Genomic DNA, 124126 nt, shown 5'->3' on the forward strand with positions numbered 1-124126 from the left:
GCATCAATGCCACCAAATACAACGCCAACAGCATCAATGCCACCTACTCCACAACGTTCTAGTGTGCGTATCGGGGGAGGAATACGGCCATCAAAGAAAGAAATAATTGCCCTCAGTTAATGCTGTTGTAAACATTTGTGCATTTTTTTGCAAGATACATTTCATTTCATTGTATAATAAAAGTGATAACTTACACATTGAGACATTTTATTCATACAGTTCTTGTTACATTTAATATTTATAAAGTCATCTTTATGGAAACAGGTTTTAGCAGCTGTACTTAACTGTCAGATGATTATTAGGGTAATTATGGCTTAAATATTATAAATATCTGTGTATTTTCTGTATAAGCAATTAGGTTTTATTTAGAAAACATACACATATCCTATAATTTGCAGAGGTTGAAGTCACATTGTATTGTGGTTAGTATGAAGATTCTACAAGAGTAGATCCAAAGCAGAGAACACAGTTTAATGACAAGTAATAAACTATTTTTGAAAATGGTAAACCATACTCACCCAAAAACATTATTCTGTATTAGTCTTCTCTGATGTAATGAGCTCCCCTGCTTCCTCACTGTCTACTGCTGGTGGTAGGGGTACATTTCGGTTAAATATCAAATTATGCAGCAGACACCACGACAACACAAGATCAGCCACCTTAGTTGGGGCATATAGAAGCACATCACCACCATCCTGAACATTATCATAGAGGGCTGACTGGCACAGGATATAGACATCATGGTTAGAGCCAGGATACCCTGCAACAACTCTCATGATATTCATGTTTGCATCACAGACCACCTGCACAGTTATATATGAATGGTGTCTCTTGGAATAGACTTCAGCCCTATGACGAGGTGGTCTCAGTCCAATGTGTGTGCAATATATAGCTCGCAAGACATTAATCCTGAGAGCCTATAGAAAGCTCGTGCCAGTCAACATCCTGGTGAGGGAAGCAGATATATGTTTGCATCAGTTTGGTAAGAGCACTCAACACTACAGACAAGTGCCTGGAGAATGCTGCCTGTGTGAGTCCTACAACCTGGGAGCACACAGACTGGAAGGAGCCTGTGAGCACACATTAGTTTTTGCATCCCAGTTAATGCATTGGAGCGAGATAATGGCTCCAAATCATTTCTCACCTTCTCATACAGCTGCAGGAGGTTTGCTCTGTTAAACCTAAACATTTCAACATCCTCCTACTGTGAGAGGGATCCCGGGGTCTAGCGTGCTAAAATCACATGGTCTACACAGCCTGGGCGGCTCCTGCTGCTGGTGATTGTGATCTCCCTCTCTCTCCTTCTACTCTGTTCAGTATCAAACATTTCATTTTCAGCCAACAAAATCTCAAAATAGTATCCTAATCTCTCCATCGTCATAGACCCTCAGAATAATAAGGTTTTGTAGCCCTGTCTATAGACATCACATAGACCAATAGCTGATGTTTTTGATAATCTCGCCTATCAAAAGCAACGTTTTCATTCTGGCATTTTTCACAGCGGCTATTTGCAAAATCATCTGACCACTTGTATTCTTAGAATGGCTAAACATCAGGACAGTGATTTGTAATGTGGCGATTTTGCTAACATCGGTTTACAGGCGATTTGCCTTCGGTTTGCACTTTCATACATCTGCGGTTGGCAAATCAAATAAAAAAATTGCAAAATAACAACGATTTCGCCAAATCGCAGCTTGAAACATTTTGCCCCTGGATCTCTACCATGCCCAGGTGTCCTTAGGAAAAGGTGGATTTTAAGTATACTGTGCTGTAATGCTTCCCTGGACCGTGTGGGGTTATCATCTTGCAATGCACCTGGAATATTCCTTCATAAGAGTGCTAAAGCCATTTGGTGAATTGGTTTAACAAACCTTGCTATGTTATTGAACACAGAGGGTCTATGTGATGCTCCGTACCCACTAGTAACAGTGCTGAGTAAGGGTTATGGTGGCCCTGAGGAGTCAATCAAATGCTGGAGTTGCTCTCAGATATCTCGGTGTTATGACTGGTGGGCTCCTGAAAAAGGGGCATCAGTAAACCTGGTAAGTTGACCGTGATCACAAGGCACTGTGGATGTGTAGCCCTAAACATGTCTCTGGGCAGGACTACAGTGTCTCATATAGACCAAACCTACTGTAAAATCACATTTAGATAGCTGGTAATACATAGCGTTATAAAACGAAATGATTTCCCATAACATCCTAGTACGGTTGGAAGAAACTTCAGGTCACACGGATGTTGCAGCTTTTCATTTCAAAATGATGGGAGCTCTAGTCATGCTCAGTAATAATTACCCCGTGTGATCATGTTATATTTATCGCGTATGATCTGTGTTAATTGGCCCATATGATCAGTATTAGCCTTTCATAGGTGCCATTACAGACAGTTTATTTTGTTAATCCCTGAGACTATTTGGAGCTGCAATGTCATTCCACTTACTCACCATTATCATGACCTCCTAATGCGAAATGTAATCTCGGTTATTATTCACATTTTATCTGTCCTCATTTTCACTGGAAGCTCAACACCGCCCCCTAGCAGACAGGTAAATTACAGGTTTGTAGCAAAAACTGGCATAGAGCTGTAAATCTAATGTATATTACAACTAAGGGGCTTATTTATTAAAGGACAAAAAGCCCTATTGCTGGAAAAAAAAAGTAGCTTTCAGCAATAACTCCTCTAGCGGTCAGTGTGGCTGGATTACGCCTTTCTGTGGGGAGCCTATTTATCAAGTATACTTTTAAAAATGAATGGGACTATTACCCACTTTCCAGAAAATAAGTATGGGAGTAAGAAAGGTAGATATAACATAACTTATTTATTTAAGTTACGTCAACGGGCGTTCTCAATTTAAAAATGACAAAATGTCTTTATTCTTACTATTATTTATTTTTCATCTACAAATGAACAGTTCCTGTTACTGTGATTTTATCTTTAATATTCCACCTGCTGGAAGATACATGGCCCCCTACCTTATACTATTAGAAGGGACGATAAATGAAAAAAAAAAAATCTATGCCTTATTTAATTACATATATTTTTTTAAAAGAAATTCTAAATTGTGGAATTGGAGACTAATACCGAGCTTTGGCATTCTCATTTCATTAGTGCACTGTATGGAATTGTTTTATCAGCCCCTTGGCTCCTCAGATATTATCGCCCTGGATATTTTTCGCATTGGCAGCTGCGTATCGTTTTACTGCAATACAGAAAGCTGCCCCTACATACAGAGATTTGGATGGTTAATTTGTTTTGGCCCATAACTGCAGCATGTAGTAATCACTATCAACATTTGATTGAGATCGATCCGATGTTAGTCAGGACTGTTTGACAATCCAGTGAGCAGATAGTTGCTACTACCAATGCACATGGCCGTGTCATGAAGCCATTCACCCTGAGCAATCTGCAGACAGATATGTCCAATTTGCTCACCCATGTGTGTGGAAAACTGAGACACAAATCTCATCTATCAACATTTAAGCTGAGCAGCCAGATGCACCTATGTCCAGCTCTAACAGTTTGTTCAAAACTGGGTCATGTTGTTATTTAGGTCACCAGGATCCTCTTTAAATGTTCTTTTCCACATGACATTTTAGCACATGTAGTGATGGATTGCAGTGCACAGATTCAGCAGCAATTTATTTTTGTTTTGTTTTTTTTTTCATTTGCCAGCTTGTTATATATGGTTCAGATTATCTACAGACCCTGTATCCAGAAAGTCCCGGAAACCAGAATGAAAAAATATTTATAACTGCTGCTGCTTTTTGATTACTTCCTCAAGCTGCTGCTTAGTGATTATGTCACAAACACAGACAAGTTCCTTCTACAGCCACTGTGAGGAGCACCGCTTCACACACTGAGGAGCAGGGGAAAGCTGGGGGCAGCTTGGGGTAAGGAAGAATCATTTTTGAATGTCTCAAAAGTCCCAAAGGTTGTTTATACAAGGACCCTTATATGGTCCTACTTTCCTAATCATTAGCTACATATAGTAACCTCCAACAGTGAACATTAATGTTATTAATCTAATACATTTATTATAAAGCACCAATATTGTATGCCATACTGCACAATTATCAAACAGTGAATTGTAAAAACAGATACATCTAAATTTACTAGCAGTGTTCTAAAATAAAGAAAAATAAGTCGGTTATTACAAATACTTACAAAAACAGCTCTGTTAAGAAGTACACTTTTTAACAAACAATTACATGTCAAGGTTAATTTTAGACAGTGCTTGGCTGCTCTCCAACTCTTCCTATCCCCATAATATATAGGGGCAATGTTGCGTGCACTACTGTTAGGTGCACGCAGCTTTCCCTTTTTGAGCAGAGCCGTGTGAAGCGGGACATACCTAGAGTCCTAGAGTGTGTGAGCACAGTTGGCAGACTGTCCTGCTCTCACCTACCTGTTCATGCTGCTTTCACTGCTTGTTGCTGCTGCTCGTGTCCTTAGCTCAGTTGCTGCTTGTCTGGATCCTGGAATGTTGGGTCCCTGTTTGCAAAAAGGACAGGTACACGATATAGAAATCCCAGCAATGAGTGAACACAGTAGGCCTCCCTCCCCCAAAGCAGCCCGATATTAAATCAAAAGCACCCACGTTTAATAATTAGACCTCGCAGCGACTAACCCGGACAGTAAATTAATGTCATTCACCTTTAATAAAAAGATCTATTTCCCCCAAACACCCCCAACATTAAATTAATAGTATTTACATTTAATAAATAAATGTATTTCCTCCCAAACATTAAATAATTGGCATTTACTTTTAAGAAATAACAATCCTTTTCCCCAAACTCAGCCACACATTCAATTAATAGCACCCAAACCACACCAGTATTAAATGAATAGTCCCATCAACCCTTAAATAATAGATCCACCATAATACCATTATTAAATTAAATATCCCCAACCTTCACCCCACCAATAAATTTAAAGCTCCCACTCTCAACCTACTATGAAATTAATATTTCACACCTCATCCACATCACATAAAATACCCCTCCCTACACTTACATTAAAATCCCGTTCCCCCTCCCCCACACTTATATTAAAAGTCCATCAAACCTATGTTTACAAAGGAACTATTGTACTTATTATTAAAGTAATTTTATCGTTTTCCAATAAGGATTGTCTATGCAATTTGTGTGGTTCCAAAGCACAAGCAATTTATTTAGCAAAAAGCAAAAAAGGTTAGCAGTTCAATAAACAAGTACAATACAGACGATACCTGAAACATACATACATACACATGCCGCACCCGCTGCGCTCGCTGAATTCAGCGACAGTCCTTCAGTCCAGAAGACTATGGTCAGAACGACTGCAGCTAATTCCAAGGAGCAGTATATATACACTTAGTGATACAGTGAAAACAATACAGATGATGTGGCTTGCTTCTATTGGTCCAGGCTTCAGGAGGGTCCAGTGTAAAGCAGTAAATAGGTCAGTTCAAACAACCCCCTCCAAGGGTGGGGGTCAACTCTCCAGATGATGCATTCTTAGTTTTCCCGCCAAGGACTGGTTCAAACTGGTCTATTAGCACTACACAGACAATATCATTCTAATAATTTATTCTCCATCATTGAAAATTAGCGCATGCAATGTGCGATCCTTTCGGCGAATGAACCGGACAACTGCAGATAAATAGGGGATTAGATACCAAACTTCCCGTGACCCGAAATTAAAATATCAAAGTGTACACATAATCTTATAATATTTAACTATAACCTAAATAGCAATTGCTCATAAACGACTGTGGAATGAAACCATGAGAAATATGAAATATATATATAAATGAATGTGAAAGTGCCAGTGTATGTGTGCGTGCCTTATCGTGCGATTGCACCATGACACGTAACACGCGGTGTACTGATCGCAATCGCACGGTAAAACAATATTAATCAATATACTTTCTTTCATCCAATTATATGACTTCGACATTATACATTAAATCCCCCCACTTACATTAAAAGCACATGAAAACACCCCCTTCACTCACACACTTATTCTCTTCATCTAGTGCTGTGTCTTGTGTCCTGCTGCACACACAAGACAGGCAGGCAGTGGGAGAGAGGGGCGGGGACTCACAGCAGGGGGAAGAGGGACAGGGACACAGCAGGGGGGAGAGGGGTGGGGACACACAGCAGAAGATAGAGGGGCGGGGACCTCAATTATACAGTGCCCCAGGCTTGGAGGGGGTTTCCAGGCACTAGTAAAACCCCCCCTCGGTTTGCCTATGTAGGCCTGTGACGATTATGTAGTATATCTAATGACTGATTGTTATTTTCTATTGAATTCATGTATGACAATGTATATTGTATGTAACCTTGTAATGTAATCTCAACATGTGCTTTGCTAACAGACGTGAGTTTAAACCTGTGCAAGTGTCAATAATCTATTGAAATTAGCCAGACCCGGGATAGATAAGGATCTGAGGAGTTTGAAGCCCCAAAGTTGTAAACCATCTAGCCACTCAAGAATGAGCAGAGGTCACAACTAAGGCCCTGTGAACATTCCGATCTCAGGACATCCCTAGCTCACTTTGAAAGCTGTCCTTGTTGACAGCTAAACTCCAAAGGTGGGGGGTGAGAGCTATGTGAAAAAAGGTTTGAAATCTTCTGCTTTAGACATTACTGTGTGCATTTTCATGAAGGGGTCTATCACAACTGAAATGTCCCATTATTTCAATTGTGTTCCCTCACACACCAAGTCACGTCCAGCTGTTCAGATTGCTGTATCTGGGACAGGCTCGGTGTTTGTGACAAGGCCATAAAAGGATAATGGACTGTGCATTATATTCTTAGCATGTAAAAAAAAATGGAAACCATTTGTAATGTGGAACTTTGCAAAATGTCACTTTTCCAGTGGTGTTGCAACAGTTTTGCCTTTAGTATACCTGGCAGTTTTAAAATCACCAATAACCAAGGTTTCAAGAAGTCAGACTGGCTATGTATGGCTAAAACAGCAATACCAGGAGGATGAGACAGGAATCAGGCTAAAACAGCATTGTGGAGGGTGACCCACAAAATTGAAAATGCTCAATCAATTTATAAGTAACAACAGGTACTAGAAAGGGAGGGGTGATCTAGAAAAGAGATTGACACAGAACCATCCCTTAGCACGCTGCTGTAAAACAGAGACCTTAGTTAAGCTGGGTACACACTACACTGATTATCGGGCCAATCAGACAATATACGACTGATTGGCCAGATATCTGTGAGTGTGTATACTTACCCGATGGTCCAAAGTCGTCCCAAAGTGCCGATCATCGCTTCATCTGGTTGGTCGTACTGGTTAGATTTTTGTCGTTTAGGAGCTAGTTCACTGTCAGCAGCTGCTGACAGTTCAATGTAATTCTGCACTATCTGCATCCCGAGTGAAGGAGAACAGAGACAGCGAGCAGAGCAGGCGTTACAGATGGTGAGAAATGCCAGCCGTTTCATTCATTCATTCTGCTGCAGCACAAGTCTTTGATGTACGCTTTACTAAGTTAGCTAAATAAACGAAGAGTGGTCTTTAAGGGCAGAGCGGACACTGCAGGACATTTGCATGCTTCAGTTCCTCCCCATAACATCTTCCAGGCTGACAGGCTGTAAATCTGAAGGTAAATCGTGTGTAGTGTGTACACATGAATCAGCATGCTGATGATGTCTTTTTTTTGTTGTCTTGTAAGGTCCCTAAATGGAGAGGTGCCTCACAGGGCGACTAACTCCTAGTGCCTCCGAATTTACCACGATCCGCGTGGATGACTGGATCCTACCTCGGTCCCGGATTGGGGGGTTTTCTCCGGACGCCACAGATAACACCTAAGAGGGAGAACGGAGTTAAACCGCGCCTACCAGGTAAGGGCTGTCCGAGAATACGGCAACGAACAAGGACACTCTCAGTCCAAGCCCACTTGCCGCCTCCTCGCTTTTGCTCTTGCCAAGACGCGGGGGACTACAGGCACTTAAGACCAAGACTAGTCCGAGGACTAATCCCGCCTCAAGTACCTCACACACCTGCCGGTGAGGGCCTAACCGAAAGGGGAATCAAGCGTAATATTCACCGGGACACTCCCACTTCCGATCCGGTTCTCCTGCACCTTCCCGACACCTGCGGATGACAAGGACACACAGCCTCCCTCTGCACTGTCAGCGAGACTAAGATGGCACCCACAGAACTGGACTGACTACAACAGCGACCCGACCCTAACAACACTCTAATGGTCGGCAACGCAACTAAGTCAAACCACTATGACTAACTAGGTGTGGTGCACTAACGGAACTGCTCACTTACACACTACAGGGAACACCAGCCGGTGTTCACGGACTAAACCGGAGGGCGGTTCCTAACCCCCTCACCCAGGTCGTACCAAGAAGCTGCCTTCTTGCTATGGGGTCACCCACAGACCCTAAGGACCGGTTCTTTAAGCCCGGCTGAGGCTCAGTGGAACAGCACACTAACCCGCGGGCCGACTGCCGCATGGAACAGCCGATCGAACTGAACCGCCCGACTGCCTGTACTCGGGTATCTCACACGTGTCCCTACGTCCGGAACCACAGGTCCACCTGCACGGAACCGGCCTTGAGGACCCTCAATCAGAACCACGGCCACCCCTGGAACTGCCTCAAGGTGTGCTGCACTGCCACCAACTCACTCAGCCACCCCCTCTATTAACCAGTGTGACCCCGGGGACCTAAGGGACAGGAAAACTACGTGTGTTCTCCCCTGACTATGTGTATGCTGGTAACTACACTTGTCCCCACAGCACGGGTTAGCACAGGAAAACACAGAAACAAGAGCCTACCTTTAATGGGGGCCTGACGTCTTGCCCCTGGACACAATTACGTGGCACACCCAAAATACTGTAATTCCACAATACCCGCCGCACAGACAGAATACAATATACAGTACTTTGTAAGCTACTTACCAGAGCACACCGCTGCTAGCCAACCAGCCGGTTGCTACAGCACCACAGGAGCCTTCGCTCTACTGTACCTCCTAACACGTGTGCTCACCTCACACAGGACCGCGCCTACACTCACGAGGCTCTCACGCCTCTACCTCACCACCTCCAGGGCCTTCTGCCCTTCACACCATGGGCCTCTGCCCAGCTACAGAGCCTTGTGCTCTGATTAATGGGCCTCAGCCCCCTCTCTACCTCAGGGCTCTGAGCCCACTAACTAGGGCCTTGTGCCCTGCTACCTAGGGGTCCTAGCCCCTGCCTACCAAGGCCTGTGGCCTCCCTAGCTATCTACTAGGGCCTTGTGCCCTTTATAGCTTCGGGCTACCAGCCCCTACACAGGCCCTGTGGCCTTCCTATGGCCACTAACTGCCTAAGGGCCTTGTGTCCTTGTACCTGGGGCTCTCACGCCCCCTGTCTCACTAACAGGGGCTGGTCCCCTTTATCAAAATGGCCTACTGGCCTACTAACTTTATCGGGGCCTTGTGCCCAAGTTCCTGGGCCTTGTGCCCCTAATTCTCCGTGCCAACGGGAGAGAGGTTGCCCGGCAAGGGCCTTACCTGGTGCTGTCTTCGGGGAGCTTCTCCTGGACTCCTTCCCCGCCTGCCGCTGCTTCCACGCTCGGCCGCCGACTTCTGGGCTTGATCACGCCGGTCTTCAGGCAGCAGAGGCGCTCTTAGCCCTAACAAGGGCTCTCTGCCGCCACTGCTGGTCTCCGCTGGCTCCTTCTCTTCTGGTCTTGATCCCGCAGCTCTCCGCGACACGTCTTGCTGGTTCTCTCTCCGCCGATGAACTGCCCATGCCGGCGCGCGCGCCGACTTAAATAGTCGGCGCCGCGCTAACGTCGTCACGTAGCGTCGACGCGACGCCACGTGATGACATGGCGGGTCCGGATTGGCCCGCCGCCATTTTTCATTTTCAAATGGCCGGGAGGTGAGCCCTGATTGGCTCACCGTCCCGGCTGAAGCGAGGGAACCGCCGCCGTCCGAGGAACGACGAGGGCCCCGGACAGGTAAGCCCTCCACAGTCTGTCGTTCAGAAATCGCTAATCGGTAGCATTTCATGTAGTGTGTACCCAGCTTTACACACATTTATAAATATATGACAATTATTGTGGATGGGGCAGATAGTGTTTAATCAAAAACAAGGAGATAAGCCAAAAGGTCAGGGCTTTAGATTAGGAGAAGCAAAAGAAGTACATGACAAGTTAGGTGAGGTTCAACATAGTCAAGTACAGGAAATCTGGGAGAAATTCAGGCTAGGATGATTGTTCAGTATGTGTTCATCCAGAGCTGTAGGCTTTGGAGGGTTCGACGCATTTATGACAGGGGGACCCCTATAGTCTACAATTAAGACCATTGGGCCATCATTCAGGAAGAGAGTTACTTACTAACCAAATTTTCAGTCACATGGTTCCGAATATACTACACTATTAGGCAATTTGATCATCTAAATGAATAATAGTGCCCTTTTAATGTTCTTTATTAATAATAGTTCCCCTTTGATCAACACAATTAATAATAGTGCCCCCTGAGAGTGTAATTAATAATAGTGCCCCCTTGAAGAGTGGAATTAATAATAGTGCCCCCATGGGGTGAACACCTGGGACGTTATAAAACTGGATAGGATCACAGCAAGGCTTTTTGGCCAGGTATGTATACAGACGTTGCTAGATTTTGTACAGCACATCCATATTGTCAAAGAACATCTAGGAAACATCTAGCCAATGCTCCACAAGTTCCTCATTGTTGATGTTCCTATTGAAAAAATAGGAATGAACCTAGTAGGACATATTGAGCCATCCTCTAAAGGTTTTAAGTTAATTCTGGTTGGTGTAGACTACACCACCTGGCATCTGAAGTGTTCCCTTTGCAGGTTGCCACGGCCAAACATGTTGATACAATTTTGGTAAGTCTTTACCAGCTCTTCACACCTGGACACTGCAATGTTCCCTCATTATTATTTGGATTATTGTACGAGTTCCATCAGGTTGGATTTGGGCAGTTTATGAACAGCAATATTCAAATCACTGCACAGATTCCCGATGGGATTGAGGATTGGGCTTTGACTGGGGCATTGCTCGACATTAGTTTGTTTTTATTAAAATACTTTAGTTGGTCTTTAGCTGTATGCTCCAGACCATTGTTGTGCTGGAACATAAATGTTCTCCCAAGCCCCGAGTCTTTTGCAGATGGCAACAGATTTTCCTCCAAGATTTGTCCATAACTTGCTCCCCCCATTTTTTTGACAACTAATCTAAATTGAAGCAGCAAAGCATACCCATATGCAAACCGAGGGGGTAGGGGGGGGGGGTTCCTAGTGCCTGGAAACCCCCCTCCTAGCCTGGGGCACTGTATGCTTGAGGTGGCCTGACCCCGCCCCTGGGACCAGCCACTTTGCAGCTTGTGTACAGATCGTTTCTGTCTGCACTGTTCACAGCCACCTCCCCCCCCCACTGTGTGTCCCTGCCCCTCTCTCACCTGCTGTGTGTCCCCGCCCCTTTCTCTCCCACTGCATGCGTATCTCATGTGTGCAGCAGGAGAACACAAGACACCGCACTAGATGAAGAGGGTAAGTGTGTGAATGTGTGACTGTGAGTGTGTGTGTGTGTGGGGGGGGGGGGGTTCTCATGTGCTTTTAATGTAAGTGGGAGATTTAATGTATAATTACAATAGTTCCTTTGTAAACATAGGCTTGGAGGGACTTCAAATATAAGTGTGGGGGAGGGGAAAATAGATTTTAATGTAAGTGTAGGGAGGGTATTTTATGTGATGTGGATGGGGGTGTGAAATATTATTTTAATAGTAGGTTGGGGATATTTAATTGAATAGTGGGCTTATGGCTTTACACCTTATAAAGGGTGGGATGATGGGACTATTAATTTAATGCTGTGGTGGTTTGGGTGCTATTAATTAAATTATCATCATCATCATTCATTTATATAGCACCAGCAAATTCCGTAGCGCTGAGTTTGAGGAGAAGGAGAGCTATTTCTTAAAAGTGAATGCTAATTATTTAATGTTTGGGAGGAAAAAGGTTTATTTATAAAATCTAAATTCTATTAATTTAATGTTGGGGTTGGTTGGGGGGGAATGGATCTTTTTATTAAAGGTGAAAGACATTAATTTACTGTCCGGGTTGGTTGCTGGGAGGCTTAATTATTAAACGTGGGTGCTTTTGAGTTAATATTGCGCTGCTTTGGAGGAGGGAGACCTACTGTGTTCACTCATTGCTGGGATTTCTATATCACGTACCTGTCCTTTTTCCAAAAAGGGACCCAACATTCCAGGATCCAGACAAGCAGCAACTAAGCTTATGACACGGACAGCAGCAAGAACAGGTAGGAGAGAGCAGGACAGTCTGCCAGCTGTTGTGACTTTGTCCTGACTGTAGGGACAGTTGGGAGGTATGTACCTCTTCACACGGCTCTGCTCGAAAAGGGAGAGTTGGTGTTGAGATCAAAATTTTGGTTTAGTTTTGGTCTCTTCTGAAAATCAAATCTTCCTCCACTTGGTATGAGTGTCTCCCACATGCTTTCTGGTAACCCCTATGTCATGTGAGTTCTCTTTAACAGCGGATTTCTTTTTGACAGCCTCCCACTTAATTTGTGAGGTGTACGAGCCTCTGGGTGGCTTCAATAGCAAGTGCCCTTCTTGAATGGATGTTCAGTTTTGGAGGACGGTTTGCACAATTTCACAAGTCTGCCCTATTCACTCCATTTCTTTTTGATTGACTTTGCAATGCTCCAATAATAATTCAAGTGTTTGAAAACCTCTGCTATCATTCCCTGATTGGACCTTTTCAATAACCTTTTCTCAGATTTTATATGTTCTTTGATCTTCATGATGAAGCTCATGTTTGGAAACGCATTAACCAACTGTGGGATGTCTCACATAAATGTGTATTTATTTTGAAATCAGTTAAATCAATGAATTCATCGTCTGACCTCTGAAGACAACAGAATGTTTCAGGGTTTATGTAGGTGCATCTTAGCAAAGGGGTAAATAGTTATATAATCTATTGCTGTACATTTATTTGTAACTAATTAATGAAAAGCTTCAAAGATTTTCGTTTAATTTGACATGAATTTTTGTGTTGATCAGCAGTACTAATTCTCAATAAAGCATGTAAAAAACATGTGAAAAATGTCAGAGGAGGTAAATACTATGTAATTACTATAAAAAACTCCATACAAAAAAAAAGTGTTTTGTTATCCAGAAGAACATTGGAAGAAAATTTTATTCTGTTTTATAACCAAGTAATCCAAGTTAGTGATTCATGGGATGCATGTAATATATAACATTTATACCTCTGCAGGTTTGAAAAAGTGGAGATGTTGCCTATAGCAACCAATCAGATTCTAGTTATTTATTTAGTACATTCTACAAAATGACAGCTAGAATCTGATTGGTTGCTATAGGCAACACCACCACTTTTTCAAACCCGCAGGTTAGTAAATATACCCCCAAGACTTGACCCTGCGTTTGGTAAACTATATACTGCAACATACATACATGTACTCACGAATAATACTCAGTGCATTAATTTGCACCTGCTAGCCGGTAACACTATACTGTATGACAATCACATAGATCCTCCTTTCACTCTAGATCCATCCTTCCACATGTCTCTCTCTTCTTCTTAAGGGTTAATTGTAATTGCCAAAACAGAGACAGAAGACCTGATTACTATCAGTGGGTTGACAATGCAACCACTAAAATATAATTCATATCTGTTACGAGAAGCAATGCCAGCCCTAGATTCCCATTGTGGTTGTTGTGTTGTACTATACAGAAATAAATAGCTCCTTATTACCATGTATAAATTACACATTGCCCGGCAGCTATAAGTCAGATAAGGGCACATGGTTGAGTCCTCTGCTAGCTTGTCAACAAACATCAGGTTATCTTTTTATCACTATTGTGGAGCAAAAAGGATAGTGGCATGTGAAAGTGGCAATGTGGGTTGACGCATTTCAGGTTTCTTGGTGTCAACCCAGGGCCGTCTTTACAACATTATAGCCCCCCCTCCCCGGGCAAAGCAGTGCAATGGGGCCCTGCACTGAGGCTTTTTGCTATGTGGAAATGGCCCAGGCCCAGCCTTAAAATGTGTCTTCTCCACCCCTTGATCTCATTTCAATAATCTTGTTCCAAAAATTGAAGTAGCATTTTTTGCCCTGCTATGCAAAGTCTTCCAGTGTGGCTATTCTCTACGCTCTCTGCCCAACTCCCCCAATCGGCCAGTGCCAACACCATCTTGTTCCGTAAAACTCTGCACTTTGGTGGAATTTTCAATATACTTGTAAATATCGACGTGTACAGTATTACCACGTATGAGTGCGCCTCAAGCACTTCGCTCTCCCTAAGGGGCACATTTATCAATGTTCTCAAAAAGTGAAAAATAGTTTTCAATCCTTATCGCATTGATAAGGATTAAACTATTTCTCAAATTTTTGAAGAACGCAACACAGAAACAGCAGTTCCGATAAACTGCTGTTTCTGTGATAAAAAAAATACCAATGCCTCTTCGTAATGCGCTGTCTCCGGATCTCCTCCTTGTCTTCTTCGTTCCTCTTCATACTGCAATTGCGCATGTGCAGTTCGAAGAGCTGGGCATGCGCACAAACATCTCTGCTCTCTCTCTGCAACTATATTGCAGAGAGCGAGCTGTGAGTGACAGGGAGGGATCATATGATCCCTCCACACATGCGCTGTCCAGCTCTGCTCTTCGGAAGCAGAGCTGACAGCACTGAAATTTTTCAACTATGTTAATGTACGACAGCTTCAGCTAGTGTACATTATCATAATAAGTTACCGAAAGTTACCGAAGGGAGCAGTCACCATACTATTGAATGGTGACTGCTCCCAAAAATTAAACAGAAAGCAAAGCAGCAGATATCCACGATATCTGCTGCGATCCACCAATTATAAATATGCGGGACACTAAGTGGCGTTTAAGTTACGGTAAGTGTGTGAAAATTTAATAGCTCTACTTGTTAAATATGCCCCCAAATGAGGTAAGATCTCTCAAAAGATAGTAGTAACAAGAGTTAGGTCTACATGCAGTATTCTCACCCATGAGTTTTGTATGTAGTCAGTTGAAAACATTTTGACACACAGGGGTGTATTTACTAATCTGCAGTTTTGAAAAAGTGGAGATTCTAGTTATCATTTATTTAGTGCATTCTACAAAATAACAACTAGAATCTGATTGGTTGCTATGGGCAACATCTCCACTTTTCACACCCACAGTTTAGTAAATATACCCTACAGTCCCTGTCACTGTTTGGGAATAATTGCACCTTGTATGATAAATTTTGGTGGAAGAAATATTCATAAATTAGTTTCTTTGATGTGGAAATGTCCAACCACACATCTGATTTATCCTATTATGGAGCAGTTCCTTCTTACCACCTACGTTAGTAAGACTAATTAAACGTAGTAGTTGTCACACATTCCTGTAATATCACAGGACATCCTGAGGGTCTTCCTGTGGCATTTATTACTTACATTCTCCCAGCAATACCAGACAAGGAGATTGTCCTTTCCTAAGTGGATCAAGATAAGGACAAAAAGCACTTTAAAGCTGGAGAGCGTTTATTGTGATTAATTATAAAACAAACAGGGTACAATGGTGATATTGCACGCAATCATTATTTACTAAATACACCTACTGGCAAATAATAATAATTACTGCTAATTGTACACTATAAAAGTAATTACATACATATATCTGACAAGCCATGTAAGTATATGTCAGCCTGGGAAGCACAGTCACTAATTAAATAAATAAGCAGGTGGAGTTCATTGCATTACACAGTATACAACAAGGGCTGAGCTGTGGGATGAAGCTGTGAACACAGGGAATATATATATATATATATATTGCACAAAATGTGGAACATAAATGGGAGACACTATCATTAACCTCTTTGATGCCAAGTGGCAGAAATGAGCAATTTTGACCCGCAGATAGGCCTAAACCTGCAAACACACAATTGTGGCCTTTGCATATATTTTGATGTGCTGCTCTAAATACAGAGTACATGTTTGCTCGCATCAAGACAGGTTTTGAGTTTATCTTTGCTGCGGCTTTTCTGCCATATCTATAGTGTTTGGAGAAAAGATTAACTAAAGAAAAAAAAGATGTGCTATAGCCTGGGCTGGTACTACAAGCGCCATCATGTCCTGACAGACAGGGCACGCTGGAACATGTAGTTCCACAATAGTACCTAAGTGGGGGGAAAGCAGACAAAGATTTCCAAAGTTCATTAATTCAAATAAAAATTCCCCCATATCCCTTTTTTACCTCGTTACTAGACACCGAAAATCCATAAGAATGTTCTTTAGCTTTTCCTGATGTAGTCCAAATGGATTAAAAATAATAAAAAAAACATAACAATAGTATTTGCTTTTTGTGAAGTCGCGTCGCAAATGAATGAACTTCACTGACCTTGAAGTGTCAGTATGTGAGCAGCCAATCAGAGCGGTTTTCCCATGCTCCATCCAATTAGATGCAAACTGCTCAATCAATTTAGGAGTCATATCAACAGGTGAGAGCTTTGTTTATTTATTTTCATTAAATGATTTTTGGTAAATGGGGGCTGGTGTGTTTTTCTTTTTACTATTGTGGAACTACATGTTCCAGCAAGCCTTGGTTGCCAAGACATGCTGGTCTTTGCAGTTCCACAAGCTCCAGCATGCTCTGGTAGCCACCCGCAGCTATGAATATGCTGGTGCTTGTAGGACTTCATGACCAAGCAGTCATTGGCTGTCAGACCTATGCTGGGACTTGTGGTTCAACAATTAAACTTACTTATTTTTGACTCTATAATATTATCTTTGCATCCACAACCCAAGGGGTGCCAGGAAGAGCTCAGGTATTGATTATGAAAATAGTTTGCCCTGGGGGGGACACACTTTATTTTCCTAGAAAAATTGCTGCAGGTCTGTCTGTTATTGTGTGAACAGCCCAGCCTGGTTGCGGGGTAAACCCCACATTGTTTACTTTACAGGTAACTGGCCGCAGCAGGAGATGGTTAATTATTTTGAAACATCATTTTATTTATTTATTTGACTGATCTATTTTAATCACTTAAGGTACTTGCTGATTTTGTCATCTGCACTTTACACCAAGGCTGAGGGAGCTGCAAGAAATATGCCTACTAAGAGGAATATTTGGAGATGCAGCCAAGTCCAGCTAGTCGCAGGGCATGGTACACTTCCACGTGCACGCTCCTTCTTTACACTATTTGTGCTCGTCCTCCTCCGACCCATCTGACCAGGTATAGGGGGTAGCAAGTACAAGGTACTCAAAACTTCAGCAGCATTTAAGTGCACATGCAGAGTGCGGCAAAGCGGATTGGATGTCCAACTCTAACCAGGTCCCTGATCTCAAAAATACTTGTTAACCATTCAACAATTCCAATTCATGCCCCCAAATTGCAATGGTCATGCCAACAATCCAATTGGTCACACTGATTTTGCTCTAAGGAACTTGTACATGTTCTATAACAAAATTGGACTATTGGTCAGTATAAGAGCAGAGCTCCAAATAGTCACGAATTTTGCAGGATTGTCCAGATTATCGGACTCCTAAAGATGGGAGACCTACAAGAAATGGGAGTGGTTTGTATGAACATGGGCAAAGTTGGGCGGTTTTGGGTGGGGCTTAAGCTGGTTGGTGGTGGAGCTTATTTTCTTCCCAGATTTTGCTTTGTAACACATTGAGAGGTATATAACAGTATAATTGTGTAAATAAAGATTTCTATCCATCTCATTTGTCTAGGCCAATCTATATATAGATTACATTTCCATTATCTAATCCAGATTGTGTAAATGGTTGAAATTTCACAGCAGGAGATATTTCATTATATAATAAAGCTTGCAAGCAGTACACGTACCAATAGACTGTTCAGTTTATCTCTATAGTATATTAGCAGCCACTGGGTGTTCGTATATACAGTGCATGTAATTTAGATGCCATTTGTTCTTAACAATTTGCAGGAGTTTCTTTGTTACAATGTGTTAACAATACCCCTGACCCCCACCCACCTTCAAAATACCATGAACTGATAAACACAGTGACATAGCTCTGGAATACATTTCACTAGCATTTTTATGGGGCACAAAATCAATACTCCCTCTTTATACAATTAGCTGCCTCAATTATTCATGCACATCCAGGAGCCCTCGTCTACCACCCAGTGGTCTTGCTTACTGGAGAACAATATGCTTCCGTAGAACAAACTTTTACTCATTATTGATAGCCTCACTCACTTCATCCATGTCACTCAAGTCAGCTGCGGACAAGTTCAGTGTAGGATGCAGCAAAGTCTTAGTAGGCACAATGTATTTGTGTGTGGAAGTGTGTGGAATCACTTGACAGAACTTTAGATATCTTCCTGTAGGAGGTGCTGTTTCCCAGTCATTTCGTCTAGATAATTACGCTAAACCTGCATTTAATTGGTTGCTGTGCCACAGAATAAATCTGTTACAAATTCATTTGTGTGTTAAAATTATCATTTTGCTCCAAAATAAATTCATTGGATCTACAAAACCATGTTTGTTACAGAATCTATTGTGAGTTACACAATTGATTTTTTTAATGAAACACTTTTGTGGCACAAAATTAAATTTGTGTCACAAAACACTGCTTTGCTAATACAAACATAATTTTATATCAGGAGAGATAAATTAAGCTCATTCGGGGAAATGAACTAGACTGGCAATTCTGTGCTATCCACAACTGAACATTATTAGATATGATTATATTATACCAACTATATATTTGAAGGGGTTTTCCACTTTAAATAGCAATTTTACAGAATCCCTTCCCAATGATAGTACTTTGCACAATTAATTGTACTTAGCAGGGTCTCCACACTTATATATTGCCACATCTCGGGGTAAATGTATCAAGCTGAGAGTTTTCCGGCGGGTTTGAAAAGCCAATCAGATTCTAGCTATCATTTATTTAGTACATTATACAAAATGATAGCTAGAATCTGATTGGTTGCTATAGGCAACATCTCCACTTTTCAAACCCGCCGGAAAACTCTCAGCTTGATACATTTACACCCTGATGTCAATCTCCTTCAGCACTGCTTGGCTTTCTCCGTAGCAGGAGAGATCCAATGCAGCATGTTTGCTGAGAGCCTTAGGGACACTCTGTCGTATCCCTCCTCCTATGGAGAGAGCTGAGCAGAGCCAAAGGCGGATGGCAGTGGTCCTGGCTCTATGTAAGTCCCAGGATGGTGCTACACACAGCAAATGGGGGTGGTCCCAGAGGAAAGACACTCATCAAAGAATTATTATTGGGGAGGGATTGGAGTGAGCAAAATACATATTTAAATTGGAAACCACTTTAATAAATAAAATACATTCTCGTTAAAATGTTGGGCATAAAGGGTCAGAATTGCAGGTCCTGTTATCTTATGTATACTGGCAGAATACACCTATTACATGAACTTGGCAGCTGGATGTAGGCGGGTGAAAGGAGGAACTGTGGTCATATTAAATTCATGGTCAAGTAAAGCTACTAATTGACATTAATATATTTCAATGGCTGCATATTACTGAGCTAAACAATATACATGTTAGGAGGGACATGCTTCTCTTACACATAAAACACAGTGACTGACAGCTTGGCAGACTTGCTTTGTATAAATTCTCTATATGGATTCAAACACAGGGGCAGAGGCAGTGATATTACAGTAACTCAAATTACTTTATTCTCAACATTTTGACCTGTACCAGATCCCATCAGGACACTGCCCTAAAAATGTGTGAGGTGCCTTAGCTGCCTATAATAGTGTGCGGAGGTGAAACTTATATACTTGGCAGCAAATCAGATTTCCAGGAGATGAAAGGAACGTATCTTCAGAAAAATGAACGGCATTGGCCAATTTGGGGGAATATCCTTAATGGAATGAGAGATTAACACTAAACAATAATTTTATTGTCATAGCTCATATCTAAAATTGTCAATGTTGGAGATTAGTGGTGCATTAAGTATAAACATTCCTGTTGTACAGACTGTATAATTACATGGTATCCCCTCTGGTGCGCAGTATGAGAATTACACCTATAAGGTCCGATAAATTGATGCATGTTAAGCACCTATTTAATATTACCTGAGCAACAAAGACTTGCCATGAGTTGAGGATAAGGACAGGTTTGTTCTGACCATTGTGCTGGTCACATTCTCTTCCGTTAGAATCAGAATTAATTACACACTCCGAAATGAATACAGTGTGGATACACTGTTCAAGATTATGAATTATAATGAATACACCTTGCTGGTCATTGCTTCTTGTCCCAAGAAAATAAATTAAAAAGTCCACTATTGTTCTGGTAGGACTGTGTATACCTATCTTAGATGAGGAGCCTTTAGCACCATATTTATCTTACGAGAGGAGCCTGTAAGAAAGGAGCCAGTAGCTTCATATCTATCTTATGAGAGAGTCTGTAGCTCCATATCTATCTTATGAGAGAGTCTGTAGCTCCATATCTATCTTACTAGAGGAGCCTGTAGTTTCACATCTATCTTACTAGAGGAGCCTGTAGCTTCATATCTATCTTATGAGAGAGTCTGTAGCTCCATATCTATCTTATGAGAGAGTCTGTAGCTCCATATCTATCTTACTAGAGGAGCCAGTAGCTTCATATCTATCTTATGAGAGAGTCTGTAGCTCCATATCTATCTTACTAGAGGAGCCAGTAGCTTCATATCTATCTTATGAGAGAGTCTGTAGCTCCATATCTATCTTACTAGAGGAGCCAGTAGCTTCATATCTATCTTATGAGAGAGTCTGTAGCTCCATATCTATCTTACTAGAGGAGCCTGTAGCTTCATATCTATCTTATGAGAGAGTCTGTAGCTCCATATCTATCTTACTAGAGGAGCCAGTAGCTTCATATCTATCTTATGAGAGAGTCTGTAGCTCCATATCTATCTTACTAGAGGAGCCAGTAGCTTCATATCTATCTTATGAGAGAGTCTGTAGCTCCATATCTATCTTACTAGAGGAGCCAGTAGCTTCATATCTATCTTATGAGAGAGTCTGTAGCTCCATATCTATCTTACTAGAGGAGCCTGTAGCTTCATATCTATCTTATGAGAGAGTCTGTAGCTCCATATCTATCTTACTAGAGGAGCCAGTAGCTTCATATCTATCTTATGAGAGAGTCTGTAGCTCCATATCTATCTTACTAGAGGAGCCAGTAGCTTCATATCTATCTTATGAGAGAGTCTGTAGCTCCATATCTATCTTACTAGAGGAGCCAGTAGCTTCATATCTATCTTATGAGAGAGTCTGTAGCTCCATATCTATCTTACTAGAGGAGCCTGTAGCTTCATATCTATCTTATGAGAGAGTCTGTAGCTCCATATCTATCTTACTAGAGGAGCCAGTAGCTTCATATCTACCTTATGAGAGAGTCTGTAGCTCCATATCTATCTTACTAGAGGAGCCAGTAGCTTCATATCTATCTTATGAGAGAGTCTGTAGCTCCATATCTATCTTACTAGAGGAGCCTGTAGCTTCATATCTATCTTATGAGAGAGTCTGTAGCTCCATATCTATCTTACTAGAGGAGCCAGTAGCTTCATATCTATCTTATGAGAGAGTCTGTAGCTCCATATCTATCTTACTAGAGGAGCCTGTAGCTTCATATCTATCTTATGAGAGAGTCTGTAGCTCCATATCTATCTTACTAGAGGAGCCAGTAGCTTCATATCTATCTTATGAGAGAGTCTGTAGCTCCATATCTATCTTACTAGAGGAGCCAGTAGCTTCATATCTATCTTATGAGAGAGTCTGTAGCTCCATATCTATCTTACTAGAGGAGCCAGTAGCTTCATATCTATCTTATGAGAGAGTCTGTAGCTCCATATCTATCTTACTAGAGGAGCCTGTAGCTTCATATCTATCTTATGAGAGAGTCTGTAGCTCCATATCTATCTTACTAGAGGAGCCTGTAGCTTCACATCTATCTTACTAGAGGAGCCTGTAGCTTCACATCTATCTTACGAGAGAAGTCTGTAGCTCCATATCTATCTTACTAGAGGAGCCTGTAGCTTCACATCTATCTTACTAGAGGAGCCTGTAGCTTCACATCTATCTTACTAGAGGAGCCTGTAGCTCCATATCTATCTTACTAGAGGAGCCTGTAGCTTCACATCTATCTTACTAGAGGAGTCTGTAGCTTCACATCTATCTTACTAGAGGAGCCTGTAGCTTCATATCTATCTTACTAGAGGAGCCTGTAGCTTCACATCTATCTTACTAGAGGAGCCTGTAGCTCCATATCTATCTTACTAGAGGAGCATGTAGCTTCACATCTATCTTACTAGAAGAGCATGTAGCTTCACATCTATCTTACTAGAGGAGCCTGTAGCTTCATATCTATCTTACTAGAGGAGCCTGTAGCTTCAAATCTATCTTACTAGAGGAGCCTGTAGCTTCATATCTATCTTACTAGAGGAGCCTGTAGCTTCAAATCTATCTTACTAGAGGAGCCTGTAGCTTCACATCTATCTTACTAGAGGAGCCTGTAGCTCCATATCTATCTTACTAGAGGAGCCTGTAGCTTCACATCTATCTTACTAGAGGAGCCTGTAGCTCCATATCTATCTTACTAGAGGAGCCTGTAGCTTCACATCTATCTTACTAGAGGAGCCTGTAGCTCCATATCTATCTTACTAGAGGAGCCTGTAGCTTCACATCTATCTTACTAGAGGAGCCTGTAGCTCCATATCTATCTTACTAGAGGAGCCTGTAGCTTCACATCTATCTTACTAGAGGAGCCTGTAGCTCCATATCTATCTTACTAGAGGAGCCTGTAGCTTCATATCTATCTTACTAGAGGAGCCTGTAGCTTCATATCTATCTTACTAGAGGAGCCTGTAGCTTCATATCTATCTTACTAGAGGAGCCTGTAGCTTCATATCTATCTTACTAGAGGAGCCTGTAGCTTCATATCTATCTTACTAGAGGAGCCTGTAGCTTCATATCTGTATTGTGAGAGGAGCCTGTAGCTTCATATCTATCTTACGAGAGGAGCCTGTAGCTTCATATCTGTATTGTGAGAGGAGCCTGTAGCTTCACATCTATCTTAGGAGAGGAGCCTGTAGCTTCATATCTATCTTACTAGAGGAGCCTGCAGCTTCAAATCTATCTTACTAGAGGAGCCTGTAGCTTCATATCTATCTTACTAGAGGAGCCTGTAGCTTCACATCTATCTTACTAGAGGAGCCTGTAGCTTCACATCTATCTTACTAGAGGAGTCTGTAGCTTCATATCTATCTTACTAGAGGAGTCTGTAGCTTCATATCTATCTTACTAGAGGAGCCTGTAGCTTCAAATCTATCTTAGGAGAGGAGCCTGTAGCTTCATATCTATCTTACTAGAGGAGCCTGTAGCTTCAAATCTATCTTACTAGAGGAGCCTGTAGCTTCATATCTATCTTACTAGAGGAGCCTGTAGCTTCATATCTATCTTACTAGAGGAGCCTGTAGCTTCATATCTATCTTATGAGAGAGTCTGTAGCTCCATATCTATCTTACTAGAGGAGCCAGTAGCTTCATATCTATCTTATGAGAGAGTCTGTAGCTCCATATCTATCTTACTAGAGGAGCCAGTAGCTTCATATCTATCTTATGAGAGAGTCTGTAGCTCCATATCTATCTTACTAGAAGAGCCTGTAGCTTCATATCTATCTTATGAGAGAGTCTGTAGCTCCATATCTATCTTACTAGAGGAGCCAGTAGCTTCATATCTATCTTATGAGAGAGTCTGTAGCTCCATATCTATCTTACTAGAGGAGCCAGTAGCTTCATATCTACCTTATGAGAGAGTCTGTAGCTCCATATCTATCTTACTAGAGGAGCCAGTAGCTTCATATCTATCTTATGAGAGAGTCTGTAGCTCCATATCTATCTTACTAGAGGAGCCTGTAGCTTCATATCTATCTTATGAGAGAGTCTGTAGCTCCATATCTATCTTACTAGAGGAGCCTGTAGCTTCACATCTATCTTACTAGAGGAGCCTGTAGCTTCAAATCTATCTTAGGAGAGGAGCCTGTAGCTTCATATCTATCTTACTAGAGGAGCCTGTAGCTTCAAATCTATCTTACTAGAGGAGCCTGTAGCTTCATATCTATCTTACTAGAGGAGCCTGTAGCTTCATATCTATCTTACTAGAGGAGCCTGTAGCTTCATATCTATCTTACTAGGGGAGCCTGTAGCTTCATATCTATCTTACTAGAGGAGCCTGTAGCTTCACATCTATCTTACTAGAGGAGCCTGTAGCTTCAAATCTATCTTAGGAGAGGAGCCTGTAGCTTCACATCTATCTTATGAGAGAGTCTGCAGCTCCATATCTGTATTGTGAGAGGAGCCTGTAGCTCCATATCTTTCATGATAGAGGAGCCTGTAGCTCTATATCTGTATTCTGAGAGGAGCCTGGAGCTTTATATCTGTATTGTGAGTGGAGCCTGGAGCTTTATATCTGTATTGTGAGAGGAGCCTGTAGCTCCATATCTGTATTGTGAGAGGAGCCTGTAGCTCCATATCTGTATTGTGAGAGGAGCCTGTAGCTCCATATCTTTCATGATAGAGGAGCCTGTAGCTCTATATCTGTATTCTGAGAGGAGCCTGGAGCTTTATATCTGTATTCTGAGAGGAGCCTGGAGCTTTATATCTGTATTGTGAGAGGAGCCTGGAGCTTTATATCTGTATTGTGAGATGAGCATGTATCTCCATATCTATCTTGTGAGTGGAGCCTGGAGCTTCATATCTGTATTGTGAGAGGAGCCTGTAGCTCCATATCTGTATTGTGAGAGGAGCCTGTAGCTCCATATCTGTATTGTGAGAGGAGCCTGTAGCTCCATATGTATCTTGTGAGACGAGCCTGGAGCTTTATATCTGGATTGTGAAAGGAATCTATAGCTTCATATCTATCGTGTGAGAGGATCTGTAGCTTCATATCTATTTTGTGAGAGGAGTCTGTAGCTCGATATCTATCATGTGAGAGGATCTGTAGCTCAATATCTATCATGTGAGAGTGGGCTGTAGCTCCATATCTGTATTGTGAGAGGAGCCTGTAGCTCAACATCTTGTGAGAGGAGTCTGTAGCTTCATATCTATCTTGTGGGAGGCGTCTGTAGCTTCATATCTATCTTGTGAGAGAGTCTGTAGTTCCATATGTATCTTGTGAGAGGAGCCTGGAGCTCCATACCTATCTTGTGAGAGGAGTCTGTAGCTCCATATCTGTATTGTGAGAGGAGCCTGTAGCTCCATATGTATCTTGTGAGAGAAGCCTGGAGCTCCATACCTATCTTGTGAGAGGAGTCTGTAGCTTCACATCTATCCTGTGAGATGATCTGTAGCTCCATATCTATCTACCGTGTGAGAAAAGTCCGTAGCTCCATATCTATTGTGTGAGAGGAGCCTGTAGCGCCATATCTATCTTGTGAGAGGAGCCTGTAGTATCATATCTGTATTGTGAGAGGAGCCTGTAGCTTCATATATATCTTGTGAGAGGAGTCTGTAGCTCCATATCTGTATTCTGAGAGGAGCCTGGAGCTTTATATCTGTATTGTGAGATGAGCATGTATCTCCATATCTATCTTGTGAGAGGAGTCTGTAGCTCCATTTCTGTCATGTGAGAGGAGCCTGTAGCTCCATATCTATCATGTGAGAGGAGCCTGTAGCTCCACATCTATCATGTGAGAGGAGTCTGTAGCTTCACATCTATACTGTGAGATGATCTGTAGCTCCATATCTATCGTGTAAGAAAAGTCCGTAGCTCCATATCTATTGTGTGAGAGGAGCCTGTAGCTCCATATCTGTATTGTGATAGGAGCCTGTAGCTCCATACCTATCTTGTGAGAGGAGTCTGTAGCTTCACATCTATCCTGTGAGATGATCTGTAGCTCCATATCTATCGTGTAAGAAAAGTCTGTAGCTCCATATCTATTGTGTGAGTGGAGTCTGTAGCTCCATATCTATCTTGTGAGAGGAGCCTGGAGCTTCATATCTATTTTGTGAGAGGAGCCTGTAGCTCCATATCTATCTTGTGAGATGATTCTAGAGCTTCATATCTATCTTGTGAGAGGAGCCTGGAGCTTTATATCTGTATTGTGAGAGGAATCTGTAGCTTCATATATATCTTGTGAGAGGAGTCTGTAGCTCCACATCTATCATGTGAGAGGATCTGTAGCTCCATATCTATCGTGTGAGAGTGGCCTGTAGCTCCATATCTGTATTGCGAGAGCAGCCTGTAGCTCCATATAGCTGTATTGTGAGGTGAGCCTGTAGCTCCATATCTGTATTGTGAGATGAGCATGTAGCTTCATATCTATCTTGTGAGAGGAGCCTGCAGCTTTATATCTGTATTGTGAGAGGAATCATCATCATCATCATCATCATTTATTTATATAGCGCCACTAATTCCGCAGCGCTGTACAGAGAACTCATTCACATCAGTCCCTGCCCCATTGGAGCTTACAGTCTAAATTCCCTACTATAGACACACAATCACACAGACAGACCGAGAGGGAGACAGACAGACAAAGAGGGAGAGCCTAGGGTCAATTTTTGATTGCAGCCAATTAACGTACCAGTATGTTTTTGGAGTGTGGGAGGAAACCGGAGCACCCGGAGGAAACCCACGCAAACACAGGGAGAACATACAAACTCCACACAGATAAGGCCATGGTCGGGAATCGAACTCATGACCCCAGTGCTGTGAGGCAGACGTGCTAACCACTAGGCCACTGTGAGGAATCTGTAGCTTCATATATATCTTGTGAGAGGAGTCTGTAGCTCCATATCTCTCTTGTGAGAAGATCTGTAGCTTCATATGAATCTTGAGAAATGAGACTGTAATTCCATAAGTGAATCCAGACCACACCCTTGCATATTGGTAAAGTATCACTTTCAATGTGGGAGTCACTTTATTTAATTTAGCAGGTCGCCATGAAAGTCTGCACTGTTAGAGGTCATCGATGACCCGAGTTGTGAATTCATGTTTATGAGTTTTTCAGTGTTACACAGCAACACTAGAAATATTTATATATAATCAGTGCAAGTATTACAAAATATAATTTACATACTAAACAGGTCAACACAAACCTATAATTAATGAGGTAACTCAATAAAGTAAGGCTGATAGAAATCTGCTTTCCTTTCTTCTACCTCCCATGGGTCTTTTCTCCCCATTCCTCCATGACGCCTACTATATTTGTAAAGCAGCATTACCATACAGCCAGTGTGGCTACACTGACTGTGCCATATCCCTCATCTGAGCCCCGGCATCTGCTCTGAGTAGTGTTTCCAAGGGCTCCTCCATTTCTCTAACACAGCCCCCGTGACAGCCAGCGGTGAGAGCGCTGCCAAGGTTCTGTGATCTTGCAGACCATAGTAGTCCACGTGGACAGACCCCCTTTTGGTGGCCATGTAAACTTGCCTCATCCTGCACTTTTACTGAGGCTGCTAATGGGGAACGGAGGAGGCCTTAAAAATCCAGTGATATTTTCAGGGACATGTCCCAACCAGGGACTGCATCCAGAAACCAGAGATGTTTTGTCACGTTAGTGTCACCCCAACGCCTGGTGGTGGTGGTGGTTTGGATAAGTGAAGGCCAGCCTTGCATCTAGTGCAGTTGGAACACTTCCTGCATTCAACTCTCATTTAAAGGAGAGAGTACAGGGACACACACATACACACACACACACACGTACACGTACACACACACACACACACACGTACGTACACACACACACAGTCTGTTTACTAAGGGTTACTTTGAGTGATACAAAAAGAAGTATTACTCCTAGGTTCACTTTGGGTCTCTTGGTTTTGTTTACATTAATCTGTCTGCTTCTCTTAATAACCCCATGGGTGACAACTATTTTCCCCCGTGGGACATCACAGACTCTTGTTAGGCAAGGACAGCATTTATTGTGCTAAACAAAGCAACGAGTTCTACACAGTGATCTATAAACATGACTCTAATTTCTACCATGTCTGCCTGTGGTCCACTACACATTTATCAGCTTATAATACACGAGTCATGCTAATATACGTATAAACTACAGGAAATCATTTCTGTATAAACAGTAAGTTCTGATGTCATCACTGTGGAGTTCAGTAGGAAAATGTGTAAATAATTAAGAATAATGCTCTCCCTACTGTTTATTATTATGAATAGTAGAAGCCACCTCAGATTTATGTGGCCTATATAATGCTCACAGAAATCATTTGTGATTTCTAATATACCTATAATTCACAGTAGGGAGTGTATTATCCCTTGTATATATAAACGCATTGTCTTTCTGTGTCCATCTGCATGCACATACTGACAGGCAAGCCTGACATTCCACACTCCATACATATATAGCAGGGTGACATCTATAAAATGTTTATTTATACATAGCTGCGTGTGACAGGCAGCTTTAATGGTCTTATTACATTCTGGACGTCCGTGTCAGTGGCTAGAGGGGGATTGAAACATTGTAATCAAATACCATGTAGAAAACACATGTAGATCACACACACACAACAGACACAATAACTATATTATCCAAAAGCAGGAAATGAGGTCAAGATTTGTAAATATATATTTACTGTTACAAAAGCATATTGTGAAACGCCCAAAAAAAACCACACACACACAAAAAACAAAACATAAAAAGGTAAACAATAATTTAAATATTATTGTCTCTAATGTGGATAACAATATTTAAAGTATAGCATAATACAGTAAAGTATTGTATTTCACAAGTACATATAGTAAAGACACACTATATCACAGTATATCTTAATCTTGCAATAGTAAAGTCTGTACATTGAATACACAGCACAGTATGAATGAAAGGGACAAATTGTTTTTTTTGCCAACCTTCTTCCTTCCCAAATACACCAATAACAATTGAATCTTAAAGCAGCAATTCCACATAGAATATTCTTTCTTTTTTAAATATTGAGTTAAGTAACTTTTTTTTTTTTCCAAAACATTTTTATTGAAGATGTCCAAACATCAATCATACAATATAGTTTGTTTCATAAAGAAAAAGAAGCATTCAATTGCAAATACAATCAACATACACGTACATAGATATTGTTACATTTTTTATAGGTTCTACTTGAGGAGGTTTGACAATGCCTCGCTACATATAATCCAGGATATGTATATCTAACATTAGTCTACTATAGGACTGAAGCATGAAGTAGGACATTACTATAATAGGATAACATTTGTGATGAGAACAAATATGTCACCCCCCCCTCAATGAGAGGAGCGTTCGCATCATTGCAGTTTCCCACTCCCAACCCTACATCAGGGTGCGGAGGGACCAGAGGGAGAGGACAGGCCCGCCCCATCATCTCATACGAGAATTGGAGGGTCTCGAAGAAGTACCCTTGTTTCATACCACAGTGTCTGGTGAAAGCATTCATAAAGTTGGTTTCGCAGTTGGGAGGGTAGGATATCAACATTACTTTCCCAAGTCTCAAAAAATTTGCGAGTTAGAGTACTCTTCTGGAGAGAAGCCTCCAGCCAGTCCATTCTCAGGAGAAAATACATCTTTTCTTTAAATAGATTAAGTGTTAGAGGGGCGTTCTGGATCCACATATGGAGGATCGATTTCCTAGCAGCCGCAGATATTGCCATAATTAACCTTCTTCCTCCTACAGAGGTTCGTGCATCGGAAGGCAAAATACCCAATACTGCCCATTTGGGAGTGAGTGGCAAATAATTAACTAAATCTGATGTTGCAAACCTCCATACCCGGGTCCAGAAGGCCCTGAGTATAGGACATGCCCATAAACAATGGTATAGGCCTGCTTGGGATTCACCACATTTAGGACACCTAGAATCAGCTGAAAGACCAATAATATTTAGACGATGTGGTGAGAGGTAACCCCTGTGGAATATGTTGAGGCACATCTCTGCATATATAGAAGCTGGGAAAAGCTTTATTGAGGTGGCCAATCCCTTCACCAACATCTGTTCTGTTAATTGGGGGAAATGGCGCAACCATCCACTCAGGCCAGAGTTAATTTTGGTGTGATCTATTATAGTTCTCAGAAAAGCATAGTTGGACGAGATTGCTCCCCTCTTGGAGGAAACAGCTAGTAATAAAGTATCAAGAGGGTTATCCCAATCCACTGCTGAGAAGAGCGATATCACCTCTCGGACATAATGCTGAGCCTGAATGAAAGAAAGACCACATGGACCCAAAAATGGAAACAACTCCAGTGCCTCCACGTGGCGGAGTGGCTTCCTCCCAGTCCTGCTCAACAACTGTCCTGCTGTCTGCAGCCCCTCCCTCTCCCACACAATGAAGGGGCGAGCCGCCATGCCGTTCTGAAACGCGGGGTTTTTGATAAACGGTAAATGTATAGATTTATAGGGATTAAGATGACGTTTATGTCTCAGTATATGCCAAAATTTCCTAACCGAAACAATAAGAGGGTTTTCAAGAGTATGAGGGGGCAACTCCTGATCATGTAGGTGAAGAAAGGCCTTTAAATGAATTTCCGAAATAAAATTGTTTTTCTACTGCTAAATTGGTAAAGATGCTCTGATCCATTAACCAATCCTTCAGGTATCGCAGATGTGCTGCATGACTATATTGTACTATGTCCGGGAAATTTATGCATCCATTAGACTTGGGTTGTTGAAGTTTAATAAGGCTAATCCTGGGGCACTTCTTTTTCCAAATAAATTTACGGAAAAGATAATTAATTTTTTGAGCGTCTTTTTGTGTTAGGAGTGGCAATGTTTGCAGTGGGTATAGTAATCGTGGAAACAATATCATCTTCAGGAGGTTTGCCCTGCCCAAGTAGGATACATTGAGTCGTTCCCAACCCTCTAACTCCCTTTGCATGTCCGTTATGACTTTGCTAATATTTAGATTGTAGAGAGTGGCCACGTTCTTCGGGAGTCGGACCCCTAAGTATGGTATTAACCCATTCGCCCATTGCAGCCCAAGTGACCGAGCCCACTGAGGCTCCACCGGACCTCTCCCCAAATATATTGCCATTGATTTTTCAAGATTTACTTCGAATCCTGAAACAGACCCTATTTCCATAATTTTCTCCATCAGTGGACCCAGGCAAGACTGTGGGTTTGAGATATGAAGCAGAATATCGTCAGCAAATGCTGTAATTTTTGTGCACTCTGTGCCAACTGAGATACCTTTCATCCGGGGCCATTGCTGGATCAGTCTCAGCATTGGATCTAGTGATAAATTAAATAGCAGCGGGGACATCGGGCACCCTTGTCTAGTGCCTCTCGTCATAACCAGTGGGTCTCCCAATAATGTATTAATGATTAGAGATGTTTATGGGGTATCATAGAAATAATTTATCATTGCTATGAAATCTTGACTAAATTCCCTCTCATTCAATACAGCTGATAGGAAAGACCAGGACACTTTATCAAATGCCTTATGAGCATCCAAGCTGAGAAGCATGTTGGGTGAGCGGGGGTCCTGAGAAGAGGCAATTATTGAAGCTATTGCAGTACGAATACCACACACCGAATGGCGTCCGTGTACAAAGCCTAGCTGGTGTGAGGTTAACAGGGAGGGCAGTATTGTTTGGAGGCGCTTGGCCATTATACGGGAAAGAATTTTAAAGTCCAGGTTTAGCAGAGTTATAGGGCGATATGAAGACATTGACATAGGGTCCTTGTTTGGCTTAGGGATTAAAGTAGTGTATGCCTGGTTAAAAGATGGGAAATGAGGGCGATGACGGTGGATAGTCTGATATAGCTCCAGTAGAGTCGGTACGATCTCCACTTTCAGTAGTTTATAATATCCCCCCGTAAATGCATCTGGGCCAGGAGATTTATGAAGCTTCAGATCTGGAGTTAAGTAACTTTTAAGCATACATCATCATCATACGTCATTTTTCTTAACTAGCCTCCTACAAATCATTTTATCCTTTTCAAAAGTTTTCCGGTTGGCAAACAAAAATGACTGCTAGGCACATAGTCAGTCTGCTACACAGACACAGGCATGTACCTCTTAGCATGTCATGTGATGCACAGGGGAGAAGGAGTTACAGTACAGACAGATGTCAGAGGGAAGTTCCCAAGCCTCTCTCTGCTCACTACATCAGGTTGCCACGATAGCCCACATTCATACATCAGTAAAAGCAGCATGAATTAAAACGACAAGGGAAAATGGTAAATACCAACGTTGTTCTTATAGCCTGCCACAGTGATTTATGTTAAGAAAATACACCTGATTTTTAATGATACTGCTACTTTACACAATGCAAAGTGTGTCTAAACCCACATGTGGGGCTAAATGGCTTACAGTGATCAGACCAACCAACAGGCCTGCAATGTGTGTGGCCAGTTTAAAGCTGGTGTGACAGGAGCAGCTCTGATTGGAGTATTTTTCTAGCCAATGAAATTGGCAACCTGAGCTTCAGAGGTCACATTACTGCAGTCAAGTAATAAATATCTGAGAGACATTTACACTGTGGGAATGTGCATGCACTAACACCTGTCTCTCACTGAATGCTATGGGGGAGATCTACTAAATGGTGATTTTTCAACCTTTGTAAAATCAATTAAAATCTCTCTCCCAAACCCCTAACTGAAATTTTTTGCCACAACTGTCTAATCCACGAAGCAGAGATAGTTCTGTTGATTGATAATGGTAATTTCACCAGTGATAAGAAAACTTGCCAGCTTTTCCAATTTATATCAAACTGCCCATTCATTTCAATGGTGTTTCCAGTCTGTGCACAACATATAGAAGCCCCGTTAGAAAGATTGGGAAGGCTTAGTCTATGGAGTGTTCCATTACTAGCCAAATGGGTCATTAATAGAATGGTCTGGAAACCCACTGGAGTTGTCAGTGCTTTGTCAGCTTCCATGTGCCTGGAGCCCTCAGCATTGATTGTTTTTTCCCCACATCAATAGAGATGAGAAAACATTTATTTTAAAATACAATTTATGGACCTGGGGTAGTTGGAAGTCTGTTTGGAATACACATGACAACTTCAGAGTGTTTCCAAACTTCAGACTGCTCTGTAACTGCTATGTGACTAGTAATGGAACACACAGACAGTGCACCTGGGCAGTCTCCATTGAAATAAATGGGCCAATTCATTTCAATGCTTGTACATACATGTTTTTAGTTGAACTCATTAGTTTCGACTTAATTCAAAGTTTGTTTAGAGAAACGTTTTAGTGATTTTCGTGTTGTTTTCCTAAATCAATCTTTCATAGAGTCATCTGTTAGCACTGAACAAAAAGGTGATTTGGTGATTTATGTTCATTGCTTTTTATAGATACCTAGGAAAACTGGTCATTTATAAGTTGATTCTGTGATAGGAAAATTACTTAAAAATCACAAAATGGTGATTTCAACAAGAATTCTGTAAATTGACCTTTAGTATATCTTTCCCTATGTGCGGTAAAAGAGCTTTCAATACTCTAACATAATCTAAGTGCAGTATTTCCCTGTCTGGAGAAAACCCAGCATTCAGAAACGCGTCACACCAGTCAGACAGCCAGTAAACTGTAAAACACATAAATTGAAGTTTCACATGTTGATATTAGTGTGTTGCATTTGCTACTGAACCTAAAGAATCAGAGGCAGAACACTGCATTTTACCCACAATGCCCAAAGACTGGGCTGTATTTACTGTTTAGACAAATTACACACATAGAAATGGGTCTCTGTTAATTTAAATTTTTTTCATTTCACAAACTTACAATCTATAGGAAAATAAGATGTACATAAGGTTAAGTGCCGCATACAGCATATTGGTCCAACCAGTATGAACAAGTGCTCAGTGGGGGTATATGGACCCTTCTTACTAGTTTACCCATAATCAGACTTTTACCCTAATAATCTATTTAGAATACAATGGTTAGAATAAGTTTCCTTGCACTATTACTGTTCCACTTCGTCAGTCCCTACATTGGTTGATTGTATTTTACCGAGCAGAGGAAGGGGGTCAAGTTAGAGTATGTTTTAATAGAAGGGAAGAAATGATTGTTGGTGCAGTTTTCTTTATAGCTTTATATGGGAATATAAATATTTTTGTTTGGTAAAGAACCAATGTAGGGACTGGCGGAGAGGAGCAGCACAATGTTTTGTGAGAAAAATTAGTCTAGCCGCTACATTCAAAATACATTGCAGGGTTAGAAGTCTAGTTAGGGGAACACCTGTAAGAAGGGAAATGCATTGTGTGAGATATGTGTGTTATCACACACCGGACCCGCTGATCGCTCGGTCAGGCTCCGGTTCTCTTACCTGCGGCTCACTCCTCCTTGGCGCGGGAAAGCAGCTGCTGCCTCTGGACGGCGCCATGTTTAAAATCAGGACTGAACATGTGTACACCCATCTTTTTAAGAGTTCCATTGCTGACTATTGGATACTGCCCTCTAATAGCACCTGGTTCATGCATCCTTTGCCAGTTCTTTGAATCTCTCTACCTGAAAGGTTTTGTCTACTCCTGGCTCCCCTCCTACACTACTGATCCAGCCACCCTGCTGCCCAGCATACCTGGAGCTCAGTGAATCCTTGTTGCAGAGCGCTACACTTACCTGTTCCAGGGGCAAACGCAGGATTTGTAGAGGAGGGTTTCCACACCACGCCACCAGTGGGCGTGACCATCATGCATGGGGGCATGGCTATAATTTTAGACAGTGCTTGGCTGCTCTCCAACTCTTCCTATCCCCATAATATTAATGGGCAATGCTGTGTGCACTACTGTTAGGTGCAGGCAGCTATCCCTTTTCAACCAGAGCCGTGTAAAGCGGGAGCAGGGTCCAGCCACCTCAATTATACAGTGCCCCAGGCTTCGAGGGGGGTTTCCAGGTACTAGGAAACCCCCCATCGGTTTGCCTATGTGTTCCAGTTATCAGGCTTCTGAGCATCACCTTTACCACCATGTATCTCTGCTGCTATCTCTCACATCACTATTGATCCAGCCACCTAGCTGCCCAGCATACCTGGATCTCTGTGTATCCTTGTTTCAGAACTATACACCTACCAGCTCCAGCTATCAAGCTTCCAAGCATTACCTGGACCATTGTGCATTGCGGTCTTGACTTTCACCTCTCCGTCTATCCAGGCATCCTGCTGCCTAGTATAATTGGACTACAGCATTCCTGCATTCCGATTATTACTACCTATTTAATTTCCATTCAGTCAGCACATTCCAGAGGGCCCCCGTTGGTGCAGCAGAATATAGATTTCTGTATCGATACATGTTCATATCATACCCAGAGCTTGTGTTACCATTAGGCCAACCCAGGCGGTTGTCTAAGGCAGTGATCCGCAACCGGTGTGCTGCAAGACGTTGGTAAGTGTGCCGCCATCCCCCGCTTCTCCGCTGTCCACAGGTGCCGCAGAATATAGATTTCAGTATCTATACATGTTCATATCATACCCAGGGTGTCACTCACCGGACCGTGAGTGCTTCTTCCCGGACATTTAGGAACCGTGGCCGTCCTCCATCCTGAGGGTCTGCGCATGCGCAGCCCTTTCCTACCCTTCAGTGTATGTCCCTTTAACTTAATTGGCAGATCAGGCAACACTCCCTATATTAAGCACCTGTGGTCAACACCACGTTGCCTGTTCTTGGAGTCTCATTCCCCATGAGTCTCTGAAGGTGTTTCCTCGTTTATTCAGCGCTGCTGATTCCTGTGGTTTCCAAACCACTTCTACCTCTGTGGTTTCCAAACCACTTCTACTACTGTGGTTCCCATACCACTTCTACCATCAAGTGTATCATCGTGACTGTTAGCTGATTCCTATCCGCTGCCTCCGTGCACTACAGTCTTCTAAGCCACTTCAACTCTATCTCATATCATTGTGACTGTTTGCTGATTCCTATCCGCTGCCTCCGTGCACTTCAGCCACTCTCCACATCCACTCACCTGTTCATCATCAAGACTGTGAGCTGATTCCTATCCGCTGCCTCCGTGCACTTCAGCCACTCTCCACATCCACTCACCTGTTCATCATCAAGACTGTGAGCTGATTCCTATCCGCTGCCTCTGTGCACTACAGTCTCCAGCGTACAACTTGTCTGTGTTTCATCATCGTGACTGTTAGCTGATTCCTATCCGCTGCCTCCGTGCACTACAGTCTCCAGCTTGCAACTCGTCTGTGTTTCATCATCGTGACTGTTAGCTGATTCCTATCCGCTGCCTCTGTGCACTGCAGTCTTCATCTCATCACTCCCGTGTTTCCTCGAGACTGCTGCTATTATTGCCATCCGCTACTCTCCGTGATCAACAGCTCCTGGTCTACTCTGCTCACCCGTGTTCCATCGCTATTTGCACCTGCTGGTTGCTACTGGTTACCTCCGTGTGTCCGCAGAGTCCTGCTGCTGCTGCCAGCGCTAATCGTCCATCTACTGCTGATCCGCTCTCCACGCCTTCCTGTGTTCCGCTGGTCTCTACCCGCCTGTCAGCATTGGATTCGTGTCTCATCCGCTATCCTGCTGCTAGACCATCACCATTCTCCTGGGTCCTCCAAGAGTCCAGTTCCGTGTTCTACCGATTCCTGTGGATTCGTGTCCCTGTTGGTTTACTTACCTGTGCGCTGCACCTACTAGACCTCTGCTTCATCCATCCAGGGACTTCTCATCCTGCCGGCCTCCTGCCGCTCAGGTATCGCTGCACTCCTGTCTGACTGCCTGCTTCTGAACCAGGGTATGCATACTTCTCATTGACTGTGCTGGTGTATTGCATATCTTGCTGAACTGTGTTGGTTCTCCTCTGGAGTCTACTATCCGCTGAGTCTATTGCCATCATTGACTGTACTATCTTGTGCCGGATTACTTCAAGAGACTTTCCATATTTGCAGTGCTGTTCAGTCATTCATATATATATATATCTATATTGTGCATATTACTGTGGATCGTGTTAAGGTGCCGTGTTTACCCTGTGTTGCAGTCTCTCCCCGTGCACCTCCTCACATATATATTCAGTGGTACAACTTGCTAGTAGCAGACCACTGATCCCTGTTTCCAGTATCACCTGTTCCAGTATCCTCTCACATAGCAGTGGTACAACTTGCTATCGCAGACCACTGACTCCCCGGATACCTCCACTTGGATTCCATTCCTTCACCCAGACAGCGGTACAACTTGCTATCCGCAGACCGCTGACTCTCATCACTTCCTCGTTTCTGTTAGACATTCCTCCTCACTATAGCAGTGGTACAACTTGCTATCACAGACCACTGACTACCTTCACGTGTCCTTGTCCATACAGTTCCTCGTGTACTATTACCTCCATATTACCAGTGTTGCTAGTCATAGACTTTCCTGAGCATCTCATCTTCTGCTATTTCCTGTTCCGTGATCACCCTGCTACCAGAGTACCCTATTACCACCTACATTGCTCTGGTAAGCCTACCACCTGGTGATCCCTGGGTAAAGACTCCTAGTGCCCGTGACACAGGGCCTGTGCTACCATTAGGCCAACCCAGGCAGCTGTCTAGGGCAGTGCTCCACAACTGGTGTGCTGTGAGTCATTGGTAAGTGTGCCACCTTCTCCGCCGTACCAATAAATAATTTTTTTTAAAATCACCTGATGGTGACGCCGCCCTGCTCCCTTCTCCATTTGCAATGAATGTTGGGTGCAACATGCGTGATGATGTCATGCCAGACATTCATTGCAAATAGAGCAGTGAGAAGTGCACAGAGAGGAGGCAGCTACGACGGAAGACAGAAGAAGGAACGAAGACAGAAAAGAAAAAAGAAGGCAATAGAAAGGTAAGTCAGTGAATAGGAGCATCATACAGGGGTGCATCAAGCAATAAAGGGAAGACACAAAGCAAGGGGTGAAAAAGCATCAGAAAGGGGCGCAGTAATAAAAGGTAGACACAAAGGGGAGAAAAATCATCATAGAGGGGTGCAGCAAGCAATAAACGGGAGACACAAAACAAAGGGAGAAAAAGCATCATAAAGGGAGCAGGATGAAAGGGGAGACACAAAGGGGCTAAAAACAGCATGAGGGGCGCAGTGTGATGATGAAGGGGGCATAGTGTGATGATGAAGGGGCATAGTGTACTGAAATGTTATTAGCTGTGATGTTAAGTTTATCACATAAAAAATAACAATTAAATGTAATTTCTGCGTATGCACTTTATAATTTCTGCTTTTTTTTGTATATTTCTGCTTTTGGTGTACCGTGGGATTCTGGGAAGGGCTCAGGTGTGCTGAGGGTGAGAAAAGGTTAAGGAGCACTGGTTTAGGGCAACAGTGATTAGAAGATAGTGTCACTCATCCCATGATTTTAATGTCCCTGTGGTATCCCCATACTGAGCGGCAGCTGCTGACCTGCAGGAGATGAAGCTTCTGGCGGCTGCTCCTCCAGTTAGTGTTGCGCTGGGAGTGCGACCCTTGGCTATGATTTCACACCCATGTGCCACACTTCCAGTTCCAGGACGAGAGTATGCCGCCCCCACACCATGCCTGCCAAGGTAAGCAGCAAGGGTGGGGGTGCTTCATCCATGGAGGGGATGGGGGGGCAGGGTCTGCACCAACCCGGATCCAACCACCTACTTGTCCTGGGATTTTAATGGATAAATGGACGGCTTACACATGGCAACCAGCTAAGTGCCAGTATGGACTCGTACATGTTAAAAGAACAAGGCAGGAAGAAGCTGTATACCTGTAAAACCTACAAGTTCCAACCACATGGTGCACACTAAGTCAGTGTTCAATACAGTCACATAATGAGCAGAATCCATCAAACTGTGAGCTCTGCTCACCAGGAGGGAGAATCACCAGAATTCTCTATTGTTAATATGGAGAATCCTTAGTCCTGGCATTAGTTACAGTGTAAAGCTTGTACGTCCTTTAGTAAAGTTCACAACAGGCTATAGCATAATTTATGGGTTAGGACCCAACAACACTGATTGCCAAGCCATTTAAAATCGCTTTATAAACCTGTTGCATATTAGAAACTAAGGGCCTGATTCATTAAGGAACTTAAATTAAGAAGTTTCTTATTTAAAGCTCCTGGACAAAACCATGTTACAATGCAAGGGGTGAAAATGAGTTTTCTGTTTGGCACATAAGTTAAATACTGACTAATTTTTCATGTAGCACACAAATATCAACTTTACATTTCAGTGTACAAATAAGCTATCAAGTATTTGTGTGCTACATGAAAAAACAGTCAGTATTTAACTTATGTGCCAAACAGAAAACTAATTTTCACCCCTTGCATTGTAACATGGTTTTGTCCAGGAGACTTAAATAAGAAACTTCTTAATTTAAGTTCCTTAATGAATCAGGCCCTGATATACTAATTCACAATATTTGGTGTACAGCACTGTAGAATTGGTGGCGGTATATAAAGAAATGATGATGGTGATATTTATTATTAGATTAATATTATTATATGTTTTAAAATATTGTTCATTTATAGACAACAATAAAGTAAATTTCTACTTGAAAACTGCAATGGGTAATTAAACTGACTAATGAGCATTATTTGAGTCACCCTGAAAGAAGTTGAGAATGAATGGGCCATAATCTACCCAGATTGGCTGACTATAGGAAGCACAATACTGTAATGAAGGTGAGCACAGGTGAGTATTGTCCGTCGGTAGTGCTTTGATGGATAGTATATGCGGCACTGTGAGACTGAATGTGGAATTCTGAAGACCTATGATGGCCTGTGGTTGTACATTGTGGGTAAGTCTCTCTTTATAAGATGGGCATTAGGACTGTGTGTTCCACATTGGGCTGTATATAATTGGTAGTAGGGTACGGTATTTACAAAGGCTAAGTACTTAACTGCAAATTTTTTGTCAAACCAAGCATTCAAGTACATACATACACTATATGGACAAAAGTATTTGGCCACACCTGTTAATTATTGAATTGAGATGTTTCAATCAGACCCGTTGCCAGAGGTGTATAAAACCAAGCACCTAGCCATGCAGTCTCCATTTGCAAACATTTGTGATACAAAATGGGTCGTTCTGAAGAGCTCAGTGATTTCAAGCGTGGTACTGTGATAGGATGTCACCTTTGCAATAAGACTGTTCATGAAATTTCATCCCTGCTGGACACAGATTGTAAGCTTGCAGGCAGGGCCCTCTTACCTCTCTGTCTGGTTTACCCAATATTGTTTAATACTGCTTGTCCCCAATTGTAAATCGCTACGGAACTTACTGGCGCTACATATATGATTGATGATGATGATATTCCACGGTCAACTGTAAGTGATATTATTAGAAAGTGAAAGCGTTTAGGATCAACAGCAACTCAGCCACGAAGATGAAGACCAGGTAAAATCACAGACCGGGATCAACAACTGCTAAGGAGCATGGTGCGTAAAAGTCGCCAACGCTCTGCTGATTCCATAGCTGAAGAGTTCCGAACTTCCACTGGCATTAATGTAAGCACAAAAACTGTGTGGCGGGGGCGGGAGCTTAATGGAATGGGTTTTCATGGCCGAGCAGCTGCATGCAAGCTTCACATCACCAAGACCAATGCCAAGCGTCGGATGAAGTGGTGTAAAGCACACCGACACTGGACTGTGAAGCAGTGGAAACATGTTCTGTGGAGTAACGAATCACGCTTCTCTGGCGGTCAGATGGGCGAGTCTGGGTTTGGCGAATGCCGGGAGAACATTACCTACCTGACTGCATTATGCCAACTGTGAAGTTTGGTGGAGGAGGGATAATGGTATGGGGCTGTTTTTTAGGGTTTGGGCTAGGCCCCTTATCTCCAGTGAAGGGCAGTCTTAATGCTTCAGCATACCAAGTCATTTTGGACAATGCTATGGTTCCAACTTTGTGGAAACAATTTGGGGAAGGTCCTTTTCTGTTCCAACATGACTGTGCCCCAGTGCACAACTCAAGGGTTACAAAGACATTGTTTGATGAGTTTGGTGTATAAGAACTTGATTGTCCCGCACAGAACCCTGACCTCAACCCCATCGAACACCTTTGAGATGAACTGGAAAGGAGATTGAGAGCCAGGTCTTCTCGTCCCACATCAGTGCCTGACCTCATAAATGCTCTACAGAATGAATGGGCACAAATTCCCACAGAAAAACTCCAACATCTTGTGGAAAGCCTTCCAAGAAGAGTGGAAGCTGTTATCGCAGCAAAAGGGGAACCAACTCCATATTAAAGTATATATTTGAATACAATGTCATTACAGTCCCTGTTGGTGTAATATATATATATATATATATATTCAATCTTTTTGCCGTAATTCGCCATGGTAGTCATGGCACATTCATTTAGATCTTCCTTGTTGCTGTTAACTTTTCTTGATACAATGCAGTCAAGTTTCTCCAAATGATCACACAGTAAAAAAAATGTTCACATAGAAGGTTTGTTGATGGTATAAACAACTGAAAGAGAGACAACAGGACATAGCTCAGACTGATAGAAACAGAGCAGGGACAGGCAGTAGGAGGGGAAGAGATAGAAGTTGGAGAGTACAGGTCGAGGGAATGAAAGGTACTTGTTGTGGCCACTTTACAATCCAGCATCCTGACCACAAGAACAAGCACCACTCTGTGCTATTATCTCTTTCTATTCTCTCCCTCCTCCGCCCACACCTTTCTCCACCTCCCCCCTGTTATCCATGTAGTTATATATTGTGCGTGTAATTTTCCATATGCCTACCAGGCCAGCCACTAGGTGTCACATACATTAAAGTATACATATATTGTGTACAGGGAACATTACAGAGATTGGATTAGTGACATTATCATTGTTTATATATAGCAGTGATCATATTATGCAGTGCTTAACAGAGAATAAGTAATCATTCCCATCAGGCCCTGCCCCACACACTGCAACATACGTCCATTGTGGCAGAAGCTCATTAACCTATAACAGTTTATAAAAATAACAAAGGTCTGACCCTCCAATGTGTCCTTTTCTCAACCTGGTACAAAATATTCTGCTCCTGAAGCCGCCACTTGTTATTCTACTGCACCAACTTTGGCTGAATTAATTCACAGATGTTTTAAAACACGCTTCTCATCAATTAATTCAGTTAAGGTAACTGCACTTTTATTCTAGTTGGGTGGGGTCATGATGGGCAGCTTGCACAGCCATAGTGATGTCAATAAGTAGACCCTTGCTGTCCAACTGGCAGCCTGGGCACTACCCTGCATAGTTTTTTTTGTTTTGGGCCACAGCTTTCTTGGAAGCTCCATAGAGTACTTTGGGTAACATCATATTATTAATAGTATTCTGACCACTAACACATAGTTAGAAGAGGAATGTAGCCCTCTTCATAGAAATACTTATACATATTGGAGGAATACCATAATTTTTATGATAACAGCTGTCAATTTTAAGAACATGGCATGTGATAATGTGATTGTTACAAATGCATTTAGTGCCACTCTGTCCTAGTGGATATTGACTGGAGATGGAGCAGGGAGTTGTACTCACCAGGGTATTAATATGTCCCATAATATAAATGTTTCCATACAGAAGTGCCTTGCTGTGCACACATCTGCCCCCTCTCCCTACAGCTGCATCTCCTGCTCTAATTACACTCTATAGGTTTGGAGTTTGGCTTCCTGGCCCCTCCCTGTCTCTCTCACCACCCTGTTCATTCCTCCGTACAGCTCCAGGGCTTCCCTCCCTCTGTATTCCTAGCAGAGCCAGGCATTGGGACATAAGGGGCCCTACAGAGCCACAGAGTGGGATCCTGTATCCCCCCAGCATTGTCCGGGCTCAGGTCTGGAAGATGATCTACATGGGAATCCCATAGCTGTGTGTCCTGAGCTGAGATCGCGGGTAAGTACCTGGGGCTGTCCCATACGCTCATCCATGGAGGGCTTGTATATGAGGGGCTGGTCGCTGCTGGGACTTGTGGAAAGTTGTGTTGTGTCCTGTGCGCGCTATAGACCGCACTGATGGTGCGTATTTATAGTGTGTGCGCATAGATGAGCGAGCTCGCCGTCATTCATACTGCTGTGTCTTTAAAAGCCATTACGTACTGCTCTATACATCCTGCACTTTTAAACACCGGAAAGTTTTCAGAGCGATCCATCTATGTACATAAGCTCCCGCGTATGATGATATCATCAGTATGGAGCTTCTGGGATGGAAACTATCGGTGTTTTTACATGTCAGAAAACTGAGATCCAGGACTCCTTGTCTCATACACAAGCATTGGCAATGACTGTGGTGAACAGACACATGAGAGGCTTCCTTGTAATACCCGATAGGACTACAGCTCCCAGCGTGCCGTGGTGTATAGCTTGTGTCACATAGCACCTTAGTGTAACTCTGCCTGTCTGTACACCTGCCACATTATCCTCATCCAAGTCGTGAGAGTTTTAAATCCAGACTTCCTTCTTTATACATAGCAGATGCTGGGTTTTTTTTAACCACTAATGTGCATTCTCCAAATCATGATTGACAATCTGAAAACTATGGACCCATGCTGCTTCTCAGGCAAATATATGGAAGGGGAGTGTTTATTGGTTAGTACTAGTTGTGTCATGATTGTCAGTGACTGAAAAAATATACTGGCTCATCAGTGGTATAGTACAGTCTAATGCACTGGTCTGTCGGTGGTATAGTACAGTCTAATGCACTGGTCTGTTGATGGTATAGAACAGTCTTAATATACAGGTCCATCAGTGGTATAGAACAGTCTTCTTAATACACTGGTACATCGGTGGTATAGAAGAACAGTCTTCTTAATACACTGGTACATCGGTGGTATAGAAGAACAGTCTTCTTAATACACTGGTACATCGGTGGTATAGAAGAACAGTCTTGTTAATACACTGGTACATCGGTGGTATAGGAGAACAGTCTTCTTAATACACTGGTACATCGGTGGTATAGGAGAACAGTCTTCTTAATACACTGGTACATCGGTGGTATAGAAGAACAGTCTTCTTAATACACTGGTACATCGGTGGTATAGAAGAACAGTCTTCTTAATACACTGGTACATCGGTGGTATAGGAGAACAGTCTTCTTAATACACTGGTCCAATGGATCTATAGAACTATAGAAACTTTAAATCTCTCCTTGTACCTGATCGTGACGCTAAAAGGTGAATGGGGTTGGAAACCACTAAAGGGGTACAATCCTGTTTTTAGTATTAAAAATAAAACCCTTAGTACAGACAATAATAATCATCATCACCATTTATCTATATAGCGCCACTGATTCTGCAATGAAGTAATCCCTGTGTTTGCTAAGTAATGTTGAGTTAGTGTCAGACTGGAGTATGCAGGGCCTATCAGTAAATCCATTCAATGGACACATCAGTAAAGGAACACCCAGCACACACAGCCCAGATAAAACATTAAGTCGTCTGCATGCTTCATGACAGAGCACAGAATACTGCATAGCTCATGTTGGTTCAGGTTACACCTACAATGTAAGCAGCACGGCACATGCATTACTATGAATACATGTACTTTATATAACTAGATGCTTAGCTGTGAACGTCTAGAAGTAAAAAAGATGATGCAATTTTTGGATCGGTTTTTCAAATGCTGCTGGCTCCATTCAACACAGATTAAACGCTTTGTAAATGCAAATAAAACCGTATGTATTTATATATAGGCAGTTTATCGCTTGGGCCTAAAGGGTGTGTGGGAGCCTCAGTAGGCCCCTTAGTGGCTGTACCCCTGACACCCCCAGTTGTTCGCCTACGGTTGGCAAAAAAAATAAGGAGCTACTACCATTTTTTTTCTAGAGACTGTAAAACAAACATTCTGCTGTTTCTCTTTGTCACCACTGGGAGCGCTCTTTCTTTTGAGTCTATGGATTTAATTTACAACAGCATAGTTGTGTATGGCAGCTTTCACTTTTACTAATGTAAATCTGTAAAGATATCTATCATCATCGTCGGCTATTTATATAGCGCCACTGATTCCGCAGCTCTGTACAGAGAACTCACTCGCATCAGTCCCTGCCCCATAGGAGCTTACAATCTAAATTCCCTAACATACACACACACAGACAGACAGACTATCAATGTAAAATAAGTTCCATAGATGTTTTACTCTTCTACCAATACTATGTGACAATGCAGTAATAAGATACCTTATCTCTTTAGCACTGCTGGGAAACCTGAAGGCAGAATAGGAGGGGTAGAGGATGGGCGTCTTATCTAGTGTGATCGGCTGTAGAGATCCCCGCATGTTGCCGGCAGATACTACTCCTTACAGGCATCTGAAGAAGCACAACAGCTTCTGCAGCCTCCCCTGTCCACAGACCGCTAGAGCAATAGGTGTAGTAAGGTCTGTATACCACAGACGTCATTAGAGCGGTCCCAGAGTTTGAACTACTTGATGCGACATCTTTATAACTGTGTGACGTTTACACATATCACAGCTCTGTGTGGTATGGTAGCATGTAACAGACATGGTAGTCACGCATGTATATCATATATAAGAAATCTTCTTTTATGTTTTACACGTTGTCCTGTGTAGAAAAGTTGCTAATACCATTATTTAACAAGTAAGTAAATCTATATTTAATCATATAAAGCTGCACTTTCACTTAGGAACACCGGGGGGCGCTCTGTGCAGATGTTTATCCTGGTTGATGGCAAACCATAAGCCCTTACTATTATCCTTAGCACTATCATGTAAATCAAGAGACCACACTGAACTTGGCAAAGAAAGTTGTTAATATAAACCCAATAAACGCACTATATGGTGGGGGGACGACACTGTAACCAGATCGGCAAAGGTCCAATGCCAATGTCCCATCATGGGCCACTTGCCCTCTGGACATCAATTTACTTATATACCATTTTACCTGAGCGCACCCTTGTTATCTATCTTAAAATGGGGACAAAAATCCCAGGCAGTCCAGAAACCCAACCCCTCTGGGCTAATTGTAACGCTCCCCAAGCCAGGCCCCAGGGGCGGTACTTGCACTGAACCTAAGCTGACTCTTCATAAGGGAACGGTTTCCAAACGCCTCACTACAAGCAATGTGCGCCTCACTGCAAGCAATGTGCGCCTCACTACAAGCAATGTGCGCCACACTAACCTTGCCAGCTAACTGTACAGTGTTCTCCTGCCAAACCAAAGGCTGGACCAGATGCAGGGCCAAAATCCTATGAAGAGAGCTCGTGCACCATGGAGCGTCGTGTACCGGCACCCAATCTAGAGACGGGGAGGAGCACCTCCTCTACCCCAGGCAATACCAGAAGGAATGCGAACTCCATATCCAGGAAACGGGAATGTGAGGGAGAGCAGCTTGTCCTGGATCCAAGAGAACTAGATGACTCCTCCCTGACACTTTATAGCCACAATGGGGATATGAAAAGAGCAATGCCGTTGGGGTCCAGGGTATAGACTCCAGACCTGATGGCATTGCTCTTTTAATTTCATCATTGTGAATGTTGCCAATCACACTGTCGATATTGTCAACCGGTCAGCGCAATGAAGTGTCGGCATTTAGCCTGTTCATGACGGCAGGTTAAGTGCTGACACTTCCACTGTCAGAATTATGACCGCCACCGGTTAAGCGGTTAAGCCTGCCCCTCATGACACTCGCATTGGGCCAAACTTTCCCTTGTTTAGTTAACCTTGAGTGAGGTCCCAACTAGTTATGCACAGAAACCTTAGCTTTTTATTTCCGACTTGTTTATTTCATACGTCAGTGCCAATTGGCCAATTGTCTCACAGCTCTGGCTGAAAATGGTTGTTTATGTGATTGGGAGGAACAATCAGTAAATGCAATGAAGAGACTGAAGCTTGTGATTGGTCTTCCTGTTCACCCCCCCCCCCCCCTTGCCATTTTAAAATAGTTAGCTTAATTGACTTGCCAGTTCTGCATTACAGAACTGGCAAAGCCCAGGGAAGAGTGGCCACACAGAGCCAAGGAGGATGGGGCACATTAGTACATCAGGAAAATGTTCTCCTAGGTGGAAGTGCAGCTTTAACACAGGGCTAGACAATGGCTGGTTGTCATGGTGCATGGAAGCGAGGCCTGATCATGTCCCCCCTTTCTGCTACTTTTTGATTTAAGACTGTTGTAGAGATAGGCACCACTATAATGCAGTGTGATGTTGGGTTGGGTTGGTGTAGGGGCTCTATTGGGGTAGTTGGGGCAGGGGTGCTGTTTGGGGCAGGGGGGTGGGGTTTGGGGCAGGGGTGCTGTTTTGGGGGGGGGGAAGGTTGGGGCAGGGGTGCTGTTTTGGGGGGGGGGTTGGGGCAGGGGTGCTGTTGGGGGGATAGTGGGTGCTTTTAGGTACCACAGGCTGATATAATATCCTGGTCTTTTAAGCAGCATGTCTAATGTATTGGGCAAATTTATGCTGCCCATTTTTTAGGTGTCACACTATGGGGTATAATTATCAAAGGGTGAAAATCCTCATTGCTGGCTAAAACAGGTGTTTTTGACGGCGTACAGTCTGTTTTTCGGATTGCCCGTGATATCAAAGACTCACTGCCGGCGATGCTGCTAACCCCCTACCAGCGGTAAGATTTGTCGGCTTCAATGGTTTTAAAATGTGTTTTTGTTTTTGTGGTCTATTTTTTTTTATTTTTTTATTTTTATATTTTATTTTTTTCCAACCTAACTTTTATTTGTGGAACTAAAAGTCCAAGTATGGGCTTTTAGTTCCACTGCTTATTCGTGAACCGGCTAGCGCAGACACTGGCCAGGTGAAACGGTAGATTAACCCTTACAACTCCAGTCCATTATAGCCAGGGCAGTTGAATATGGCAGAGCTCTCGGAAAATTGTGCTAATCAGTGATTTTTTGTTTCTTTCCGTTGCTATATGCGCCACTACTAAAAAATTCTGCTTTTTGCGCCAACTTGAGAAATAGGGACTTATATTTTGTCTTGGAAGTGCTTTTTTGTATGGCCTGCCAATTGTTTAATACACAATTTCTGGTTCATAATTTTTATCCAGGACTGATTAAGTATTAAACTCTGTTTACTACAAAGCAAAAAACAAACACTGACATAACGCTTAGCATGTTTACACTTGTCTAAATCAGCCATTATGTCTGTCCTGTCTCTTAGAGAAGGCAGATGTGTCTTAGCAGTGTGGTTTCTGTCTTCCATCAATCTGGGGCAGTGTGTAAAGGTACAATTTGTGTGAGTGACTCACAAGTCTCCTACACTCATTGACAGTACAGAATACACAATGTAGTAAGTAAACTCTACAATTTAACACGTGTGCTCTGTAAGTCTAAACAAAGTTCTTTATCTCCAGGCTTCATATATGAAAATCTCAATTTAGAGTTTAGTTGCCCAGTGAAGGTTACTGCATGGGGTCTATGAGTCTGAGTGGCTGATAATACCCACTATTGTTCAGCAATAAGCCATAGATCACAAGTAAATAGTGTCATCCAGCTCAAGGTCTATCAAGATAGAGGGCATTTACATGTATGTCTGTTGTGTATATATATATATATATACCCCCCTCTTTATGGAAGACTCCTATATTAGACCTTTAGTGAAGTTCACTGTAAGTGGCATTTCCAGTTGATAACAAAGAATGAAAGTGTATACTCAGTTGTCCATACGTGGCAAATATCTTATTATGTGTATGTATGTGTATAGATATAGATATATATTGATATATATATAGAGAGAGAGAGAGAGAGAGAGAGAGAGAGAGAGAGAGAGAGAGAGAAAAAGTTACCCCTTATGTGCACTATTGGAAGATCAATGTGTATAGGTCATTACTTGATGGCAGGTATAGGAGCAGCTACTCTAGATAGCAGACTTTGTTCTCTGTGGTAAGATACAAAAAAACAACATTTCACTGCTGGTAACTAGGACTATTGTATGTGCCTGTGTGCTCAGCCCATATAATGCCTTGCCAAGTACACCCACGCATTTGTGCAACAGGTTTTGGTTATGCACTGATGCTTGTGCATGCAGAACAATGGACGTGATCAGTGATACATAAATAAGATGATATGTGTGATACTGAGGTGCATTTTACCATTGTGAGCAGAATAGGATTAAGTCCTCATGGGGCCTCAGCCAACAAACTGTCTTAGGGCTCCTTCCCAACATTGATTTTTTTTAAAACAAACCACCTAAACTGGTTAGAGTAATCTGGCTGACTAACTGATGATCTGGCTATGATTGAATTTATATGGTAACCTCACAATCTAAATAAAACCTATGTAACAGGCACATAGAAAGAGCAGGTAGTTAAGGAAACTGTTACAGTAAGGACACTGACTAGAAATGTTAAAACTAGCCGTGGATCATATATTTTTTTTCTTAAAACTAGTCTGAATTGATTCGAAAATGTGGCTAAAAATTTGCAAATCGAACAATTTTTTTAATTAGTTTTTTTTATTAAAAAAATATCAAGAAAATAGAACAGGTTCAAGCTGAAAGTGATTTTTAATGTTTTTTTAATTTGTTTCTTTTAGAAAGCTACGAACTGTGAGCACAGTTTTCTAAAACACTAATTTGAAGCCAAGTTTTCAAATTTCAAACTGCAATTTTATATTTATGTTCTATAGTTGTTCGTACCGAGAACATGTTTGAGGCCTTCGAAACGGTGAAATTCGATTTGAATTTTTAAGTGTTGTAAAATTTTCAAGTATATCTAGTGATGATCTTCACTCTTGAATTCAAGTAACTTTTTTTTTTGTGTGGGTGAATTCACTTCAGTTCTTTAAAGACAAAACAAGAAACAATGATCTAATTTCTTATCCATTTTATTCATGTGTGGAAAACTCTTGAAGGCGTGGCCTAATGGCAGGGTATGATGTCATCGACAACGTGATCAGGTCCAACGCTCCAATCCATGACTGTGCAGGCAGTATGCTTTTTCTTGTTTTAAGATTAAAATTCTTTACATACATGACATTAAGGCACTGACTTCATCTGCAAGATAGGTCTTCTATACAGAATTGTATTCTCAGATTGGGATGGAGCACACCTCCTACCTTTTCAATGTCCCTAAATGGGACCATTCAGCGCTTTTACAAGAAGGAGATGTGGTCATGTCACTTTGAGCTCCAATGTTTTCTAATGTTTAAACAGGGGGGTGGGGGGGAAGGAGTTGTACAAATGTAAATTTGTTCAACTTCTGTTTTACATTTTCTGTTCCCCAACTCATAAATGTTCCCCTGTGAGGTAGTGCCCCAAGGCCCAGCTTATAAGTTAATTCAAGACCCAGAACTGGCTTGAATCCATTGTATTGTGAGGTTTTTAGAATTGTTTAATTAATCTCTATTCACAAATTACTTTAAGTATTTATTATACATAACAGGAACAATGTTTGTTGACTTTTTATTTAAGTGTTGCCTGTGCATGATCAGTAGGTCAGTTCTTATGTACTTACTAAGAATATTACAACCGCTGGAACAATTTAAAAACAAAAACAAGAAAAAAAACAATTCAATGCAAGAATGTAACAAGTACTGGCAACATTCTCCTCTATATGGAAGCAACCTCACAACAACTTTTATATTTCGAACATCTAATCATAGGTGTCTTCTACAGTCATGGGTAAAAGTTTTGAGAATGACTCAAGTATTGGTTTTCACAAAGTTTGCTGCTTCAGTGTTTTTAGACCTTTTTGTCAGATGTTGCTATGGTATAATGAAATAAAATCACAAGCATTCCATAAGTGTCAAAAGGTTTTTATTGACAATTACATTAAGTTTATTCAAAGAGTCAATATGTTGACCCTTCTTTTTGAAGACCTCTGTAATTCGCCCTGGCAGGCTGTCAATCAACTTCTGGGCCACATACTGACTGATGGCCGCCCATTCTTGCCTAATCAATGCTTGGAGTTTGTCAGAATTTGTGGGTTTTTGTTTGTCCACCCGCCTCTTGAGGATTGACCACAAGTTCTCAATGGGATTAAGGTCTGGGGAGTTTCCTGGCCAGGGACTCAAAATTTAAATGTTTTGATCCCACTTAGCCACTTAGTTATGACTTTTGCCTTATGGCAAGGAGCTCCATCATGCTGTAATAGGCATTGTTCGTCACCAAACTGTTCTTGGATGGTTGGGAGAAGTTGTTCTTGGAGAGTGTTTTGGTACCATTCTGTATTCATGGCTGTGTTGTTAGGGAAAATTGTGAGTGAGCCCACTCCCTTGGCTGAGAAGCAACCCCACACATGACTGATCTCAGGATTCTTTACTGTTTTCATGACTCAGTACTGAAGGTAGCGCTCACCTTTCCTTCTCCAGACAAGCGTTTTTCCAGATGCCCCAAACAATCTGAAAGGGGATTCATCAGAGAAAATTACTTTACCCCAGACCTCAGCAGTCCAATCTCTGTACCTTTTGCAGAATATCAGTCTGTCCCTGATGTTTTTCCTGGAGAGAAGTGGCTTCTTTGCTGACCTTCTTGACACCAGTCCATCCTCCCAAATTCTTCGCATCCCTGTGCGTGCAGATGCACTCACATCTGCCTGCTGCCATTCCTGAGCAAGCTCTGCACTGGTGGTGCCCCGTTCCTGCAGCTGAATCAACTTTAGGAGACGGTCCTGGCGCTTACTGGACGTTCTTGGGCGCCCTGAAGCCTTCTTCACAACTATTGAACCTCTTCCTTGAAGTTCTTAGTGAGCCGATAAATGGTTGATTTAGGTGCAATCTTACTAGCAGCAATATCCTTGCCTGTGAAGCCCTTTTTGTGCAAAGCAATGATGACTGCACATGTTTCCTTGTAGGTAACCATGGTTAACAGAGGAAGAACAATGATTTCAAGCACCACCCTCCTTTTAAAGCTTTCAGTCTGTTAATCTAACTCAATCAGCATGACAGAGTGATCTCCAGCCTTGTCCTCGTCAACACTCTCACCTGTGTTAACAAGACAATTACTAATGTCAGCTCGTCCTTTTGTGGCAGGGCTGAAATGCAGTGGAAATGTTGTTTTTGGGATAAAGTTCATTCTCGTGGCAAAGAGGGACTTTGAAATTAATTGCAATTGATCTGATCACTCTTCATTGACATTCTGAAGTATATGCAAATTGCCATCATAAAAAACTGATCCAGCAGACTTTGTGAAAAATAATTTTTGTGTCATTCTCAAAATGTTTGGCTATGACTGTACACCTCTGGTAAACGGTGCACTCTGCTGGCCTTATTAAAGTTGGCTACACACTGACTACAGCCTAGTTGTTCAGTGATTTAAGCTGGATTGCACATTTTGGCCACATATGCCCATGGTCAGAGTGTACAGGAAATCTGTCTGACTGAATATGGTCCTATGGATTGTGGTTTGCTAATGATTGTATACACACAATCATATTTGCCAACCTTTAAAAATAATACCGGGAGATCCTGGGCAGGGGACATGGTTGGAGGACGGGAGGGGCAGGGCACGGTCAATCGCGTTATTTTGATGAGCAAGTTGCACTATGCGGGATACTTGCCTCCTCTCCCGGGAGTCCGGGAGACCTACCCGAATTTCGTGAGTCTCCTGGACATTCCGGGAGAGTTGGCATGTATGCACACAATGTATTAGCACTATGTTTTCATGGCGACATAGTGGTTGGCATTAGGACATTAGGAGCTTGAAGGGCCTGATTCATTAAGGCACGCAAAATGAAAATATTGTTGTTGGTTTTTTTTTGTGGGAAAAACCAGACATAAATCAGGCGTACACAAGTCTGTATTCAACAAGGAGTGGATGTAAAGATATGTCTGTTGATGAATATGAGTTTAGGAGCACTCTGCTCTAACAGACAATACACTACAGGATACAGCCAATACATATGTGGAACATGAATTCACAAAAGAACGCACAGGAAAAAAAACTATTCAATTTTTTAGGATGTTCTTAATGTCTACTGTACAAAAAAGACATTTTTATAATTGCTCCTGATTTAAAACACATGTTCTAGCATGCATATTATTAATAATATATTTTATATGGCACGCAACATAGGGTCCGTAGCGCTGTACATATAGCATGGACAAAACAGGAATGGCATACAGGGCAGTACAAGAACAAAGTGCAATTAAAACCAACTCCGCTAAGAAGAGGTGCATAGGACAAAGAGGTTTAAGTGAATTCTAGAACACTTAGAAGCTAGAGAATGTTGGGAAGTGACCTAAAGGAAGCTGAACCAGCGCCCAGCAGTGTGGGCGGACCAGCAGGATCAGAGCAGTGATGGAGATGTGAAGAGGAGAACCAAGGCCAGGGACCAAGTGGGAAGGTGGAAAAGTGAGGCTGGGCAGCCGAAGGCAGAGGTAACCGGAAGAGCAGGACACAAAGATTAGAGGGCCATGCTCGTGAGAGTTTATAATCTAAAGGGATGGGCAAACTGACAAGAAACACAAATTCGGTAGTGGGGGTGAGGGAACTAGAAATCTGAATGGAGAGATGAACAATAGCGGGTATTAAGAGGAGCGGAGGAAATATGAGGGTGCGGTATACTACGATTGGGAAGAAGAGGGCAAGAGCGAGGTAGATAGAGGAAGGGTAAGCTTTCCTGTAATGTTGAGGTTTTAAGGGAACTCTTGAAGATTTCCAGGCTATGGAATAGCCTGATAAAACAAGGGAGAAATCTTGAATGCGGCAGTGAGATGCAATATTGTCAGCCAATGACTCCGCCTTGCAGATGGGAGGTAAGGTGGTGTCATTGGCTGACAGTAGAGGGCATGAAGGAGTATGAATGGGGACGAGGTTGGAAATGTAAGGAGCAGTGGAGTTAGAGAGGGCTTTGTGGGTGAGGTGCTTGAAGAGGATTCTGTAATGGAGGGGGAGCCAGTGCAGTGCTTGACAGAAGGGACTCCGATGTAGACCGGTAGGAGAGGAAGATTAGTCAGGCTGCAGCATTGGGCTGAAGAGGGGTGATACAGGTGCGGGCGAGACCAGTAAGGAGAAGGTTGCAGTAATCAAGCCAGAAAATGAGATTTTTGGTGGCATCAATGGAGAGAAAAGGTCTCATACAAGGTATATTCCGGAGATGGAAGCGAAAAGATTGAGGGATTGGATGTGGTTGGTGAAGGAGAGGGAGGAGTCAGGGATGATATCCAAGCATCAAACTTGGGGGGGAGGGGGGGTGTTGGTATTGTCAATAGTGATGGAGATGGTGGAAGGGAAGGATAGTCTTGAATGAGGGAAGACTGAGTTCAGATTTGGCCATGTTAAGTTTAAGAAAACTATGGGACATCCAGGAGGAGGTGGGAGAAAGCTGCATGACACCTTAGTGAGGAGGGAAGAGGTCAGGAGATGAGAGGTAGATTTGAATGTCTGCATAGAATTGGTACTGGAGGCCAAAGGAACTGCTAAGTTCACCCAGTGTAGAGGTGTACTAAGAAAAGAGCAGGGGTCTGAGGACCGAGCCCTAAGGGACTCCTATGGGAAATGAACAAGATGGGGAGGAAGAGCCCGATGTTGAAACTGAGAGAATGGTTAGAGGGGTAAGAGGTGAACCGTGAGAGGACAGTGTAATAGAGGCCAATGGTGCAAAGATCTGCAGCAGGAGAGGCTGGTCAACTGTGTCAAAGACTGCAGATAGGTCCAAGAGCATGAGAAGGGAGTAGTGGCCTTTTGATTTGGTGGACAGACGATCATTAGTGACTTTAGTCAGGGCAGTTGAGGGGGGTGGAATTCAGAATAGAGAGGATTGCGGAGGGAGTTGTCTCAGAGGAGCTAGTGAGACTGCTGTAGACAAGCCATTGGAGTAGTTTAGAAGCAAAAGGGAGGAGAGAGATTGGGTGGTAATTAGACAGGTTGGTGGGGTCATGAAGAGGAGGGCTAAGTGGGAGCAGCCAGTAGGCGAGAGGGTTGGGAGGAAATGGTATCTAAGTGGCCGGTTGCATACCCCTTCACCATCAAAAGTAATCGGCACTTACGCCTGACCTGTAGCTGGTGCAAATAATGTGACAGAAAAACACTTACCTTTTGAGATGCCCAAAGCTGTGTTCACTGGCGTATGGTTTGTTTCTGGGCATGTGCAAAGTGATTTTATGCAGAATACGGCACATATCAGCATTTATGTACCTTAATGTATCGGGGCCTAAATGTTCTCCTTGTGGTGATGAGGGTTTCCTGGTGTAAAGAGGAATTGATTTCTGGCTAAATTGTCCCTTACATTGTGTTTTTGGTAGGTAGATTATATTGTAAGCTCCAGTGGGGCAGATATTGAAGTTCCTGAATCAAGTTCTACAGCTCTGTGGAATAGGTTTGTGCTGTTAAAACAAAGGATAATAAAATAATTATAATATACAAACTAGCACCACAAACTTCTCACAGATTTTTCAAACCTTCTGCTTTTGGTCCCTTCTTACTTTAGATTGCGAGTTCTAAGAAGTTTGGTCCTTTTACCGTGTCTCCAAATTGTGTAATTGTTATAAAATCCTGTATAGCTTACTTACTGTCTATGGGAGACATTCCTGCTGTACATGTAAATACATCAGACTTGGGCACAATAACATAAAACACACATCCCATAAAGTTGCATAAGGAGGTGAAGAATTTCGAGAGCTAAACTAGCCTGATGAAGGGGCCTCTGTGCTCTGAAAGCTAGCAAATATAATCTTTTTTTTTGGTTAGCCAATAATGGTATTACTCCTATAATACTTTTATCTTTTTTGACACAAAAGTATTTAACATCACATAGATTTTTCTGGCTAACACGGTACTGCAATAATAATAATAAAAAAAAAAAAATTGCTACACATTTCGAGAGCTAAATAAAAGCTTTTTCTATAGATTCATACGATTGATCTATAAAAAGGAGTTGGATGAGTTCTATAGTTGCCGTAAGACCCCTCTTATCCTTGAAACCTGTTGAGTTCTGTTTTCAGCCCCCACTGCCTGACTCTTTGAACATCACTGACTATAATTGTATATTTAACCTTAATGCTTACAAAGCGGGCATTGTCCCTTTAAATACCAGAGCAATTAGTGCTCTCAGGTTACACACACTAGTCTCAGCCCCACCTACATCACGCAGGAGCATAGGAAAACTATAGCTTAGTGATTTCCAGGACTGTCTGAGGTTTAGGGAATGTATTCCTGGAATTTTGTGTCTCTTATGATGTCCCTGATTTTTATATTTTAAGTTCTTATGGATGAATATTTAAGATTCAATAGAATTGGATTTTGATCGTGGTCAATGGAAAGTGGTCCTTTCTCAGGTGGCATGTGTGTGTGTACTTAACATGTTACATCGGTGTTACCACTGTCCCACCCACTGTCGGATTATTAAGCCCCACCTCCACCTGGTAGAGAGCCTGTTGTCGTTGGGGTTTTTATTCGAGGTCTTGCTGAAATTCGGTATCCTCCCAGACCTTCATGAAATGAATGGGTGGGCAGGTGTGCTGATGTGACACACGTTATTACAGGCCTACCCCACTGCACATCACGCAGAGTTGGTCAGATTGTGATAAACCATAGTTTCCAACATTTAAAGACTGGCCTCCGGGAGTCTGGGAGTAGAGGTGGGCGTGAGTGTGCTGGGCTCCGCAAATCGCATCCTTTTGGCCCCGCCCCCTGTGATGTAATAACGCAGATGCATCATTTTAACACGGGGTGGGCCAAAATGATGCGATTCCCGGAGAATCACATCATGGAGAATTGCCAGGTCTCCTGGGAGTCCGGGAGACCTTCCCGGAATTCGGGAGTCTCTCGGGCATTCCGGGAGCGTTGGCAAGTATGTGATAAAGCGAATTGCACCATTGAGTTTTCCTCCCTTCTCCCACCTTCCAGGAGAACTGCAGGCTTTCTCTGGAGTCTGAAAAACTTCCATATAACCAGGAGCCTCCCAGACATCCCGGGAGAGTCTGCATGTATGGAATTGTATTCTAATCATGTCCAGTAGTCTGGTCATGGATGTGTGGCCTATGTGAATGTCAGCATATAGAGTCACTTGTCCAACCGCAAACCGTGCCTGGAATCTGTACCCAGGTGGGGAATTGCTGCTGTGTACAGTATATAGTTGCAAACATTTAAAATAATGTACATGGACACTGCTGCTGAGTCAATCCTGTCATGAGCCGCACTGACTAGGCAGAGCATAACATGGCTGAACTTGGTTACTATGCCATTTTATTGCCTTGTGAATACATCTGTTAAATAGTCACTAACTTTAAAGCCCAGAGAATAAGAATAGGTAATGTGGATTGTATCCGATATACATAATAAGAGGACTTCCACAGGGCATGTGGCCAATGTTGGAAAAACAGGGACGTTTACACCACGTTTCAGGGACAATTCTTAAACTGTAACTGTCCAAGGAAATGAGGGACAGTTGACGACTATGGCAGTGACAAGTCACAAGCATGTGCTAAGTGGCACCAAAAGCCGGGAGGGAAAGATTGTTAAACTCTTCACACTGTGAGTTAGCAGCTCAGCAGCTGGAATAATATATTCCACACATGCCAATCACAGAATAGTACATTGCATGTTACGTGGTGATTGGTCAGTACCCTAGTAAGGTGACTTGGCACTATGCTTGGGCACCATCCTAGCGTCACACACTACATGTGTATATGTGTGCTGTGTGAATTACAGTGCTAAATAGGACCCCCCCCCCCAGCCAGGACACCCTACCACTTCCCCCTGAGGGTGCAATACATGCCCCCTCTATTGACAGAGAGCAGGGACCTCCCTGTCTTATGCTATAATCTGACTACTGTACATTACATGAATGCAGGGCCGGATTAAGGGAATGGAGGCCCCTGGGCTAAGGGGGCCTCCATTCCCCCGTGAGGCCTCTCCCCCCGTGATCCGAGCCGCCCTCGCCGCCCATCCCCCCCGCACTTACCTCCTTCCCCGGCGCGCTGTGCGCTCTTTACTGAGGAGATCTCGTGAGAGTGAGACTCACGAGATCTCCTCAGTAAGGAGACTACAGCGCGTCGGGGAAGGACCGCAGTGGAGGGTGCTCAGCAGCTCTGATTGCGCCGCCGAACAATACTGCTGCTGAGCACTTTCAAGGGCCCCCTGGATGCCATAGGCCCCTGGGCTGTAGCCCAGTTAGCCCTATGGTTAATCCGGCCCTGCATGAATGTAAGAGGCTGTGGAACAGTGTGCACATGGCAGCCTGTGAATGGAGGGGACAGCTGTGTAGTCAGTGGTAATATGAAGCCCCACTGGCATACATTCCCCAGCATACGGAATGGTTTTGATGGTTTAGTATTCTGGTGTCTGACAGCTTCCGTTACTGCGAGCCCCAAATATATTGTGCAGCCCGGATTAGGCTGTATGCAGAGGCTTTTATAGTGTAGAGGAATGAACAAATGTTCTTTACAGGCTTGAGCAACCAGTGATGGAGCTGCTGGGACTTGTAGTTCCGCACAAGAGGGCGAGCCACCTATCGCTACTCTATATTATGTAACTATGATCACTGGCAACTAATAGGTTAACAAGAAGCCTACGGGGAGCCACACAGAGAGGGAAGCACAGATCCTGATGGATGGACATGTCTTCCCTTCCCATCAACATCTTCCACTAATTGAATGAGGAAATCTGGTAATACTAGTCTGGTTATTGTAATATTGATGTATTTCACAAGCCTATAAAATGAGGTTGTATCTACATCATGTATGTTTTATAATTCAGTTGTTGTATTAATCCCCACCACAAATCTCTTGGTTAATATCCCCCTATTTTATAACAGAGCATCCAACTAATTATGTTAGTGTAACGGAGAGCAGTTTCTTGACCCTGTGTTACGGTATACAGACTTGGGACCCTTTACTACAGGATACCGTTCACCTTCTGGAGAGTCAAACGCGAGAGTGACTCTAATCCACATATTGCTTTTACAAAATAAAAAAGTGTGCTACATTTTGGTACTATGGTATAGTAAATAAAAGTGTTTAATACAATATTTTGTAATAAACAAGTTTATTTATTAAGAGAACAGCTTTTATCTGTAGGTCTGTCACTGACCAAGAAGTCATTGCATTGTGAAATTCTTAGGCAGAATACAGATAGCATTTTTGTTTATTGTGTATTTCAAGCACTTTATATATGCTCTTAAATGCCTCTCCATTCCAATGGCATTGTAAAAAAAAAATTCAGCATCAGAATAAATGGCTTATGGCCTTTTTGTTAGAGATGAACGTTGCCGATCCGAGCCGGATCCGAGACAGATCCGGGTATTCCCGCCAATTGCAAAACTGAAACCGAGGCTCTGAGTCATAATCCCGCTGTCGGATCTCGCGATACTCGGATCCTATAAATTCCCCGCTAGCCGCCGCCATCTTCACTCGGGCATTGATCAGGGTAGAGGGAGGTTGTGTTAGGTGGTCCTCTGTCCTGCTATATCTCGTGCTGTGCTGTGCTGTGGAAATAACAATGCCCTTAGAAGGACAGACCACAGGACACAGCACCACTGGACTGAGCAGAACACAGCACAGCACGAAAAATTTTAAAAAAAGTTATAAAAAAAAAATAATTATAAAAAAAAGAAATTAAAAAAAAATATCCAAAAACAGTCCTGCAGTATAAGTCCATTGGTACTGCAATATTACAAAGTTCACTGATTCTGCAGAATAGACTGGGAATTAGTGGAAATGATTGTTATTGAATGTTATTGAGGTTAATAGCGTAGGCGTGAAAATAAACCCAAAAACTTGATTTTAACACTTTTTATGTTTTTTTTCAAAATAAATCCGAATTCAAAACCTTAAATCCAAACCAAAACCTTTTGTCAGGTGTTTTGCGAAACAAATCCGAACCCAAAACACGAGACACCAAAAGTGGCCGGTGCACATCCCTACTTTTTGTAGTCAAATCTGGCTGTATGTCCTCTGCCTTACGGATGGGCACCAATACCTGTAGTCTAAAACTGCCTAACGAGTTGTCAAAATTACAGCATGATTGGGTGCATCTTTAGTGTATGTCCTCTTGGAGCTGGTCCAGTGGGAGAAGTAGTGTCACTTCTGATTTGAGGGGGCTGTCCCGACAGATAGCATGGTTGGCCTGACTGCCAGGAAGTTGGGAGATATATTGTGAGGGTGCTGCATGTGGAAAATTCAAGGGTGTTTTCAGAGGTGGTGGGTTGGGGGCGGGGCCTAGAGCTTCTGAATCACTAGACACGCCCCCAAGCGGTGTGTCCATTACTTACCCCAATTTGCGGTAGGCCAATGTCAGGAGGTATGTAAAGGTAAGATACTTAGGAGACCAGAATTTTCTTAGGGTATAAAATAAAGACCTGCACAGCACTCTGCCACATAGCCTTGGTACACAACACCTGAGAATAGAAACACTAAGGGGTACATTTATCAAGCTGCGGGTTTGAAAGAAAGAATGTTACCTATAGCAACCAATCAGATTCTAGCTGTCATTTTGTAGAATGTGCTAAATAATAACTAGAATCTGATTGGTTGCTATAGGCAACATCTGCACTTTTTCAAACCCGCAGCTTGATAAATTTACCCCCTAAGAGACCTATTAAGCCATAAACCATGCTGAAACTGATTTTTTTTGCATTGGTTTAGGCATTTTTAAGTATTGTTTTTATATAAGAAAAACCTAACACAGATAATATCCTGCATTAGTTCAAGGTTCGCATTAACCCAGAGTCCCCTTATTTTTCTGCAATATGGGCCAATTGAACAAGCTCCAAAAAAAACTAAGTTTTTTGGATCTGATCCAATGGCTATATCCATCTTCTTCAGATGGTGATAGCAGTTCTACCCTATGGGGGGGGAGAGCATCGCTGGAGATGGAGCTTCAGATCCATCTCTGCAGTCTTCCTGCTCTCCCCTCCAGTAACTACAACAAAATGGCTTTGCACATGCGTAGGTCAGAACCTGGAGTTGAGAGGTGGTAAGGAAAGTGATCGCTGGGACAACTTCCTATCGGATGCACTGTCCCGGGATGTTGTTTTTTTGTTAATAAATGGCCACTAAATATCATCCATCACTCATTAAATATCATCTCTTGTGATGATAGATGTACGAGGGAGGGCATATGCACCCATTAATAAATAATAGGCCCATAAAGGAGAACAATGCATGAGGATGAACCTCTGTCTTTAAAACAAAACTAGTGAAGCGAGTTAACTGGAAGGAGGGTGGTCTGCTATGGCAAAGCCTAAGCGGAGATCAAATGAAAGTAGAAGCACATAAAGTCCTGTGACTGATAATCTGACTAATGCTGCTGGTTCAGTTGAGTGAACTTTGTGAAATAGGTAAAGGGTGAAATAGAAAAAACAAAGAGAAATTATTGTCACTACAGTGCACATAATAAAGGAATAGGACAAGTAAGATATAGATGTGGAGACTAACTAGAAGGCCTAACGACTGGAGACTGTGCTGTTGTATATGGTCTGGAAGCACAGAATCCCTGTTTGTCATAAACTGTAGGGGAAAAAAAAGCTCTGATGTTCCACAAACTCTCTGCCGGTCTTTATGGTTTAGGAGCTCCAAATCCCCGTATGGGGAAACTCTCAAGGAATGTTATTCCTTTTATTGAGCTTGACGAAAATAAATCTATGTGGTGTAAAATATAAGGATATAAAATCTCTGAGGCGTTCTGTGACTATATAAAAGCTCAAGGACACCTTCCAACAGTAACTTCTAATATCCTGTTATTTTATACTAATTGTGGTGGACGTAAATTCTTATAATACAAAAGGTTCCGTTTGAACCAAAGTTGCTGGTATGAAGTGATCTCCCCAGGTCTACCTTCCACGGCAAAGCGATTCTACAAGGCGTCGGGACAACGCTGCTCAACAACTAGACTTGTATACGTGACATTACTCTTAAAATCAACTGGAGCCAGGAATTGAACACTTATCTCAACAAACATCTACAATTGTTATACCTCTACCTTATATATCACACCTCTTACATTATAAGCTCATTAGGACAGAGCCATCTCTACCATCTGTTTCCTGTCATTTGTTGAATCTTGAATTATTTACATGTTGAATATAAAATATTATATATTTAATAAGGAATATTATTCCAGAAATCCAATTTGTGTCAGAGTAGTTTGGACGTTTATCGTTTAGTAAGCATTGACCAGTGGTGCTCGCTTCATCATGAAGGAATGAGAATGGGGCGGACCTTAGTATGTACAAAATGTTCAGTGAGGGCTTTTTATCATATTGGAAAGAGAAGCAAAGGGGACAGAAGTGAGTAATGAAGCCCTTCTAAGAACATGAATGATTCTATCTGCAAGAGTTTTTGTCTCTGGAACTTTTTAAGATTTTTTTTTTTTCTCCAGCAAGTAGCAGTTTTCCTTCACACCCCTCACTTCCTGTTTTTGTTTTATTTTATATCTCCTCCTGTAGACACAGTGAGAGGCAGCTTGGAGAGCTCTAGGCAACATCTCAAAAGTGAGCTAGTTAAAGATGTTAGATATCCAATTTTAGTTTTTTTCCTTCCCTAGTAGTGTTCAGCAAAACACACAGCCTGACATATTCAGCACACCGTGACTTATTATTCTGCATGTTGTATTTATCAGCAAGCATACAGTAGGAGCTGCCTGCTATTTATTATTGGCCGTTGTCTCCACTGGAACAGTGCCCCTAATGGGCAAATCCTAAAAATACTAACTTGAATTCAACGTGATAATGTTGGAGTACAGATCATCATCAGCTATTTATATAGCGCCACTAATTCCGTAGCGCTGTACAGAGAACTCACTCACATCAGTCCCTGTCCCATTGGGGCTTACAGTCTAAATTTCCTAACACACTCACAGACCAACAGAAATAGACAAAGGTGAATTTAATAGCAGCCAATTAACCTATTACTATGTTCTTGTAGTGTGGGAGGAAAACTGAGCACCCGGAGGAATCCCACACAAACACGGGGAGAACATACAAACTCCACACAGGTTAGGCCATGGCTGGGAATCGAATTCATGACCCCAGCGCTGTGAGGTAGAAGTGCTAACCACTGAGCCACTGTGCTGTAGTACAAATTTTGTAACACACAAGTTTTCCAACTGTTAGAATTTTTTTATTTTTTTTGCATTATGTCACTCTATTTATCTACTATATTGAATGGCATGTGAAAGCAACTTTAGTTATGGTTTATCTTCAGTAAGATATTCCATCATGGAGCAGAATCTAAATGACGCTCTACAGCCCTATAAGTGATTGTACTGCAGGGCTCAGTAGATATGGCCTGTAAAGTGAATATGGATTTTCCCCATTGTTTTCATGGACTTTAAAAGTGCTTGCCACTTACACACAATGGAAGCAGACATTTTTTTGAACCACTATTTATAAGGGGGGGGGAGCATCCTTTTTTTTTTTTATTACAGACCAGTGATATCGCCCAAGCACTTTGAGGCAGCTATCTTTTTTGGGCTGTGTATTAATTATGTCCGTTTCCTAGTTAAAGGAGAGGCTGCATTGTTGTATATATTGTTGGGGGCATGAAGTACCCCTGGACGTCTGCGCTTGTTAGTGTAGGGTAAGTGGTGGTTGTTGCTTGACAGAGATGACTGGTTCCGGTCCTGTAGTGGTTCTGGTTAGATGTGTGTTTTCATGGCACAGTGCGAATGTGAGTAGTGTATTCTCTATTGTGTGGTGGTGTTCCAAGGTGTTTACCTTTTGCTGTTTTTTTGGGGGTGTGATGTGTCTGTGTTGTTCTTTCTTGGAGGCAGGTGGTGATAGTTGTTTATCTTAGTGTTGTAGATATTGTTGTAATCATGAACATGGCTGCCTCTACTGTGTCTAAGTGACAGATGTATATTCAATGGCTTCTCCCTCAATCCAGTTATGTGTGAGGCAGTGGCAGAGAATAAGGATTTACCCAAATGGACATTTTTATTTTATTTTTTCATTTTGTTCAATTATGAAATCACTTTTTCTTTTTTTTTTTTTAATTTATTTAAGTCTGGACGTACCCTAACAAGTCTTTAGCGATTGATAAACTACTGTCCTGTATTGCAGTGTTTTAGGAAGCACTGGTGGCTACCACAATTTGCTGTAAAGCTCGGCAGGTGCCTCTTTACAGCCCGCTAATAGCGAAGTGTCATTTCTAGATCTGTCCTGTGGTATTCTGCACATACAAGGAGACTGCTTTGTCCAGTGTCTGCTGTGTGAATAAATATAGACCTGCGTTTTTTTACAGAGGATGTAAAAGCCTGTACTGCCCTGTACTGCCCTGTGTACTTCTGTAGATTGTGCATGTGATCTCTGGGACTTTAAAAGTAAAACGAGCAAATCTGAATTATATGCTGTTCTGATCTCAGGTTGAACCGTCTAATCGAACAGGGCACCAATTAATATATATATATATATATATATACACACAATATACACATATATAATATATAGTGGAGGTGGAAAAACCCCTTTGAGGCAGAATCCTCAAATTCATATACATCATAATCTCTGGACGTCTGTAGCGTACCAAAATGTCAATACCCTTATCTATAGTGCTATAGAATATGTTGGTGCTTTACGGTGCATTTAGATATACCTCCTCTGCATCTGCTAATGGTTTGTAAAGTCTAAACTCATTACTTCAAATTATCGAATCTGCTGGATTGTTATAACACAGGTAGAGTTTCTGGATCTCTGACCGTAGTCTACATAAGATCTTAAACACTTGCAGAGTTTGGGTTCCTACATATTTATTTACAACATTTGCTATACATATTATGGTGTGTAATATATGTTGCAGAGTATATATATTGTACACTATAATATAGCTCTGTTCAGCCAGGGTCAGAGGTTAAGCAGTAGGATATGTGCCATTTATCATGTACAATATGTATCTGATTCCAATCAATATAAATGTAGAAATCTGATATACTAAGGTCAGTAAATCCTGCTGCCCTGACTGCGGCCATACAGCGCGTCGCTGTTAACTCCTCCTCTGCCAGAGCTTTAGCACTCCTGGTTAGTGTGTAGAGGGTGTGGAAGGCTGACAACAGTATTGTCTCATTACACCGATGATAATGCATTAAATGTGTGTACACTCATGAGGACGATAGGATCTTAAGTGCTTGAGTGCTGCACAGAGGACTTATTAAAACCATTGTGAGTCAGTTGTAACACTGGTTACATAGGAAAAGGGATGATGGGGAATAGTGTGGATGTGAGAGTAATAGAAGATTTACCATATTCCCTCTACTTCAGCTTAGCTCGCGGTCATCATGATTCCTGTGGCCGAGTTCAAACAGTTCACCGAGCAGCAGCCGGCCTTCAAAATACTCAAACCCTGGTGGGATGTCCTGGCTGAATATATCACCATCGCCATGCTCATGATTGGGGTCTTTGGATGCACCTTGCAGGTAAGTGCAGATTAAATACTATTAAATGCCTCATCTTTACTACAACTAATGCTCATCTGAGCTATTTTCAGTAATGAATGCCCCTCTCATAAGGCACCACCTCAATAGATCAAACTGGCCAACAGTAGTTTGTGGGGCCACCACCAACCTTTCAGTTATTCTCCACCACCGAAGTCGGATTGGATTTGATTGGTCAGGTTGGAAAACCATGTAGATCAGTTGGTGCAATGTGTGAAGTTTTCATGCATTTTTATTAAAAAAATTCCAGTGTATGTGTGAACGAGCCCTGTAGATGACCTCTTTAGATGAAGTGGTCCACTACTACTGACTCAGCCAGCTGTGTGGTCTAGTTATAATTCACTGTGTAGCATCTTGGCATATAAGCGCATTTACATTAGAGACATCCATTGCAACTTTATTAACTGTCTTTAGATTTGAATGGCGGCAGAGTTAGAAAAACAATGAGGACCTCATAAAACATGGAAAATGTGATCACATCCCACTTTATGTTGCATTATGTATCGACCTTTATAATTGCATTGATTTTCCTTTCAGTCTTGGTTATCCTTTCCTGTCATGCATTAGCCTACAGACTCCTACTTGTAACTCATCACCTTTTAGAAACATAGAATTTGACAGCAGATAAGAACCGCTTGGCCCCTCTAGTCTGCCCATTGCTTCATTTACATATGGCAACCATTAACCTTATTTGATCCCTTATTCTTTATAAGGATATTCTTATGTCTATCCCAAGCATGTTTAAACTGCTCTACTGTATTAGCCTCTACCACCCATGATGAGAGGCTATTCCACTTATCCACTACCCTTCCTGTGAAGTAGTTTTTCCTCAAATTTCCACTAAACTTCCTTCCCTCCAAGTGTCAGTGCATGTCCTTGTGTTCTAGTACTTCTCTTTCTTTGAGGAATGTTTCCCTCATGTACCTTGTTCTAACCCTTGCTATATTTGAAAGTTTCTATAATTCCCTCCTCTGCTCCAAACTATACATAATAAGTTCTTTTAGTCTTTCAGGGTAAGTTTTGTGCTGTAGGCCATGCACCATTTCAGTTGCCCTTCTTTGTACAGTTTCTAATGTATTTATATTCTTCTGGAGATATGGCCTCCAGAATGGAACACAGTATTCTAGATGAGGTCGTACCAATGACCTATACAGTGGTATTATTACTTCTTTCTTTCTGCTACTGATTCCTCTCCCTGTGCATCCCAGCATCTGACTTGCCTTCCTCATTGGTTTTTTGTATTGCTTACCTGCCTTTAAGTCACCTGAAATAGTGACTCCTAGATTCCTTTCCTCATCAGTAGTTTCCATTACAGTGCCATTATTACTATATTTAGTCTTTGGGTTTTTTAGACCCAAGTGCATGATTTTGCATTTTTTGGCATTAAATTGTAGTTGCCACTCTCTTCACCATTCCTCTAGTCTACCTAGATCATCAATCATTTGTTCTACCCCTCCTGGTGTGTCTACCCTGTTGCATATCTTTGTGTCATCTGCAAAAATGCATACTTTCCCTGCAATACCATTTGCAATGTCTCCAATAAAGATATTAAAAAGCACTGGTAACCTTTCCCCCCTGTGAATGTACTTCATTTACTAAAACTCTGTTTTCTATCCTGCAACCAAGATCTTATCCATTCCATCATCTTAGAATCCAATCCAAAGCTTTCAAGTTTATTTAACAGTCTGTGATGTGGGACTGTGTCAAAAGCCTTACTAAAATCTAGATAGGCTACATCTACAGTCCCTCTTTGATCTATTACTTTAGTCACCCAGTCAAAAAAGCCAATAAGATTTGTTTGACATGATCTCCCCCCAGTAAATCCATGCTGTTTGGGATCCTGTAAATTACTGGATTTAAGATATTCTACACCTTTCTTTTAAGAGAGTTTCCATCAATTTCCCTACTACTGATGTAAGGCTCACTGGTTTGTAGTTGCTCGCCTCTTCCTTGCATCCACATTTGTGTAGTGGGACTACATTCACTCTTTTCCAGTCCAGGAATTACTCTTGTAGCTGGTGACTAATTCTGTTAATGGTGTTACCAGCACCCCCTTAAGCTCTTTTAGTATCCTTGGATGTATCCCATCTGGCCCATTGATTTATATCAAAATAAAGTATAACATACGGCGCTAAACTTTTGCTCATACTAATGTATACAATATAATAGAGTCCAGAGTTATCCAGAGTCCATACCATAAATTAATCCAGGAATTGATCAAATAATCCACCTAGATGTATGTTCACTGAATTCTCTAGTTCTTCTCCCATATACTGAGAATAATTACCAAAACTTGTAGGGAAAAATTCTTGTTGGTATTGTTATCCTCAAAACAAAGAAAAACATGTATCAGAATAAATCAAGTGGTATTCCCCTTATTTAGGCACACCTCATGTGTTCAATTCTAACTTAAAAGATTTTCATATAAAGTCAGAAAGGCCCCTCCACGTGATGTTTTATAGTGGGTCATGCAAGAAAATGTGACTAAAAACATGTATTCACACCATGATATTCACACCATGATATTCACTTACACGATTAATGGTGTGATTCGCCACATATCATAACTGGTTTGTTTGAATCACATAGAATTTTCTCCTGTGGATTTTCTCTCATACAGTTTTCAAGATGGAGAGATTTCAACAAAACAGGGAAAATAGAAAGGATATATAGTGTTTTATCCTTTAATACAAACAGCTACCAATATTACAATGCAGAGTACAAATAATTAAAAAGGACAAAGTCCAATCCACAAACAGCGTATATAGATAGATGCAAGTCCGCCTACCAGAGCTCCAGAATACAATCAGCATGTGTTATATCCACGGGCATATCTCCTCTCCATGGAATGAAGGTATTAGCTCTGTAAAGGTGGCACTTGTCTCCGTGTAGCCAACGCGTTTCGACCTCACCCAGATGGTCTTTATCAAGGCTTCTCCTATACGCTGGAAAAGTCCTCCTTTTAAAGTGTAAAAAACGATGTTTCCAATGTACTTCCGGAATAGTACTTCCGGTTTTGCGTGTCATAGTCCCTCTCAGAAGCGAGGTTTGGCATACAAATAAACTTTATCGCTTGGTGTTCTTTATACAAAACAGACACTTATAATTCTGTTTACCCCTGTTCTTCTCCAAATCGAGGCTTGACATACAAATAAACTTTATCTCTAAATGTTCTTCATATAGAATGAACATTTTTTAGCTGAAACCTATAAAATATATATATAGCATATAAAACCATTGCAAAGATTACTTGAAATGGTTCAATAGAAGACTAATATGAACAAGACTAATAAAAATACAAATTATATAAAAAAATATATAAAAAAATATATATATAAATAAAAAATATTATTAAAATTTTTTAATTAAATTAGAATTGAATGTAAACAGTACTGAGAGGAGATATGCCCATGGATATAACACATGCTGATTGTATTCTGGAGCTCTGGTAGGCGGACTTGCATCTATCTATATACGCTGTTTGTGGATTGGACTTTGTCCTTTTTAATTATTTGTACTCTGCATTGTAATATTGGTAGCTGTTTGTATTAAAGGATAAAACACTATATATCCTTTCTATTTTCCCTGTTTTGTTGAAATCTCTCCATCTTGAAAACTGTATGAGAGAAAATCCACAGGAGAAAATTCTATGTGATTCAAACAAACCAGTTATGATGATATGTGGCGAATCACACCATTAATCGTGTAAGTGAATATCATGGTGTGAATATTATGGTGTGAATACATGTTTTTAGTCACATTTTCTTGCATGACCCACTATAAAACATCACGTGGAGGGGCCTTTCTGACTTTATATGAAAATCTTTTAAGTTAGAATTGAACACATGAGGTGTGCCTGAATAAGGGGAATACCACTTGATTTATTCTGATACATGTTTTTCTTTGTTTTGAGGATAACAATACCAACAGGAATTTTTCCCTACAAGTTTTGGTAATTATTCTCAGTATATGGGAGAAGAACTAGAGAATTCAGTGAACATACATCTAGGTGGATTATTTGATCAATTCCTGGATTAATTTATGGTATGGACTCTGGATAACTCTGGACTCTATTATATTGTATACATTTGTATGAGCAAAAGTTTAGCGCCGTATGTTATACTTTATTTTGATATATGTTATATTATAGAAATTAGGTGGATTCTATCATTAGTATAATTAGTGGCAGCTATCCTATTTAGCGCGGATGGTTTTTTTCATCTCTATACACTATATGGCCCATTGATTTATCCACTTTCAGTTTTGAGAACCCTGTTAGGATTTTCTCCTCTGTAAATGTACTTGTATCTACCTAATTTTTATGAGGATACTTGCAACTTAACTGTGGTCCCTTCCCCAATCTTTCTGTAGTTAACACTGAGCAAAAATAATTATTAAGATGATCTGCTATTACCTTGTCTCCCTCAACCTAGAGTCTCACTCACTGTCTTCAGTCTTATTATTCCTCCTGTTTTTCTTCTTTCACTTATATACTGGAAAAAGTTTTGCCTCCTTTACCTACTGACTGGGTCATATTCTCTTCAGCTTGTGCCTTTGCACATCTGATTACCGTCTTGGCCTCCTTCTGTCTAGCAAGATACACCTCTTTGTCTTCATTATTCTGAGTCTGGCTTCCTTTTACTTGTACTTTTCTTAACCCTTTTGATGCAAAGGTCTGTTGCTTTTAGTATCGCACTTTTTTAATTTTCCCCACCTCTCCTGCACTCCTTTCTTCCACTCTTCCAAAGAGTCACTTACACATTTACCTATCTCTACAATGTAAGCTTTCCGAAAATTCAACACCTTTGTCTTTGTGTTGTATGAGTCTGTCTTGTCTTTATACTAAACCATACTGCTTGATGATCGCTGGATCCTAGGTTCTCACCCACATTTACATCAGATATTCTGTCACCATTTGTAAGAATAAAGTCTAATATTGTGTCTTTGTGAGTGGCCTCCCTCAACATTTGCTTGAGGGATGCTCCCTGCAAGGAATTCAGACCGTCCCTACTTCTATTGGAACTTGCAGAAGACTCCTCCCAGTTCACATCAGCTAGATAAGTCACCCATGATTATTACCTCTCCTTTTAAAGCCATTTTATTGATGTCCTGCACTAAGTTCCTGTCCAGTCCTTCTTCCTGACCTGGTGGTCTATAGATCACCCCAGTACGAAGAATAGCCTTTGTACTGGGGTGAACTGTAGACTTATAATTTTCTTCCATGTCCATATTCTTTTTTCTTTTCTTTTCATATTTGTTTTATTCATAAACCCCTCTGACTTCTCAATGCTAAAACACATGTTCTCTATCCATCCACAGGTAACTCAGGACAAGATCATTTGTCTTCCTAACCACACCTCGGCTGACTTCGTTTCACAAATTTCCTGCCAAGAATTCACCCAAAACTCGCAAGCCCCAAATGCTAGTGATGAAGACACCTCTAGTTCCACTCCTCCTCCTCCAATTGCTACTTCGGTCCCCCCACGTGAGATGAGCGGACTGCGCAATAACTTGGACCTTCAGCAGTATAGCTTTATCAATCAAATGTGCTATGAGACTGCTTTACATTGGTATGCCAAATATTTCCCATACCTCGTGGTCATTCACACTCTTATCTTTATTATTTGCGGCAATTTCTGGTTCAAATTTCCTGGCACAAGCTCTAAAATAGAACACTTCATCTCCATCCTAGGCAAGTGTTTCGACTCCCCATGGACAACTCGAGCGCTCTCTGAGGTTTCAGGAGAGACCACACAAGAGAAGAATGCAGACAGAGAGCTTTCAAAGCCCAGCTTTGAGGAGACTAGCCCTGCGACCGCCGAACTTCCAGTTCCAGAGAAACTTGTGGCCGAGACCTCTTCAGCTAGTGTTCTAGACAAGAAGGAAGGAGAACAGGCCAAAGCCCTATTTGAGAAAGTCAAGAAGTTTAGGCATCATGTGGAAGAAGGTGATCTTCTCTATTCCATGTATATGCGGCAAACCGTACTAAAAGTCTGCAAATTCGTTCTTATTACAGTGTACAACGCTGCCTTGGTAGGGAAAATACACTTCATTGTTCCATGTAGTGTGCATACCGAAGAAATGACCGGTTACAACAGCTTCTGCTGCAACCACACAAAGGCCCATCTCTTCTCCAAACTGGCTATCAGCTATTTGTGTTTTTTGGGCGTGTATGGCTTAACCTGCCTTTATACACTGTACTGGCTTTTCCGACGCCCATTGAAGGAGTACTCATTCCGGTCTGTGCGGGAAGAAACAGGGATTGGGGATATTCCTGATGTCAAAAATGATTTTGCATTTGTGCTTCACCTAGTGGATCAATACGATTCTCTCTACTCTAAGCGATTTGCCGTCTTTCTTTCGGAAGTTAGTGAAAGTAGGCTAAGGCAACTTAATCTCAATCATGAATGGCCAGCAGATAAACTAAGGCAGAAGCTTCAGCAGACACCAGAAGGTCGCTTGGAACTTCATCTGTTCAAACTGCCAGGATTGCCAGATACAGTGTTTGAAGTTACTGAGACAGAGTCTCTGAAATTGGAGATGCTAAGCGAAGCACTCATTCCTCCTCTGGTGTCCAAATTAATAAGGTTAGAAGAACTGTCTTTGTTCAATTGCTCAGCCAAGGTACAACATGCCTCTCTGGCTTACCTCCGGGATCACCTTAGGGTCCTTCAGATTAAGTTTGATGACATCAAGGAGATTCCACTTTGGGTTTTTAGCCTCCGGGCTCTTGAGGAGCTCCATCTGATTGGCTACCTGTCCCAAGACCTCTCAAAAACAGCTACCCTGGAAAGCTTGCGGGAGTTAAAAAGTCTGAAGTTGTTGACCATGAAGAGCAATCTTTCTAAAGTGCCTCAAACTGTTACAGAGGTAGCTAGCCACTTGCAGAAACTGAGTATTCAAAATGATGGCACAAAGCTCCTCACCGTTAATGCTTTAAAACGGCTTTCTCTATTGAAAGAGTTAGAGCTGATTCGATGTGATCTGGAGCGGATTCCCCATGCAGTCTTCAGCCTAAACAATCTACAGAGTTTGGACTTAAAGGACAACAGCCTACACACCATAGAGGAGATTATAAGCTTGCAGCACTGCCGGAAACTAAGTGTTCTTCGGTTGTGGCACAACCAGATTGCATACATCCCTGACCATATACGTAAATTGAAAGGCCTGGAAGAGTTGTGTTTAAATCGCAACAAGATTCTTGTATTGCCGCCTCAGCTCTTCCTCTGTACCAAGTTGCGGCACCTTGACCTATCTTACAATGAGATCCGGGAGCTGCCGCCAGAAGTTGGAGTCTTGCAGGTGCTGCAGTTCTTGGCCTTAACTGGGAACTTTTTAGAGGAACTCCCCAATGAGCTGTTCTTCTGTCAAAAGCTTAAGACTTTGAAGTTGGGACAAAATAAGATTACAAGCCTGTCCCCCAAAATTGGTTCTCTTGTGTCCTTGGTGAGGCTGGATATAAAAGGCAACAGAATGGATGTTTTGCCCCCAGAAGTTGGAGGATGCGTTAGTCTTAAAAAGTCTGGCTTTGTGGTGGAGCATTCATTACTGGAAACACTGCCGCTTGATGTGAGGGACAGGCTAAGTGAGGAATGAAGAAATGGCTGAATGCTAGGACAAAGATTAGTGGATGATTTAGTGTGAGAGACAGGAATTTGAGCTAGATCCAGTATAAATAAATGTCTGTCTAGGAGGAGGGGGGGAGTATACAAACACATTATACATTTTTGGCAAAAGGAAGCCCTAAAATCGATTTGATAAATGTTGGGGGAAAAAAGGGAAAGTACATTTATAGAGAAGGATTTACTTCACCCAAACACTTCCAGAGTTTCTGGTATCTGTTACATAGCATGCATTATGTACCCTTACCTCAATAATGGCCTTCCTAAAATTCCAAATTCTTGTACTGGAATTTTTTAAATTCACTATGTTGCCTCACAAAACAAGGTTGTAAGGATGTCCTTGCTTAACAATGGCAAACATGCATTTAGGAAAGTTCCTCAGCCACTGCTTAATCCATAGGTGCCCATGTGAAAATACCATCACAAAATGCAGTGGTCACAACTTGGCGATAGTGTCAAACGCAGTATCCTCCGATATACTTTTGTTTTACTTGAGACCACAATCTGTCAAATGTTTTTATGGACTGACTGGCTCACCCGTATTGGCTGGATTTTTGTTTTTTTATTATTTAATAAAATAAACATTTCAATAAATCATTGTGTATTTTGTTGCAGAAAATATCTGTATAGAGACAGAGGATAATTGTTATAGCCAAGTGGTGCAATTCATGTGATTGAAGTCAGCTTGCTGGATTACACCACTGTAACCTGACCTGCTCATATATTCTTTAATATGAGCGGAGAGAAACTGGCAATATGTGACGGCACCCGATTTGCTGCAAGAATCTGCACCATCTGCGCCATAGAGTGCAATCTCTCTAAATTGTAATTGTATTAAAGATTACAGTGTGTACCAGGTGAATGCAAGAATTGATTGACCATATTATAGGTGTGACTGAGAGAGCCAGGGGTGGCACGCTAGCATATAACCTCAGGAGGTGTAATGATTGCTGTGTGGGAATGATAATCTAAAATAGCATTGGAGACTGGGTCCATCCTAGGAATGGCCTGGCGGAGGAGACAACCAGCCTCTCAAGCCCCCCCCCCCCCCCCCACCAATGCACGGCCAAGCCCTGCTTGTAGACATGTGCACGTACTTTGTCTCAACGTGTGAATTATGAGATGTTAGGTGGTATGAATGACCAACTATGAGGCAGATCACACACTTTTACTGTGCACCGGTTTCTATAAATGCCCTTTCCAGGCGTCCAGTCACAATAATGTACAGCTCCTTGCCCATGTGGTGATGTATTTCGGTGCTTAGGAAGCGCAGGGAGAAGGTTTGGTATGAGTTGTCTCTATAGAAATGATATCACTGCAGTTACAATGATTAAAATGTCAGCAGAAAGTTTTGGTTAGTATAAAAGAGCCACAGAGCACTGCTGAATCTTTGCTGTCAGAGCTGTATGTGCATGTGGCTGGAGAATTAGGGAGGGCTCAGGTACGCCTCTGTAATTGGGTAAACTGGCGTCTGTAATTACGGTCTGGACTAAATGAGTCATGACATGTCATAGCAGCTTACTGGGAGAGGCTGCTCTGGACTGATGACCAGCCTGCACACATGCCTAACAACATAGGAGTAGAGCGCCACCTTGTGGCAACTACTAAAAACAATGTCCTAGAAAAACAGAAAAATGAAAAGCTGAAAAAAACAAATCAAAGAGCTGACAGCTAGAAGTGTGTGAAGTGATGTGTGTGTATATTCTTACAGGTATAACCTGTACTTTCTAGAGTTTAAATGGTTAGTGACAGTATTACCCGCTTAATTTAGATTAGCCAGACATGTTGATATGACACAAGTGTCAAAAACGCACATCATTGTGTAAACTTGCATTAAGTGTGTGTGAAAGCGTTAGAACATATTTAATCTGGAATGGTATGTGCCCAATACTCCTCTTACAGGGATGCAAGCAAAAAATAAAGATGTCTGTTTTATTATTTGTCAGGTTTCACCAAAACATGGGAATGTTTACTCATTATAACAATCCAATCACAATGCACACATGTAAAAATACATGTGTTTATTCACATACAAAAGGGCTCCTCGTGTTTTTGGGGTATTTTTTAAGTAGAAAAATTTCCATGGGCAAGTGTATAATTTTCATAATATGTACCAAGCTGTAGGTGTAGCATGAATATTCAACATGATAATTCTCTTGTAAATAGTCAGTTTGTGTACAGTATGTACAGATATCCGGCCTTAAAACAGACTACACATCACACAACCCTTTTGCAGTGCTAAAATTATTTATTTTTGTTTGGAAAGGCCCAAGGTGCAGTGTGGTCTGTGGGTATATGTGCATCGTGTCCTAGAGCCTGACGTAGAGCTGGACATATTCCATGTGTATGCTGACTAGACACACTAGCAGTAAACAGCAGCATATGCCCTAGACTTACACTCGGAGTAAACGGCAGCATATGCCCTAGACTTACACTAGGAGTAAACGGCAGCATATGCACTAGACTTACACTAGGAGTAAACAGCAGCATATGCACTAGACTTACACTAGCAGTAAACAGCAGCATATGCACTAGACTTACACTAGGAGTAAACGGCAGCATATGCCCTAGACTTACACTAGGAGTAAACGGCAGCATATGCACTAGACTTACACTAGGAGTAAACGGCAGCATATGCACTAGACTTACACTAGGAGTAAACGGCAGCATATGCACTAGACTTACACTAGGAGTAAACGGCAGCATATGCACTAGACTTACACTAGGAGTAAACAGCAGCATATGCACTAGACTTACACTAGCAGTAAACAGCAGCATATGCACTAGACTTACACTAGGAGTAAACGGCAGCATATGCCCTAGACTTACACTAGGAGTAAACGGCAGCATATGCACTAGACTTACACTAGGAGTAAACGGCAGCATATGCACTAGACTTACACTAGGAGTAAACGGCAGCATATGCACTAGACTTACACTAGGAGTAAACGGCAGCATATGCACTAGACTTACACTAGGAGTAAACGGCAGCATATGCACTAGACTTACACTAGGAGTAAACGGCAGCATATGCACTAGACTTACACTAGGAGTAAACAGCAGCATATGCACTAGACTTACACTAGCAGTAAACAGCAGCATATGCACTAGACTTACACTAGGAGTAAACGGCAGCATATGCCCTAGACTTACACTAGGAGTAAACGGCAGCATATGCACTAGACTTACACTAGGAGTAAACGGCAGCATATGCACTAGACTTACACTAGGAGTAAACGGCAGCATATGCACTAGACTTACACTAGGAGTAAACGGCAGCATATGCACTAGACTTACACTAGGAGTAAACGGCAGCATATGCACTAGACTTACACTAGGAGTAAACGGCAGCATATGCACTAGACTTACACTCGGAGTAAACGGCAGCATATGCACTAGACTTACACTAGGAGTAAACGGCAGCATATGCACTAGACTTACACTAGGGGCTAGATTTACTAATCTGCGGGTTTGAAAAAGTGGGGATGTTGCCTATAGCAACCAATCAGATTCTAGCTTTCATTTATTTAGTGCTTTCTACAAAATGAAAGCTAGAATCTGATTGGTTGCTATAGGCAACATCCCCACTTTTTCAAACCCGCAGCTTAGTAAATCTAGCCCTAGGAGTAAACGGCAGCATATGCACTAGACTTACACTAGGAGTAAACGGCAGCATATGCACTAGACTTACACTAGGAGTAAACGGCAGCATATGCACTAGACTTACACTAGGAGTAAACGGCAGCATATGCACTAGACTTACACTAGAGGGTAACTGGCAACATATGCGCTTGTTGTGCGCCATGAGTAACAAAAGCATTGAGATGCGACTTGTCCATTAGTAGTAAATGCTAAAGTCACATTACAAAATTTGAACATAATACAAAAGAGCAATGGAGTGAGAAAAAAAAAATATATATATATATATATATATATATATTATAGTAGTATGGACGGTTTTATTGATAAATGTGATTCATACTTACTATGTAAAATGCAATTATTTACAGACACAAATACACAATTGAAGTACAAATTAAGTTCGATTAAACACAAACATCCATTGTCTTCCCCTTTAATAATGAAGTGAAAATCTTCCATCCAGCCTTGGTATGAATGCGAATACGTAATGTGAATAGATGAACAAGACCTCACATTATACGCTATACACTAATGCTTTATTCACTAGCAAAGAGAGGGGTCCAGATGGAATGGTACAATCAGAAGTGTTATATTTTGCCACTTGATGGCACTTACATGGACACCCCCTTCTTGTACTCGGACATCAGTGTAATATGTGTCTGAATCTGCATACGAACGGAAGCGTAAGTCTTTTTGGTGTGTATGTGCAGTCAAACTGAAACATGACACTCACAAGTGACGAGAATTAATAAATTATTGTCCAATTAGGCCCAAGCCTTCCAGACGCAATGATAAAAAAAAATATGTTCTTGCCTAATTAAAGGGGCATGGGCAAAACAAAAAGGGAGAATCAATCCCACTAGTGCATGTGCACTACATGACTGTCATTCTGCTTTCTGTGAGGTTTGCTTTTCTCTGGAATAATGAGAAATAGAGATTACTGGTCACGTCGGGATGGTCCTTCTGTATCCAGGCAGAAGGGAATCGATGTGCATCGCCCTCCTCCCAGGTATGGGGAAAATTGAGGTAAATTGTAACTTTAACCCACAACAAGTTGATACCAAGTTTTTATATGGTAATAATTCAACACAAAATGCATCTTTGTTTGCCTGATCTATGACCCAAGTGTGAAGAATCAGTCTATCCGTGTGTACCAAACACGGCACAGGGCCTACAGGATGTGGCACAGCGAGAAGATCAGCACACACATGGTCCGATGTAGTCCATCCCGAAAATAGCATCTGAAAAATTCTGATCAGTGATTGATTGGCAGAATCACCCATATATGGGAATCTTTAATATTCATCCAAATACCAAACCCAACTCGGTGGTAAATGTATTAACATGCGGGTTCTTCAACACCCGCGAGTTCAGAGTCTTCGGCGATTAAATTTAAAGCGGCGTTGCCCTGTAAAGAGAAACTTCCCTTTACAATGCAGCGCCGCTTTAAATTTAATCGCCGAAGATGCTGAACTCGCGGGTGTTGAAGAACCCGCATGTTAACACATTTACCCCTCGGTCTCTAAATTGCCTACTACTTCCTAATATGACTCAAAGCACTTTAAATTTGCAGAATAAACACACAATAAAGTAAACATATTGGGTAGGGTGGAAGATGAGGTGCATTAGTGAAATGCGTGAGTTAACAGGTAAGTCTTGGGTCTGTTATTGAGGATTTCTATAGAGGAGGTTTCTCAGACTGTGGGAAGGGAGCAAGTTCCAAAGAGTAGGAACCACCAGGCTAAAAGCTCAGACCCCATATGAAGTATAGGAGATTGTAGGTACTACTTGTAGTCCTTCTGTGGATTGTAGTGGCAAGTACAAGTCTCACGAAATGGTGGTAGGGGCTCTTTTTAGGGAGCTTACCTTGGACGTCTGCGCTTGACGGGAGTGTCTTGGGGATTGGTGCTGCCGTTACGGAGTCTTTGGGTGTTCCAATTGCCGAACTTGTTGTATGTCTTCTTGTCTGTGCCGTGGCGCAACCTGGGGTAGAGAGAGGGGAGGGGGGGGGGTGTGTATAGAGAACACAGATACAGATGTGGTACCAACAATATACTTTTGTGCTTGTGGGTATGCGGTAGTTTGTGTTTAGGGATTGGAGTTTGTTTTAACTTTTTTATTTTTGATTAACGCTTATTTTTATTTTTTATTTTCCTCATAATGGGCTGTTTTATAATAATAGTATTCTATTTTTGTGCCTGTATCTTAAGATGGGAATGGGGTCTTATGGATGTTTGGGGAGGGGCTATTATTGCTTGGGCATATGCGTACCGGATGTTTATGTGTGGTACTACGCTAAAATGTACGTCCCGGTGTAACTGATTATATAGTTTTTAATTTTAGATTCGTTGAGTGTTTCTCTTATTAACTCTGGATAAGCTATTTTTATACGTTTATAACGGGAGTGGCATTTGATATTGGTGGGGGGGGAGAGGGAGAAATGGGGGAATGATATTGATGAATGTCTAAACAATGATTAGTTAATAATAAAAGGGAGATTTGTGGCGTTTAGGGGTAGGGTGATTAATTGGGCAGCTGATCTTTTTTAGGGGGCTGCGCCGTGGCTATGTTGGGAATCTATGTCTGTTGTGATATGATGTTGTTTTATTTTATTTTTATTTCCATTTTTATTTTTTTTTATTTTTTTCCCTCCTTGTGTAATTTATGTATTTTGTTATAGGGAAACATTTAGGTGGATAGGTGTTTACGGCTTATTTGGGGTTTAAGTTTGTATTTCTTGGGGGCGGGGGGGTTTAAAAAAAGGAACTTTGGTGAGTTTTTATAAAGTTATATTATGGAATGGGGTGGGAGCCCGGAGCTAATCCGATATTGTTTAATTTGGTATTCCAGATAAATGGTTGAGATTTAAAATGTATTAATTTAATTTATTTTACTAATTTATAATGTATTAATTTATTTGGGGGGTGTGGGGGGTTCAGTATTTTGGTGGGGAGGAATGGCGGGTGATGCTTGGTGCAGGGGTCGGGGGGGAGGAGAAGGGAGGGAAATAATTATACTTACAAGAAGATTCCTAGGTTGAAGTCTATGTTGAGGCCTTTCGGTGTGAGGGTCCCCAGTGTGTGGATCCATCTTGCTTCTTCTTTTGATATTAGTTTAATGTAGTCGCCTCCTCTCCATGGTTTTTGGATCTGTTTAATTCCCATGAATTTCAGTCCTGTGGGGTCTTGATGGTGTGTCGTTTTGAAGTGTTCTGATACGCTGTGATTCTGCAAACCTTTTCTTATGTTTCTTATGTGCTCTGGGATTCTTGTCTTGAGGTTTCTGATTGTTCTTGCCACGTACTGAAGTCCGCAGGGGCATTCCAGTAGGTAGATTATTCCTGTGGAGTCGAAGGTCATTTTGTCTTCAATTTTGTGTTTGCTACTGTTTGAATTTGGTGCAAATTCGGTTGCTGGTTTGGTGGAACTGTGTTTCGTTGTTCTGCATGCCAGGCATCTGTTGCAATGGTAGTATCCCTTTTTCCCTTCTTTTATCCAAGTTTCCTTGTTTTTCTTTTCTTTGTTGTTGGTGGGGATGAAGCTGGCCGTTACCATGTTCTTTAGATTTCTTGCCTTCCTGTACACTATCCTTGGTTTGGGTGGCAGATGTTCCTTTAGTTGTTCATCCTCGAGTAGGATGTGCCAATGTTTTTGCAGGATGGTTTCTAGTTTTCTATGGTTGCTGTGGTAGTTTGTGATGAAGAGGGGTGCATTGTCTTCTTTTGTTTCTTTGGGTTTGTAGGAGAGAAGTTCTTCCCTTTCCAGGTTTTCTGCTTTTTCCAGTTCTTTCTCCAGATGATCTTGATCGTAGTTTCTATCTTTGAACTTCTGTTTCATTGCTTCGGCTTGTTCTTTAAAGGTTTCCATAGTGGAGCAGTTTCTTCTTATTCTCCTGAATTGTCCCCCTGGGATGTTCTTTAGCCATGTCTTGTGGTGATTGCTGCTTGCCGGGATGTAGCTGTTGCAGTCGACTGGTTTCATGTAAGTTTTGGTCTGGATGGTGTTGTCTTTGATGTAGATGGTGAGGTCCAGGAATTCTACTTCATTCTTGCTTGAGTTTGAGGTAAATCTCAGGTTGAGGTCGTTGTTGTTAATGTATTCTAGGAAGGAGTGGAGCTCTATGTCATTGCCTTTCCATATGAATACGATGTCATCTATGTACCTTTTCCATGTTACTATGTTGTCGCGGTGGGGATTGTTGTTCCAGATGTTGTCTTCCTCCCATTTTGCCATGTAGAGGTTCGCGTAGCTTGGCGCGAATTTCGTACCCATTGCGGTGCCTGTTTGTAGTAGATGTCTTCGAACCAGAAGTAGTTGTGGTCGAGAATGAAGTTGATGGCTTCTGTGATGAAAGTGGCTTGGTAGAGCTTTAAACAACCAAGAGCTACAAACACCCCTGCCCACCACCACCGCAGAGCTATAGACACATCCCATACAGAAGGTACCACACCACCACAATATACACCGCATCAGAGCTGTAAACAGGGCAAAGAGCTATAGACCCACATCAGCAAAAAGAGCTATAATCTACCGCATACCCACAAGCACAAAAGTATATTGTTGGTACCACATCTGTATCTGTGTTCTCTATACACAAGTACAAGTTACGGAATCAGAAGCTGCTTCAACTATCAAGGTGATATAGATTTGAATGAGAATACGAACATCTTGAAACAATTTTTTCTCTTACAGGCAGCCAGTGAAGGGAATGGAGAACACGTATTATGTGGAAACCCCAAGCTTAGTTGGTTAACCCAGCTGCAGTCTTATCATTTGATGCTGAGCTTCCATAATAAGAACCTATTTTATCAGGATTCAACCTCAGCCAAATGGCATTCATCCATTCCTGGAGCTCAGCCTGAGGACTCATATAGGGTTCTTAGTACGCGGAGCAAAGGACAAGTATAGCTGAGTATTGTCTGCATAGCAATGTAATCCAGGCCATGGTGCATCATTATGTTAACCAGTGGTGTGGCAGGGCCACTGGTGCAGATGAGTGTACTACTCCAGACACTCTCTATGACCTGCCAGTGAAAAATAATTTAAACCAGCTATGGACTGTGGCATCCAGGCCACAGAAACTTTTCAGCTGCTCTATTAGACTCCCATGGTTTACTGTATCAAATACTGCAGAGAGCTCAAAGAGGATTAATATCGTACAACTGTCTTTGTCTCTTAGTGCCGGAAGCACATTAACCCAGGTTTTTTCAGTACTACGTCATATCCTGAATCCTGATCGGAAAGGATCGTAAATATCATCGGTTGACAGACAGGATTCCAGTTGGGTTGCACCCACTTTCTTAATAGCCTTCTCTAGAAAAGCAGAATTTGACACTGGCCTGCAGTTGGTTATGGGTCTAAAGAAGGTCTTTATCCAAGAAGGTTCTGACAACTGATCCTTTAGTGGTCCAGGAAAATGCTCTAAAGGGCGTTGCTTTATTTTGTAAATACGAGACTAATTATGTCAATACACCCTATTAAGAAGATTGTTGGGATTGGGTCCAGATTACAACTGGTGATACATAATCCTAGGGTAATTTTAACCATGCTTTCTTCATCCATGGAATCACAGCTAGTACAAGAGGCCAGATAACCCTCATTCGCAAACCTGGAATTATTCCACTGCACTGTTGGGATTCCAGTCCAAATGGAAGATATCTTATTATCAATGCAAACTCATTGCACCTTGACTCGGAGAGGGCTGCATTTGGTTGCAGACATGCTGATCTGCAAAGCTTCTCCACTGTATGGAATGCTGAGCTGGTCTGATGTTTACTGCCATAATCTCTCTCGACAGGAAATCAGACTTCTTACAGGTGATTGTGGACTGGTATTCTTCAGTATGCTTGACCAGTTTTAGCTTTCTCTCTACCATGCTAGTCTTCCGCCAATGCCTTTCATTCCTGCTACCACTCTTCTTCAGCTCCCTAATACTGTTGCTTGGCAGTGTGATATGTGCGGTTGTACAGTCATGGGCCAATAGTTTTGAAAATAACACAAGTATTGCTTTTCGCAACTTTGCTGCTTCAATGTTTTTAGACCTTTTTGTCAGATGGCGCTATGGTATACCGAAGTAAAATTACAAGCATTTCATAAGTGTCAAAGGCTTTTATTGACAATTATATTAAGTTTATGCAGAGTCAATATTTGCAGTGTTGACCCTTCTATTTGAAGACCTCTGCAATTCGCCCTGGCATGCTGTCAATCAACTTCTGGGTCACATACTGACTGATGGCCGCCCATTCTTGCCTACTCAATGCTTGGAGTTTGTCAGAATTTGTGGGGTTTTATTTGTCCACCCGCCTCTTAAGGATTGACCTCAAGTACTCAATGGGATTAAGGTCTGGGGAGTTTCCTGGCCTTGGACCCAAAATTTAGATGTTTTGATACCCGAGCCACTTAGTTATCACTTTTAGCTTATGGCAAGGTGCTCCATCATGCTGGAAAAGGCATTGCTCATCACCAAACTGTTCTTGGATGGTTGGGAGAAGGGGTTGGGTACGGCTCCACTGTTTAAATAGTTAACCTGTGTGGTCCCGACATTGCAGCTTTAAATTTAACTTCATTCAGGCCGCACTGACGTCAGACGCTACTGCCGGACAGCTGTCCATTCGGAAGGAGGTCCTGTCAGCCTTCTGCTGCAATCGGCCCTCTGCAGAGTCGTTTTTCAGGTAAGTCTGTCAATATTGCTGTCATTTTTTTCATGAAATCATTTTTTATTGTAGGTCTTCTCTGTTTCGGATTTCTCGTCATCGATTACCACTGGGGAGAAGTTGCTCTTGGAGGATGTTTTGGTATCATTCTTTATTCATGACTGTGGTGTTAGGCAAAATTATGAGTGAGCCCACTCCCTTGGCTGAGAAGCAACCCCACAGATGTATGGTCTCAGAATGCTTTACTGTTGTATGACACAGGACTGATGGTATTGCTCACAGTCTCTTCTGCGGACAAGCGTTTTTCCAGATGCCCCAAACAATCTGAAAGAGGATTTAGCAGAGAAAATGACTTTACCCCAGTCCTCAGCAGTCCAATCCCTGTACCTTTTTAAGAATATCAGTCTGTCCCTGATGTTTTTCCAGGAGAGAAGTGGCTTCTTTGCTGGCCTTCTTGACACCAGGCCATCCTCCAAAAGTCTTCGCCTCACTGTGCATGCAGATGCACCTCACAACTGCCTGCTGCCATTCCTGAGCAAGCTCTGCACTGGTGGTGCCCCGATCCCACAACTGAATCAACTTTAGGAGACTGTCCTGGCAATTGCTGGACATTCTTCGGGACCCTGACGCCTTCTTCACAATTATTGAACCTCTCTCCTTGAAGTTCTTGATGATCCAATAAATGGTTGATTTAGGTGCAATCTTATTAGCAGCAATAACCTTGCCTGTGAAGACCTTTTTGTGCAAAGCAATGATGACTGCACGAGTTTCCTTGCAGATAACTATGGTTAACAGAGGAAGAACAATGATTTCAAGCACCACCCGCATTTCAAATCTTCCAGTCTGTTATTCTAACTCAATTAGCATGACAGAGTTATCTCCAGCCTTGTCCTCGGCAACATTCTTACTTGTGTTAATGAGAGAATCACTGACCTGATGTCAGCTGGTCCCTTTGTGGCAGGGCTGAAATGCAGTGGAAATGTTTTTGGGATAAAGTTCATTGTAATGGCAAAGAGGGACTTAATTGCAATTCATCTGATCACTCTTCATGACATTCTGGAGTATATGCAAATTGCCATCATAAAAACTGAGGCAGCAGACTTTGTGAAAAATATTTGTGTCATTCTCAAAACTTTTGGCTATGACTGTATACACGCAGGAGTGATTAGTATCCATTGCAGCCATCACCTCCCTATTCTAGGAACAAGGATCTTCAAAGACACCCATTACATAAGAGAGATTCTGATTTGCTATCAAGCCTGAAAAGTAATGCCCCTCATTGGCCGATACCTGGTAATCTCCATGGGTGAAGTTCTAAGTAAGTAACTCAGTTTATTTTTAGGCCAGAAATGTCTAACCCAATCTTGAAAGCAAGATCAAAGGGTTTATTTACTGAACTGTGGGTTTGAAAAACTGGAGATGTTGCCTATAGCAACCGGATTCTAGCTGTCAATTTTGTAGAACGTTCTAAATAAATAACTAGAATCTGGTGCTATAGGCAACAACTCCACTTTTTCAAACCCCCACTTTAGTAAATATACCCCAAGTGTGTGAGCACTTTTATGCATAACGGAGGGAATAACTTGTGTGAGGCCCAAAGCATTAATTGTGCAGAGAAGATTTTGACCTAGATGTGAGTTTATCATCGACCCATGCATAGCAATCCCTCAAGGACTAAACCAGCAACAATGTTTGCAAATTCTTTCAGAAATGTCTTCCCATAATCAGGGAGGTGGTAGATTTGAAGGACTCTGAAACTCAGCCTGTAGCACTCCACGTACCAATACACGCAAATGAGCAAGTTATTCTCACTGAGTGGGTCCTACGTTTGATGTATTTGTAAAGCAGCTTACCACTCCACCTTGGCTGTGCTCATGTCTTGCGCAGTAAATTGCTGATCATTTGGTTTTGACATCAGTTTCCAAATAGGGGCTGTGTTTTTGTCTAGCCATGTCTCCATAACGCAGGCTAGATCTAATGATTCAATATGGTCAACAATTGTAGAAGTCTTGTTTCTTATAGATCGAGGATTATAGAGAACAGTCCTGATACAGCAAGAGCATGAGGTAGTTTTCTGTATATCTAGTGATTGGAGTCATACAGGGAGAACTCTGTACCTCCGAACACTAGACAGTCTGTTGGACACCACTTCTGTCTTTTCAAAATGGCGGTGAGCAGGAGGACAAGGGACTTAGAGGGGTTCAGAGGACAGGAGGTTTTCAGCCTGGCAGCCCTGGGGAATTTAAAAAAAAGGCTTGAAGGATGGAAGCTTGTGATGGTGCAGTAGGAACTGCAGAGTGAATGAATGAAACTGGAGGAGTAGGAATAGATTGGGTCAGTGAAAAAGTAAATCTGGATAAGATCAGTGTGGCTGGATCACATAGAAATAATTTATTGTAGAAATTGACTTCAATTAGTGGCGCAGGCACAAGTTTATATAATTGCAAATGTACTAATATTTGATACTGTGTATTAAAAATGTATTCATTTGTGAGGTATTGATTTCTGAGTTAGTAGCCATTTGCTTGAGGAAATCCAATTTGTAACTTTGAGAGGAAATCTTAAATGAAGTTAATTCTTTTCATATGAAGTGACCAACACTCGCTTCAGCCTGAAGGCACAGCAGGAGGTTGTTGCCTTTAGTTCCTGTGTAGGTTTCCTTCCTGTATCTTAGAACCTGTCAAACAATGTACACTCAGGATTCAAGTAATTTAGGATATCACAGATTGCTGTGAATTTTGTAAGCTAAATTGTGTTAAATGCAAGATTAGAGAATATATTACATCTTGAATGGTAAACAATCAATGTAAAAAGTGTTAAACCCCTCCAGGCTGATTTGTGTGCAGGTTGATGAAGCAGCCTGGATTGGTTAAAGAAGCAGAAGGCCAGATTACCTCCTGCCAGGGTATGCATGCAAAAGGCCAGATTACCTCCTGCCAGGGTATGCACGCAAATCTGTATATAAATCTGTATATAAAGAGCTGTATTTTACCATGTAAGGTATTTTTCCATCTGTAATTTCTGAAAAGATTGCTAGCACATAAACTGGCATGTAACTGTCCTTATAAGGGCTTTTTCAAGATCCTGCTTTGGTACATACTTACCTGCGGCAATTCCTGTGACCTACAGATTAGACTAATCGAATCCGTCATCCGGCTGTTATGAGGTTGGAACCCAGCATCCAGTACCAACGCTCTTCCCGCTACCCTGCAACTCAAGCCAGTGTGATAGACCAGGGGCAGCCATCCACAGCAACCCTGATCTAAAAGAACAGGTCAGGGGTACCAGCCCAGGTGCCCAGCAGGGGGCTACGCTAGCAGCCAGAGTTACCCAGAAGGAAGCGGTTCTAGATTCTGCAAAGCCTAGTGATGGCAGTAGAAGCCCTGCCTACTGCATGTAGAGGGGCGCAATTTGGGATAAAGAAAGGGGACGTGCAATAGACACCAATAACATCATACTCTACCAATTAAAGATGAACTATAGTAAGCAAGTAGAGCTACAAATATCAACTATTTCCTGTAGCCCAGTTCCCTGATGTCCTTCAAACTGTGTAACAAAATTCCCTCACTGTGATTCTAGATGTATTAGATTATTTATTCTAGCTCCTGACAACTGCCATATATCTTGTGTGAAAGCGGGAGATTTTCCTAGACGCTATCCACATTTATAGAGCAGACACAAAAGGGGGTTTTCACTTTTTGCCTACTAGAATTAGATTTTCTGCTACCAGTATGTTTTTCGAGTAAGGGAGGAAACTGGAGCACCCGGAGGAAACCCACAGCAGGATCATTTTGAAATGGAGTATACAAGGACAAACACCGCTTACGACACCCTACGTCCTTCGAAGTAAAAAGGGACATGCGTTGGGCGGACACCACTGTGAACTTCTCGAAGTAGGTGATTACCTCAGGATACTTATGATTCATACTCTGGTATCGATTTAAATAAAACCATGCGCACCACTTACCCCTGCTCGGGGACATGTCTAAGTCCAAAGCTATATAAGCACAGGAATAAACTTCTCTCATAACAAACCATTATTAAAGATAATTTTCAATTGTTGTGAAAGATTATATATAAAAGTTACCAAATTAATTTATTTTTTGGTTTTTTGTTCTTGAGAGGTTTTTCTTTTATCTGTCTATATTTCCAAATTGTATTCTAAAGTGTATGGAATGTTTTTTTGGAGCCACCTTAATAATGCTTCTCTATTTTAAAATGTTATCTGTCTATTGAATAGTTTTTCACATGCTTGATTGCTTTTCATTTTTTTGGTGGCTTGTGTGTGTATCTCTTATCTGTTTATATTTTGAAATTGTTTTGATAATTTCTTTTGGTAAGCTGCTTATGTCTGTTGTAACTCCACCCCTTAAACATTGTTTTTTGCAAGGTATGTATGGTATTATGTTTTATTATGGCATAATACCTATTTTAGAGGTGGGCTGAAAGTACATGAAATACATGAAAGTCATTTGTCCCGGGTGCACTACAAACTCTTTTAAAATACATTAGTAATAATTTACAAAATGGATATTAATAAACATATAAAATTAAAGAAAAAGTTCTGTGCATTAGATGCATTATTGTGTTCTGATGAATTAATATTATATACCTATATAATGTAAATCCTAATAATGTGGTATGTACCTAACAACGGTTCTGCACAGTACACTCAACGATATTTTTTGTTTGTTTTAAAAATAAACTAATCGCATCTCAACACTAGGGGGTAAATGTATTAAGCTCCGGGTTCTTCAACACCCGCGAGTTCGGCGTTTTCTGCGTTTAAATTTAAAGCGGCGCTGCCTTGTAAAGGTGTTGAAGAACCCGGAGCTTAATACATTTACCACTAGGTAACTCAACGGAACGGATCTATTTGAATACGGAAATTTCATTGAGTACTCTAAAGTTAGTAGTCCGTGTTGACCTCACTGCTTGGTATCGGTGGTTCGATGCATCTCCATATGTAGCTTTTTACGTTGCGTGAGCGATTTGCAACCCGATTCATCGTGGTTCGTATTTGGAGATCTGTTGCTTGATGAATCTGCGTATGTGGCTTGCATTTATATGTGTATATTACATTACGCAAATTACCCACACAATGCGTCCGCTAATGAATGAGGCTCTTCATGTACATGCTTCCATTTTTTTTTAGGTTTTAATGTTTGGAATTGAGACATCCTTTGCGTAACTCTTAAACTATCAATTCCATCACTATTCCATTCCGGCTAGAGTCTAAAGCTAATAAACGATAATCCTTTAATAATATGGAAGATCTGTACACAGCATTTGATAGGCTGCATGTGATTGACACAGGTTTAAACCTACCAAAAGCTTTCTTGGGTGAGGTCACCAAACAGATGTAGTTGCAGTGAGGAACACGTGCGAAGTGGCCAGAGTGGAAAAATCCGAGAGAACTATTTGCCTTGGGGTAACAAGTTGGGGGCACGCACTTTTGACTGTTCTGGAAAGAAAGGACAGATTACACAAGACGCACGTTGGGGCTTGCCTTGGCTTGAGAAAGACAGACATCTGCTCCTGCTTCCTGGTTTAAAAATGCTCACCCGTAGAGGTAAGGATAGTGAGTTCAGCAACACTCGCACAAGGTAAGGAAGCTTGCAGGACTATGAGAGTTATAATGGGATGCATAGACCTTTGCCCCACCTGTAAAAATGGGTAGGAACATCCACTGTTTGAACCAGCAAATGGACATAGGGAACAAACTGGGACTATGCAGATAAGTACCACCTTTATGTATAGATAGAGATTTACCAGGATAAGGTATAACAAATATACACCTGTATGAAAAGAAAAGAAACATAGCACTATTAAGTGATGTAGATTATGAGAATATTATATATAGTAAAGGCATCGAGCTGGCACCAAAGACTGTTTAAGAATGTTTCAGCTTGGAACGAAGAACCACTGAAGTTTTGTTACTGTATTTGGTACATCTGCCACCTGTTGGCAGCTGAGCACAAATATATACTGCAGAACAAATATTAAAGCCAGTAATTGAGGATGGGGGTGAAAGATAAACTAAAGATGTAAGTCAGTAAAATAGTGTATGGATGATAGAGAGCTGGTTGTGGGATGATGGAGACCATTGAATTATGACAATGGGAACACCTGTGTGATCTTATGGAAATTACGTAAATCCGTTTGCTGTAATAACTTTTATTTGTTATCTATCTGTACGTTATTTTAAAAAAAGGATTATGATATCCTACAAAGGGACATGTTGATTACTCAAAGGTAATCATATTTTACACAAGTGACTCAATATACACAAGTCCCCAAACATCTGTTATATGTTAATTTGAATAATATAATTACCATGAAGGCAACTGTATAATATTTAGAATACAATATAAATTAACATAATACATAACATAACATAACAACATAATACATAAGCTGACTTTCAGAGAGAAGACTTTTAAGAAGAAATATTAAAGGGTCATTTTAATAAAATGGAACTATGCACAGAGGTTTTACCAGGTACATCGACACTAGTAATTAAAACACGCGTTGTAACTAATAATTTGGGCAATAAAAAAGCAGAGTATTTATAAATGATAACTTGCTTAAAGAACACTTCATGAACAATGATTTGTGTTTTTCCCAACTGGTAAAAAGCGGAGGTCCTATGTCAGGAGCTGTAATAGTTCAGGAGATGCTGCCACTGATGTTGTTAGCAACAAGCTGATTGGACATTAGTTGGCAGAGGGGAAAAATTTGCTGCAGACTTAACCATCAGAAATTGTTGTGCACTATGTTATCCTTTTGTTTTTTCATGGTGCTTTACTGGTATGTAAAGCTGTTGATGAGGATACTATTCCCTCCCAAGGTTTAACTCTGTTTGCTTGTTCAAATCTCAGTTCTATCGGCCATTATATTTCTATATGGTACACTTTCAAAATAACTATATTTAATGCCCCCTTCTCCATAAATATGTACACCCCACTTACATCTCTTCTTCAGAATTAACCATTTTATATTAAATGTTCCTATTCCCCTCCCTCAGCGTAGTTATTTCTCCTTTTCCTCGGGTAATGAGCCCAGTTACCCATTCTCCAAAATTGTCCCTCTTTCTTCATGTTTTCCTCAATTTCTCTATCTTCTCAATGCCTTTACTTACCCCCTTTTTCCATCTCCACAACCTGTAATTCCTTTGTCAGAATATACTTCATTAATCAGTCACTACCTCGTTTTGAAACCGAACCATTAATTACAGAGCTTGCTTTTTTATAATTATAATTATATGCGTTGCAAAAGCACAAAACTTATATTGCTATAAAGAAGTTTAGATTGTATTTTGGCCATTTTTTTAGCTAATTCTGTATCTGTACCCTGAACTTCTATACAGTCTTCTCAGTTCAGTCTCTCCCACCTTATGTGTCTCTATAATGCCTACATGATGAAATTTGTGAGCCCTATAAGCACCAGAGGTACTTTGTACATTATTATTATTATTTTAATGTATTCTTCAAGTCTACCTAGAGCAGCAAAACAGTGGGTGACAACCTAGGAACCTTCACCAGAGACCCACATATTCCTAGTTCCTAACATTCTAACTAAATATTTTCATTATGTTCAATTACTTTCTTTTTTTTATTGATGACTGTGAAAAGGAAAGTTGATAAAACAACTTTTTAGCATATAAATAAAACTGCAAATAAATTAAAACGGAACACTTATGCGTCTGTAGCCGACATAAAAAAAAACCATTTACATGCTTTTGTCACCAATGAGCTGCCTGCTGAATAGATACCTAGGTAATGCAGGCACCACCAACCACTAAAAAATTTTTTGGGACATTTACACCCTGAATATACTCAACCTAATACTGTAACAGGGAGGACCCATCAAATTCTCCTCTTTGTGAGGGTCTATCGGTAAAAAAAGTATAAATGAAAACATTAAAATACTATAATAAAGTACTGTACTAAAGTAAAATAATACATTAAACATTTTAAAATTGATGTCCACTGTTCTCATCCAATTCCCTCAGTGAAGACACCAATAGCACCAGAAATTACCCCTTGTCGTCTCCTGTTTACCCACTCTTTGCCCTGTCTATACCTATTGCCGCCGGTAGGGTTGTGTACCCAGGTGCTTTATATCCATGTGCTGCCACAGGAAGCCAAAACTACTTAGAGAGATGCATCTATTACTGGATGCTATATCAGAATGTGAGTAACATTCCTATAATTAGCATTTAGTCACTGGAACTACCTGAGTATTATTATTATCATCACCATTTATTTATATAGCGCCACTAATTCCGCAGCGCTGTACAGAGAACTCACTCACATCAGTCCCTGCCCCATTGGGGCTTAAAGTCTAAATTCCCTAACACAGACAGAGACACAGACTAGGGTCAATTTGTTAGCAGCCAATTAACCTACCAGTATGGTTTTTTTTGGAGTGTGGGAGGGAACCGGAGCACCCGGAGGAAACCCACGCAAACACGGGGAGAACATACAAACTCCTGACAGATAAGGCCATGGTCGGGAATCGAACTCATGACCCTAGTGCTGTAAGGCAGAAGTGCTAACCACTTTTTGGAATATATCTATGAAGCTTCAACGATTGTATGGAAGTATTTGTTCCTATCATGGAAAGCTCAATAGTGTGAACACATTATAAATATCTGTAACTAGTATTAATGTGACTTAAACTACAAGTTTAAGTCAGTTTACAAGTTATCTTTCATCATATTCCAAATGAAATATAAAATAATCCAATTAAACAAATAACATACAGAAACTGTACTCCCCCATGTCTTTATTTTGATCCATCATTCACAATTTTATATTGTTGCAAAAAGTATGTGAACCCCAAGTATACTAAGCTTTCATATAGAGCTATTTGAGTGAGATGTTGATATCCAGGGGGTAAATGTATCAATATGCGGGTTCTTCAACACCCGCGTGTTCAGCCTCTTCCGCAATTAAATTTCAAGCGGCGCTGCATTGTAAAGGGAAGTTAACCCTTTACAATGCAGCGCCGCTTGAAATTTAATCGCGGAAGAGGCTGAACACGCGGGTGTTGAAGAACCCGCACATTGATACATTTACCCCCAGGTGTGAGTTTGAGAGTCCATTCCTTAGAAAACAACACAAACTTTGGTTGTCTACATCAAATTTGCCTCATCACAACACAGGTTCCTTGAAGGATCTCAGATATTTAGCTATTGTTGCTCTTGAAGCTGGAAAAGGTTACAGAACCATTAATGAAGACTAACATCCAAGAAACACTATTGCTTCCAGTAGCAGTTGTCCAAGAAATATCCCTCCAAGAGCAAGTGGTACAATACACCAATTGTACTCTGTGTTTGTGTACTTTGTTTATTCAAATTCTCATTATTTATTATTAAAACTTATTCTGGCCAAAAGTGCAGATGTGACCAGCAGATTTTGTCTTTTTTGACTGTAGACTGCAGTACGTAGCCCCATTATCTTTAATCATGCTGGAGGGAAAACCTTGTTCCCTAATAACCAATTGGCATGTGTTTTTTAGTTACAGAATGGAAGTGGCTGTTGTTGAGTGGGCCATATGACCAAAGCATGCAAGGCCACACTTAAAGGAAGATGAGGGGGTAAATGTATCAAGCTGAGAGTTTTCCGACGGGTTTGAAAAGTGAAGATGTTGCCTATAGCAACCAATCAGATTCTAGCTATCATTTTGTAGAATGTACTAAATAAATAATAGCTAAAATCTGATTGGTTTTTTAAACCCACCAGAAAACTCTCAGCTTGATACATTTACCCCCAGGTCTCAGTTTAGGTAAAATTCTTATCATTATCCTGTTGTATACTGTAGCGACATCATTTGCAGCATTCATTTACAATCAGGACTATGATAACAATACAGAAACATACAGTGAAACAAAAGGTAAGACGGCCTAAAGGGGAAATAATACAATCTATTCTGAGGGGATCACACATTTTATTTCAAGAAATATTTTTATTATTTTGCTTATATTTTGTTTAACAAATTTGCCTACAGCCACTGTCCACTAATTATCCTCAGTCTTCCTTATATTCAATCCTGACAAGTCTCGTTTCTAATTTTAGGTATGATCACAGTGAGCGAGGCCACCTCCCTGGCCGACTCCCAGTCCCATTTCAAGGCTGTGAAACCTTGGTGGGATGTTCTCATGGATTATCTCCTTATCATTATGATCATGGTATCCTTCTTCTCTGCAACACTCCTACTCACCATGGATAAAGTTGTCTGCATGCCAAAGACTAAGAAGCCTCTCAAAAGTACAAGTGGTTTAGATGGAGCTGCCATGACCACTTCACCTGTATCAAAAGAAATTGGTCACTTGACCAACTTAGACTACCAGCAGTACACATATGTAAATGTTGTTTGTTACCACAAAGTAGTACCTTGGCAGTCTAAATATTTCCCCTACTTGGCTCTTATCAACACTTTGCTGTTGCTGGTCAGCAGTAACTTCTGGTTTAAGTACCCCAAAACATCTTCCAAGGTTGAGCTTTTTCTTTCCATCTTGGCCAAATGCTTCGAATCACCATGGACCACTAGAGCCCTTGAGGAAACTAGTGACCAACCTCCTCTAGAGTATAACCGCCAAAAGTCCAGCTCTTCCCGTTCCATAGACTACTCTCCAAGAACACCGCTGCTAAATGAAACGCCGTTTCCTTCTATACTGCTCCCAGTCTCTGCGATCTTGGATAAAAAGGAGAAAGAGCAGGCTAAGGCTTTGTTTGAGAAAATACGCCATTTCCGGGCCCATGCTGAGGACTCTGATGTTGTATACAGAGTTTACGTTGGGCAGACAGTTTTTAAAGTGGTTAAAGTAGTGCTAGTTCTTGGGTACACATTCAGCTTGGTAGGATCATTCAGCTTTCATCATTCTTGCAAACCTTCCATACAGAATCTCATGGGCTATTCTGTGTTCACCTGCACACACAACTTGGCATTCATACTTGAAAAACTTTTGCTGACATACATTTTGCTTCTTTGCCTGTATGCCTTCTTCTCTGCTTATGCCTTGTTTTGGCTATTTAGAAGTTCACTCAAAGTGTACTCCTTTGAAAAGAACAGTGATGGTACTGGATTTGGAGACGTACCTGATGTCAAGAATGACTTTGCCTTTATGTTACACATGGTAGACCGCTATGACACATTGTACTCGAGAAGATTGTCAGTGTTTCTTTCAGCTATGAGTGAAGGGAGACTAAGAGAGCTAGCACTCAATTCTGAGTGGTCAACAGAGAAACTGAGAGACCTGGTCAGCAAGGACACAAAAGGGCGCCTTGAGCTGCAACTATCAATGTTCCCAGCAATACCAAAGGCTGCTTATGAACTGACTGAGGTTCAAGTTCTCAAGCTGGACTTGATCTCATCTGCAAAATTTGTAGGAGCGGTGTCCCAATTCAAGTCTCTTTCTGAGCTCCACATCAGTCACTGCTCAGTCAAAATGGACCCTGATGCTTACCATTTTTTTCAAATGCGGTTGAAAGTCCTTGATATTAGATTCACAGACTTGGAGGAACTTCCATCTTGGATGTATTGTCTAAAGAACCTAAGTGAACTGCATCTTTCTGGCAACCTCAATTGCTCCAACAACAAGTCAATTCGTTTACAGTCCCTACGTGGCCTAACCAGCCTCAGATCTCTTTCTCTGACGAGTAACTTGTCCTGTGTACCATCAGCTGTGCTTGAAGTGGCTGGACAGCTGACCACGCTGAACATACAGAATGGAGACACTAAGCTTGGTTCACTAAGCCAGTTGAAAAAAATGAACCGCTTGCTGGTGCTTAAACTCTGCCACTGCAAGATATCAAAAATCCCTGGCGTTTTACCTGGCTTAACGAGTTTGGCGTGTATTGATTTGACCTCAAACGTTCTGCAGACTGTTGATGAACTGGGAACTCTTCAGCGCCTCCGAAGTCTGAGCATCTTAAGACTGTGCTATAATACTATCTGCTGCCTTCCACCATCTATTGAGCTTTTGCGTAATCTAGAAGAGCTGTCCATTTCTCACAATAAACTGGAGACATTGCCAGTTTCTATTTTCAACCTTGTTAGGCTAAGAAACTTAGATATTGGCTACAATAGTATTGGATTTATCCCTCCAGAAGTTGGTCACTTAACGCGTCTGGAGATGTTGGTAATTACTGCTAACCAGATATCTTTCCTGCCACATGAGCTGTTCCGCTGCACTAGGCTAAAGTTCCTTCATGCGGGTTCCAACAATCTTTCCAGCATAGCACCCGAGGTTGGACAACTGCCTCTACTGTCTAGCTTGGAGCTCATGGGCAACAATCTGACTACCTTGCCTGAGGAGATTGGCAACTGTTTACAGCTGAAGAAAGAGGGACTTGAAGTGGATGGACATGTGCTGGGGAATTTACCACTGGAATTAAGGAGAAAATACTTGTAAATGATTTATCACAAATTAAAGGGTTAAGTACTGTTTGTTACGGTCAGTGACATCTTTTATTGGGTAATGAGTGTTAGTCCACATTGGTGAAATTATATTGCTACAATAGTAGGTTTGTAGAAACATAAAAGTAAATCACATAGATAATACATTTTTCTTAAAAAGGGTCCATGGGTAATTTATAAATTCCAAACAGAAACCTGCAGCATTCTGAAGGGACTGTATACACCCATAATACTACATTACATTGAACAGGGAATGCTGTTTTCCTGCGGAAACACTTCAAATGAGAAAGCACTGCAAGCAGGCGAAAGAGAATCCGTTTCTAAAAGACTCGTGCAGGCCAGATCTACCAACAGATATGGAGCCCTGCATCTCGAGGCCAAAAAGTGGGTCCTTCTGTTTTTGTTAGGGTCCATTAGTCTGTTTTTTCTTTATAGTGCTCAAGTGACACTTTGCTTGGCAAACCTATTTTTTTAATGCCAGTCCACCTGTGCCTGCTCTAATCTCTAAGGAGTTTAGATGTTTAGATGTGGGCAGTATTTTTTCTATTCCAGGGTATGATTTAAAGATCGTTCCCTGTTAGTATCCAGGGTCTATACATCTGTTTGTAGATAGGAACTGTAAATTGCGCACTGCTGGAGACATACCCAAACCCCATACCCTAAGCTTTTGTACGCTGTTCTAGCAGCGTAACCAATGCTGGAAATGCAGAAGTGTATTTATCATATACCTACACACATAGTAATACAGTGCAGCTAAGAAGTGGCTGTCAGATGAGACGAGGCTCCTGTGTGAATGGGGAAGTCTTATAAAGACGAGGCAGATATTAGACTGAATTATTCATATACATAAACAGCAGTGAAACACTGAGGTAGAGTAGTCGCTAGGACCCAGCACTCCCAAACTGGTTCAGCAACGCTGATCATCCACACAGGGTATAAGACATCTGGGGGTAAATGTATCAAGCTGAGAGTTTCTGGTGGGTTTGAAAAGTGCAGATGTTATAGCAACCAATCAGATTCTAGCTATCATTTTGTAGAATGCACTAAATAAATGATAGCAGGAATCTGATTGGTTGCTATAGGCTACATCTCCACTTTTCAAATATGCCAGAAACTCGCATTCACGCACCCTGCAGCGTCTTGTGTAGTAGAGCACACCAACCTGCCCCCAATATTAAAAGCACATGTATCTTGAGATCCGTGCCTTGATGAATTCGGGTGTTTGCAAACCCTAATTACGTGCATGTAATAGTGAACGCAGGTTGCGTTCATAATACGTGCATTGATGAATCAGGCCCTTCATGTACAGCTTGGTTTGCAGTACCCAGAGCACAGTCCTGTGTGAGGGTAAGAAGGTTAATTCTGGAATCTCCAATACGGCGCCTTGTCCAATGTAGTAGTTTAAGGGCAGATAAAGAACCAACATGTGGCTGCTGTGGACCCTTTAACAATCACTATTACCACAGAGAAGGCTACAGGGTTTACTGTTATCCCAACAAAGGGTCTGATTCATGTCCGAACGCAACTTGCGCGTAAGCTGCGTGTTTAAAAACAGCACAGAACTTGTGTGTAGTTTTGACCGTATTCAAATCCAAGTGTATCTTAAGATACGCTTAAATATGAGTCTGGGTGGAAGTACACTCTGCCTAAACAGACTTGTTGTACGTGTACACTGCCAGTACCAGCAGTCTTAGACATCACTGGCCTGCCTCCAACACTCAGCAGTTCACTGATTGCTGGCCTTCCCAATAAGAATCCTTAACAGAACCTAGCTGGGCTCAGCCTGAGGCTAGAGATGACATAACACCACTCTCGCGTGCTATCACTAACCTCCAGTACTACTAATACATGCAGGGAATGACCAATCAACCAGCCACTATAAGAACCTGCTCAATATACTCCTCACCGCCCGAGTATCAATTGTGTCCAACCTTGATACTCCCATTCCAGGACTATACTTGGAAGTAAAGCAGCTCTTTGTGTTCTTCAACTCCTGTGAACTCCTAGGGTGTATTTATTAAACTCTGGGTTTGAAAAAGTGGAGATGTTGCCTATAGCAATCAATCAGATTCTTGCTGACATTTTGTAGAATGTACTAAATAAATGATAACTAGAATCTGATTGGTTGCTATAGGCAACATCTCCACTTTTAAATCCCGCAGTTTAGTAAATATACTCCCTAGTCTCCCTGACAGTCTTCCTAGCTGCTAATTACTCTGCAGCCTTCATGGATATAGAAGGGGATTCGCATCAGAGATCTGACTGCTAATTACAGAACCAGGTGAATCAGTATGATTTATTGCCGTCTTTCACTGCCGGAACTGTATGGTGTCTGTTTCATATTTTGGGTGATGAACTGATTACATCAAAGTCTGAATATTGGTCAACTCCCTACTTAGTTGTTTGGACTGCTTTCACTCTTTTTCAAAAAGGAATATTTGTAAAAGTCGATGGTTGTACTATCAAAATGTAGATGTAAGATCTTGGAATGAACAAACCCTGGAATAAGTATTACCTGAATAAATTTTGTGGCTTAAACCTTACCTAACCTATATGCACCTGAAGTGGCAGATTTGTATAACGAACCCTGGTGCTCTCTTTCATTCTGAAATGTTAAATCTCGATCCCGATCACCTTTTATGTACATTCAGACATTTCATTGTGAATTAACTTGTGTCCATGTGGGTTTATGTATTTTGTATGAGTGTTGCCGTTTTGAATGCAACAAAATGTGTGATACTTTGAGTATATACATAGAGGTGTGTTCTAGTACTACTATTCAGTTTGGCAACATTTGTCATGTTTTTATGATACAATGTTAATCTGTATCTCACCCTTACTGTTTATAATTACACTTTTATGTGTTGTTATTATTTTTATAAAACTTTTACAGAATGTTTAGCATTTTCAGTGTTGATTACCATTCTTAGCGATAGTGTGGTTCTAGCAAATAATTTTGATAGTGACACATCATCATCATCATCATCACCATTTATTTATATAACGCCACTAATTCCGCAGCGCTGTACAGAGAACTCACTCACATCATATATATTGTTATTCCCTCAATCGCCTCTATATTTTGCGTTCTCCTCTTTTCTAGTAAAATTAGTGTGATGATAAATTCTTTTGTGTCAAAAAAGACAAAAGTGCTATAGGAGTGATACCTTTTATAGGCTAACAAAAAAAAATGATTATATATTATTATTGCAAATATAATAATTTTCTTTGGTTAGCCAATAAAGGTATCACTCCTATAATACTTTTGTATTTTTGACACAAAAGTATTTACCATCACATAGATTTTTCTGGCTAACACGGTACTACTTTAATAATAGTAAAAAAATCTTTTTTTGCTACACATTCGAATAAGGTTAGGATATATTCTAAGAAATGGTGAAATAAAACCAAACACGTTCAAGTTAACAGCTACAAACAAACTTTATTCTAATTTCTAATTTCTCTTTAGAATGACTGACAGTTGCAGTAGCTAATTACAGAATTAACAAAACAAAAAAGACCTTGTTTCAAGACAATAATATTTCCAGTAGAGGTGTCTGAGGTTTGTCCAGGGCTGTCCACAGCCAGGAATTTGCCGGGAGAGAACCCACTGCTCTATACAAGTTGGAGAATGTATCCTAGAGATCTGAAATTCAATATTCTAAAATTGATCCCAACAAGTTGGATGTTAGAACTTTGCTTGATACAAATGACACCACTTTTCCTCTACCAGTTTGACAGGAGTCACACATCATTAATCTGTACTATTGGGTGACCTTGGTGCTTAAACTGTCTTACCCTGAGATGTCTTACTTTCCTCCTCAAGAGAATGTCACTGGCACTTGCAGCCCTGTCCTAATATAATTACATGAGTGGACAGATAACTGCTCCTGACAATGTCAGCTCATTAATTTCCTGAAATACTCTATTGTTGTTAGCATTCCGATGATCATATCAGTTTAGAGCACACAGATATTCATACAAGTGAATTTACTGTGCACAAAGCCTGTCAGCAACTCCCATAACTTCCAGAATCCAATTCAAGCTAAACCCTCTCCCCTTCAAAGCCCTCACCAACAGCTCCTCCTTATACAGTACATCTCTGACCTCGTCACAAGACACTTTCCAGCTAAGACTAGGTACACACTACAGAAAACTTCTCCCAATGCGATATAGTTAATGATTTTACCAACGACTGAAAAAAGTAAAAATCCCAATCAGCATATCAATCCATGTGTACACACGAACATGTTTTACACGACTTACCTTCAGATCTGTCATAACCATCGGCTGAAAAGATCATGACTCTGCACACTCCATAGAGATCTATGGACACCATTGGTCGTGAGTGCTTACACACTGCAGAATTGGAAAGACATCATTCCATCATTGAACAACAGTTTAACTCCGGTTAAAAATCAAATGAAACAATACAATGTGCTTTGGAACGACAATCGTTCTTCGTTGCAGAGTACACACTAATGTGATATCGGGCCGAACGGTCGTTTATTGTTTGATTGGCCCGATAACCGGCTGAAATACCTGAAGTTTGCACCCAGCCTTACAATTGCCTCTGCTCTAAGCCTCGCCTCTTCTCTCATTACCAGATCACACTCTTGACTTCAAGACTTCAGCTGGCTGCTCCCCAAATATGTAACTCCCTACCCAGCCTGACCAGACTCCCCCCCCCCCCCCAACCTTTACTGTTTCTAGATTGTAAGCTCTCATGAGCAGGGTTCCCTCTATCATCTGTCTGATGTATGCACCTTATCTGTCAACCTTGTATGATTTAGTTTTGTTTTTGTGTACTGTTTGAGTTGCCTTACTAATAAGTGATGATGGTGTACAATAGAGCTGATAACAGTGTTTGAACCTAAGTAAAAATAAGAAAATAAATTGAGTATATAATATCTGTGAGCAACAGGAATATTGGCTAATACAATTCACAGCTTTATGGGTCTTTACCTATTTTGACCAAATACATTTTACGAAAATTAGGCCATAATAATCTATTTCTACCACACACAACCCTGTTCTGAACTGGGAATTGGGGCATATCTGTGCATCACATACCTGCAAGCGAGAGGTTATTAATTCTCTGCAATATATAACTGTCAAGTATTGGTTATCGCTGTGCAAATTATGTTGGGCAATGAGAGTTAGAATCAGTACAATATGGGCCTGATTCATCTTCAAACGGAATGAGAATGCAACTTGTATGCACGTATTCCACTGCAAGCGGATCTCAAGATACAGTTCCATTTGAATCTGGGTATAACTAGGCTCTGGCTATACGTTCCATCAGAGAGCATGAAACAAAAGATTTCATAAAATTAATGTACAGCTCTTAATATTATAATCATTAATAAAAAAAAATATATGTTTTACCCACATGAAATACATACATCAGGATGTTCTTAATGCATACTGTACATAAAATGCATTTTTATATTTTCTCTTATTTGCAAACAAATGTTCTTGCATGCATATGTGTAGTCATCACTATCAGTCGGTGCTTACAAGTGCCCTGTAGCTGGTGCACATGACACGGCTATAAAACACATACCTAAGAGAAGGTCTGAGCTTGAATCGGCCGCATGTGCATATACAATGGCCCTCGACAAGCCCTTACTGTACATTGCCTACGTTAGTCCACCCCATCCCTCCTCCGTTCCGCCTTTCAAGTTATAGGCAGTCGGCATTTCATGCGAATGTGTTCATCTGCATCTGCTCTGAGCCGAGCCTCTTCTCTCATTACCATATCTCACTCTCAACTTCAACTGTGCTGCTCCCCAAATACGTAACTCCATACCCAGCCTGACCAGACTACCTCCAACCTTTACTGTTTCTAGATCGTAAGCTATGGTATTCTTTAATGTTACTATGTGGCTTTTGTATTGTGCACTTCTCCCTAAGTGAGTCTAATCCTCCCAGGTATGAAATCAGAAGTCAAGGAGAGTACCAGGGATTTATGTCATCTTCGGATATTAAACTTATTTGTTCCTTGTGCTCCAGATCTATTGTGGAAACCCTTTAGTTTCAAAATGTAGAGCTGCAACCAGCAGGGGGATGGGAGCAGAAACATGGGGGTGTGCTGTATCAGGACTGTTCTCTAATCCTCGATCTATAAGAAACAAGACTGCTACAATTGTTGACCATATTGAATCATTAGATCTAGCATGCGTTATGGAGACATAGCTAGACAAAAACACAGCCCCTATTTGGAAACTGACATCAAAACCAAATGATCAGCAATTTACTGCGCAAGACATGAGCACAGCCAAGGTGGAGCGGTAAGCTGCTTTACAAATACATCAAACGTAGGGCCCACTCAGTGAGAATAACTTGCTCATTTCAGTGTATTGGTACGTGGAGTGCTACAGGCTGAGTTTCAGAGTCCTTCAAATCTACCACCTCCCTGATTATAGGAAGACATTTCTGAAAGAATTTGCAAACATTGTTGCTGGTCTAGTCCTGCAGCATCATACATGGCTTACCTTGAGGGATTGCAATGCATGGGTTGATGATAAACTTACATCTAGGTCAAAATCTTCTCTGCACAATTAATGCTTTGGACCTCACACTAGTTATTCCCTCCGCAATGCATAAAAGTGCTCACACACTTGGGGTATATTTACTAAACTGTAGGGTCTGAAAAAGTGGAGATGTTGCCTATATCAACCAATCAGACTCTAGTTATCATTTACTTAGTATATTCAACAAAATTACAATTAGAATCTGATTGGTTGCTATAGGCAACATCTCCACTTTTTCAAACCCACAGTTTAGTAAATATACCCCCTGGTCTCTAACCAGCCTCAGAGAAATACTGACCACCAACTATAGTAACTGGAGGTTGGCTCTACCATAGCCAAAACTCTCTACATTAGAAACCAGAGCCGGTATAAGAGGACCCAGGAACCGATCAAGAGAATTGAAGGCAGGACTGGCTGGGGATTACTGTTCCCACTGTATAACTAGAGTAAAGGTTGTAAGGATCATGAAGTATTCTTTTTTAATTTCATCGTACTGTTGGCGTTTTTATCAATGTGTGCCCGCCGATATCTGGGTTGATGCCTTAGCTTCTGACAGTAAGAGTGTGAGACAAGAGATATGTTTCCCAAGACTAGCCAGGGATTATGGTTCCAGAAGGACCATCTGAAGGCCTCAACTGCTGATTTGGAGAAAACTATCATGGACAGCTTTCCTAAACCTTCCTTATCTACACTAACTACACTTTGGTGTGTGTCCACTCAAAGCAGGGTGATATTCATGCTTGATTGCTGCCAGCAAGGCAGTAAGACCGATTCCAGCTATTCAAGCTAAGTACTCGCAACTTGTGTTTAAAAATAATGGGCTATACCAGTGGATCCCAAACTTTCTCAGTTCGAGGCACCCTTAGGGTCTCCATAATTTTTTCAAGGCACCCCTAAGCCAAAATAATTACCAAGTAGTCCCCCGATTTGCTTACCCCTGGCCCTGGCACCCCTGTGATGTCACAAAGGCACCCCAGGGTGCCGTGGCACACAGTTTGGAAACCACTGGGCTATACAATGTTTGTAAGCTGTTTATTAATGTGTGAAAACCCCCCCAAAATATTCTTTAAAAAAATAAAAACAAGATTGGAACCTGAGTGAGTTCCGACTGTATTCAAATCCAAGCAGATCTGAATCTAGGTGTAAATACACTCTGCATAAACGTTACTTAACAGACAGAACCCAGTGCAGGATAAGCACATGCATAAGTACAAGTCCTGTTAGAACAATTTTTTTTTTTTACAAAGACTGTACATATAATATATACATTGGCATGTATTATTTAGCTATATATGTTTCCTGTGTATAACTGCACAGCTGTGCTATTTTGCAGTGATGCAGTATGCAAATCCTTTCACATGATTAACGCTTATTACCTGCTGACTTGAAACCTAGGGTCTCCTGATTATTACGCATGCGCAGACCGCACACCGACCTCTCACAGATCAGCTAATAGGCGCATGCGTAAGTGTCTCCAATCGCTCCGATCAGTGCACACGCGCGGATTGGAATATTAGATTCAGCGCGCAGGCGCACTGCCAGCTGTCAGTCTTCCCCTAGCTATGTCAAGTTGTCCTCCCCGTAAGTCGGCTTGCGCATGCGCAGAGACATCTGCCCGCCTTCTCCGCGCATGCGCACTGGGCTGTTTGTTTATTATTAGTGCGCGGAGGAAAGATGGCGGCGTCCTCCCTGGAACAGAAGCTCTCCCGTCTGGAGGCGAAACTGAAGCAGGAGAACAGAGAGGCGAAAAGAAGGATTGAGCTGGAGATCAGTCCGCAGCGTCCCCGGCCTAGTAAGGACCATAGTGGGAGCGGAAAGAATGAAGGGCCTGAGTTGTCGGAGCCCTGTTGGGGGAGGGGTGTTAGGAACAGACTGCTGTGTTATAAACGGCTGTTCTTGAGTTTGTGGAGGGGTTAGATACAGGTATATATAAAGGAGTCATGCTCAGAGGATGCCTGGTGGGAGGACGTGTTATGGCTCTTATTTCTATACAGGGTGTAAAGACTTGCCCCTGAAATGTGGCTATGGGGCCCTTGGTGTAAGACCAGTTACTTGAAAGAGAAAATTTAGTGGGGGAAAAGAATGGTACATTCTGAGAGTAGTAGTGGAGTGCCTGAATGGCAGATTTGCTTATTGTCTGGTTGGTCACCTGGATGGAGGGCTCTGGGCTGGTCTGGTTGGCGCCGGCCTGGGCTGGTCTGGTTGACGCTGGTCTGGATGGAGGGCTCTGGGCTGGGCTGGGAGGCGCTGGCCTGGATGGGAGCACTCTGGGCTGGTCTTGTTGGCGCTGGCCTGGATGGGCCGCTGTGGCCTGGGCTGGTCTGGTTGGCGCCGGCCTGGATGGAGGGCTCTAGGCTGGTCTGGTAGGCGCTGGCCTGGATAGGAGCACTCTGGGCTGGTCTTGTTGGCGCTGGCCTGGATGGGCCGCTGTGGTCTGGGCTGGTCTGGTTGGCGCCGGCCTGGATGGGCCACTGTGGTCTGGTTGAGAGATGTGAGTAGTGGTAAAGTGAACCTGAAATTGCTTGCTCTGGTTTGGTGTATAAATGGATTATTAGACTGGACAAATCCAAGGAGCTAGGTAGTCAGTACACCTACATAATATTATTAGTCATTCTATTGATGTCAATCTTTCCTAGCTCCTTAAAAGGTATTGCTGGCTCTTAGACCTAACAGAATGGCTCCTGAAATCTACAATTTTTGTGATCACCGTTGAATTATTATCTGGTGGAAGAGACCAGTACACAGTGCTAGTAACAGGAAGTTTGTGAATGTTCTGATTTTTTTTTGATTGGCTACTATGGTCTGGTTTGCTTTATAGATTATCTACTCTGTTACTTTCTGTGGTGTAAATAAACTTGTTCTGATTTTTTCCTGATGTTTTTTGTTGAGCCTCCTTTTTCAAATTTAAGCATTTCACTACAAATTGGCAGATTATTTTACATTGAAGGAAGTTTTTATTTTTGTAAAGCATGTTGGTTATGATATAGATGGGTTCTCTGACTACAGTGGAACAAAAGAGTCCTACCATAGAAAAATGTAATTGTAACATTTGAGTACAAAGTACTACAGTTATTTATACTCTTTTCTTAAGAATAGAGAACACAAAGGCGATGAAAGGTCGAGCCATGATTGTATTAAAACAGGTTATCATAAAAAAGCTTTGATTATGCTAGGTTACATAATATTCCAGTTAAGCTTAGAGGTGGGCAACTTAATATTTCTCAGACTCATAGCCCCTGTTCCCAAAAGGTTTAAAAATAATTGCTTTTGTAGATATGTTTCAGGGACCAGAGAACAAGCATGAAGTGTTCACACAACTAAAACAATGATTTGAAGGAAGGGGTTCCTGCTCTTGAGATCCTACAATCTAATGGAGAATGGTGAGGCTGAGATAAGAGTGTGGGTTTTGGGAGACTGGGCCAGTGAAGGGTGGAGTTAGGGGGGAAGACTGGTAGGCTTTGAAGAACAGGTGGGTTTTTGAGGATCGTTTAAAGCAGGCCTGTCCAACCTGCGGCCTTCCAGATGTTGTGAAACTACAAGTCCCAGCATGCCCTTCCAGCTATCAACTGGTTGTCTACTGGCAAAGCATGCTGGGGCTTGTAGTTTCACAACACCTGGAGGGCTGCAGGTTGGACAGGCCTGGTTTAAAGCATTGGAGGGTCTGTATGTGGGCGTGTGTTCTATAGGTGTGGAGCATGGGAGAAGTCATGAAGTTGGGACTGTGATATGGTAATCAGTGGGGAGTTGAGGGCTAGTCATTGGCAGAGAGGTCAGGAGATTTGGAGGGATATGCTGGCTAAGGGCTTTGTAGGTGATGAGTTTGAGTTGGATTCTATAGAGAATAGGTAACCAGTGTAGAGATTGAGAGAGGAAATTCCGTCTTGCAGCGGTGATTGAAGTGAGGAGAGGGAGAGTACAGAGGAGGAGGTTGCAGTAGTTGAAGCGGAACATAATTAGAGAGTGGATGAGCATCTTGGTAGTGTCCTGATTAAGGAAGGTTTAATCCTGGCAATGTTTCGAAGGTGCAAGTAACAGGTTTGGGAGAGGGACTGTATGTGGCCAGTGAAGGAGAGGGAGGAGTCCAGACTGATACCCAGGCAGAAGACATGAAAAACAGAGGAGAATGTAGTGTTGGCCATGGAGAGAGGTTTGGAGACTAGAGGGAGGGAAGCTGATGAGCTCTGTTTTAGACATGTTGTGACATCCTTGAACAAATACGGTAGAGAGAGGAGGGGAGAGACGTAGATTTGGCTTTCATCAGTATAGAGGTGGTACTGGAGACTGAAGGAGTTAATTAGTTTACCAAAGGAGAGGAGTAGTACTACTAGAAGAACAGAAAGCCAAGTATGGAGCTTTGTGGGATCCCAATGGGGGAGGAGGAGCCAGGGTAGAAACAGAAGAATTTGGACAGGTAGGAGGAGAACCATGACAAAACAATGTGATGAAGGTCAATGGATTTAAGGGTGTGCAGGAGGAGAGGTTGAAAGTGGCAGAGAGGGTCCAGGATGGGCAAAGAGAAGTGACCCTTCAGTGTTCTCACCAGCACCTATTTCCTGGGTGCTCCACCCGGCTGTTTTTACTTGTTCTTTTATAATAGAGTAAACCATGGTTTCCCCCGACCTGGCTACTTCTTAATACCACCCAACGGGCAAATTTTCGGAGGTGACCAGTGCCCTTAGATTTAGCAGAGAGAAGGTCATTAGTGATTTTAGAAATGGCAGTCTCTGGAGTGGACGGAATCGCATCCAGATTTGAGTGGTCCAGGAGTGAGTGACAGGTGCTGAATATTTTGAGGTGGTTATAAACAAGCCACTAGTAATTTGGAAGCGAATGGAAGGAGACTGTGTGACGTTGCTGCAGGAATACATTACAATCCGCTTCAACAGCAGACCCTTCAGCATGACCCCTTACAGCTGTCATGAAATGCCCATCCTCCATTTACAGTTACCTGGGCTAAATTAATTGGTGACTCTGGCATTTTTATTACAATCCATTAATTTAGCCCAGGTTACTGCAACCTTTTTTTTTTTTTTTTTTTTTATTGCTTAATTAAGTAGGAAGTTGTGGACCAGAGCATTTTGTACTAGGTCAGGCTGAAGGGTCTGAAAGGGGGAGACTTAGCATGGTTGAGAGCTGCCTACGGCCCATTAACAACAGTTACCCTCTACTGGCTTAGCTTGATAGAATTGGAAAGCAGCTGTGAAAACCAAGGTTTTGTACTATGAATGTAAGACTTGTGAAATATGTAATACAGATTTGTTTGACTTGAAAACAAATTATCACTTATCCTTTATCAACAAATTTAACTGTTTAGGTTAAAGGTGAAAAGAGGGAGGATACTCCGTTGAAGAATACTTATGTTGACAGTCGAAGTAGAATTGTAGTAATATTGGAAATTTGGAGGCATGATCAGGATACATTTATTTGTCACTAATTCCCTTTTCCTTGTCATCTCATGATTAAACTTTTCACTATTTGCTCCATATCTCTCTGCAGAAGATATACAGACTCTGCTAACATATTGTGAGGGCTCCTACTCTACTGTCCTGCACTGGAGTATGATTGGAGGGCCAGGCAATACATCTGCAATATGTTTGTTATTAGAAGTATGTTAATTTCATCCCACCCAGGATTGAGCTGGCCCTCAGGAGGGGAGAGGGTCTTCCAGGATTGAACTGTCCCTCAGGAGGGGAGAGAGGGTCTTCCAGGATTGAGCTGGCCCTCAGGAGGGGAGAGAGGGTCTTCCAGGATTGAGCTGGCCCTCAGGAGGGGAGAGAGGGTCTTCCAGGATTGAGCTGGCCCTCAGGAGGGGAGAGAGGGTCTTCCAGGATTGAGCTGGCCCTCAGGAGGGCAGAGATTGTCTTCCAGGATTGAGCTGGCCCTCAGGAGGGGAGAGAGGGTCTTCCAGGATTGAGCTGGCCCTCAGGAGGGGAGAGAGGGTCTTCCAGGATTGAGCTGGTCCTCAGGAGGGGAGAGAGGGTCTTCCAGGATTGAGCTGGCCCTCAGGAGGGGAGAGAGGGTTTTCCAGGATTGAGCTGGCCCTCAGGAGGGGAGAGAGGGTTTTCCAGGATTGAGCTGGCCCTCAAGAGGGGAGAGAGGGTTTTCCAGGATTGAGCTGGCCCTCAGAAGGGGAAAGAGGGTCTTTCAGGATTGAGCTGGCCCTCAGCAGGGGAGAGAGGGTCTTTCAGTATTGAGCTGGCCCTCAGCAGGGGAGAGAGGGTCTTTCAGGATTGAGCTGGCCCTCAGGAGGGGAGAGAGAGGGTCTTCCAGGATTGAGCTGGCCCTCAGGAGGGGAGAGAGAGGGTCTTCCAGGATTGAGCTGGCCCTCAGGAGGGGAAAGGGTCTTCCGGGATTGAGCTGGCCCTCATGAGGGGAGAGGGTCTTCCGGGATTGAGCTGGCCCTTGGGAGGGGAGAGAGGGTCTTCCAGGATTGAGCTGGCCCTCAGGAGGGGAGAGAGGGTTTTCCAGGATTGAGCTGGCCCTCAGGAGGGGAGAGAGGGTTTTCCAGGATTGAGCTGGCCCTCAGGAGGGGAGAGTCTTCCCGGAGGAGTTTTTAGAAAGTGAAGATGATGTTTCTGTTAACAGCAATACAAATGACACTGAAAAGTTAGGCCAAGCAGTCATTTTCTAGGCTACCTAGCTCCAAGGATTTGTCATACCCTGTTTGACGTTGCTCTGACACTGTGGAACAGAGGTTCATGGATTGTGCTGATTTGAAGGAGAAGGGTCTCCTGAAGTATGTATGCTGACTATAAAGTAGAAGAAATGGGCTTGCGTTATTGTGTTACTTAATGGTAATGAGCTGAGAGGTTCCTGTTTTCAGAGAGTAGAAGTACAGACTGATGTTGGAAGAGATAAGGTGAATGAATATTGGTGCTGGGAAACGGTAAGACAATGACAGCGAGTCTAGCATTATGGTGTCCATTATTTTAAGACACGTTAATGGTAGCTATGTGGTTCTGATGTATTTATATGAGCGGGTACATGCTCTGAGTCTGAGAAGGAAATTGCAATTATTTTTATTTTAATTGGAAACTGTCTGAGAATCTTCATATGTCTCCACATCCCACGTGATCTTTGGACCCTTCTTCCTGCCATCCAGTCTCCATTCTTATGTCCTTCATTTTCACTCATTTTGCTCACCTCTGTTCTCGTGTTTAACTTCATTTTCCAATGTTGTTCTGTCCCTTTCTCCTACAGTCTCCTGTTTTATGTCCTGGGTTGCTCTGTATTTTATGTTGATTTTTGTTTTTCCCCCTATTTTTCCCCTAGTTATTCTCATCACTCTAAGCCCCACGCCCGCTCCATCCCAGCGAGCAGGTACCGGATCGTCCTTATCAACTCCTCACTTGCTCCAGGCCCAGCTAACTGCCCCCCATGTCACTTTTAACATGCACTCACTGCTTTTTATTTTTTTACATTTTCCTGTATTTTCTCCTCACTCCGACCCTCCCAGTTACCTTCCATCTCTCCTCCTTGCTTTCCTCTGCTCATGCTTGGCATCGCTTTCCCACCTGTCTTTGTGCATGGGATGGGCAATGTTGCATGCAGTGTGGACACGGCATGTCGGCTTTGTATGGAGCATGAGCTCAGGAGAACCTAACATAAGAACAAAGACAAGGTGTCAAGGTGTTCAGCAACGAGAAGGGGGGAGATGTATGCAGGGTGCATTGCATGGAGTGTAACGGAGACCTTATTGGGTGCAGCACAGAAACTAGGGAACATAAAGTACTACTAAAACAAAATGGCATATTGTTTGGGGCATGAAGTGTAAAAGACGCTACCAATACACAATGAGATAGAAGCCACTGGAGTAGGTGACATACAGAGGTGTAAATGGGGACACTGCTGTTGCTCAATGCTTACCTCTGTTCCCCAATACTTTCTCCCCTTTCTACATACCACCCTCTACCACTTTTTTTCATGCAGCCTTACAACTCCCTCTTGCCAATGATGGACACACTCGTCCTGACAACCCCTCACACCATCACTCTACGTTGCCTGTCCGGCCGCGGAATATATTGAACCTTCCCCAAACCTACCCACCGCCGCGAAGCTTGGAGAGGTGAGACCATGTCACATTTACACCAAAGCATTTGGAAAATCACTTTCAGAATGTGTTTGTGCCTGTGCTGCTGTTTGACACAGTCTCTTAAAGCCTTATTCTTAATGTAAAATATATTTTGGACTGTGACATCTGTGTATTAATTTGGAGAATTAATTGGCAGCTACTGTTTTTTTTTAAAAACTTTGGTTAGTAAGAGATATGGGAACCAGACATTTTCATGCCGTTTCATTTCTTTCCATTTTATTTGATGGTATATCAAACGTGCATTTATATGTATTTGTTTGCTAATATTTTTATTATCCTTTATAATGCACAAGAAGGGTTTCTTAGCGCTGTACATAGGGTGTTATAATGTACAACCAAATTACAAAACACAAGTACAAAAGGGACAAAATTAAATACAAACAGCTAGTTTACATTCTTACATTAAAACCTGCAAAATGACATACAGAAAACACCAGGAGAGAGAGGGCATTGCTCGTAAGAGGGATGGTGGGCACAGGCTGGGTGAAACTGAGTGGGGGGCTAGTAGGCTTGATAAAAAGATGGCAGAGGTAGAGCAGCAAGAGCGATAAATAAATATATACCAATTATTTGTATTGCAGTGATTCCCATAACTTGTAGGGGGGAATCTTTTTCCAGTGTCCATTTAAAAATAATCTGCTCACTCCCACTCCTTACTACAGTAAGGTATACCTGGAGATGTACTGAGGGGAAATACACACCATGCTCAGGCAACGTAGGAACCTGAGAACCCTAGAATGCAGCATGGCTAAGAGAATAGGGTGAAGTTGAAGACCGTCTCACCACCCTCTGCTCTTTCAGTCAACATAAAAGAAGAAATTAATTGGATTTAAACACCAATTAATTCACCCATCTCAGTCCAGTTTACTAACCCACCCAGGTCATACATTGTATTAATAAGACAGGTGTACAAACCCATAAATACGTTACCATGCAGGCTGTGAGGGCCGTGGTCTACATGATTAGCTAGTTAAAGGTGTTTCTGTCCTCTTTCCACACCTTTTATATGAACACCCCGTCTATGCTCTGTAGTGTTGCAGCGTTCCCTTGTGATCAACGTACTCATTAAGGAAAATGCTCTGTATCTTGCATCTCTATAAATGGTTAGTAACATATATGGAAATAAAGTTTTGTATGTAGAGGGTTTAATTTCTTTGCATGTTTAATGTATACATATCAGTGGAAGTTACCGTGTGTAGTACGTTATCCATAAACTTCAATGTAGTAGTGCCACCCGGTGGCCAGTTATAAGGAACAATTTCCAAATATTTGTATAGCTTTACCAATAACGTTCTTAAAAGAAACGAACTGTCAGAGATGTAAGAGACATATAGATTTAAGAATGATGCATTTTTCACCCTTTGGATGGATTTTGTATGATATATTTATATATAGAGATGTAGAAAAGTGTGCCTTACAATTGTTTAATTTATACTGGTAGCACAGTTGGCACACTGTTACATTGTTACCTGTAGCTTTCAGGTGTGTATCTCTCCTTGTGCTTCAGAAATGTATGTATAATGGAGTCATGCAGCCTTTTTATTGTTGGTTTGTTGTTGTTTTCAGCACTGAAATTGATCAGAAGCTGCAAGAAATTATCAAACAGACTGGGATTCTTTTAATTGAGGGGAAGGTGAGATATGACTGAAGTTGATGTTTAGCATTATTATTGTAGATTGTTTTAATTATAGCAATGAGGGCAATAGAGCAGTGATAGATACAGGTATAGTTATAGGATGAGGAGACATGTGATAGATACAAGTATAGTTATAGGATGAGGAGACATGTAATAAAGCAGTGATAGCTCCAGGACAGTTATAGAATGAGGAGACATGTAATAAAGCAGTGATAGCTCCAGGACAGTTATAGAAGGAGGAGACATGTAATAAAGCAGTGATAGCTCCAGGACAGTTATAGAAGGAGGAGACATGTAATAGAGCAGTGATGGCTACAGGTATAGTTATAGGATGAGGAGACATGTAATAGAGCAGTGATAGCTACAGGACAGTTATAGGATGAGGAGACATGTAATAAAGCAGTGATAGATACAGGACAGTTATACGATGAGGAGACGTAATAGAGCAGTGATAGCTACAGGACAGTTATATGATGAGGAGACATGTAATAGAGCAGTGATAGCTATATGACAGTTATAGGATGAGGAGACATGTAATAGAGCAGTGATAGCTACAGGTATAGTTATAGGATGAGGAGACATGTAATAGAGCAGTGATAGCTACAGGTATAGTTATAGGATAAGGAGACATGTAATAGAGCAGTGATAGCTACATGACAGTTATAGGATGAAGAGACATGTAATAGAGCAGTGATAGCTACAGGACAGTTATAGGATGAGGAGACATGTAATAGAGCAGTGATAGCTACAGGTATAGTTATAGGATGAGGAGACATGTAATAGAGCAGTGATAGCTACAGGTATAGTTATAGGATGAGGAGACATGTAATAGAGCAGTGATAGTTACAGGACAGTTATAGGATGAGAGACATGTAATAGAGCAGTGATAGCTACAGGACAGTTATAGGATGAGGAGACATGTAATAGAGCAGTGATAGCTACAGGTATAGTTATAGGATGAGGAGACATGTAATAGAGCAGTGATAGCTACAGGACAGTTATAGGATGAGGAGACATGTAATAGAGCAGTGATAGCTACAGGACACTTATAGGATGAGGAGACATGTAATAGAGCAGTGATAGCTACAGGTATAGTTATAGGATGAGGAGACATGTAATAGAGCAGTGATAGCTACAGGTATAGTTATAGGATGAGGAGACATGTAATAGAGCAGTGATAGCTACAGGACAGTTATAGGATGAGGAGACATGTAATAGAGCAGTGATAGCTACAGGACAGTTATAGGATGAGGAGACATGTAATAGAGCAGTGATAGCTACAGGTATAGTTATAGGATGAGGAGACATGTAATAGAGCAGTGATAGGTACATGACACTTATAGGATGAGGAGACATGTAATAGAGCAGGGATAGCTACAGGACAGTTATAGGATGAGGAGACATGTAATAGAGCAGTGATAGCTACAGGACAGTTATGGGATGAGGAGGCATGTAATAAAGCAGTGATAGCTACAGGTATAGTCATAGGATGAGGGGACATGTGATACAGGACAGATATAGAATAAGGGGTTATGTAGTAGAGCACTGATAAATGTATGGCAATTGTAGAGAGAGGGCTCAATGTAATAGTGATAAATAAAGGACAGTTTTAGAAAGATGGGTAAGTGTAATAGATACCAGACAAGGTTAAGGAGTCAAGTAATATAGCAGGGACAGATAAAGTTCAGTTATAGTATGAAGGGTCAGTGTATTAGAGCAGTGAGGGATACAAGATCCTTATATAATGTAGGGTCCTATAATAGTAAAGTACAAATCTCTAGACCTTTTTAAAAAAATCCTTAACAATCACATGACCCTCCTCATTCTATAAAATGAGGTGGTCATGTACCATACTAGTGGTAGGTACAGGACAGTGATAGGGTAATAGGGCATGGTATGGGGTATGGTATGCTGCAGTGGGGGTTTCTTCTGACTTGTGATGTTCTTAACACAGAAGTACCAGGCGGATATTAATGATCTGGAGAATTTGGGAGAAATCGGCAGTGGGACTTGTGGACAAGTCTGGAAGATGAGTTTTAAGAAGACCGGACATATCATTGCTGTGAAGGTAAATGACAATGTTATAAGTAGGTTAACTCTGGACATGTTGGTTTCAGGATTGGATTAAAGCATCAATAATTCTATGTGCTTTATTTATTTTTTTCCTAATGTCATCAAACTATTTGTACTACAGACAGGTCACCTACCACAGGCAGTCTAATAGCTCAGAAGATGTTTTTGTTTTATATTTTCGGGCCTCTTTGGATACATGTCATGCACCCTGACTGTAAGCACTGCCATAGTGAGTGGCTCCTCTGTAGGCCATAACCCAAGCATAATACTGAAATGAACAGTAAAGCCTCCAAGATTGACTTAACATAACAAAAAAAAAAACAGACAACTTGTAGCGACCTTTAAAAATCAAGCAATACGACAGCCTGGAAACAACTACTGAGCTACTTAACAAAGTGATTTAACAATAAATACATAAATCCTATTTTCTTATGTGCTACATGGAGGTCGGGGCAGGCATTGTATGGATATCCAAAAGCCATTCCAAGGGAGATGGAGACACATTTAGAGATGCCCACCGCCATGTCGGAGAGACTCAACAGACGTATGCTGGGGCTGTATAATAGGGATGTATAACTTGGGTGAGCAGGTTAGGCCTGTTACAGTAGTTGCAAAAAGCCCCCAAAAAATATAGCTAGCAATGAGGAATTCATACATTGGATGAGGTCCTGTGTTACACAGATATCCCACTGGGAATAAGAACCTGCCTGCCTTGGTACTAGTTGTAAGATGACACCTGGAGACTAGCAATATGCAACATTGTGGTGTCGGCAAAAACACAGCAACTGTCTGGGTGACAGAGAGGGCAATGGGGCCAGGAAACCTGGACAAGAATGCAGCCACTACTCATTAGGCTTATTTCTGTTGTGTCAGGAAGGTGCTGTGGGGAGAAACCGTAAGATTCTGAAGGGAAAAATATGTACAAGGCAAACAGTGACAATAGTCTGTTCTTATGGTAATGTAACTTTCGTTATGCCCACAAGATTTTTGTATATTGCCAGCTGAGGATTTCAAAGGTGTTCCTTACTCTCTTGCTACCCGATTTTGTGTCTTATCTAAAGATTTGATAAGTTAGGCGACTTATGTGAACATATCCAATGCAAATTTGTAACATTTGTTATCAGTGATGCAGAAGAAAGGTATGGGATTGGTGACTGTGGTTTCATTACTACTCTTCCATGGGCTCCACCATCGTCTTGATCTTCAGAGAACATATGAAGGGATGCCACCATAAAAGTGCCATGTTTGGATTTAGGCTCTTTGTTGTTCCACCATCCACAGCAGCCAGTATACCAGAGGGATCCAGGAGGTCTTGACAGTTCAGGCCAGTAGTTGGTCAATAAAATGAGAGAAGCTTTGATTGATAAAACATAAGCCTAAGCGTCTGTGTCCAACTATTTAAACCATTGAGCTAAAGCTGATGCGCACCATCTCATCACTGGGGTACGTTCTGCGTAAGAGATTATCCTTCTTGTCCAGTCTGTATACTCCATCTCTCACCCGTCAGAAAGGAAGTGACCTTTTATTTTGTTTGTTTTTTTAGAAATACGTATATAATTGCCTATTCTTAACAAGTTTTTCTTCAAATCCCAAATATTTGAGGTTTTGTAGTTGTTTGTCTTTCTATGTAAGTATTGTGATTTGTAAATAATGTTTCATTTGGTTTTATGTCTCTGGAGGATGCCTGTTTTCCTCTTCATATCCAACTGTAAGATTACTGAACAATACAGTATGGCTTCACTCAGCCTCTAATGGAGATTTACATAGATATAACTTGGCTCTACACTATGTCAGACATTTTAAGTGTAACCAGAATATGGAGCCTTTTCACATACTGTGAATGTTACAGGCTGCCTTTACATCATTTTAGATTCAGCAGCTCTCTAGTATTAATGGTATTTGGTGTATTTTTGTTGGTATATAACATGATCGACCCTCGAGGAAGTAGAATGTCACTATGTGTCCGTCTGTGCTTGGTTTCCAGCAAATGAGGCGCTCTGGTAACAAGGAGGAGAACAAACGGATCCTGATGGATTTGGATGTTGTGCTGAAGAGTCACGACTGTCCATACATTGTTCAGTGTTACGGCACCTTTATCACAAACGTACGTTCTTATTATAATTTACCATGGCATGAAGATTTTAATCCAACCCGTGTCCAAAAAAACACTTATGTTCTGTTATGGTTCACGTCACAGTCCAGCTTGTACCCCCTCTCCTCTATCTCCCACCCTCCACCCTCTAACATTTCTCTTTACTTTCCAGCTTTAACTAGAAGTTCCAACATGTACATGGGGGCAACCGGCTGCCGTGGCCTAGTCCATTGCTTGTATTGTTAGCATAAGTTGCATCCCTAATAGACGTGGACAAGTTTGCCAATTAACTGAACAATCTTGTTTTTCTGTAGTGTCTCTTGTTGTATTATCTCAGATATGTTTTTGTCCCACAAATAAAGCCTTTAATGATATCTTCTGGAGATTTGTAAGACCAAGTGACACGTGTTTACCCTCTTGACACGTGACTCCATATCTATCCCAACTCTACAGACAGATGTGTTCATAGCCATGGAACTGATGGGGACGTGTGCAGAGAAACTGAAGAAGAGAATCCAGGGGCCCATCCCAGAGAGCATTTTGGGAAAGATGACCGTAGCAGTGAGTAATATAAATGTGATCTGAGAAACCTTAAAAAGGCTGGTGTATAAAATGTGATGGTGTGAGCGTCTGCAAGTCAGCAGAAAAGTATGAAAATAACCCTAATCAGAGGTCATGTACAGTGATTTTGTTGGATAATACTGAATTCTCTCTTGTCCTCCTAGATTGTGAATGCTTTATATTATCTGAAAGAGAAGCACGGTGTTATACACAGAGATGTGAAGCCCTCCAATATACTGCTGGATGCCAATGGACAGATAAAGCTATGCGACTTTGGCATAAGTGGCCGTCTTGTGGACTCCAAGGCCAAAACCAGGAGTGCAGGATGTGCCGCTTACATGGCGGTGAGAGGGGCTGTGAGGGGTGGAGGTGGGAAGAAAATTTGTCTTTGAATATATATGGAAAAGGGTGGCAGGTGAGCATGAGCAGCTTTATGCCAGATGCCGTTAAGGTTTTTCTTCTTCTCCTCAGCCTGAGAGAATTGACCCTCCGGATCCAACCAAACCAGACTACGACATCCGAGCAGATGTCTGGAGTCTAGGAATCTCATTGGTAAGCCAACATTCCACAGGCACCCAGTACAATATACATTCCTTGTCCTGACTCGCTGCGTAGGACATTTTATAGTCTGAATGTCTGTGACCGTATGGATTCATTCCCATTTTACTCCAGTGGGCTTGATCTCTCTTAGGTGGAGCTGGCGACTGGGCAGTTCCCTTACAAGAACTGCAAGACAGACTTTGAAGTTCTCACCAAAGTCCTCCAAGAGGAACCTCCCGTTCTCCCCCACAATATGGGCTTTTCTTCTCTCTTCCAGTCGTTTGTCAAGGACTGGTAAGTTACAAATGACACATTTCCCATTCCAGCTAAAGGTGTCTGTACACTCAGATTTTCATGACTGGGAGACAAACAGACTGAGTCACTTAAGTGTCACCCCTCTGTCCTGGTGTGTATTACTACTGTTTGTAGCAAAGTGCTATATGAGTATTTGGTCAATGTCATTATTTTATCCTTAGATTTCAGAGCAATTTTCATTGCCAGGGGCCATTAATCAACCCCCTCCCTACCCAAAATGCTTTGTCTAAATGTGTAGGAGGCGGTATCTTCATCCGTGATACAACAGCTTCTGCCATTACACTGATGCTTAGCTACGAAGCATCTTTGTAATGGTTACTTATTTGTTGCTAATTATATATATATTATATATTTCTCTCTGCAGTCTCACTAAGGATCACAGAAAGAGGCCAAAGTACAATAAGCTTCTGGTGAGTAGACGAATGGTCTTACCTCCATTTGAGATCAGGATTCTGTTTCTCATGCAGTTACTTTTACAGAGATATCCTCAATCATCATCATCAACACGTATTTATATAGCGCCAGCAAATTCCGTAGCACTTTACAATTGGGAACAAACATTAATAAAACAATACTGGGTAATACATACAGACAGAGAGGTAAGAGAACCCTGCTCACAAGCTTACCAACTATGGGACAGTGGGTGTTTGAAACACAAGGGCATGTGCTACATCATATTGCACATTGGACCAGCTACAATGCAAAGGTAAAAAGTATTGAGTGGGCTGTGTGTGTGGCAATGTTGGTCAGAGGGTTGTTGTCTTGTGTTAGCTGTGTAGAGGGTGGTAATAGGGTAGCCTAGGGAGATTAAGATGCTGGTTGAGGAATATCATAAGCTTGTCTGAAGAGGTGGGTTTTCAGAGAACGTTTGAAGACTAAAGGAAAGTCTTGCTGTGCGAGGGAGGGAATTCCACAAAGTTGGTGCAGCCTGAAAAAAGTCCTGTAACCGAGAATGGGAGGATGTGATGAGAGTGGAAGGGAGACGCAGATCTTGTGCAGAACGGGGGTGTCGAGTTGGGAGATATTTTGAGACAAGTGAGGAGATGTATGTCGGTGCAATTTTGTTGATGGCCTTGTATGTTAAAGGAAGAATTTTATATTGGATTTGTTGTAAAACAGGCATCCAATGTAGAGACTGACAGAGTGGCTCAGCAGAGGAATAACAGTTTGCAAGGAAAATCAATCTAGTCCCTGCGTGCAAAATAGGTTGCAAGAGTTCAAGTCTGATTTTGGGAAGACCAGTAATGAGGGGATTGCAATAGTCGATGCTGGAGATGAGTGCATGAATTAAGGTTGATATCAACATGATTGTTTGTTGTTAGAACCGAATATTTAAATTACAGTGGGTTTTACTTTTGCAAGACGTCCTTGGAATGCTAGCAAAATCTAGGATCCACTAAAGAGTTTGCCCTATCTTTCTGGCTCTCCATTTGACCACATGTACAATGTCGTCTTTATTTTATCTGTGAGAGATGATTTCCAGGCTGTTTCTGTTCCCCTTTACCATCTCTGTTCTTGTTCTCAGCCAGCTTACACCTGCCAATCTTTTATTTCTGTAATGATTTTCTCTTGTCTTTCAGGAGCACCTGTTCCTGCGTCGGTATGAGACCCAGGAGGTAGACGTAGCCTCCTGGTTTCAGGATGTCATGGCTCAGACAGAGTCTCCAAGGAGCAGCACTCTCCTTAGCCCTCAAAACCTCCCTTTTTTTGGCAGGTAGCATCTGGCATGGGAGGGGAGGACTGTTCCCTCCCCAACGTAATCTTTGGAAGCGGCTTTGAGACTCAAAATTGGATAATCGTGTATTATGTGGTGTATGGGGGATTCTTATGAACATTTTCCTCGCAGGGGTGAGGTCCACTCCCACTCCCTCATTATTTCTTCTGTTGGAGATACCTCTTTTCCCCGTTTTCATACTGTCCCAATACTCAACCTGGGCCGAGGAATCCCCTTCAGATTATGAGATGTCTTCAGCCAGCACATTACTGCCCTCCTTTATCTAGAGACTCTGCATCAGAGTTGGAGGCTCCCATCAAAACACCACTTACTTCATGTGGAAGCTTGTAGGTGTGAACGTGTGCCACCTCTTGTATGCGGTCCTATAGCAGGTGTTATCATTTATAAACTGTAAGCTATGCTTCAGCGACCCGATCCAAGACATGGAAGCCTTTTTGTCCATATAAAGGCAAGGCAAAGCTTTGGCCTTTTTCATGATGGGGGAGGTCTATATTTATTTTTTAATTTAGAACTTTATTACATATTCATTGAGACGCATCATAACCGTCACATTTCTTTTATACACTTTTTGTTTTTTGGTAGTTGTATGGACCCACAATCCAACACAACTCCCCCCTCCTTCCTACAAATGTCCCACCACACCAGCATGACCTTGTAACAGTTTTCTTTAAGGATAAAATCTTCAAGACAACAACTAGGTTACAGGTGAACACAAACTGAACAGGATCCTCTACATCGTATATATCTGAGACTAGACATTCTTAGCCTATACTTGTGACGTGGAGGAATGTGTCAAGTAGTTTTTTTTTTTTTTTTTTTTTTTTCTAAATTATATAGCAAATTGTCTGCAACGCTGTGCGGTCTGTCCCAGGTGGAAACGGAGATGTAAACATGCTGGTGCTCTGACGTCTATAGGAAGACCATTTAATGGCCTCAAGCTTTGGTATGGAAGAGGTCCATACTCATCCGATAAAAGCAAGTCTTTTGCAACGTGTGCTCGGCAGTGAAGGGGTGTTCTCAGGAGACCTGTTAAGTGTAGGTGTGCTGCTAGAAATTAACGTCCTGTGAAGATCTCTACTTGTTAATGTATCTGTTTAAAGTGATGGTTGATTGGTGCTTCCACCACAGACACAACATAAGGGAGAAGCGGTTCTCATAACTGGCTTCTATTGGCTCAGGTTGGAGTGGATGAACATACCGTGGCTTGGTTATGATGCTCTCACTTGGCACAAGATGCGGGAGTGGGAGAAAGCTTTGGACTGTAAACCCATCAAGACTGAAACTCCACGGTACCTCTATGTAGGTGGTCACAGCAGTAAGTTGTTGGACATTTTGGGCATTTTCTGTAAACAGCCCACAAAGATGGAAGACTGGTACAGTGCATGTGAAAAGAGAGGCAGGAGCAGCAATGCTTTTTTTTTTGGCTGGGGCTATAAGAGATAATCGTATGTGGAAGTGAGACAAATGCAGAGGAAAGAATTATGCACAGTTTACCATGGAGATTTCATGCAGGAAGTGTTTGCAATGCGTTGCTCTGCTACAGAGCAGATGATCAATGCCCTACGTCTCTTCAGGACTGTTCATAAATGGGTCTATAGATGCAGTTTTAATGCATTATCCGTTAATTAAATGTCAGATCGATATGTGACTGCCCCCTTCCTATGTGAAGGTGGAGCCTGATGCGGTTGACTGGGTGGGAGGGGCTTAATATGACTGTACCAAAGCTACATGGTGGATTGGGGGGTTTAATGGGGGGGTGTTTCCCACCGGTTTTAATGTCTGTAATTATATTACTGCAGCAGTGTAGCAGGCACACTGCTATTCTGCATTGTAGTGTGGGTGGGTGTATGTGTGTTTCCTCTTTCTCCTTTCCCCACTTTTTTTTTTTTTTTCCTCTTCACCATCTATCTCCTATTCCTGCTTCAATATATCCACTCTACTATTCCTGTTGCATGTGTCCAGCTGGCTTTTCTGCAGGGGAGGCCATGTTTGAAATAAACTCTGCTACAACACTCTAGGATCTGTGCAGTTAATGTATGGGAGTGAGTTCCCCTTCACCCCCCTGGAGTTAGTAGACAATTTTATGATGGTGAAAAAATGAATCTAAATTCTAAAGTAAGTTGTTTTTTTTTTTTTTTTTTTTTCTTCTCTCTTTCATCCTATCTTGGGGGCACTGCTACCATGGGGTTATATAGGGGAACATGGAGTAGGCACTCAAGTAGTTAACTAATTTAACTACGTGTTGACAGGCTATAACCCCTCTGCAACCCCCTGCACACCTCAGTGTGTTTTGAGTGCCAGAGGAGTAGGACCTCTGGTGTACTCTTCTTGCAAAGATAGGCTTTTTGTTTTTATTTTATGTTTTTTTTAATAGCAGTTCCAAGAAGGTTTCTGCTCCGTTGAGACGACCTGTTATGGCAGGGCCCGGTTCTTTACCAGCACCTACCTCTGTGGGATTTGATGGCATGGTCTTTGAGGCCAAACTCTGGAGGTCCAGAGGGCTTTCCTCCAGAGTGATAGACACCATGCTGCAAGCCAGGAAACTGACCTCAGCCACATTTATTACAGAGTGTGGTATTCCTACATTAAGTGGTGCAAACTAAGACTCTTTTACTAGACTATTTTTCATCTTTCCCGTATCATAGTCTTTCTCCACGATGACTTGGACACAGGTCTGCAACTTGGGTCCCTAAAGGTCCAGGTGTCTGCCTTGTCTATCTTTTTCCAACTGAAAATAGCTGATATTCTGGAAGTAAGAACCTTCATTCAAGGGGTCCTGCATATACAGCCCCTTATATTTTGGTTCTCTGGGACCTAAACTTGGTTCTGACCATGCTTCAGAGTTCCCCTTTTGAACCAGTGGCTTCAACAGAGTGGGTTTGGCCGGCTTCTAGGCAGACAAACGCTAGGTGGATTACGCCACTTCCGAACGGCCTGCGTCTAGTTGTATTGCCGCCAATTCCACCCGCTTAGTGGGGGCTACTTGGGATGCATGTAATGGGGTCTGTGCAGATTAGCTCGGCCGGGCGGCCACCTGCACCTCTGTCCATACCTTCACTAGGCTTTACCAATTTAATATGTTTGTGTTTCCGCCGGACAGTTATGTCCGCACAGTGTAGTGCTGAGCTGTCTCTCCCTTAGGGGGCTGCTTTGGTACGTCCACATGGTAGCAGTGTCCCCCAGATAGGATGAAGGAGAAAAGAGGATTTTTATACTTACGATAAATAAATCCCTTTCTCTGATTCCAGCAGGGGGACACTGCGTTCCCGCTCTTCTGCGGTAATTCTTCGGGTGTTTGCGTTCCGTTCCTTCGGGCTTTTGTATTACACACTGAGGTTTGCAGGGGGTTGCAGAGGGAATATAGTCTGTCAGCAGGAAGTTAAATTAGTTATTTGAGTGCCTACTCCATGTTCCCTCATCCAACCCCATGGTTGCAGTGTCCTCCAGATGGAATCGGAGATAGGGATTTATCGTAAATGTAAAAATCACTTTTTTCTCGTCTCTAGGGGATTATCCCTCGGTTTAGTGCTATTGTGACTCTGCTGTTGCATCCCGTATGTTTATAGTGGCGACTGAGCTTTGAATACAAGTTAAAAGTGCAGTGTTCCCTCTACAATTACAGCTTAAGCACATGTCCGATCTATTGCTATAGCGAGGGTGGTTTTATAATGAGGATGGCTGTGGGAGACTTTCACTTCTTCATTACCTTGTTCAGTAATGCTTCTGAAAGTGACTGTACCATGAGGCAAATGATGAATCAGCCATGATCCCCCTCTGCAGTCTATGGAAAAACACTGCTGAACAAGTGAAGGAGGTGAATGTCACACACAAACATTATTATTAAGGGTACAATCAGACATATGTTTTAAAAGACATGGCTGACACTCTTTAGAAGTATTTTACATGCACTTTTTATGTTTGTTCTAAAATCCTGAACACCACATGCATATTGTAGAAAGTAGTGGTACATCCTTGACTTATAAGTTTTATGTGTGTGAAATGTGTTTAGTGCAAATAGATGTGACTGAGCCATGCATCTAACATCTGTTCCTTCAATTACTGTGATGAGCATTGCTAAACAATGAAATGAGCAGGAACATGCCAGGGGCTGTTTTAGAGAGGATGGGTACTTATTAAATATAATTCAGTATATTTCAGATATGATACACCAAATTAAATAAAACCTTAAATGGTTCTGTTTCTTAAGCTGTTTTATGGACTAAACTAATGAACCTAAGAATACAGCCTATCTATCATCTAGGAACCAATACCCAATGTCAGTCAGTCCCCCTCAGTGATTACTAGTTCCTAGCAAACAGACTGGTTCAGACCAAGGCATAGGGGAGGCGCACTCTACAGCCTCTGTATGAATACTGGCTATTATATCCTGTAACTACACATTTCATATACACCTGCTATCTACGGAGCACAAGCTTATCTTTTACCTACAATTTAGGCTCTAAATTGGTCTAACGAAGTCTATAAATTGATAAGACAGTTTTACAGAATAAAGCAATTTTATATAGCTGATCTAGAGCTACTTTTTTAAACCAAAGAGGATAAAAAATATAATTGGATTTATAACCTTTGTTTCCTATAGATGGGCATTTGATGCCACACTCTTCCTGCATTTGTGTAACAAGAATCTCATCACTATTCTATCCTATTGGGATCCCTGCTCCATCCAAAATATCATTCTGTAGGTTCATACTTGTCTCCCATCCCCCAATAACTTGTAACTGCTCCTGTCACATGCAGCCCTCTGTTCACAAATATGGCAGGGAACAGGTTATAGCTAATCACAAGTTCGGCATGTTTGTTTCTTGCTGTTGTGAGCATTTTAATTAATAAACTGCACACAGATGAGCAGCAAATTAACTGATTGTAAAAAAAAATAAGTTATTCATATCCTAAACAAGCTCCCCTTGAATGTGGTCATTTTGGAGGTCACAGTAATATTTCCTCTTCAACCTCAATGGCAAACATCATAAATGGGTTAAAATGCAGCTGAGTAGAGACAGGAAAAGAAACCCCTCTGGAAGGTATAACGTGACCCCCTCCTGATGGTGTTTTTTTTTTTTCTGCCTCCTTAAACTGTAGAGTCAGTGTTGGGAA

At 41.8% G+C, this 124126-nt stretch overlaps 3 protein-coding genes across 5 annotated transcripts; all 3 read left to right on the forward strand.

The window, feature by feature from the left end:
• The first annotated feature begins 42515 nt into the window (after window positions 1-42515).
• On the forward strand, window positions 42516-73236 carry LOC142151362 (volume-regulated anion channel subunit LRRC8E-like). Its single transcript, XM_075206916.1, has 3 exons — window positions 42516-42723; window positions 64917-65071; window positions 70409-73236. Exons 2-3 carry the CDS (start codon window positions 64934-64936, stop codon window positions 72683-72685), a joined length of 2415 nt encoding a protein of 804 aa, XP_075063017.1. The 5' UTR covers window positions 42516-42723; window positions 64917-64933; the 3' UTR covers window positions 72686-73236.
• A 15122-nt stretch (window positions 73237-88358) lies between these two features.
• On the forward strand, window positions 88359-95711 carry LOC142151363 (volume-regulated anion channel subunit LRRC8D-like). Of its 2 annotated transcripts, none has more exons than XM_075206918.1 (2): window positions 88359-88611; window positions 93088-95711. In XM_075206918.1, the coding sequence occupies exon 2, from the start codon at window positions 93090-93092 to the stop codon at window positions 95424-95426; it is 2337 nt and encodes a 778-aa protein (XP_075063019.1). In that variant the 5' UTR covers window positions 88359-88611; window positions 93088-93089; the 3' UTR covers window positions 95427-95711. The 2 variants fall into 2 exon arrangements, with proteins under 2 accessions (XP_075063019.1, XP_075063018.1); XM_075206917.1 differs by having other exon boundaries at window positions 88359-88577.
• A 7893-nt stretch (window positions 95712-103604) lies between these two features.
• On the forward strand, window positions 103605-121028 carry MAP2K7 (mitogen-activated protein kinase kinase 7). Of its 2 annotated transcripts, XM_075206919.1 has the most exons (12): window positions 103605-103759; window positions 109240-109287; window positions 109897-110032; window positions 111626-111692; window positions 113650-113763; window positions 115753-115872; window positions 116314-116421; window positions 116586-116765; window positions 116893-116973; window positions 117113-117255; window positions 117641-117686; window positions 118857-121028. In XM_075206919.1, exons 1-12 carry the CDS (start codon window positions 103642-103644, stop codon window positions 118992-118994), a joined length of 1299 nt encoding a protein of 432 aa, XP_075063020.1. In that variant the 5' UTR covers window positions 103605-103641; the 3' UTR covers window positions 118995-121028. The 2 variants fall into 2 exon arrangements, with proteins under 2 accessions (XP_075063020.1, XP_075063021.1); XM_075206920.1 differs by lacking the exon at window positions 109240-109287.
• Window positions 121029-124126: the final 3098 nt, after the last annotated feature.

Source organism: Mixophyes fleayi, chromosome 4 (assembly GCF_038048845.1).
Source record: "Mixophyes fleayi isolate aMixFle1 chromosome 4, aMixFle1.hap1, whole genome shotgun sequence".
NCBI lineage: Eukaryota > Metazoa > Chordata > Amphibia > Anura > Limnodynastidae > Mixophyes > Mixophyes fleayi.

What these genes read in the sequence shown, in the direction of transcription:
- MAP2K7 (XM_075206919.1), top strand. Translation starts at nt 103,642, where the DNA reads ATGGCGGCGTCCTCCCTGGAACAGAAGCTCTCCCGTCTGGAGGCGAAA. An exon ending in GACATATCATTGCTGTGAAG is followed by an intron (nt 113,764 to 115,752) that starts GTAAATGACAAT and finishes CTTGGTTTCCAG; the next exon opens with CAAATGAGGCGCTCTGGTAA. An exon ending in ACGGCACCTTTATCACAAAC is followed by an intron (nt 115,873 to 116,313) that starts GTACGTTCTTAT and finishes CCAACTCTACAG; the next exon opens with ACAGATGTGTTCATAGCCAT.
- LOC142151362 (XM_075206916.1), top strand. Translation starts at nt 64,934, where the DNA reads ATGATTCCTGTGGCCGAGTTCAAACAGTTCACCGAGCAGCAGCCGGCC. An exon ending in TCTTTGGATGCACCTTGCAG is followed by an intron (nt 65,072 to 70,408) that starts GTAAGTGCAGAT and finishes ATCCATCCACAG; the next exon opens with GTAACTCAGGACAAGATCAT.